We start from the raw sequence: 124,041 nt of genomic DNA on the forward strand, positions 1-124,041 counted from the left end.
TCCTCGTTGATCGCATTCGGATGAGTACCTCACACTCATTCGATACCTAAGGTCGTTTTCATCGAATGTCATTATATTTTCTCGGGTAGCAGCAAACAAATATCATTTTGAACGAACGTCATTCTATGGAAAAGGTACTAAATTTACCGTGTGGCAGGGCTGAGTGATAACTATTGATAACTATGTTTTTAGTGTTTTCTGCTTGTCATTGCACCTTCCATGAATACTTCTTGTTTAAATTTGGTTGACTCCGCTACCGGGAATATACAATACGCATTAGATTTGTTAAATGCTTAGCCAGACGATCTTTAGCGTGCATTGACATCGCACAGCACACGGTTGCATTTTGCGTTTCGCCTCCACTTAAACGTGGGCGGCGCGGTCGACTTCGGTCCCGATAACTCGATCTTCCTCAGTAGCCTGAGCTGCTGCGGCAGGTTATTGAACAGACAATTTCCAATATGCGTTTTGAAACTTGTCATGCAATTACTTTGAAGACCAGAACCAGTGTTCTTGTTGGCTGGCAAGATTACGAAAACATAACATGTCGCTGTACTTGATATTCAATCTAAATGTTCTAGAGCTTGTTATAAAGCGCGCTGTAATTCTGCAGTTGGGCGCGAGGGTGATACAAATGAAATCAACATGATATTACAATAATAAAATAGGATATAAAGTTTAAATCTAATATGCTCTTGGCTAACCTGTGATGCGGCATTTCAGATATGCTGATATCTCATTCCCCCATGAAATTATCTACCCGATCTGCCTTTTTGACGACGGAATACGTGAAATCCATGCCGTACAGGCAGTGGTAAAGCGCAAGCATGAAAAATCTGAACTCTTGCTACAGGAGCCCAATATGCGCTATTTATCTGATGCTCAGAATTTGCAAGCTCGCTGGCTTTTCCTGTGGTCGCACCGCTACGAAACCGCTCGCAGTTTCGAAGACGCTACCAAGTTTTCTGTAGCAATTTATTGCATGTAAACGAAGCAAGCATGTACCATGAAGCAAAGAAAGAGCATTGGTTCATAGGTCAAGGAATGAACGAATTAGGGTGGCGTTGTAATGAAAGCGGGGCACCCAAAATGAGCTGCACTTCGTATATATACGCAACCTTGTTTACGCCAGTCTGCAGGAGACACTTGATGCATATGGAGGCGATGCAGTTTCAGACGGCCGTGATATCAAACACATGTCCGCTATTATAAAAGGCGATCCCCTTGGGCACACTGTCACCGCGGAAGTGCCCGCGAGACGCACACAAACGGCAGATCGCACGCGCGCGCCACGGCCAGGCTTGCCGCATGAGGCCCGCCTCGGGTTCCGACGGCCGCCGCTAGGCGGCTTTCAGTGGCGCCCCTATAGGCGCTGCGCATGGCGTATAGCCGCGTGCTTTTTGCCCTTTGCAACATGGTCGCCGCTGGCTCGGCCGGCTTCACCCGCTCGCATTGGCGTCCATGGGGGACCGCCGCTCCAGAAGTTCTATATAACCTTCTTGGTCAGACTCATCATTTATAGATCATCGTTTACAGAATTACAGCCACCATAATAGAACGTTGGTCAGAATCGTCAGAATATATGGATGGATAAGGCTGAACCAACCATGTGCCTCCAGGAGGCACTGGCTCAACCCTTTGAGCAGGAGAACATGGAGCATGTGGTTATAGTGAACTAGAATATTTTCTAGTGGCGCGAACGACGACGCTCGGGCACGCCGTTTTTTATTGACGCCGCCAGATGGCGCCACTGCTAAATCTTCTAGTCAACTTTTCGATGCTTTCTCGCAATTGTGCGACATAGTACCGATGCTTTTGTACGCATATTTAGTAAAAGTGGTGATTGTTTCCCTCTGCCGACGTATGTGGACCTCCACCCATGATAGAAGGCGTTTCATTCGACATTATTTGGGTTTTCGCCGTTGCACTAGGGTGAAAGCGCTCTTATTTCGCTGGCGTCTGCTACAGCTCATGCGGGACGAGTTATCGCGCACTCTAAATCATTACGGTACATTAATTTGTACGGAATGGCTATTTTTCTGAGCCCTGCAGAGCACGCTTTATTACAGAGCTAATTCAGCTGTCAGCAGCAGACTGGTAGCAGAGTGGCCAGGCATCGTGCGCACGCACGGGTTCTCGCATCTCTCTTCAGCCACGTCGCAGTAACTTTTCTTTAGCCAATAATGATGATTATATTATACTGCGCTATTCCGTATCCACTGGTAACAAGGAATACTCACTTTAGCGTGATATCTGCTTAACGATAGGAAATTTGCCAACTGGTAAAGTGAGGAGCAGCTTCAGGCTGTTACATTTTTTTTTTTTTTTTACATTGTGGCCATGAAAAAAATATCCTACGCTTTGGAACGAATCACCCGGCGATATTTTGTGGCGTCAACGTTATTCTCTGTTCACAGCAACAATATCTGCTATTAATCATCGCTGTAAGCCAGGTGCTAAAATCCTTTCAACATCTCATATGCATAACATATGCAAAAAATACATACATGAGGAGGGCAGAACAGTTTTGTTTAGGTACTTCACAAGGCTTCTCCACCGCTGTTTTATTTTATTTGAGTGCATTAGACAAAAGCCATCAACAATGAGTTGTTTTGTGAAATTATTGACCACACAAACAGCCCAAGAGCATCCATCTGCTCATCTCCAGGTGCTTTGAAGCTTGACGTTGCACTGGTTAATGCATTTTGTGAAAAAATGCATGCGGGTAGTTAAGCAGTGATTTCAGCTGCACCAATCTGACAATGGTCAGAGCACTCAGGTTGGCAGGTTTGCTTGGCCAGGAGCATACTGAGTACAAGCTGTCTGCATGAATTTAGGCTGAAGCAGGTTGTAAACGCCTTCTCAAGGTCAGCCACAAACTGGTATCACTTGAAGGGTACAAAAGGCCTCCGTTGTCCTACAAATTAGTAAAATTAGCCAAGTTTAATACATAAAGAAGACTAAAGCTTTTCTCACAGTTAGTCTTCAGAATTCATTTCCTGTACAAGGCGTTTGATGTAGAATTTGAGGTAGGATAGAGAGACCACAATTGTATACAGCTACCAGCCAACTGGCTCACCCCAGGCAATTTTTTATTTTGCATATAAGTAATTAGTAATTATTTTTAAAAAATTTCTACTAACTATTGCCTTTAGACAATAATTGGGTTTGCAGAATTTGAGAGCGCCTTCCATTCCATTAATTTTCGATAAAGAAAGCCTCATCGTTTTTCCAAGCTCTAAAGAAAGCCCGCGAAACACAAGATATTATCAGCCTGTATACCGCTGAGACCGGGTTGTTGAGTCACGGCCGCAGCTAATTTCAGTCACTCAAACCATGTACGGTTGAGGGCACCACAATATTGTGGCGCATGAATGCGTCAGTCACGTGATATATTTTTTTTTCGCGGGCATTTTATAGAGGTAGGAAAAACGATGCACGTGAGGTTTTCTTTATCGGGAATAAATGGAATGGGGGTTTCAAAAGGTCCTCACCAACATTTCAAATCCCATTCATTTTAAAGCAATACAAAGTAAATTAGAATTGCAAAGTGAAAAATTGCCTGTGCCGTTTTTTTACAGATATTTATTGTCTTAGGGCATCAGTAGGGCATGATATGAAGGATGAATAAATGATTAAATGAGTGTGTCAGCTAAAGATCCAAGGACATATCAAGACTACGCGGAATTCAATTTAATCTCAGTGGCAAGCTCTCCGAGAGATTGGAGTTCCAATTCACCTCATCTGTCTCCTCAGGAGCCTGTATGAAGGGCAAGAGGCCAGTCAGAACTGGACATGGTCTTATTGATAGGTTTCCGATTGAAAAAGGAGTGAGACAAGGCTGCATACTGTCGCCCTGCCTATTTAACCTATATGCTGAGTGCATCATGAGGAAGGCCGGTCTGGACGAGTCTTCAGCTGGAGTGAAGATTGCTGGGAAACGTATCAACAACCTTAGATATGCGGATGATAGCAGTTTAATGGCAGAAAGTGAAGTGGAACTCATGAGTCTTCTGATGCGCGTACAAGAAGAGAGTGAGAAGTTTGGGCTTAAACTGAACATTAAAAAGACAAAGATCATGGTGTCTTGCCCTATCAAGTCCGGGAGCATCAAGGGACAAGTGGAAGCTTTGACAGATTTTCTCTTCTTGGGCTCCAAGATTACCCCGGAAGGAGACTGCAGCCATGAAATTAGGAGACGCCTGCTTCTGGGAAAGAGAGTCATGGCTAGCTTGACCGCCTAGTAAAGAGCAGAGACATTACACTGCCAACCAAGATCCGTATAACTCGTGCTATGGTCTTTCCAGTTGTGATGTATGGATGCGAGAGTTGGAATGTGAAGAAGGCTGACCGCCGAAGAATTGACGCGTTTGAATTGTGCTGATGGCGGAGACTCTTGAGATTTCCTTGGACGGCCAGAAGATCAAATCAGTCGATATTGTCTACCATAAACCCTGACTGCTCATTGGAGGGTCAAATTCTAAAGTTAAAGCTCAGCTTCTTTGGTCATCTGATGAGAAGAGAGGAGTCGCTGGAAAAAGATTTGATGTTGGGAAAGGTTGAGGGTTGCCGGAGAAAGGGTAGGCAGCGAACGCGATGGTTAGATGGCATCCTCGAGGCGCTGCAGATGAAGTTATGTGATGTTAGGAAGATAGTGAGAGACCGGAAAGCGTGGCGTGACATGGTCCATAGGGTCACGAAGAGCCGGACACGACTGAACTGAACTGAACTGAAGGCATGAAACAGTTTGGACATATTTCAGCATGATCTCTTTCATGAATTTTGACTGATAACAGAAGAGAAGTGTTTCTTCACATTCTTGTTCCAATTCTTCTTGTACTTCATCACTTTCCCATCTCTGAGAAGGCTACTAGGCTCAGTCTCGCTTGCAGCTCGGCGTCACTGGGCTGCGTTGGCGTGCTGCACGGGCTCCAAAGAAGGGCTGGGTGTTTGTCACGGCCAGGTAGTGGATTGCCGAGGGCTGCCGCTGTTTCCTGGTTTCCAGCTGGTGGGGGCGGGGGGGGATGAGTTGTCCGGCGTGGAGGCAGGATGACAGGGGCCGAACATTAAACGGCGGCTAGATCCGAAGCCACCTAGACTACTCAAGGCCTCTCCGCTCGGTCCGTGACGTCACGCTAGTTGTCCGGCCGCCGCTTGCCTCCGCTCGCGGCTGCGGGGTTTCGCCGGCTGTTTTCAGCGCATTTTTTTACTATTCGAGGCGCAGGGGCTGTTGAAATAGGCCAATAAACATGAATTGGCGACTAAGGGAGAGCTTTTTAACTGCGGGTATAAGTTCACCGTATATCTACCATGTTAATATTTAATTCGCATTTTTTTTTTCATGCAGTATCTAACTACATCTCATACATACTGCTTTTTAAAAGGGCGTATTTTTTTTTGTCATTTTCAAAACGGATGGCATGTTAAGCATAGAAATAACCAAATGAAAGAAGTCATGGAAAACAATAACATGAGACATAAACATTTTATTGCTACCGGTTCCTTGCACTAAAATATTTCAGTTCTTTAATTTTTTTCAGCTTTCTGGCAGCTGCCTTCTTCTGACTGCTATCTTGAATAGCATCATTTCTCAACTTGCACAAATTATTAAGCACAGTGTTCGCTGCTGCTTTTATCATAAGCTTGTAGGGCTCGTGGCGCGCCGCGCATTTGAAGGCCGCGCCACTTCCCAATGCTCCCTGCGCGCGTGCCTGTTTCCCTCTCCCCGCTCGCGCGGGGATAACCGGTCCCGCGCGAGGGGGCTATAAAAGAAGGCACGCGCCGCCGTCGCGGCTCTTCTTGGTCCCTGGCGCTTCCTGGTCCCTGGCTCGTCGCTCCCGCTTCCCTCCCGGCTCTCCACGGAAACGACCCGCAGCCACCCGGACGACAAGATCCCTGTAACGCATCGGCCACCATATTCATGCTGCCCCGGCGGTACTCAATGGCGTACGCGTAACGTTGAAGGCTGGCAGAAGCGCAGAAGAGGCGCAGACCAGCTTTGCTGAGATCGGCGTCGCCGCTAGTGGAGAGGAGGAGAGGGCGGACGCGAGTGTCGCGCCCTGCGTAGTTAAAGAGAGAAAGGAGGCGGACAGAGTGTCCGCGCGGTGCTGCGAGAGAGAGAAGGCGCAGCAGCTGGTGGCGGCGACTACTCGCCTGCCAAGAAGCGAGGCAGAGAGAAATCTGTCATGGGGAGTAGCGGTCAGTAGGGAAGAGCTAATTGAGGCCCAGAAAGCAGACGGTCTATGCCAGCGGGTGCTGACAGAGCTTGCGAGTAGTGCAGCTTGCACCGGTAACGCTGAGGGCAAGTACGACGCGTATCTGCTGGGCGATGATGGCTTACTGCTCCGCTACATCCCCCAACTTGACGAGGAAGAGGCGATTGCATCCCCCTTCCGAGTCGTGGTCCCGAGGAAGTTGCGGAAACGATTCCTCCAGTACTTCCATGACTCAGCGCTGGCAGGCCATGGCAGCGGCAGTAAGACTTATGACAAGTTATGCCGTGTCGCGACCTGGCCAGGTATGAGAAAGGATGTGCTGGGTTACGCCCGTACATGTCCTGTTTGCCAGGTAGCCCAGCCTCGGGCGGGGAAACCCGCTGGCATGATGAAGCCGGTAGTTAGCAACTATCCGTGGCAAGTGGTCGCGTGCGATATCATGGGACCCCTCCCTCGCTCCGCGCGCGGACACCAATATATCCTGGTAATAACGGACCACTATTCCAAGTGGGATGAGGTTTTCCCCCTTAGGAAGCTTGTGTCAGAACGGATTTGGGAGAAACTGTTGGAGACATTCACTCGTTTCGGTTTCCCTTCCGACCTGATTACAGACAATGCCTCGTATTTCACAAGCAAAGTCTTTGTTGATTCCTGTCGGGCGCTTCAAATCCGCCACAGGAAAACGAGTCCCTACCACGCTCAGAGCAACATAACCGAGAGAGTGAATCGGAATGTTAAGAGTATGCTGGTCGCGACGACCGAGCAGCACAGAGATTGGGACGCACGGCTGTCCGAACTGGCTTTCGCCACTAGAACAACCGTGAACAGGTCGGTAGGTATGACACCTGCTTACTTGAATTTTGGGAAAGAGATCGCTTTTCCGCTAGAGAACGCCCTACTTGACGCGGCGGGGCCCGCGCCCCCTCCGCTTACACAGTACGCGGCAAAGCTCCGCGAGCGCCTTGAGGCAGCGCAGCGCGCGGCTCGTGAAAACCTCGATGTCGCGCGCATGGAGCAAGCGGATCAGTACAACAAAGGTCGTCGTCACGTCGTTTTCAACACGGGCGACTTGGTACTGAAAAGAACGCACCCGCTTAGTAACGCAGCGCGTGGTTTCGCCGCGTCGCTAGCGCACAAGTGGGTTGGACCGTTCGAAGTTACGGCACGGACTACGCCACTCACCTACCAACTGCGGTTGTTGGCGAGCGGTGAAACCGCTGGTCCGGTGCACGTCGCAGACTTGAAAGCTTACCACCTTCGCAAGGACGATAACTGCGAAGCGGGGGAAGCTCAAAACGATGCAGGTAGCAACCCGGTTCGCAACCGACGCTATAACCTAAGGCCAAGGTAGTGCACTACTTTGTCTAACGTCTTTGCTTCTTTCAGAATGCATTCTGATAAGATTTTGCAGCAGCCAGATGAACCACCGTCGCTGGGGCGGGAAACCGCACCCAGCGCATGGTTCAAGGAGGGGCCACTTAAACAGGGGGTACCCCCCTAGTTTGTAGTGGTTTGTGGCCCATCATTGTGACCAGCGCGGCCATGCTGGCCGTCTTCAACAAGTCTGGGTTGGAGCCCGCTGCCCAGGCCTGGAGTACGGTCCTCAGGAAGCCAGGTGTGCCTGGGGCGGAAACGCCTGCTGCAATGTGCATCCAGCACGGCGCCATGTGGAAAGGGGTCACCAATGTAGAGCAGCAGCTCAGGGCTGCTGCCAGGCGTATCTATGGCCGAGCCCAGCTGCGCTGTGACCCCGAGGATGTGGCCGCTGCCGGAGAGGGACCAGCTGAGATGGCATGGCATCCCGCCAGAGCCTGGCGACAAGGCTTCATATTTTACGCCGACCCGGGCTCGGACATGGACATGGCCCGGCTGTTGGCGGAGCCCGGGTCGGACGCTGAGGGGGGGGAAGATGTAGGGCTCGTGGCGCGCCGCGCATTTGAAGGCCGCGCCACTTCCCAATGCTCCCTGCGCGCGTGCCTGTTTCCCTCTCCCCGCTCGCGCGGGGATAACCGGTCCCGCGCGAGGGGGCTATAAAAGAAGGCACGCGCCGCCGTCGCGGCTCTTCTTGGTCCCTGGCGCTTCCTGGTCCCTGGCTCGTCGCTCCCGCTTCCCTCCCGGCTCTCCACGGAAACGACCCGCAGCCACCCGGACGACAAGATCCCTGTGAGATTAAATATGTTTGTTATACGGCCCACTGTGTGTTTGTCGTGCGCATCCCTCGGGCAGAGGAATCGCCCACAAGCTGCAGAAGTAATTTTGGTGAATGTCCATTTTCGCACTCGTTGGCCGGAAAGTCTTCTTGCACGTGGGAAGCTACTAATGACGCTACATTGGCTTGTTGACTGTGGCTCAATAAAAATCTCTCTTCATTATTCTTTGTTGAAAGCTTTTCAACAACGAGCTTGCAGAAAAGAGCCATATTGACAACACATGGCTGCGGAAACTTGAGGCCACCTCTGGAAAGGTGTAGAATCATGTTCATGTCTTCAGTTTCCAGGACTCTGTCCTCAACAACAACTGCGCTGGCACACGAGGAGCAAGAAATGTTCTTTAGGGCAGCATGTGCGCAATAGCCACCTATGTAGGCTATCACATCCATGTCACTCTTTGACGCAGTTATGTCGTCCTCTGTAATAATAACAGAAAAATTGTTATCTGTGTCTACAATTGCTTCGTCGTCCTCCTTGGCGCCTGAAGTCTCTTCCACAGACAATGCCAGGAGCTTCTGTAGCCTCAACTTTTTTTCCGACTCATATAATTGACGCACAGAAATATGGTAGTTCCTGCCAGATAACCTCCTATAACTACCGAAATGGTCTTCCAGTGCGTCTGTTTGGAATTTCCCAAGCAAAACGTATTTAAACCCCAGCTCTTCCAAACAATAACGTGACACTTCGACGAGAGAATAGCAGGTCAGCCGCAATGCAGTGTGTGTTTCCCTGGTGAGAGTGCCACTGGAGCATTAACTGAGTACCAGGCGTCAAGCCAGTCTACAATTCTGCTGAGAAAAGTCAGCTGGTGATCAGTGATGGATTGTATTGGGGCTTGCAGGCTGTCCTTGGCTCTTCGGCCCTTGTTAGGGGTTTTTACATTTACTATTTTCCACCATGTCAGCGCGATGTCTATAAACATGGCGGTTGAATCTGCAAGCGGGACCTGCAACGCTGATCCACGAGTTCGGAGAGCATTAGAGACGAAGGAGTTAATTACATTTAGTACCAGTTTCACGTTCTGGCGCTCCATAACTGTAGGATTTACAGCTTTTGCGTTGAGCCCGTAGGCAGCTTTCACAAGTGCTGTTTTTTCCGAAGTATACAGTTTCCTAATAGCTTCGAAGGATGCCGCTTTCATTCTAGGGGGACCGTCAGGCATACCCCCTGACAAATCAATTTCCGGGAAGTAGAAACAGGTTCCAGAGTTTTTTTGATTGATCCAATTATTTCTAATTCACTTCAATAAGTGCACCGGATCCACGATGTAAAATAGCGGGCGTTGACTGTCTACTGGGTGAGGGTACACAATGCTCAATTGCTGCTTTTCCGAAAATAATGACATCATTTTCCTGTTCAGAGAATTGTTGTCAGTTATGACAGCTACTACTTTTATCCCCATTTCTTCAATGCCAACTATTATCTTCTTCGTGTACTGGTGCAAGGTTTCAGCATTCATCTTACAAACAGGTAGAATATGTATAACATCCTTGTTTGAGGAAAGCAATGACTGCGTCATGAAGACATGGGCGGTTGTTGCAGGCTCGGAAGAATGGGCTGATGCTCCAATTATTGTTCCTGCCTTGAAGTCAAAGAATGGTTTAAGGTGTATCTCATCAATCATTAGTATTACAGTTTTTTCGTGGGGCTGCAACAGTTTCGCTCGTTCCCGAATGTAAGCAAGGAAATTTGCTTGGTGTTGTTCCTGACTGGGGTCACCTTGATATTTAGAACAGACACGGCGTAGAGTTGATGGGTGCGGCAAAATTAAACTGGATGCAGATCTTGCGAAGTGATAGGCATGGGGAGAAATGGAGTGAAGAAGGCTGGAAAAAACTAGCATCTCAGAACTGTACGCACGCTTATTTGAGAGGAAAGGGCTGATTTGTTCATTAATAAATTTCAAGAGAGCAATGTCTTCTGTTCCTTCTTCAGTTTCGTGAATAAATTCGGATATCAGAAATTTCAAAATCGACAAAACGTCCCGTTTCTCTCCGCCCGAGTTTTCGGCATTTTTACGCAGCTGACTCTCAAGATTGCCAAGCAGTGCAGATAAGGCTGGAACATCGCAAACCTTGTCCGGAATTGCACTGTCACATGCTAGTGAGTGCAGCTTCACCATGCCTATAGTGACAGATATTGACAGATCTGGGAGGACTGTGACGAAACATTTCACATATGGAGACGGCTCACTTTCGATACAAAGAAACATAATGGACTTTTCATTCGTAGTCACTGTCCAAAACTCCGAGTCGCAAACGTTCTTTAACTTGCTTTGCAATTCTTCAAACGAAGACACTGAATTTTTGAGTTTTTCTTCCTCGCTTGCCCTGATAGAATTTTTTATGGCTTCTTGAATGGCATCATTTTCCCGACGTGCTCTCTTTCTTGCTGGGGACTCTCGACACGAAGGTGCAGAAGAAAGGTACGCAGGACAATTGGGGAATAGCAAGGCACTGCTTCCTTTTGAAGTTGAACTCGATCACGTTTTAGCTCTATGGTTCTGCCCGTTTGTTTGTCATGGTATGAGAGCTTGGTGACAAAGTCTTGCTCCTGGAAATGGACCTGGCACACCTGCATGAGGAAGCTTAATTACAAAACCATCCAATTATCTCGAAAACACTATTTAACAACGTTTAAATTTACAGGTTTTAGTTTTGTGTTGGATTTTATGGTAGATATGCCAAGGCTATAAAATTTCAGGGGTTAAAATTCAGTTACTTACCTTGGAATTAATGGTCGGCGTAAAATCTTTGCGAGGAACTGCTCTCATCCAAGCTTTTCTTTGAGCTTCATCCTTCGGAAAACTAAACACCCTGACTTTTGGGCCCCCGTCATAATTTCCGCGGCACCCAGGCACGCAGCATCGGCCCATGTTTCGGCGGTTGTAAAACAAACTTGCTTTTGCTTCAGCACCACATCATGATTTAAACGCGAGCACAAGCCAAGAGGAAACAGATCGATGTCTTGCAGTTCGAAAACCAAGTCAGAAAAGAGAAATACCAGCATGTTCGACGTGTATAACCTAACCACAGGGAGACAGAGTGGAAAGATCCACCTGCATTGCCTCCTGCAGGTGCGATGCACCTGCATTTCTTCCCCCCGTGCACTGCACCGAACTTTCAGCATCGCTCGCGGTCGGGCCACTAGTGTGACGTAGGCCCCTGTGGAGAGGAGGAGCGCGCAGGCCTTGTCTAATCTAGGTGGCTTTGCTAGATCCTGGGCTCGCAAGTCGTGGCGCAGCCCCAGTCTTCTGCCCTGCTCGCCTGCTATCCGACTGTATGGTCCACTGCTTGCGATCCTGTCCCCGCTCTCCCGTTCACCTCCACTTTTTAAACCCTTTCGCTCCACGCCTTTTCACAGGTGGGGAGCAGTCGGTGGCGGTCCATAGGTCACTGACCGACGTCTTGCACACGTGCACCCCATGCCCGGAGTTAGGCCACTCGACGCAGGTGTGGCACGGTGAGCAATGTCTATAAGTCACTGACCGGTGTCCGTGCCTCGTGCACGTGCACAGGTGGAGATTGCAAGTGGCTCTCCATAAGTCACTGGCCGGCACGTGCAGTTGCACGAGCCGTAACAAAAATATCAAGGTTTTTGTTTACAGCATGTAGCTCTCCCAAGAGAACACTTAGGAAAAAGATGCACGCGGCTTTAACATCCTGTCCCCTCAATTTGAAATCCCGTACACAGTGCATGCCCAGCTTTCTGGGACATTTACTACTCACGCCATCTGCCGGTAGGTGGCGGCGACAGGGTGCGCTACTTAATGGGAACGGGTACAAAAAATACGTAAAACGCGAACAAAAGCACGTACGCAAAATGATTCCGGGATTTATATAATATATAGTTAGCTGAAGATTGTGCCGAAGTTTCAGCTCTGTGCTCTTATTACACGAGCTTCCCAACGCGTCTGAATATTATGCATTGCTTCCTATGGCAAGGCACCAAAATTTCCCTCTTTTTCAGACTTTGAAACTGTATAGCGTCGTAACGCGGATAGATATCGAAAATGATTCCCGGTTTTAGGTACCCTTACATATGCTGATTAAAATGGTTTGCGTCGATCTGACATAGATTTAATCATGCAGCTTCCTGGGGCCGTTTTATGTGCAACCTGATGTCGCCTCGCATATGAAACACGGCGCCTGCAGTGGGTTGTTACGCAGAAGAGATGGTTGGGTGATTCCACATAAGATGGATGAAAGCGTGGCTTGTCGAAATTTTTATGTGATGTTTCCTGATGTTTAAATAAAAAAAAATATCTGCAACTGGTTTTAATCCATTTTTGTTTTCTATAAGCACCGCGTATAATTAATGGCCAAGAGGTCTAGCGCGCGATTAAATGCTCTGCTGTTTGGCTAAGTTTTTATGAATGACATAAAATGTTAAAGTTATGTAAATAACAATCGTTCGACTACATATCAAAAGTTTTTATTTCCGCTCTATTTTTATTTTTGTTTTTATAGCGAAATTTTTAACGAAACGTCGGCCCAAGAAAACGACTTTTTTTTTGCTATTTTGCGTGTCTAAATAAAAAAAAAAGGTTACTACAAAGCAGCAGTAATGCGCATTATGTTTCATGGAAACGTATCTATCGAACTGCCAGCGCTCCTATCTGACGTTTCCGATTTAGCGTTATGATCGGGCTAACTTCAACAAACGCTGCGCAATGGAAAATTCGGACAACAATGAAAATACTTTGCATTTCTTAAAATTTGTCCACATATTATCCTCTGCATCAGCTTTCATAATCACTAAAAACGTATTGCCTAATTTCATTGCACTAATAGTTACGGCTTCTTTAATGAGTTCCCTGCGCAAGGCTCAGTGCACAATGCGGGTTGTAGAGTCTACGGGGTCATTCCAAGCTTACTCATCCAGACTTTGCACTCGACCATCTTCGATTTCTTTTTAAAAAATTATGGCCTGTTGTATTACTGTGATGGATATTATCCTGGCCTTCTTTTAGCGGAAAAACATTTTCCAACGTGGCCACCGTTTGCAAACGGAGCGAAACCTAGCTGCACAATCAAATTTGTAAAAATTAAATTTCTTGACGCACAACTTTTAAACTTTTCATGCAAATAAAACAAACGTGTTTAAAATGAGTGCACATATAGATTATTTATTATAAATAAAACGCGCATAATTATGATTTACAAACATTTCAAGCTCTGAAAGTTACATTTCGTTCTATTGTATACCCTTTACAGGAGGCACTCGAAGCAGTGGAATAGGTCTCTGTCCATGCCGTCGCAGTCAACCGCATCGCCCCTGTTACGCTAGCTGCTAGCTTTACTAAAAAAAGGCAGTTCGTTTTGAAAAGGGCAATATAGTGCGAACATAAAATAATTTATTACGCACTGTCCTACGCAACAATCGGAAACAAAATTTGTGCAGTCAGAATCACCGCATCATTACAATGTATTGCTGCTATATATACAACCTAAACAGTCCACTACAGATGTCGCTATAATATTATTGAAGCTAAAAAACATTTCACAACAGACAGGACACATAAAAGAAGCAATGCTTTAAGAAAAAAAGGAAGGCAAACTTCTCGTCGGTTAGCAAAGAATATCAGTCAGCAAAAGTTGACGTAATTTGAATACAAATTTATGCTCACAGTTTATACAGCCAATGCAGCTTATGTCGGACAAGGTAGCAATATCCTTGAGAGTTCCAAATGTTGTGGCTCGAGCTCCCCAGATGGTGCAGAAACAACGGCACAGAACGGCAGACTATCACATGCAGGAATAAGCGAACAAAGGAGTCAGGCCCTCTTAAATAACCTCGGGCGTAGTTTTGGCGCCTTTTTTGCCGGACAGGAGTGCTTTCTTCTATTTCAGTCCTGCTGTACATGATTGGTGTATTTTCCCTCGCCGGAGACGTCTCCGCAGTCTCATTGACTTTAGATATTTAGCTTTCGGCATCGCAAGTGTGTGTGTGTGTGTGTGTGTGTGTGTGTGTGTGTGTGTGTGTGTGTGTGTGTGTGTGTGTGTGTGTGTGTGTGTGTGTGTGTGTGTGTGTGTGTGTGTGTGTGTGTGTGTGTGTGTGTGTGTGTGTGTGTGTGTGTGTGTGTGTGTGTGTGTGTGTGTGTGTGTGTGTGTGTGTGTGTGTGTGTGTGTGTGTGTGTGTGTGTGTGTGTGTGCGTGTGTGTGTGTGTGTGTGTGTGTGTTTCGAGCGGCCCTTGAGCCTAATATATGTATATGTTTATTTATTCACTGCACAGACGAGAGAGAGAGAGTTTTCTTCTTGGTCTCAAATGTAGTGCGCCGCCTGTGCTACGCTATGAGCAAGCAGGGCAGGCGTGTGCAGCTTAGAATGCTTCTTTAGAGGATCTAAATATATACACTGTACGTTCGCTACTCCCAAAAGCACGATTCAGCCCGATGTCCCATTTCGTTTCTGAGTTTCTGAACAACAGAATTTTCCTCCCCCGGGGTAATGAGTGAGCGCAGATTTTGTGCGTTCGCAGTCTTTTGCTTTCGTTCTCTTTCTTCCAATGGTCTGGCGGGGTTAGAGCTGGTATTCGAAGCGACGCAGGGACTTCGAGTCGCGAGTCTGCTTCTTCGCAGAGCGCTGCACGGATTGTGAGTTTGCTTCCTCACTACAATGAAAACGTGCAAGAGTACTGACCTTATGCGGGGCCTCAAATATATTGAGTACCTGCGCATGAGTTATATGCACACACGCGCGCCCACAGACATGCAGTTTTTTAGTGGCAAAAAGCAAATAACTTTACAGCATCGTGTGCGTAAATATTGATGTTTGGAATTAAGCTGTGAAATTATACAAGATGTTACTTAGCTTACGGATACGTCAATATATATATTATATACAGTTTTATGTACATAAGCGGCTGATTGAGCCAAGTAAACGACACAGCAAATCTTCAGCACTCCCTCCGCTGCCTCTCACAGCTAGGGAAAACGAAGAAAGGAAGCAAGGGTGCATATACTGCTTTACCGAGGGCAGCTCCAAGCCGTCACTTGTTTGAAATCCCGCTGTCTACGTTGGCTAGCCTGCCCGCCCCTAAAGCCCCTTTATTTAGGGGCTTCACCCACCCCTTCTTTCAACCTCTCCCCACTAATAGAAAAAAAAATAAAGAAGAAAGCGTGCGTGCTGTTAAGTGAGGACGGCTAGATGCTCTCCCTCCGCCAGCTGGAAGCCGCGCTCCGACGGCCAAGCGCTTTTCTCAATGATATATGGTGGCTAGATATCACTGCCCTAGTAGAATAATAAAAAAAAAAAAAACGTCGACAGGACACGCAGAAGTGACGTAGTAGCTTCACGTCACTTTTGTGTCACGTGATTGCACGTTCACGACCTGCAAAAATACCCTCCCGACTTCGCCAGTGGTGACTTCTAGGGACTCTAGTGGGGGTCGACTCGGCAGCGCACGCTGAAGCCGAACTCGGTGACTCCAGCGAAGGATCCCCCCGACTGTGTTTAAGTCAACGTTACTAGAACAAACTCTAGTAACGTTGGTTTAAGTGGTCTGTGTGTTGCTGTGAGTGTGTGTATGCTATGACTTATGACATGTAAACGGCTAGGGTGCACATTGCGCCCCCCCCCTATGCAAAGGGTAGCCGGGTAGCCCCATAATCATCGATCATCATCGAATCGGGCGGCGGCGTCACAGGTCGCCTAGCCGTGACACGGCCGGTCTCAGGGAGAGCGCGCGCTCTTTCTTAAGGCCTTCTCAATCGCCGCGGGAACAATGGGAACGTTTCTCCTTGAGTTACGCTCTCCGCCGCCGCAAGAGGCGCGACCTGCTCACTGTTCGCTCCGCGTCTGCTTCAGCGGCGGCGGGTGGCTTTTGCCTGGTTTCGCGCTGTCGCTCGCGGATTCCATGGTGAGTGCAGCCCCGAAATGAAAGAACACAGAAGGTAGATACTGCAGCGGCATGCCGTAAACGTACTACACACGTGAACAGAGTCTTTATATAAAAAATACTGTTGCACAGCAAACGTTCGATAAGCGTATGACATACATTGCGGCATGGTAGCCACTTTTGTACATTTTAGTATGAATTTTTACCAAGCCTGTACAAGAATAGGAATTTACAAAAAATTGAATGAGCAGTGATCACATCGAAGCTTCTTCAAGGCTAACATGACAGCATCTCGTCTGCAACAGCAAAACCGTCTTTGAGCGCAAGATGCAAAACCATCCATGTAGCACCGAAGATGAAAATAATTTCATAAAAATGTAATGTAAATTGCAAAATGCTTGCATGATATAAAGTATTAGTATAACAGTCAAAGTAAACATTGTAGGGTTGTGTTCTAAATTTTATTACAATTCATATATTAGCCAATGTGTTGTATTATAAACATTATTTTAATTTTTGCAAATAAACGTTATTTTACTGAAAATTTTGCATGATACTAAGCTTATTATGAAAACAATCAAAAATGGTTTGATATTCATGACATCATTGTGCTAGAAGTGGTAAAAAGAGGCATATAAATAATTAAGGTGATTGCGGTGACTTATACAAAAAAATTCACCTGTTATATCGAAAGTATGCAAGAAACTTCTAATGCGTTAAAGAAGGACACTCTCACTGAAGACACATTTCAAGCCCTTTATAGCGACCCATTGAGGCTCTCTTCGGGAAAGTAAGGCTAATGTGTGGAAGGGAACGACATGCTAGATGCGAGGGCCGTAACAGCTAGCGGCACTTGACTACATTGTCAACACGGACATTTCATCTCAGAGCAAAATCAAGGCACGATGCCGAAAAAAAAAATCATTTCTGCTGTACCGCAATCAGTAACCGAGGAACTGAAGGAAGTGATGGCATCTCCTGCCATTCCATTTCCCACTGTCACATATTCCAGTTTACCTTACGTCGCTGAATACATTGGTAAGTTAATCAACTTCGGGCGTGACGCTTGCGCTATTCTTCTTGAAACTAGCGAAAGAAGCAAACAAAATAATGCGGAGAATGAATTTGGGGAAAAAGCGGTCTCCTTCGTCCGGGCTACTGAAGCTGAACATCCGGGTGACCCACACGCATACAAGCTATACACATGCGCATACACTTGCAGGGCGCGCCATGAAATGAAATTTTGGTCGTATGTCTGCTCCGTTCTACTTTGGGGGCACCAGCACACTTTTCTACGAAGACAATATTCTAGTGGACTGCATTATCCGAAACCAGAGCTTGCTGCCCTATTGGACAAGCATATTTTTTTTTTTTTTGAGAAAGCTGTCGTGCATCTACTACACGCAAATGTTCTCGAAGTACTTATGATCCTGATTCAATAAGCACTCGAGAATTCAACATTGAGTTGCCCGAAAGGAATTGACAACCGCCTTGTTAATTATTAGGTCCACTTTTTTATATTTGAAAGTTTTCTCAGAATTCTTCTTCTCAATTAATTATACCAGGAAAGTAACAGAAAAGAACGAGAGGCCAACTCCTGATGTGCACAAGCCGTGCAGGAAGATTTTGAGACTGAATGTTCTAGATGCAGGTCGCATTTTGATGAATTGATGAATATATAGTGCAATTTGTAACTTTGAAGGACAATTTTTTTATTGTTTGCCGCTTTTTTAAATTCTGCTCAACTGTTAATGCCCATTTCCTTGATTAAAAGTAGTCGCGAGACTACATATACATCTTCAGTCTTTCAACAGTTGTTTAGAACGAAGTTAGAATAGCCCACTCCACTAGACAAGTGAAATTTTAACTATATGAGTAAATTTTTATTCTTTACTCTGAATTTGAGACTTTGAGACGCGCCATGAATTTTCGCCGGTGCTTCTTTTGATCTGAACGAAAACGGTAGCGGTTGACAGACTCTCCATCCAACAATTCATCATGCACTCACGTCAGGTCGCGCTACACCTGCTTACAACATTCATGGTCACATTGCATTGTCTGGTAAATTTATTTCTGTACAAAACGTAGGGTAAAAATGTTGAAGTGTAACCGAAGCTTCATTCGACCGTCCACGGTCGCACTGACGAAGGCGCGCGCGCGCGTGAGCGGATTGTTGGCTGTATTTTATTCCTCGTACACGATAAATGTTCGATGCTGATTACGGCCTTTGTATAAACCATAAGGGGCGAAATGTCAGGACCTGCCGGTTGCAACTGACGCGGGCGGAGCTAAGAGCGAGCGCGCGTTTCCCTTGCGCGTGAACGGCTGTAGCGGAGGAGCAGCAGTGGTATGGTGATAGCAGCGGGGCGGTGGCGACCCCACCGAGGCGCGGCGGGCGGTGGAAACAGACCCCATTGGAGAGAAGCGCGCTCTCCCTCGAGACCGGCCGTGGCCGTGAATAGCAGAAAAAACCTGGGCCAGGGGGCGCTGCGCCGCTCTGTGCGTAGCGCCCTCCATGGAGACCCCGTCAAAACCTCCGCGCAACGCGGCCGCGTCGTCTGCTCCCCGCCGCATCGAAAAGCATGCTGTCGTCTGCTCCGTGCTGCTTTCTAGCACGTGCTTGCGCGCGCGCGCTCGGTTGTTTCTCTCCTCCTCCGGCCGCGTTCTGGCCGCCGTCGCGCTCCAACAAAGGGCAGATTAGAAGCTGGTTCGCTTGGACTGTGAGGACGTGCCTCACATGGGCTCCTGCGATGAGAACTTTTCTGTTCGCGAGTTTGGTTCTACACGACTCAAGAATGCTGGTGGTGACCACGTAGAGTGACTGTCAGTTGACAAGTACCGTCCTGTGACCCATTTTTGGGCATTTTTATGATCATCGGCTACGCGGGCGAGCTTGGCCGCCGCGTTCCGACTGAGTTCCACATCAAGTTCCACCGCGATCCGACACCATGGTGTACACGGTGGAGGGGGACGAGATCACCGAGGACGAATATAACAATCCTGCATTGTGGACATTGGCCATCAAAGCCCACGACAGGGCCCATCCGAAGCCTGGCAACACACCACCGATTCCGGTCACGGACGCCAACGCAGCTCCTAAGCCCCCGGCCAAGAGGCAGCTACCGAGAAGGAAGCCGCTACCTCGACTACCGATAGAACACTATAAAGTGGTATTTAGGTTTCAAGGTGGTTTTAACCTCCGTGCAACCACTGCAGAGACGCTCCTGCGCGCCGTGTGTAAAGGAGCTGATAAAACTTCGAGGAAGCCCAGCACCTCGATCAGGTGAGGATCAATCCCACCAATAACTCCTTCACCGTAAGCTCGACTTGCACTAAAAGGACCGAAGAGTACGTAGCCCTGCAATACGTGCAAATCGAAGACCAGACGCTACGCGTTAATGCGTACATCGCGGCAATCCCACCAATAACTCCTTCACCGTAAGCTCGACTTGCACTAAAAGGATCGAAGAGTACGTAGCCCTGCAATACGTGCAAATCGAAGACTAGACGCTACGCGTTAATGCGTACATCGCGGCACCAGACAACTCTATTAAAGGCGTCCTACGTGGAGCGCTCGATGGACAGACGCACCAGGAAATTGTTGAGAACATCCAGAAATTGAACCCCCAATACGAGATCGCCGACGCCAGACGTATTGGAAAGTCAAGGTCTGTCGTGGTGACCTTCACAGGCATCACGCAGGTACCCACAGGAATGCGGTTCGCTTCGGGACTTTACTGGTGCGAACCCTTTAGGAACAAGGTGGAAACGTGCTTCAATTGCTGGAAGCCTGGACACCGCGCAGACATCTGCATAAAGGAGAGGAAAGGCCTCTGCAGGAGGTGCGGAATGCAGCATCCAACGAAAGAGCAACCTGACTGCACGCCAAGGTGCATCGTATGCAGAGGCCAACACATCACGGGCTCTAGGAAGTGTGAACTCCGCTTCGAGCGACAGCCGAGCAGTGGCATGACTGTGAAACCTGGACACCGAGCCGGGAAACCAGACACCACGATCTCGGCCGGACCGACCAGCCTAAAACCCGCAACGTGGACAAAGGAAGGAATGGACCAAGCCTTCCCCCCGCTTCTAAGCCAAGGCACCTACGCACAGGTGAGCAGTGCAGCCATTATGGCGCCTTCCACTCCTCTAGAAAAGCAGCTGGCAGCAAAAAACAAACTTCTGAGAGAGCAGTTGGCTTACATGATGAAAAGAATAGAAACCCTCGAAAGAATCACGAGAGCGTCAGTTCCTACACCAAAACAAACGGCAAGTCCTAAACCTCCCTTACCTACTGGCGTTCTTAACACGTGTGTCGTAAACGCGACTGTGCCACAAGATATGGAGGTTGAATCATCCAATAGCTTAAAACGTCCGGCACCCTCGGACAGTGAGCCGGAGGTCATACCTAAAAAACCTGCGGAAATCTCCCCTCAGGGAACCCCTCAGGAACCAACCAGGGACGAGCAGGGCGTCAAAGCGAAAAAACCTTTGGAAAGCTCCCCTGAGGGGACCCCTCTAGAACCAACCAGGGACGAGGACATCAGGAAACTCGAAGACAAAATTAATGCCAACACAACTGACCATCACGCCAGACTCAATGCCTTAAACAAAAGTCTCACTGATAGGGATGCAATTAGCAACGCCCGTATGGACACACAGGATAAAATTTTAGGCGACCTACAAACTAGAGTGGCAGCCATGGAAACCAAAGTAGCAGCCATAGAAACAGCAATTGCCAGTCAATCCGCTAGACTAGATATAATTATCGACAGGTTGTCGGCAACTCCGAAAACCTTGCCAAATCTTCAGCACAAAGATGGCCCCTCGCCAAGAAATTGAGGTATGGCAGTGGAACTGCAGGACGTTCCGCGGCAAGCGGGGCAACCTGCTGCTCCACATTCAAAACTCAGCTAGCAAACCAGATGTAATAGCGCTGCAAGAAAATAGGGGACCAATCAATTTACCAGGCTACAAAGCTTTTGTACAAACAGGCGTGTCGAACAAGCGGGACCAGCTCACCGCGACTTTCATTCTGCGAAACATCACCGCCATACAGCACACATTCGATGACACCGACGTCAATTACACTTTGCTAGAAATTGTCCCTAGGAAAAAAGGAGATACAACGCTCTTCATCCTAAACTTGTACCTCTCACCCAAAGACGCGGGCTCAGGAATACCGCGTCTACTAGAGAAGGTACTAAAGCTCGCAGCCAGGGCGCAGTTACTGGTGGTAGGCGATTTTAACGCACGTCACACGGCATGGGATTACAATAAAACCACGCCCAAAGGCATCAGAATCTGGGAAGCAGCCCAAGATTTTGGTTTCTCCATTCTTAACGATCCACAGGAAGTCACTAGAATAGGCAAAAGCGTAAGTGCAGACACCTCTCCTGATCTAACACTAAGCAAAAACATTCGGGACGCTCGCTGGAACAACACGCAACACTCGCATGGCAGTGACCACTACATTATCTCCGTCAAGTTCAACACAACGCCACATAAACGCCTAACCGCAAAAGCCACAATTACGGACGGGGACAAATTTAGAAAACTGAGGGAACAAACCGCCCCCTCCAACATAACCGACCTTAAAGGTCAACTCCGGTGGTTTTTCCATCATTCTGTGTTTTTGGTTGAATTACATTTCTCGGCACGTCCTGACTCGAGCACAAAAAAACAGTTTTTCGAAATTCCAATTAGAAGTATTTTTAAAAAGAAAAAACAGCAAACCGAAACTGCTTTCGCGGCCAGAAACGACGTCCCAGGTGACGAAATGGTGACGTCACACTCAGTATTAGAGAAACACTCGTACGTGCGTTGGATGGTGAAAATAAAGTATGGAAATCATGAAGCATTGCATAAAATGTCTGAGGCAGTTCAATATAAGCCTCACAATTTCATAATCATGCGGGAAGTGGACAGTAACGCCGGTATACTATTTTTGACGTCAGACACTCAATGTTGCCGGCAGAGATAGTCTCAAATTAAGCCATAAAAACAGCATATTTTAAAGTCGTGTTGCGCGTGAACGGATTATCGTACAGCGCCCAAATTTTGTAGAATGCGTCAGGACGGAGAGGAGAATCTACAGTAAAAAATTTTATTAGAATATTCGAATGTCAAAATACCCCCGGAGTTGCCGTTTAAAAACTGGACCAGCGCACTTATTAATGACGTTCACAGCACCACAGCCGAAATACAATCCGCAGGTCAGGACAACACAACCACGGACGCGCGGCTACTGCACATGTGGGAGGCTCACGCTAGTTTACTTTGCCGTTGGAAAAAGCAGCGTTTCAACAGAACGCTGCGATGGCGCATTGCACAACTAGAGAGGCCGATCGAGGCACATGCCAGCGACCTGGAGAAACAACAGTGGGGGCAAATCTGCGATGGAATGAACGGACAGCTCGGCAGTAAGAAAACCTGGCTCTTGCTCCGACTCTTGCTCGACCCAACGCAAACAAAATCTGCTGCGCGGGATCACCTCGCACAAATTATACAAAAGTATGAAGGTACGGACGCGGAGCTACTAAATGCACTATGTCAAATGTACCTGTACACGACACCTAGCACTAGCCCACTCCCTATGTATGGAGGACTCCCCAATGAACAGTTGGACGACGACTTTACGGAAGCGGAGATGTTGTACGCGATAGGACAACTCAGGACGACCTCGGCGGCGGGACCAGACGGCGTATCAAACAAAATCCTCAGGAACCTAGATATCGGCTCAGTTTCGGTCCTAACTGACCTCATGAACACCTACTGGAAGAAATGAGAGGTACCGCAAGAATGTAAACATGCCAAAGTGACATTCATACCGAAACCAGGGAAGATGCTTAACATAGAAAACCTAAGACCCATTTCTTTAACGTCGTGCCTAGGCAAATTAATGGAACACATCGTTCTCAACAGGCTGCAGGGTTATGTAGAGGACAACGACCTCATCCCCTCAACCATGATAGGATTCAGACCCAACCTCTCCACGCAAGATGTCATGATCCAGCTGTCGAGGGATGTTATGGATCGCAGGTACTGTCATGGAACGAGGGCAATACTTGGGCTTGATCTCTGTAAAGCCTTCGATAACGTCTCGCACGAGGCGATATTAGAAAACCTCTCGCTTTTGAATCCTGGAGAGAGATTCTTCGGGTAAGTCCGGTCCTTCCTTACGAACAGGACGGCCGAGCTCACTTTCGGCGCGATCAAATCAGACCCCATATCTCTGGGCGGAAAGGGAACACCACAAGGCTCTGTGATGTCGCCGTTCCTCATCAACATTGCACTGATAACACTGCCCCCCAGACTCGCCGCCATCGAGGGGCTACAGCATACGTTTTACGCGGACGACATTACGCTGTGGGTGAACAGAGGAAGTGATGCCCAAAAAGAAAGTGTGCTTCAGGAAGCAGTCGACACCATTGAGACTTACGCTCTAAGGGCGGGTCTTGAATGTTCACACTCTAAGTCCGAACTCCTTGTAGTTCGAGAAGGCCCCAATCGAAAGAACAGACCTCCGCCTTCTGCAATCAGGGTAGAGCTCAAAGGACTGCCAATCAAACAAGTAGACACCATCAGAATCCTAGGCATGTTCATTCAGAGTAACCACAGAAATTTAGGAACATTAGATAAACTGACCACAACAGTCACCCAAACAGCCAGACTAATCAAGCGAATAGCCAACAAGAGGAGGTGCATGAAAGAACGCGATACCTGTCGACTCATTCAGGCTTTCGTCATCACCAGGCTAGTCTACACCCTGCCCTATCTGCACCTTTACCAAGACGAAATGCAAAAGGTTGAATGTCTTATCCGGCAAGCTTACAAGACAGCACTAGGACTATCGAGAAACACCTCAACCGATAGGCTCTTAGCTCTTGGAATGCACAACACACTTGATGAACTCAAGGAAGCGCATTTAATAGCGCAGTACTCCAGATTGGCGCGCACCAAAGCCGGGAGGCTTGTCTTGCTGAGGCTAGGCATCAATGCCAAACCCATGGCGGACGATCCCAGGAAAATACCCACAGCAATCAGGAAGGAGCTTGTTATCAAGCCCCTCCCTAAGAATATGCACCCCATTCACCACGAAGGCAGGCGACTAGCACGCGCACGTGCACTACACGCCAAATACAAAGGAAAGCATTCGGTTGCTTACGTAGATGCGGTCGAATATGAAGCGACGGACCGCGGTTTCGCGCTATCCCTCTATCCAACCACCAATACCCCCCTCCGTAGCACCCCAAGTGCAGCATGATGGCAGCTAATCCTCCAATTCTTAAGGGCAACAACAACCCACTAATAATCTGGCATTGGAACTGCCGGAGCATTAAGCGAAAGCGGGATCCTCTAGTGCAACTCATTACTAGCAACTCGTCACCCCCAGACCTTATACTTCTACAAGAAACTCGTATAGCACTCAACATAACAGGATATATAGCATACCATGCACGTGGACAAGCCCGTTGTTACAACCTACATCAGACGCACACTCAGACACACAATACACGATTATACACACGAGGTAGCACACATTACCGTAGAAATTATACCGAATGATGTTACTAAAGAATCATTAATAGTCTCCAATATATACAACCCTCCTAGTAGCCCCGCATCTCGTTGCGCGAATCTAATTAGGACAATAGCAAAGGAAGCCAAGAAAACACCTTTATTAATAGCGGAAACCTAAACTGCGCACACGCTGATTTGGGATATAGCCGTACAAACAGCAGAGGAGAGGTTCTGTCCAATCAGATACAGCATGTCACAGCTATCCGTACATAATGATTTTGAAATGCCCACCAGACAGGGTACAGTTGGTATTATGGATACCAGCCCAGATCTCACGCTCGGCAGACACATCCCGCACCTGAAATGGGAACGAACCGGACACACATTAGGCAGCGATCATTATATCATCGCCCTAACCCTTGAGGGACCACAGTGCACGCCAAAGACATATAAGCATCGTTTGGTGAACTGGCAAAATTTTCGAAAACAACGACAAAACGCCCCTGCTGAAGACAACATAGAATTAAGGCAATGGGTGCGACAACTACTTCAGGACCAGGAAAATAATACGCAGATCATTGATACAAACGAAGATGTGCCAACGTTAGATGCCAGAATGGCGCATTTACTTGAGGCCCACCGTAGTTTAAATAAACGGTATGCCACACAGAAGCACAACCGCAAACTTAAGCAGAAGATTAATGATCTGGCCACCCAAATTGAAGACTATGGAGCGCAATTGTTTCAGCAGAATTGGACACAAATATGTGAAGGGCTAAAAGGAAATCTCACCACAAAGCGTGCATGGCACCTACTTCGGCACCTTCTGGACCCAACCCAGAGCAAGACATATACACGAAACATAATAGCTAGACTAACCCATCAACACAGATATGACACAGATGCCCTACTAGCTACTCTAAAGCATATGCACACCACCCCGGGTCAACCACAATCCCTTCCCTCCTATGCAGGAGGACCAAATGATATATTAGATGCTGCAATAAATACTAGCTCGGCTAACTGCATACATGGATGACACGGACCAATACCCGCACTCAATGGTCGGTTTCAGGCCCCGTCTATCTACGCAGGACGCTATGCTGCAGCTAACGTCAGCAGTGCTTGACCCACATATACCAACGCATACTAAGGCGATACTAGCAATAGATCTCAAAAAAGCGTTTGATAATGTACAACACACAGCAATCCTACAGGCACTCACGAACATTCAAACTGGTCCTAGGGTTTACAACTACATAAGAGCCTTCCTTCAGCACAGGACAGCCACACTTCACATCGACAATCTCCACACCTCACCATACACGCTTGCCAACGTGGGGACGCCGCAAGGCTCCGTTCTTTCCCCGTTTCTATTCAACATTACCCTTATCCCCTTAACCGCAGAACTACAGAAAATCCCTCATCTCGGTCACACCATATACGCCGATGACATCACACTCTGGACAACACACGGATCAGACGGTGAAATCGAAGACACGCTACAAACAGCAGCAGACACGATAGCCAAGCTTACCGCAACAATCGGATTAGAGTGCTCCCCAGAAAAATCAGAATTACTAATCATACCCCCTAAAGGACGGACCTACCAAAGCCCCATAGAAATTCGAATTCAGGGAAGACAAGTACCACAGGTTCATACCATCCGCATTCTGGGACTATACTTGCAACAGGATGGAAAGAACGTCGACACAATTAAGCGTCTCAAAAAGGCCGTTGCAAACACCACACAAATCATAAAAAGGGCGACAGGACGCGCACATGGGCTTCGAGAGGCGGACACACTTCGAGTAGTGCACGCCTATACCCTCAGCAGAATTCTTTATGCTACACCATACCTCAAACTATCATGCAGTGAGGTCCAGCAAATAGACTCATTAATTCGGGAAGCAACAAAAGCAGCACTTAAATTACCGAAAAGCACTAGTAACGAGAGACCACTCGAACTTGGAGTCCATAATACAATACATGAACTTCGAGAGGCCCATTTACAAGCACAATACCTCAGATTAGCTGCTACAACTACCGGACGACATATACTCACTAAGCTAGGCATCACTATTCCTGCAAACAATTCATCCCTATTAACATTCCCTAGCCACATTTACACTTCAATCTATGTCACAAATGTTACGGGAATGAGCCCGATGCCGTTTGGGTAGATGCCGCCTGCGATGAGAGCGGAGCCACTGCAGTTGTCCACAACCCCCCATTTCCCCCTTAACTATTGAGCTTCCTTCAGGCACGACCCCTGAAGAAGCCTAGGAGACCGCTATAGCTATTGCTCTGGCATACACCGATGCCAGTTATATACTCAGTGATTCAAAAACTGCCATTCTAAATTATGCCAGGGACCGGGTTCATCCTCCGGCGCACCGCTTGCTGCGCATGCCCACCTCCCACCTCCCCCGACGGACTGAGCTCATCTGGGAGCCTGCGCACTCGGGAAATCCCGGCAGCGAGGCTGCCGACTCCTTAGCCCGAGGGTCTAGAAACCGGGCACAGGCGGACCTCATGGGGGATTTCTCGAAGGATCGTATGCACTCGTTTGCTGAGTTCACGCAAACTCCCGCTCTGAGCGCCTCATCTATCCGTCACCCCACCCATCCCTCACTATCAGAGAGCAGTCAATCTGGCGTCGTCTGCAGACACGAACTCTACCGACACCAGCTCTACTTTCGAAATTTCAGCCGGTATCCCCCATATGCACTTTGTGCTACCACCCCAAGGCCACTCTTACCCACATTCTTTTATCCTGCCCTGCGCCTCCTCCCCCCGCCGGGCCGGTGCCTCTCCGAACCTGGGAGGACTGGGAGACCTCACTGCGATCAGCGGACCCGGCCAGGCAGAAGATTGTCGTCAGCCGGGCCGCATACGTCATGGATAAACATAATATGAACGTTTAGATCGTGAGTGGGGTCGTGCGGAGACCCAGGAGGCCTGCGTGCCTCGAATTCTTCTGCAAATAAAGTTTTTTCCCCCTCCTCCTCCTCCTCGCGATTTGTGCGGTGACTGGGGCCCGTGAGTCCACGCCTACCAAAATCTTAGCTTCAGTTACTGTACGCACCAGAACCTCCGAGGCTGCAGAGGAAGCAGCCATCGCGCTGGCTATCGCTTCTACCGAAGCAGATGTTATAGTAAGTGATTCCAAAACAGCCGTACGGAATTTCGGGAGGGGCCATCTGTCGGCTGCCTCCAGGAATATCCTTAAAAGCTACCGTTCAGTCCCTGGTAGGACGATAGAACTGGTATGGGTTCCGGCTCACTCGGGCAATCCCGGGAACGAGAAGGCTCACGAATATGCCCGAGGTTTCGTCGGCCGGGCGGTGAGCACCTCGTTTCCCGCGGGCGCGAGGGAGGGCTTGCTCTCGTTCCATGATATAACTCGCCATTTTAGCCTGGGAAGGCGCATCTTCCCTCCACCACACAATTCATTAAGCAAGGCCCAGGAGATACTCTGGCGCCAGCTACAAACCCGCTCCTTCCCCTTCCCCAAAGTTTATTCATATATATTCAAAAGAGCAGGTTGACCCTGAATGCAAAGAGTGTGGCGTCGACGCTACTTTAGACCACATTACATGGGGGTGCGCGGCCTATCCGCCACCCGCCGATTTGCTGCCAGCTCCATCTCTGGAGTAGTGGGAGGCCGTGCTGCGCTGCTCGGACCCGGACATTCAGGCTCGGGTCACTGAGTGGGCCGAAGAGATCGCCGACAGGACGCAACTGGCGGCCATCTGGCGCGGCCAGCAATCAAACTGAACCTCTTAAAGCCGATGAAATAAATGTTTTCCCATCCATCCATCCATCCATCCATCCATCCATCCATCCATCCATCCATCCATCCATCCATCCAACAAAGGGGAAAAAGAACTGGAATGAAAAAGTGACGACATGCTTTTTCCCAAAACTTGTGTGGAAACGGTAACGGAATGGTTGTCGGTTTTTTTTTTTGGTATCTCGTAGCGTTTGTATCTCGCACATCTGTTTGGAACTGGCGGTGCCGCAGCAGCCATCGCGGAACCAAGTCGGCCTCAAGAAACAGATATACATCATTAATGCCATCACCTAGGCGCATATAAAGGAAAAACACATACGTCAATCGTTCGATCTATCCTTATACGCGATCCTGCTTCGGGAGCTCAAAACTGCGCATTCGGTAGAGGAGATAACTGAACTAGGAATTGCACAGCGTAGCTGTGGAATTAAGAATACATAGGTTTCCGTGGAGAGATGTTCCCGCCTTTATGGAAAGACGTCAGGCATTTCCTCGCTCTTCGTCTCGTGGAGGGAGAAAACTAGCTGCCGCAAAAATGGCATGCCTCGGCTTCTCGTCAGTGACCTAGGTCGTTAAGAAACCCCTCATCGTTAAAGGTAGATAGGTTATTGATTTCGGATGTCAGTGCCGCAGCAGCGAACTCTCCCTGACCGCTGTCAGCAGGAACCAAAGGGTAAGTCGGCATGCTTTGTGTTTTTGTAGAGAACGCATCCTAAACGCGCCGAAAGCAGGCACCACGGCGCTGATAGCATCGCCTGAAAAGTGTCCCCAAAGAGTTGAATAGGCCCCTTTCAAGTGAGCAGTCACAAATGGAAAGGAAGCTCCCCAACCAGCGCCCGGAGCACTCGTCGCTGTGTACACGCGTATCAATTCTCAACGAGAAGGCTGGACCCTTCATTCTCTGAACAACATGGACAGAGACATCAAGAGGTGCCGCCTCAAGCCCTTCAAAATACCTCTCTCTTGCCTCTGCCTTCGAGCAGCGAATTCGCGTTCATGTCTTTTTTTTTTTTTTAATGTCTGATCCTGCCAACAAGCGCTCTTTGAAAACAATTTGTCCGCGACGATCAAATAATCATAATTTCTCGCTTTCGAAGGCACCGATAAAAACTTGCTTCCAGCCAGCCTCTATGTCAGCCGGGGCACAGAAAAAAAAACAAAAATAAGAAACCCCACTGGCAAAGAGCGCCGGCTTTGCGCGCGCAGACACGCGTCCATCCCCCCTCGCCCTCTCTCCTTCTCCCGCTCCGCGTGCACGTGCGGCTGCCTGTAGCACGCGCTCCCGAGCGAGCAGACTTCGCAGACACCCGCGCGCAGCACGGGCGCGGATGCGCGTAGGCACGGCCGGTCTCTCTCTCGAGACCGGCCGTGGCGTAGGTTTTGTAGTTCAATCTCCGCTCAGCTGGAAACCGAGCGCTGGTATCGCAGAGCAAACTCCAGCTTTGGTTCCCTATACTAATATAATTTGTACGATTTGCAACTCCAGCTTTGGTTCTCTATACTAATATAATTTGTACGATTTGCACCTATTATTTGCCTTGATTTCAGCTAACGTTCTTAGGTCTATACACCAACACCAATCTGTGACGTAAGCACGATATGCGGTGGTGCATCTAACGCCAGCGTGGTACGACTGGGGGTGAAAAATAGGCTCTCAAGGTTCGTATACAGACAACGTAAATACCCAAGCAAGTAGCAGGGGGGGGCAGCGGCCGATGTAGCTCAGTTGGAAGAGCACCGGACGCGATATTCGGAGGTCGTGGGTTTGGATCCCACCATCGGCACGTTGTTTTTTCTGCTACTTTGTGTTTAATTATCTTCCCCTAAACAAGATTACATTACTAATTTCTTTGATTATCCAAGTAAACATTAAAAAAAAAAGACATAGAGTAACATACCCTACGCTTTCCTTGGCCTCGCCGACTGTTGGCTTCTTTCCTTCAAGTATTATAACGAGCACCCTCATTTCCCCTTAATTGATCTGCTTGTAGCTTACGGGGGTCTCGGTTCTGGCAGTCTTGAAGCCATAGGAAGCGTAAGAGGGTTCTAGCACGGCTTTCGCCCTCGCTCTTGATCACGTTCTACGTGACGCTGGCGGTAACAAAGGACGTTCTACGTCCGCCGCTATGGCTGAGGGTGGCGCTGGTGAACACTCTCAAGGTTCGTATACAGACAACGTAAATACCCAAGCAAGTAGCAGGGGGGACAGCGGCCGATGTAGCTCAGTTGGAAGAGCACCGGACGCGATATTCGGAGGTCGTGGGTTCGGATCCCACCATCGGCACGTTGTTTTTTCTGCTACTTTGTGTTTAATTATCTTCCCCTAAACAAGATTACATTACTAATTTCTTTGATTATCCAAGTAAACATTAAAAAAAAAAAGACATAGAGTAACATACCCTACGCTTTCCTTGGCCTCGCCGACTGTTGGCTTCTTTCCTTCAAGTATTATAACGAGCACCCTCATTTCCCCTTAATTGATCTGCTTGTAGCTTACGGGGGTCTCGGTTCTGGCAGTCTTGAAGCCATAGGAAGCGTAAGAGGGTTCTAGCACGGCTTTCGCCCTCGCTCTTGATCACGTTCTACGTGACGCTGGCGGTAACAAAGGACGTTCTACGTCCGCCGCTATGGCTGAGGGTGGCGCTGGTGAACACTCTCAAGGTTCGTATACAGACAACGTAAATACCCAAGCAAGTAGCAGGGGAGACAGCGGCCGATGTAGCTCAGTTGGAAGAGCACCGGACGCGATATTCGGAGGTCGTGGGTTCGGATCCCACCATCGGCACGTTGTTTTTTCTGCTACTTTGTGTTTAATTATCTTCCCCTAAACAAGATTACATTACTAATTTATTTGATTATCCAAGTAAACATTAAAAAAAAAGACATAGAGTAACATACCCTACGCTTTCCTTGGCCTCGCCGACTGTTGGCTTCTTTCCTTCTTAGCGCCCATAGGAATACATGAAAGCGAAATATCCTAAAGCAGTTTTCTAATTTCACGGGTCATATCTGTGATGTCGTTATTCGGTACAGAGCAACCATGAACGCCCTGGAATAAATTGTGAATGTGGGAAATCTCATTATCGAGGCGAAGTATTTTCAAAACACCGCGAAACGTATAGGGGTGCGAGTTGAGAGGGCGACCCGTAGAAATATATGTAAACACAACTTACCGGAACATTTTGCTCGGTTCAGCAGCGTTGAACCCTTCTCATTTTTTGGTGAACGTCTTGTATCACGCCCTGACATCATGTTACATGCCACATTACATTCCCTTGCAAGTACTGCAAGTCTGACGACTTGCGGGACCGTTCGCAGCACGATAAACTGACCGCGCACAGTTGCAGACGGCAATGCGCCACCGGCGCTGTCGCTATAGCAGACGCTCCGGAGCTGGAGGCAGCTGGAGGCGGCCGCGTGGGGTATCGCCAGCTGCGCTGTCGTCTTCTGCAATGCGCGAATCTGAACCGAACGAGATAGCGTATGGCGTTTGACAACTGCTTTTTAAATGTAATTCTGTCTAGGACGTATCATTGGAGCGACAGTATTATCAAGCTTATTTACCCTATGTGGCAGCATATCAGACTATAAGCAAAACTGCGCGATTCGCTACCCCCAGCTTGCCTTTTGGCGGTGTCTGGACTCATATAACACAGGTTATTCGGGGAGTTTTAAAAGTAGACTGCCTCCGTAATGACGCATCATACTTTATCACACACTTCTTCAAAGAACTGGTAAACGTTTAACGATCGACCGGTCACCGCTTCTGATGCTCTGCTAAATGAGAAAAATGTTCCGGTAAATTGTGTTTACATGTATTTCTTACGGGTCGCCCTCCCAACTTGCACCCCCATACGTTTCGCGGTATTTTAAAAATACTTCGCCTCGTTAATGAGATTTCATACTTTCGTGATCTGTTCTAGGATGTTTATAGTTGCTTTGTACCGAATAACGACATCACAGGTACCCCAAGGTCAATGGTGCCCCGTGAAATGAGAATACTGCTTTAGAATATTTCGATTTCATGTATTCCTATGGACGCTAACCCTATTTTTCACTCGAAGTCGGCTGCGGTATGGTGGCTAGCTGCGGCGCCGCGAGCGCCCCCTTTGTTTGTAAACACGGTGTTGTCTTAATTTCAGCTGAGGCGCCATCGCCAAGGTCAATTCCACCGCACCGCATCGGTTGTGGATGAGTGAGAACACTTCCGATTTGCAGAAGTCCAAACTTTGGATATGGTAGCTTTGGCCGCCTTAATTTTTATTTTTTTGCGCATGTGTTTTCTTCAGGGCTATTTGTTTAACCTACACCAGTGCAGCCTGGTGTAGCTGGTGTAGATTAAACAAATGGCCCTTTCGTGTTGTCCGTGTTATGCCGTGTTTCCAAGCGCTACAGTGGTTACAGTCTACAGAGTATTCATCATGAACTCATGAACAACCAACTCGCCGAATCTGCCATCTTCATCTTAATTTTAATTTTGGGCTCGGCAAAAAAAAAAAAAAAAAAAAGCTCTGTAGCTGCAAAACATCCCTGTCTTTGAGCATTTCAATGCTTGATTAATTTTTTCTAATATCTCTACTTGGAGATATTCGGTAGGGCCATCTGGTAACGTTGGTTTACACATTTGCGCATGTCTGCTGTGTCTGCCAACATGGCAGACGATGTCGACCGAAAACATAAAGTTGCAGCCGGTTTAAAAAAAGTAAGCTGTCCTGTTTGCATTTATAAATGCTTAATAATGCGCGTGTAGTGTGCAGATTAAGGGGAATTTGCACTTTGTACAATGTTGTGCTGTAAACGCCTTTAAATTCAACTTCTAATGACTGTCATGATAACGTTTTCTGACATCTGGCTTGTGAACATTGTGCTTACGAATTTATTCTCGAAACAAAGCGTTTCCCGATTTTACATCAGGACTGTCAGTACTTTAAAATAGCTGTTTATGTGCTAGATATTAGCTGATACATAGTGAATCATCGTGGAAATGCATGAGCTCTCTGTATCATACGTGTCAAGCATTTCGTAGTGTAGGTGCAAACCATCGGTGAAGTGCTTAGTGTGCCTGTGAAAGCGTTCTGACTGATGTCATATATGCCTCACAGTTGAAGCAGTTTCAACAGCGGTCCGTAAAAAGAACTACGAAACGGCGATCTTCCGACACGTTGTCGCCCCAGACTGTACTGCAGGTATGTCGAATGTCAAGTTTGGTCCGTGTAGCGCTTTTCTGCCGACGTTTTATGTCTTCGTGTTTAAGCTTTGCGTCATTTGTCTTCACATAGGAAGAGCAGACAAGCGTCCAGCCACTCGACGAGCAAAGGTAGGTCGATCTTTTGTTTATGCTGTAAATCTGGTTTCTTGCGTGTGTTGAATGTGGGCGTTGTGGGCAGTCAACGTATACAAGAAATCTTCCGTTTACTTGCGATGGCCTAGGAACGTTTTGCAGTTCGTCGCTTATTACTTTTACAGCCGGGGAGGGCATGCATGTGAATAGAGTTACTCATTCTGGAATTTTTTGCCAAATAACATTAAAAGGGGCGATAAAGTGTAGTAACCTTGAAACAAATAAGAAACTTAAGTTTTTTGTACGTGCATTTTGGTGTGCATATGCAATTCCTCTGTGTCATATTAGCAGTGCTATTGGTGAGCTGTCGAAACGTCATTTAGCTGCATAAGGCCTTTTTTGCTGGATCGTCGACCATATATATAGAAAACAACCGACATGTATTAGTTTAGTGGTGAGCTGTTTTGAACTGAAAGAAGTTGGTTAAACTTTAATAGCTACTGAGAGCAGTGTTTTTTTCTGTAATCTTGCCTTATGTGGCAGTGCTGTACATTATGATTAACTTTATGCACACATCATTTTTGTTTAGTTTTGTTTAGTGCCATGAAAACATTGGAGGAATTTGATTTTAGTGTGAAGTTCTTTATGTAATATCATTGAGTGACTAGAGCAGGCTTCAAAATTGATGCGCTCAGCGTGGTAAAATTTTGAAGGCTGTGAGCGTGACATCCTTTTGCTTCCCCTTGCAGTACCTATTACCTAACGCACACTGTTGGGATGCAGAGCTGCTTAGGAATTCAGGACGGATGTGGGAGTCATGTTGAAATAACCGGAGTAGCCATTTTGTGTAATTGGCTTCTTGTAAGTTTTTATACCCAACCGTGTGCCCCTTGATGAAGTAGGCATATGCTGTACTCGTGAAATTGGCACCGGAGTTTTGAGAGCCGTTTTTCTGCCAACTCTATTGTGAGTTTGACTGTGAAAGTTTTGGCTTTCACTTTTTAAATAGGTTGTGGCTTGTATAGTGAAACTTTTTTTTGCATTTTAATTCATTCTTTACAGGTTGATATTGTTGGCAGCCATTGTATGTTGCATTTGCATGCGCTCATGTACCTCACCCGAAGCAACTATAGGACATGAGCTCATGTGATAGCAACCTTAGGGCAGCGTAGTTTGTTTTTATAAATGCTTTGGTGCAATGTAGACTGTTGGCTGTAATTATGAAAGGCATAATAATTTTGCAGTCTCCTGGGCTATCTCTTCTTCCTTGCTGCAAAAATTCTCTGTGCACGTTAGCATCTGTTTGGAAATGTGAATCGTGCAGTGAAAAAACAAAAAGCCAATCTTCTATTAATGACTAGAAGCATATAACTCCACTGGGGGTGCAAATTTGTGTGCCTTTTATATTTGAATGTTTGAAGCCACCTGTCTTTCTTAACCATAAAGTGTAATATCTGCACTGCGAAACTGGCTGATACAGTATTAATATCTGCAGCGAGACTTCTCAAGACTGCTGGGAGCAATCTCGTGAGGCATGCCTTGGTCTTGAATTTGGCCCCTACCAGAAGCTTAAGAAGAGAGAACCTTCATTTCACAATTTGCTCTGCTTAGTACTGCTTGCTTCTTGCTTACTTTATGTCATTGGCTGTTTGCTTCCTTTGTGAGACATTCTAAAAGCATGAACAAATAAGACTATGAAATGGAATGCCATCATATTTCAATATCGTGATAATTCAAAGTGGCTGAGATCGACCACGTGGTTGCTCTGCTGCAGTGGCTCGGTGTTAGGGCACTCAACTGGTGATCTTGTATGTGGATGTGGGTTCAGTTCCAGCTGCAGAGGCTGCATTTCGATAGAGGCAAAAAGAAGGTGCCTATTTACTTTGCAGTGTCAGTGCACATTAAGGAATCCTAGGTGGTTTAAATTTTTCGAGTCTTTCACTACATTCATCCCTCATAGCCGATGCTACTTTTGGACGTTTAACTACAGACCAAAACAAACCATGTGGTTGCAGCACTGAGTTGCTTTGCTTGCATTTGCTCAGCACCTCGTAGCCCCCAAATGTAATATTTGATTGCAGAGAGAGAGAGAAAGTGAGCTTTTGCCTGGTCACAGCTACATGTAATGGTAATAAAATTTTTTATGTAGAAACGGTACTCAAAAGAATTGTTACTACTTTTATGAGGTGCGGTTTATGTGGCAAACACAGGAGCACTGTTCACTGGTGGATTGCCTAGCTTGTGACAGTTGCAACATAGTGGCAAACAAAATGCACTGCCATGGGCAGGATTTATAGATGGAATTTTGAAGCCAATTGCCACACTTTCTATAATTCACCAATTAAGAGTTTTATTTTTGTTTAAATTTTATTTCTTGCCTTGCCCCCCCCCCCCCCCCCCCCCCCCCCCCATCTCCCCAAGGCAAGAAATTTGTTTGAAAGGTAGTAGTTTTCCCCGATTCACAGGCGTTTTTCTTTTAGCAGTTCTTCAGTGTCCCAGCCTTCAAAGCCCAAGGAAACTGTGCCAGTAATGTCTCATTCATGTCAAGATCTTTCACAGTTGACAGACGATGTCCAGCCGAATCAAAGGTATCTTCTGCTTTTTGTTATTCTGTGAAAAGCGCTTTCATAACTTTGAATAGAGTCGCTCCCTTGACAAGAAATACTCTGCTGATAGGCATCATGTGTTTCAGTGGCTGTAATACTGCACTACTAATATGAATAGAATGTCTTGTGTGTAAATTAGGGTGAGAACTGAAATTTGACAAGATATGCTCTGCTAATCACTACAAAACCACTTGTTTTGCCCAGGACTACCTTTTCTTAAAAACGTCACATCACTTGTCTCAATTGCTGTGGTGGCTCGCTGAGTAGCGCACTTGACTGCTGATCTCGAGAATGTTGGTTTGATCTTGGTTGTGGTGGCTGCATTTCAATGGAAGTGAGAGCCCATGCATTGTGTGGGTGACGTCAGTACATGTTAAATAAACCAAAGGTGGCCGGGAATAATCTGCAGCCCTGCCCTATGGCATCCCTCATAGCTTAAGTCACTTTGGGACATTAAACTCTCGTATGCCATACATCACATGTTGCATTTTCATGGCAAACATGCATGGTGAAAACTGTACTAGGGTTATGACTGCCATGCTATAACAACTGTTGATAAAAGAAGAAAGTATATATTGAATGTTTCCTTGTAGTAAAGGGGGCGAAGGGGGGTTTTAAATATTAAAGTGAAAGCCTTTAATGGCTCATACTATCGGTGTTTGCTTTTCCGGTCACACTATAGCTGTCCATCAAATGACGTCATGATGACATCATCAGAAAAATAAATCAGGTCTCCACCAGGAATCGAACCACCATCCCTTAGATTTCCAGCCGGGTGCTTTAACTAACTGCTCCACACCCGGGACCGTAAAGCACACATCATAATTCTCCTTGTCTACTGTAAGAACAATAGTTGCAGTGACAATGATGCTGCAGTTAGTGATAATGACAGTGATGACATTAGCAATGATAATGACGGTGCATTTAGTTGATAATGATAATGAGAGCAAACGATGCACCGTGTGCACTAGCAAAGCTTAGGCTTTCACATGTCTGCTGTGTAGGTTCCACAGTGCTCTTGAAATTTTTTGTTTTGGATTCGCCTCAGGCTTGTTCATGCTCACTTTGCGCACAGATGATGACTTTTTGCTATGGGTTTAGTTTAATATCACATTCAGGTGCTATATTGCCATCTTTTATTTGAAAAATAATTTTGAAGTATGGATACTATCGCCTAAGGACTAATTACAGGAATTCTTTTTTTTTTATATGTTATCAACCCTTTGGATTGATGACCTGTGGGCACCATGGACTGATATTTCAATCTTACCCTTTTCACTCACATGATTTCTCTTAATTGTGGTAGTTAATACGGTATGCATGCCTGGTAAACCTAATAAACCAGCACAGTGCCTAGATTAGGTGATTGCAATTGTCTGTGAAATATAATAATGTGTATTGCAATAGATCGTGAAAATTGAATTCAAATTCAAAACCTGCTCGCATTTCCTCTCAGCATTGTTTATCCTTCAGTGTACAGGTGACAGCGAAGACTCATCATGTGATGCATAAAGCCAAGAGGTGTTCATTGGTCAATTATCCTGATCAATGGGTGATGCTTTTGGTTGAATGAGCTGCTTTTTAATGCATGAGAGCAGTATGCAGTTGGAAGCTGTCAGCTTGTGCTTGTAGCTGCTCCTACTCAGCTGCATGAAAGTTTTAATTCAGAGTATAGCTACTTTGGTATTTCTCTGAGTCCTGTGCATCGCACTGTATTTTCACAAAGTCATTTGCTCATTCTTAATTTCTTAATTTTGCAACTTTGGACCACTTCTCTGTGCATGGTCTTTGCTAAATGAGTTTTTAATTTCTTGGTGATGAGTTGCTGCGGCCTACAATTCTGCTGTGATATCTGAGTTTTGGCAGAGTGACATGGTGTTCAGATTACCAAATGACATGCTCTGGTGCATGTTTGCAGAGATGCAGATGGGCTGCATGATCTACTGTGGCTTTGCATCCTTTCCTGAAACTGTTTGGGGAAGCTAGTGACCTCAGTGGGAAGAGAGACTACTTTGGGGATAGTCCAGGGATGCATCTTTACAAGAAATTTATTGGGTGTACATTGCACAATGCTGCTAATTTTTAGAGACTGACTAAATTTCGAGCCAGTGGATGTTAGGTAATTCATTTAGCTTGAAGAAGTAGTGATACGAATTACTTGTGACAAATTTGACTCGTGATAATCTGAGTGGCATATTTGGTGTCATTGACAGTGGTACGTTTCCCCAAAGTGAGAAAATACTAGCTTCTGCCCTTTTGAATGCTGCACCTCCATGGGCAGTGGTGTCGTATATATATATGTATATATATATATATTTATTAGTAACTTAGTCTAGAAACATGAGAAGTTTTTTTTATATCATTTGAGCTGGAACAGATTCGCTCAAAATCCTGGTTGTGGACTTTACTGTGCATGACTGTGTGAATGGACGGTCAGCAGTTGCAGAGTCCTTTTTAGGCATAATTTTGTATCTGGCTGTGCAGCTATACAAGCTTCCCATGTTGTCTAAAAGGCTTTCTGTTTTCAAAAGGCATGTTACTGATTTTTTTTTTTTTTTTTTCCTTTTATGAGACCTAGGTCTATATTCACAGTTAGTGTCGCTGTCTCCCCGACCTCGAGTCATCTGATTGGTGGAAAGACCGGAACCAGAAGTGGTAGTGACATCCGGTTTCGGTGTTTTCGCCAATCGGATGGCTGGCTCAAGTTCAGGGGGATAGCGACACTTTCGATAACAACGCAAACTTGGAATATAGTCCACTTTGTGAAATACTAGTTGATGTTTTATAAACGAGCTTTGCTGCTGTTCTGTGCAGGGTGCTGTCATCTGCTGAAAGCCTTCGCCACATCACAATGCAGTTGAATGGCCTAATGGCAGACACCAATGCAGCACTAAATGGTGAAATGGCTACACTTGCAGACTCTTCTTCTGGAGCACTTCGAAGCGCAGACGCACTTCTGCGTCGAAACCAAGAGTTGGCTGCAGCCCTCGAGACTTTACAGCAGGATAGGGATCAGCTTGAATTTCAGCTGCAGGAGTTAGTGAGTTCATGTCTTCTTTTTCTCTTTAATACAGTGCCATGAAAATATGTCTAATTGCATGTGACAGCAATTTCAAAATTATTTGTCTCTGGTTCCCTTAGCTTTTTTTGATGTGCTTGTGGGATAAAACAAGGTGAAAGCATAGTTTTTCAAGTCTTAAGATAAGTTACCTTTTGTCATCTTGATCTCTAGCAGAAGGCTTCTTTCTTTTTTTTTTTATTCACACTGAATGACATTAAAGTGAAATTCTAGATAATATTCTAGCCTTTGAGTTATTGATTGCCTTGGACCTCCCCCTCTCATTTGCCAGAATAGTGAGCAAAACATTAATTAAAAGAGCAGAATGCATTAAAACTGAAACCGGGTTTTGACTAGCACATGACTGCACAAGCGACCAGCTAATGATGTCACAGATGTTACAAACCACTTATGCATGTGTCCAATAGCTAATCTGACGGCTGCAAATGATAATTTATCTGAAATTACCAGAAACAACTCAAAATTTTCTTTAGCAAGCTCAAAATCAATATAGACGGCCATGCAGCTCGTATCATCACACACTCAAAGTTGTGCACCAGTAAGTGTTCCAACTGTGGTCAAGAAATAGGAAATTTCAGAAATGAAAATTTGCCCAACTGTGATTATGCGTACAAATGCTGAGAAGTCTGAGCAGAACCTATAGTAGAAGTTTCAGTAAAATATGTTCATATTGAAAAACTTGAGTTACACTTCAAGATTCTTTTAAAATCTCAATGGTGTTGAATGTGGCAAGGTCTTTGGCACTTTTTGTGTAGCTTGTATAACTGGTCCTGTGTAGCAGAAGCCAGGCGCCACTTTTTTTGTAGTAAAGGTGTGTGAATATGAAAATTTTGGGTTCATAGTAGATATTGTCACGGGCCGCATAGACGATGAGGCATTTCTGACCATGTTTTGTATGAAGGCCTTCATTGTAACAATATGAATAATAACTATTGAGTGCGGGTTGAATCCAATCAGATATGTTGGGATATTTTCGTGTGATTTTGAGTATCTGTAGAGGTAGTTCAAACTAAAGAGAAACATTTTTCTACAAAGCACAGGTATGAAAAAAAAAACAAAGGTATTGCAGATTGCAATAAGGTCTTTATTTGACCTTGAATAAAGTCATTTTTCCCTGTCTCTTATTGTTTATCATCAGCATAATTTACTATATTTGTGAAGTCTACCAGGGAATAAATAATGGAGGGGCAACCATGTAGAAGTAATACACTTCATTTTGTAGAATAATACCTTTTTTTACAATTCTTAGCAGTTGCATTCGGTGAAAACAAATTCTGCTCTCAGAGTTTTCCTCAATTCTCACGTGACTAGCAGAACTTACTAAATGCCGTCATGAAGCACTGTAAGATGCCCATGCAGATAACATGTCATTTAAGAAGTGCCGCCAGCAGTCGATTATTGGAGGGAGAAGGCGCAAGGCATTCCTGGCAGAATACAAGACAGCAAGCAAAGCAGCCACAAGAGTAGCAACCCGAGCTGCAGCACGAGCAGGACCATCCCTTGCAGGATCCTTTTTGGCTCCTGAAGACAAAGCGCAGGTTGTGGAACGCTGCCTCAAGTGCAGCGTTCATGACGACACGTAGCTCTCTCTTGTCAGTTTCACTTGAATGCAAGCACAGTGATGGGCCTGAACGCTGTTTTGAACTGAAGGCACAAAAACGAAATCCTGCCATTAGATGCCCCACTATGCACACCTCACTTTCATCGTTTTGCAGTTTCCCAGGCTTGCTTGAAGCCCAAGTGTCTGTTTTACGCCTTTTCTTGTCCATTGTGGCCTAGGATACACAGCGTCTAGATTCTAACGGTCATGAATTAAGAGGATCTTTGTGAAGCAGCCACATCAGTGCATGTGTACTGTGTCCGTGTTCATTCCCACACAAGGCAGGCTTCTTCCGAATGCGCCTTGTCTGTAGTGATTTAAGATTAAAGGGCCACTGCAAGTTGTTCCATAGCCAGCTGTCGATGGTGAGACACATGGTGTAGCATTTGTCTTTCTGACCCGCGATTTCGGGGTGGCTTTCGATGGCTGTCAGGGCAATACAGTGCGCACAGGCTTTTGCCAGCAGTCAACCCAGTGAAGGCAAGATAACTTGCGTGACAGGTGAAAGATACTGCCACTCGGAAACGTTGTGACTTGAGATTTGCAGTTATTAAATGTTTAGAAGGGTCGAATGGTTGGAGTAACATAACTATGGTGCGAAGTGAATTGCATTTCAAGTGATATTGAGAACAATTCGAAATTTTGAATAGTCGCACCCCCCTGCTTTTTTTGTATATAGCGCATGGATATCACTAACCGAAACATGACAGCTGCATTTCAATAGAGGGGAAACGCATGTACCCGTGTACTGTACGGTGTCAGTGCCTATTAATGAACCTCAAAGGGTTGAAATTATTCAGAGCTCTCCATTACAGTCTCCTTCATAGCCTGAGTCAGTTTGGGATGTTAAATCCCATAATACAAGCAAACAAACAATACACTAGTGCCGCTAGATCTTTTTTTGTTTTCCAGAAGTGCCAATCTCGTGGTGCTGTGTGTTTTGTTGATGCTTTGTGCAGATTTGAGGAAGGAAATAGAAACTTCTAGGAATAAATGGGGAAAGCAAGGAGACAGTAGAGAATAAAACTAATAATAATAATAATAACAACAACAACAACAATAGGGGTATAAAAGTCATTTTTTGAACAGACATTATATAAAAGCTTCAGCTAGTTATTGCTGTCAAGTATTGCACCTGGTCAGTTCTCCAGGTGAACTTGGGTGGCATGTGAGCCTGGGTGACACGTGTAGGAAGGGATACCATGCACCTACTGTTGTCACTTCTTTTTTCTGACAGAATGCGACACATTTTTTTTGTTGGCTACAGGCACTTGTGATGATTAAGCTGAATCAGGTTCTTAATTGTGTCACATTTTGTGCCATATGCTTTGAATTTTAAAGTGTTGTGTCTGTGTAGCAAATGCATATATTTCAGCTGCTTCAGTTCGCTTCTCATTGGATTGATGTTTACGCTGCCTTAAATACCTAGAAACTGTCAAAAGTGGCATCTGAATGCTTTCAGTGCTATGAAAGAGACAGCTTGCTGATGTTTAATTATTTTATAATCATTCGTGTATGAGCTGGCTGAAAAGTGCAGTTGATACCATTGGCTTTTGTCAAATGCTTCAGGTGATGTCATGGCCAGAAAGCCACATGAATGACTACCACATTATCATCATTTACTCCACCTGTAGTGTTAGTTTCCAACGTTAATGTGAGATGGAATGTTTCCTTGATAACATGGCCACTTAAACAATTCTTTTTGGTTTCTGATTTAGCTTGGAGTAGGTAGGCTTGACCATGCAGTTACATTTGCTCGTCACGGCTTAATAGCTGAAGTGAACTGTATTCTGTTATATAGTGTACCCTGTTATGGATACCCTCGTATATCTTTATTTTTTGGCTCATGTGCAGAAAGGAAAATTAGCCCGACAGCAGCGTGAGTTTGACCGAGAGCGAGAAGAAAAAGACGAGCAGAGCCGGCGTGAGCAGGGTGCCCTGAATGATCAGCTTCAGGTGCATATACAGACTATTGGCATCCTGGTGGCTGAGAAGACTGAACTTCAGTCAGCACTCTCCCAGAGCCAACAGACAGCCAAGCAAAAGGCAGGTGAGTGAGCCCGTGTAGATGATGTGTTGAACATTGTTGCCCAACTCTGCATGGACCTTCACTGTCATGGCATAGTCATTATCAAAGTCACTAACAATATTGCTATAATGGCACAGTCATGGCACTATTGTGATTACGCTTGATACTCTGAGGCCAGGTTTTCTTGTGAGTTGCAGTTGCACAGCCAGCTTTTTCAACACTTGTGTTTAGATAAATAAAGGAGTTCAGTTGATTTTTAAAATCATCTGGCTTTCATTTTGATGCAGTCGGAATGCATTATAGCTGGTAGGCAGGGCATTGATAAGAATTCCACTTTTGAAGTGAAAGCTTCACTATGCTAGGTAGTGGTGGTCTTTGCATGGCACTGAATTTGACCTTCATTTGAATCGGTTCCTCTAGGACTGCCGAGTGTTTTACATTATCGAAAAACACTTGGCGGTCATAGAGGTACTGAATGAGGTAGGAGTAGGGGTAAGCTCGGACCCTGACTTGAAAGACCTGGCTGATTACCTCAAAGGAAAGATTGTTTCTCCTCTTGCAGGCGAATGGCCATAATGCTGTTACCATCAAAAAGCTGGAAGGCTATGCCATGCAGACTTTGGGTCTCATTAGGAGAATATCAAGTAAGAAAGGGGGTCTTAGAGAGAAAAATTTGATTAAATTGGTGCAGGCCTTTATCACGAGTAGAGTGAGCTATGCGACACCTTTCTTGAACTTGAAGGTGGCAGAAAGGAGCAAAATTGATGCGCTTATGAGAAAGTGTATCAAGAGGGCTTTGGGGCTGCTTATGACACCATGTACAGAGAGATTGTTGGCTATGGGAATGCATAATGCTTTGGCGGAACTGAATGAGGCGGTAAATGTCTCGCAGCTAGAAAGGTTCAGCACCACAAGGGTGGGGAAGGTAATTTTGGAAAAAGCGGGGTTGAATCCGGTTAGTCCGGAATAATCTGATTTGGACCCCAGTGCACGAATCTGTTGGTGGCAACAAGGCTGCTCACAACCTGGCTCGAGATCTCTACTGCCGAGCAGGTCGGAATGAGCAAGCTGAGGAAGGCTACAACAGAGAAGGGCGTCTGTTGTCATATTATGATGTGACGTAGTATTATAGAAGGCAGCGTTTGAAACTACCCCCTCCAGACAAGACTCTAGATGGAAAACAGATGACGGCATGGAGGCGTCTGCAAGCAGATGTTTATCCAAATCCAATCTTAAATAGATATATGTTCCCAGATTTTGAAGATGAGAGCTGCAGGATTTGCGGGCAGAGGGGCACCCTGAACCATATAATATGGGAGTGTTTGCATTCCCCAGGCACAGCAAACAAAATTGATAGTAGAGAAGCGTGGGAGCCTTTGCTGGAAAGCCAAACCCCGGAACACCAGCTACTAGCAGTTCGACTGGCTGAAGAGGCCGCCGAGATCCAGGGGATATTGGCCAGCATCTGAAGCGGATTCTCACCTGCCCCAAGGCGCCGCTCCTCTAGAGGGGAGGACTTGGAGTAGGAAAGAGCCTTTTCTGTTGATTCACTCACTCACTCAGGGTCCGAGCGCTACTGCTTTGCGAAGCTTCTGGTGCTTACCAGTTTCAAGAAGGCGTCTTCGTCGTCTTTTTTTGGCGGTGCATCAACGGGAGCTTGTGACAAGCAGTCTGCATAATTCATGTCTGTTGCTTCTTGCGCTGGAGCTGTCGGAGTTGTTGCTTGAGGAACGAGAGGTAAGGGGATCGATACCCAGCACCTCCACCAGATGTCATGTAGTGGTGACAAGCCCAGTAGCCACAAATGAAGACACTGGCGTTGCACTTGAATGAAACTCTATATTGGGCTGACTTGCGCCTGCAGAAGAACTAAGGAATCGGCGGTGGCGATAGCAACATTGCAACAATCGTGCTCGGCAGTCGTCGAGCAAAGAATGCCCTTTTCTCTCATCAGCGCTCAATTTAAAAGCGGCGAAGAAACATCTAAATAAAACTGCGAACAGTGACTAGCATAACCTGGAACATTGTAGAAATACAAGTACGTGGCTGGAATCCTTCGAAATGCATCTCTAATTATCTGCCGCTACAAAGGAAATGATAAAGCCATGTCTCGCGACAGTGAGCATGAACAAAGAATACAGAATTAATTCGTACGCTACACTAGAATCAGAGTGATAAGGCAGCATGCCGATGGCTGCCGAAAAAATAAAAAATAAAATTTGAGTGGTTCGCGGCAATATTCTCCTTTTACTTTCAGACTCTTTCACTATAATATGCGACCTTAGTTATCCTCGGAGGACTTGTTTTGGGCTTCTGTTTAGAGATTGTTGAGGGGACCGAAGCCGATGAGCTCATGCTGTATTATTTAAGCATACAATCAGAAGCATATTCGTATGTTACGAGAGTTAGTTTGTTTTAGCTACAAACGCTCCTGCATATGAAAAGCGACATGTCCGGTGCTTCCATCCGCCTGTGCGCAGCAAAAGGTGAGAGGGAGTAAGCGCTGTGTTGCTGATCACTGCGCTATTTCCCATCGTTCTTGCGGTCCAAAAACTAAGAGGAAAACCCAAACAAGCATATGTTCATGCGGGAGCACACCTTGCGACATTAGAGGAGCAGACAAAGCTTTTGAACGAAGCGGTACCTCTTGACATGCTGTTAGTCAAACTCTGTTATTTTTGCTGGTAAAGCATTTTTGCAAAACTATGTTCACTCTGGCCATGCCGAGCGCATGAAAGCATGTGTTGCAGCCGCTTCAGTCCCGTCATCACAAAACCGAACGTGATTCGAAAGGGCTTCACTGCCTGCACCGAAGAAGCGCCTTCCAGCCACCGCCGCCGTCTCAGTCTCTTCCCCCGCAGCCGCGCGTGCGACTGCAACCAGCTGCAACCGACTGCAACCGACTGCAACCGACTGCAACCGGCTGCAACCGACTGCAACCGACTGCAACCGACTGCAGCCGACTGCAACCGACTGCAACCGACTGCGAGCGACTCCCGAGCCTAACCTTGTATTTTTCTAGTGCTTGTCCAGCAAATGAATCGTGAGTGCTTCAATGTAAACGTACACCATTTTGTATTAGCGTGAGCCCTAAACTCCCACAGAAATGCACCTATTTGCAGATCACGAGTACTGCGACAGCTTTTGTATAGTGGATGTACAGTATGCTGCTCGTTCGCATGGCATAAAATGCAAGCCGAGCTAGCAATACCAAAACTATCCACTTTTCACTCCAGTTGCACCTTTATTTGTTTACAAACTACAACACCGCTGCAAGAAGCATTGTGGATGCTACATCCCCTGCCTGTACCAGGTACCCACACGGCGCTGGCGGATGCGCTCGCCAAACAGGGTCGTATCGAAACTTCCCGCTTGTAATGTAAGCAGTCGCCGATTTGGGTCAGTATTGCCAGAACTACACTCGATGACCATATGCAACTGCTAAAGCTTGTGAATGCGTGCTCCATAATCGCCGAAACTGTACACCCGAACCCCACATACTCGCCCTAGGCATACTCGTCGCGGAACGTGCCAGCAGTTCGGCACCGACCTACATTTCTGGCCAAGTTTATTGCTGATTAGAAGGGGGTAGCATATTAAGTGTAGCTGCTTGTTTCCCTTTTTCTAGCACGGTTAAGCTACAGACAAGCACAGCTGTTCAGGCCGTTATCTTGTCCGATATCAAGGTCTCACTCGGGCTCTGATCTGACCAAAACACTAAGACGATAGGTGACCGTTGGTCATGCTGACGTCTGGCGTCATCGCCGGTGTAATGCGACAGGTCAGTGCGTCAATAAGGTAAGCAACCTAACAGTGCAGCCCAACTGTGCCTTATGCCGACGAAAACAATTTCACTCTATATCGCTTTTATGCCGAAGCATCTTAATCAAGCACTTCTGCATAAGGGAGGACCACTGTGTCAATCGTCCACAAAAGAAAAAGAGGCATATTCTTTGATATTGCAGCCTGCATTGCAGGCGACACTCCGCCGTCTATTTTCTTGTGAAGTCTCACGAGCATTTCAAAATGGCAGTCGCTTTCGGAGAGAGGAGTTTCCCGATTCCGATTTCTGTTGCGTTTTTCTGTAATATTTGCCGCGCACTAGGTGCTAAAACTTTGCGAGTCGAATCACAGACTTGTATATTATTCACAAGTATAAAAGGCAATGCATCGAACGACCCTGTCATCACCCCTTTAATGTGAGGGAGAAATTGGAGAAAAGAAATTTAGCCTGAAGTATGCAAAATCGTTTCATGTGATTTCTTCACTTCTGGCTTTGGGATGGCTTTAATTATCAAGGAGGCAAGCAGAATTCTGCGCAAATTTTTACTTAACTTGAAAACAGTTTTGTCCTGGCTTATTAAGCTGTGTTAATGTCTCTGCTTCACAGCTCTCACTCTGTAGCATGCTTTTGTGCTGTGAGTTTTGTTATGCATTTCGAAGAGTACTAGTCAGTTATGCCCTGCTGCAGTAGCTCAGTGGTTAGGGCGCTCTACTGCTGCATCCAAGGATGCGGGATCGAATCCTGGCCATGGCAACCATTTTTCGGTGGTGGCAAAAAGCAAGGTGCTCGTGGGCTGTGCAATGTCAGTACACGTTACAGAACCCCAGGCAGATGGAATTTCCTGAGCCCTCCACTATGGTGTTCTGAAGTGGAAACTTCACTACGCCAGCCAGCTCGAGCTTTCAACGTCAGTGTCGGTAGGGTCCGTAACAGGTGGTAGCTGGCGGCTGACATGGCCGCGCACTTACTAGATTCAAGGTTGCCTGACGCTACGTTTGGCCGGAGCTGCAAACTCGGCCTCTCCTTTCATGTGGGAGGGTGATAGGATCAGCCTACCAGAACCCTTGCATTCATGTTACTCCTAGGTCATGCAGGCACGTTGATACGGTTTGGTTAAAGCAGGGCTTTATATGTGGACTGGTAAACTAGCCTATGCTATCCAGTCGTAAGCTTAAAGGCAGAGATTAAATGTCCCCCATAATTTGACCACAGGCATAGCCAGGCAAAAGAAGCTTCTGCTTCCATCCAGGTTTAACCAGATCTAAACCACAGCCAATTTTTTTTCATAGCCTGAGTCGCTTTCGGACATCAAACTCTGTAAAACCAAACCAAACTAAACCCAGTTTTACCTCAGTTTAATTAGCATGTATAAAATAGGGAAAAAAAGAGCATGTTTAGTACTCAGTTTTGCAGTCACTACAGCAGCTTGTGGTCCCTTTTTGAAAATATGCAGTGGAAACTGAAGAGCTTCAAGGCAGGCTAAAGGCCCTTCGTGAGCGAAACAGTGACTTGGAACGGAAGCTGAGTACTGCCAGTAGCCAGAGCCAAGTCCAAGAAAAAGTAAGCTGTATTGCACGTGTATTGAGGTGTGTATGATATGTTCTTTGCAGCTGCTGTTCTTTCTCTGAGGAACCTCAATGCCACACACATTTCTCTCACTAAATAACTACCTTTGATTTAACATCTTTTAAAAAAGATTTCTGTGATTTTTTTGAAGCTCTTCTTACAGCTGTGAGTGTCGTTATAAAATGGACACACTATGAAACACTATTAGGATGTCTAGCAATTTGGACAGACAGTTTCTGTTGTTTGTATACTGCAAATGTGGTAGAAGGGCTTGCTTGCTTTTGTAATGTCAGGCATGATCTGTTTCCAAGTGTGACGTTTGAGCTCATTGCTGTCGCTATAATGGTCTAAAAACTCGCCTGTGATTTGTCTAGAGCCACAGGTAAATAGTAGCTTGTGTTCAGCACTGTGTTACTTAAGCGTCTTCAGTATATTAGTTGCATTTGTTTTTGAGGGAAGTGATTAGACTCAAAACAGGGAAAATACAAAATTGGGTGTGTATTGAAATTAACTTGCAAAGCTAGTGTCTGGTTACTTTACAGCAATGCCCTACATATTTTTTTTTTCTTCTGCTCATGCCCTGCTCAAATGTGTTGAACATTGCAGAGCACAAAGGAATCTCAGAAGGAAGTGGATCGTCTCAAGACAGAAAACTACAGGCTTAGGTGTGTATTGAATTAACTTGGGAGAGATATTTTTTATTATTTTACAGCAATGTCCTACATGTTACTTTCTTTTTGTTTTTCTCCACGTGCTTTGCTCAATAGCAAATCTCTTGAAGAGCAAAGGCAGGAACTGGCTGAGTTGTCTGACAAACTGAGCAGAAAGGTGCGTAATGATTTCCTTGTTGGATGCTCTGTAATATATATCTTGTGTTTATAATTTCTTAGAAAAAACAGTGTATCTAAACAAGCTGTTGAATGTCAGTGTTTTAATCCTGCATAAACAAAACACAGTACACTTCCAGTTACTTATGCATCATGAAACCAAACACAACCACAGCCTTTACATGTAACTGTCATGCAGGGCTAATGGAGTAGTAAAACTTTGGTTGGAATGTAGGGGCTGTGAATAAACAGATTATCAAATTATTATACCTGATTTTCATAGAAACTAGCAGGTTTCATTGCATACAAATTGCATGAATTTCCTTTTGAACAAATGTGTAAACACTCGCTGCGAGTCAGCAGTGCAGCCAGCTGATTGTGGAGCAAAATTGTCTATTTCTGACATGATACTACATACTGTTTCACTTGTTGGCTGCACGCAAGGAGGTTATATAGAACTTCTGAAGTGGAGGGGATGCGAAGCGGAGGTGGTGCGTTAAAAGTGAAGCCGGCGTCCGCTGTCTTGCAAGGGGCAAGAAGAATGTATTGCCGAAGGGTCCTTCTGTATATAACGCTCCATTTGTGGATCTGTGCTATTTTGCACTTGTCTGGATATTTTCACGCTATTTTGTATAGCGTGGGATAAAATCTCAACGAAAACGTTTTGAAAAAAAAAAAAAAAGAAGATTAATGCACAACATTATTGGCACATGAGGGGCATGAATGTGCTGTGTAAAGTTTGTCGAGTATAATAGCTTCAAGTGTTATATCGTGGAATAGCTTATGTCGAGCATAATTGCATTAGATGTATCGTATGTCTTATTTATTTGGCGTAAATTTGTTTTTCTTTGTAATAAATTCAGCTTTATGCTAAAGAGTAAAGTCATATATCGTTTAATAGCTTATAGTGAGTACAATGTATTACACTAAACGATGTAAAACAGAGCTATTACTGGTATCACTCGGTTAAAATAAACATGCGAAAGAAGCAAAACTGAAGCACTGAATGTTTACGCATTTACAACATGTAAGTTGGGTTAAGTGCTTCAGGTATTCTTTTACCGCTTGAAAGAAACCAACATCAGTGGCTTGGTTTGTCACCTCGGGTACTGTCGGCAGAAATAATGTGAAAGAAAACACAAAATGATCATTCGTTTTTTTCTGCACTTAATTTCTGAAGCACCATTACATTTTTGGAGCTTCAAGCATCTTTAATTAAAAGGCTGTCATTTTTTATCACTTATGGTGTTACCCAAATAAGTTTGAAAGATGTCGCACTAGTTCTAAAAGTCGCAATGTTAATCGAACCCGGATATATCGAACTCTAAGGGATCGCGAAATAATTCGATATATCGATAATTGAATATACAGAAATCGGCTTGAGACGGTGCTTGCGATCGTGAAAGATGATGCCGTATTTGTCACATGATCAACCCACTCGCATAATGAACCCACCCACCTCTTTTGCCCCTGAGAATTTGAAAAAAAATAAAAAATAGCATTAGTCAATGGTATTCCTCTCTGTTTCAGCCATCTCATCCACAGCTCATTTATTGGCAGCGCGCTTAGATGCTGCGCAGCGATAATGTCGCGGCGTGTTTATCTTTCGACTATACTTTTGATGTTAACTCCTGCGGTGGCAGGGAGCGAACTTGGCAGAGTTCCCGTGATGGCTTGATTGCACAAGCCTCCTTCGATTTATCACACCGCGTTTGGGGCGGAGTCCACTGCCACTAAATTATTGGAAAGCGTATTAGCTGCAAATGCCGTTTCAAGTGAACAATGCTAAAAGCTGCTGTCATGTTGCAGCTGACCGCATGGCTTCGTTGGAAGGATAGATGACTCAAAAAAAAAAAAAAATTTGCCGCTTCTTAACGTTCACAGCTGCCATAGCTTACACTACGCCGCACGTTTAGCATGACAGCAAGGATGGACGACTCTCGCAAAGAAGAAAAAAAAATTAAATATCTGCCACTTTTAATGTCCGCAGCCGCCATGCTATGACGCACGCTCAGCATGACGACGCAAGACGCGGATCGCCCACTACCCGCCGCGCACAGAGGGTTCACAACACACACTGGAGAAAGCGTCCGACGCTCTGTCTGCCATGAGCTGAGCTAGCTTGTTGGCACATGCGTAGTGCGTGCTGCTGCAAATGAAGATCGGGAAAGAGAGAGGGAGGGGAGAAAAAATGTGCACACATGCTTGCGCTTCGCTCTATTGCGTTGTTTCCCTCTGCGTCTGCTTCGTAGCGCCGTTGCCAAACTGGTTCTCTCTCTTTCCTTCACGCTCATGGTAATAACATGGCTTGCAAACGTCACGTGCTGGCGCACGACAAACGATCACCACAGATGCGCACCTTTGGGGAAAGGGCGCGGCACCGAACAATTCTCTCATTCCTTCTGCTCGTGGCGTCACGCGTAAAATGGCCGAGGGTGATGTGATCGTCTTTGGAGAAGGCGCACCTTCCATTGCGTGGTGCGGAGTTCGATATATTGAACGACCAGTGAAGTTGGAGTTTGATAAATGACGCAGCTTTACTATACAGTCGAACCCGGATATTTCGAATTTTGGTTATATCGAACTCGCGGAATATCCCCTTGAAAATCTCATGTAAAAATATAGGAAAGCTGCGTCGTATATCGAACTCAATTTCATTGGTCGTTCGATATATTGAACTCCGCACCACGCATTATACGGTGCGCCTCCCCCAAAGACGATCGAATCACCTCGGCCATTTGCCGCGTGAGTGTTTTCAAGCCACGCGCAGAGGAAATGAGAAGACACAGCTCGGCAACGGCTGGTCTAGGACAGCGCTGCGCCCTTCCCTCAAAGGCGCACGCATCTGCAGTGATCGCTGCCGCGCTAGCACGTGACGTTTCCAAGTCGTGTGTGAAAGGAACAAGAGGAAACCAATGCAGCCATGGTGTTTGGGAGAGGGGAAAAATGCGATAGAGCAAAGCGCAAGGGTGTGCCCACTCTTCTGCTGAGCTTTATCTCTCCCCTTCCTCTCTCTTTCCCGGTCTCGTTCGCAGCAGCATGCACTACGCATGCGCGGACAAGCCAGCTCAGCCCGTGGCAGACGCTTCTCCAGTGTGTGTTGTGAACGCTCTGCGCGCGGCGGCTGGCGTGTGATGAGCGCTTCGTGTCGTCGTGCTGAACGCACGTAAGCTACAGGAAATCTTTCTTTTTTTTTTGCGAGAGTTGTTTATTCTTGCAGTCGGGCTAAACGCATGCTATGGTGGCTGCGGAGGTTAAGAAACGGCAATTTTTTTTTTTATTTTGCGAAAGTTGTTCTTGTCGGGCTGAACGTGCGGCACAGCGTAAACTATGGCGGCTGCGGACGTTAAGAAGTGGCAGTTTTTTGGGTTTTTTTGGTGAGAGTCTTTCATGGTTGCATCTATGAATCAACGAAAAGCATGCGGTTGGCTGTGGTCATGCCACCAGTTTTTAGCATTGTTCGCTCAAAACGGTATTTGCTGCTATCACGCTTGCCGATGATATTGTAGCAGTGGACTACGCCCGTCCCATCCCAAGCGCGGCACAACAGATCGAACTAGGCTTGTGTAATCAAGCCATCATGCGGGCCCTCTGCCAAGTTCGCTCCCTACCACCACTGGATCTATGAAAAGTGTAGTTAAAAGATAAACACGTCGTGGCTTTATCGCTGCGCAGCATCTTGGCACACTGTCAATAAATGAGCCGTGGATGCGACGGTCGAAACGGAGGAACGTGCCATCAAACGCTTTCCTTTTTTTTTTTTTTCTCAAATTCTCGGGGGCAAAAATGGGGAGTGGGTTCATTATGCGAGTGGGTTGATTACGCTACAAATACCATATCATTTTTCATGATCGCAAGTGGCGTCTCAAGCCGATTTCTGTATATCGAATTATCGATATATCGACTACTTGTTTCGCGATCTCCTTCGATTTCGATATATCCGGGTTCGACTGTACTTTTACATGAGATTTTCAAGGGGATGTTCCGTGAGTTGATATAACCAAAATTCGAATTAATCCGGGTTCAATATATTTGGGTTCGACTGCGTAGTATTCAAATGCTATGAATTTTATTAAAGTAACAAACTTTTTTTGTAGCAGCGTTGGTAACGCAGGCAACGAACGTCGCTCATTAGGAGAGAAAATTTTCATGCTCTCGGTGAAGCATATCTAAGGGCATACAGTCGAACCCGGTTATATCGAACCCGGATATATCGAATTTTGGTTATATCGAACTCACGGAATATTCCCTTGAAAATCCCATGTAAAAGTATAGGAAAGCCACGTCATATATCGAACTCAATTTCACCGGTCGTTCGATATATCGAACTCCGCACCACGCACTAGAAAGTGTGCCTTCTCCAAAGACGATCGCATCACCCATGGCCGCTTGCCGCGTGACGTTTTCAAGCCACGCGCGGAAGGAATGAAAGGGGACAGTTCGGCGACCGCTGGTCTGGGCAGCGCCGCGCCCATTCCCCAAAGGCGCGCGCATCTGCAGTTATCGTTTCCCGCGCGCCAACACATGACGTTTGCAAGCCATGTGCGTGGGTGTGCCCATTCTTTTGCCTAGCTATCTCTCTCCTTCAGCACGCGCTACGCATGCGCCAAGCCAGCTCAGCCCGTTTTCAGACAGCCGTCGGACGCTTTCTCCAGCATGTGTTGCGAACCCTCTGCGCGCGCCGCGCGGCTGACGTGGCTATGGCGCCTGCGGATGTTAAGAAGCGGCAGCTGTTTTTTTTTTATTTTTATTTTTATTTTTTTATTTTTATTTATTTTTTTTTCGAGTCATCCTTTATTATCGGTGTGCTGTACATGCGGCGTAGCATAAGATATGGCGGCTACGGACGTTAAGAAGCACCAGGGATTTTTTTTTTTGCGGGGAAGATTTTTTTATTTATCCTTTATCCTTGCATGTATGAATCAGCGAAAGCACGCAGTCAGCTGCTGCGATCATGACGCCCGCCCCAAGCGCGGCGTGATAAATCGAACCAGGCTTGTGCAATCAAGCCATCACGGGCACTCTGCCAAGTTCGCTCCCCGCCAACGCAGGAGCTATCAAAAGATAAACGTGCCCCGACGTTATCGCTTATCACTGCGCAGCATCTTGGCACGCTGCCAATGAGCTGTGGATGAGACGACCGAAACGGACTGACGCGCGCCATCGACATGCAAGCGAAAATGCTCGCGATTTCTGCCGCCGCGGCGATACAGAAACCTTGTTTTGAGCTGCCGCGGTGGCTCGAGCGGCGAGAGGGACGCAGTTCCAACAAGTTTGAAAATTTTCGCTCTGTCGCTGCCGCTCGTCGCTGAGGTCGCTCAGTCGCTTGCATGTGAGCGAGCTGGCCTTAACGCATTTTTTTTTTTTTTTTCAAATTCTCGGGTGCAAAAGTGGAGGGTGGGTTCATTATGCGAGTGGGTCGATTACGCGACAAATACGGTATCGTTTTTTCACATCGTAAGTGCCGTCACAAGGCGATTTCTGTATATCGAATTATCGATATATCGAACTATTCCGCGATCCCCTTCGAGTTCGATATATCCGGGTTCAACTGTATTTCCATCCCGAAACTGCGTCTCTCGTAGCCGGAGTCTCTTTACGACGTTAAACCCCACAAACCAAACCATCCTGAAACAGTGCTCATCAATTTGTGTGCACTAATTTTGAAACTCTGTTTACGGAACTGTTACGTATGCTACGTGGTTCTATTTGATAGTGAAAGAAATTGTTTTTTGGCCAGGAAGCAGTGATAAATTTTGGAGAGCATTATAGCCCGCCGCCGATTACATCCACTCTTATCACAATATAAGGCACGTGAAATATGAAATTGGCTATCTGAATAAAAAATTTTAACAAGAAGACTTTATTAAGAGTTTCTCAAGTGTACACATGTCCGCATGTTGCCGACGTCGCGCTCGCGAAACTCATGCGAGGCGCTTGCGCTGGCCGGCGCTGCATGCTTTTTGCTCCTTGCGACATGGCCGCCGCTGGCTCAGCTGGCTTCACCCGCCCGCATTGACGTCCATGGGGGACCACCACTCCAGAGGTTCTATTCTAACCTCCTTGGCTGCACGGAATGTGTCGGACATGTTTTGATGCCACGTGGCTTGCTTGGTGTGAATGGTACTGGCGTGGAGTTGAATCCTGCACTTACCTGCATCAGTGATAACTGATGCGAATAGTCATTTATTTCTAATATTGTGCAAATAACAAATTATTCAATATCCAGCAATATCTGAATTTGTGTGGTGAAATCTCGTTAATTCAACCGCCATTAACTTGAAAGTTCGAATAGTTTGAATTAAGAGCATGGTCTTGGCTGACGCCATATTAATTTATGCCGTTGGACGCTCGTTTATTCGGACATGGGCGAGCTTGTACTGATTAATTTGTACTGCGGGTCGCGCCTAGGTATGACCTGCGCAGCCAACAATCGGTGAAATGTGCCTCTCTGAACGAGAATATCATAGAAGAGGAGACGGCTGTGCAGTTTGTGCACGCTACGGAAGGCATGACTATGATGGGAAGTCCCATATTTGTGAAGTATAGCTTGGCTGACATCGTATAGCTCCGGTTTCACTTTCTTTAAACTTCATGCCATCCTGCGGCTGGGATCAGGTGCATGCATTGAACGGTCACAACTTTTTGGATGTTGCTTGATGCATAACTGCTTTTTTTATTTCTATTTTGGGATGGTGCCATCCTGTTCTGAAACCTACTTATGTTTCCCTCGCTTGCATTCACACTGAAACTACGCGCTTGTCCTGCACTGTTCACAGTTCACGTGGTGAAGCGTCATTAAAACAGGATGGAGCTGCTTGTAAATACATACCCCTGCTGCTGCATCACACTGAAGAGCATAGCAGAGGCCTTTGCGATTCATGGGCGGTGTTTCATCATATATCAAAAAAATAAAAATTGAACCACACAGAAATCGCAAACTACAATTGTTATTCTATATGCCTAGGTGGAGCTACATGTTCCCACACACAGAAATTTGGACTTGGCAGCGTGTCGAAAACAGTTGTTCATATATAAACTATGGCCTATGCGGCAGTCCCAAATGAGTTAACATACTTTGACATCGTAGCACATGGGCGCTTTACATTTCACTTTCGTTGAAACTCTGTCACTGTGGCAGAGTTTCAACCCGTATACTCATGGTCAGCAGTCTAATGTCTTTCAGCGGCTTGTGGCCCACAAACAGCAGACGTCGCAACCACAACAGCTGAGGCGGCGTATGCGGAGGGTGTGCACGGACTGCACATCGCTGGCTCCGCAATTGCAATCGGCGAGTAGTTTGCGGCACCATGTGGCCCACATGTCCCCATGTCTTGTCGTGCTGTACGCGCCACGAGAAGTACGCGGAGGCAGGCAGACCGCAAATCGCCGACATCGTGATCGTTTTCCACGCCGTGAAAAGTTTGCAGCTGCACGCGGCCGTGGGTACTAGGCGGCGCACGCGGCGGGCGCACACGTGCCGCACATTGTGGACTTCACGACCGCTAGCCGTGCTGTATGTATCGTGAGCAGTTTGCAGTGCCGCGCGGCAGGCACCTCGCTGTCTCTTGTTGTGTTGTACGCGCTGCAAGAAGTCTGCCGAGGCATGCGGCTCGCATATCGGCAACGTTGTGATTGCCTATTGCGCTGTGTGCGCCGCGAGTGGCGAGCTGTGACCTTGCGACCGTTGTAAACCTTCTTGGGAATAAACAGATCTGCGCGACTGCCTTTTCCATGCTTCTGCGTACTTATTTTCTTTTGTTTTGATGATGCGAATGTTCGAATATGAATTTTTTCGTGATCCCATGAGGCTTGTATCACTCGAAATTCTACTGTACGGAGCTTTCCGGGCGAGTCCATTTCATAGGGCATAGTTAAGAAAGTTTGGGGGAACTGAAGCTTCACCTTTAGGGTATGACAGCACAGCGCTAATCCTCCTATCTAGAGCTCCTCTTGTAGATCCTCTTGCACACATGCACTTTGCTACTTGTTCACAATTCACAAAACCCTTAATTTGTGCCTCTGTTATCTCAGTTATACTCATTGGAATACAGTCATAAGGTATCATATTATATGAAAGACCATCTGGCATAAACATAAAGCCCTGCTTAACCAAGCCGTACAAACATATCTGTATCACTTAATTGTAGCAGGTCTGACTCGTGATCTCAGGGCTCTGGATTCAATTCCCATCTCACCCTTCCATGGAGCTATCCAAGTTGGCAGCTCCTGCCAACTTGGCTATGTCATGCTGTTTCTTGATGTCACGTTACTGATTAACCACTGTGTAGCCACGTCACCTGTCAATTGCCACCTGCCATACTCGTGACTGTTCGCTCTGAATACCGACAACACTGACAATGGATTTTTTTGCGGAACAGGCCCTTTCATTCTGTAATGTTAAAAGGGGCAATAAAAATATCTTGAAACATGGCTTGAAACATGGTCTTGATCAGAGGTTGCGCATATGCTACGTTTCTGCAAAAGCTAGCAAATCCCTAGCTCAGAAATGTAATTTGCATAAGCTGCATTATAATTTGTAAGAATGGCTACATCTGGTCAGGAAAATGTAGAATGAAATAGTGATTGAAAGTATTCATTTGTTTTTTTCTCAGCTGCATAGTTCGACTTCGTGGATATTGTCTCTGATTCTTATCATCTTCTTGCTTATTTCTCTATTCCTCACAATTTGCATTCAGTAACTCTTTTGCAATCCGTCTATTTGGCCACCCTGCGCTTGCGCTGCTCTCCTCCTCCAGGTGCACTGGTTGAAAAAAAAACTGCCAGCCACAACTGTGTATGTACAGTTTATGTTAGGGACAGGTGCATGCAACAGATGGCAGCAGCTGTGAAGCACACACACACATGGGGCCACTTCGCAAGCACAGTTGTCTTTTCACAGAATTGAATTATGTTTGCGGTTTCCACGCATTTGTTTTCAACCAATGGCACACACATTTTCCCCACTCTCCAGATGGCGCCACGTCTTGTGAAAATGGCTGATTATGCAACGAACATTACTGGTTGGGGCTAGGGAACATGTTGCCCCGGAACATTAATGAGCTGTACGTGTTTTTTTTTGGCACCTTCATATGTCTTCGTCTTTGAGCAGCTGTACTTTACAGGAAGGATTGTTCTAGGTCCTTAGAATTTCATCTTGCATGTTTATCACAAGGTCTGTATGTTATTGGACGAGGCAGAACACTGTTATAGGTTAGACGATTCATGAATTATTCAGCACTTTTCATTGAAGTTTGTATAATCGGGCATACAGGTGGCTGCCCTTTCAAATGTGGGTAGCAGTGGAGGGATGTTCTGTCAGTGCTTGGAACTTGTTCCATTCTGTGCTTTCAGTCAAAGGAGGCAGAGGAAGGACAGCAGGAGCTGGCCAAAGTTCGGCAGGAACTCTCTTTGGCCCAGCTATATGCCCAGCAGCTCGGGGGAAGCCAGGCTTCAGAAGAGGCATTGGGCCGCATGGAGCAGCTGCACCAAGAGAAGTTGCACTTTGAGCGTCGTGCAGCTGAGGTGAGTCCTCAGATCCACGTGTTGTTGGTTAGCACAAGCAGTGAGCCGTTAAAGTAGTGCTTGCATTTGGTTCATATTTTTGGTCCTGCGAATAAATACATTGAGCTGGTTAAGCTTGACGCAAAACAGGTAGTATTGAAAATGTTGTTTTTCACTTTAATCTATGTGGATGGATACTGTGGGGGTATATGAGAGGGACGGTATTCCACCCCGCTCCTACTCCGCAGGTGCAACGTTCTCGCTAGCGACCTGCAGTGGGGACAAAGGACGGGGGCGACACATAGTTAATACTCCAATGCTATTTATTGCACTTGCAAATAATACAGAGCATGCCGGCTAGCTATACATCAACAAGGTTTTCCTTGGAAGGGCAAGGCTACGTAAGAAGGGCTTTTGACTCACCGGCTGGGGAATGGGGGTGCGACTTCAGCAGCGGACATTTGCACGCGCCGTGAATATGGCGGCCGGGATCTCCCGTGCGCGCCGCATTCTTCGGACAAAGCCATACCACGGCGTTTGTCGCGGGAGGCGGCGAGAGCGTGCGGTATTTACCGGTCGCTTCGCCGTTGGGAGCCAGAAGAAGGGCGGTCGTGCACGACGGGTCCTCCCGTGTGCGCAGCGTAGTCCATGCCCGCTATCCCTCGGCATTTGCCGGGGAAGGCGGCGGGAGACAACCGCTCTCGTTGCCGGCTGGATCCAGAATCTCTCTCTCGTCTCCTCTCAGGAACCCGCGTAGACGTCTTGGTGGCGCACCCATCGCTGGTCTCCTTCCCCCAAGGGGAGGTATTTACCTCCTCTCCCAGCCGGCGCTGCCATGAAGCTCGTTGGGGTGGTGGTTGTCGGTCGCGGCGAAGGGGGAGGAAACTGGTTTTCCACAATACTTTTGTCCAGTTTGAAAAAGGCCAGTCGTTGAGCTCAACAGGTTCTGCGTCCCTTTGCTTGGCAAGAGCAATGCATTTGTTATATACGGGTGAAAAGTGTGCACACATGCAGGCAGACACTCACTCATGCACTTAGAGAGGCAGAGTTTTAAAAGAAAGTATTACATTTAATAATGCAATCTCAGTCCATATTATTCATAGCAATGCTCCCTCCTGCACCCCCAAACAAGAAATAAGGAACATAGACGGCATGCGTAAGTACAGAAGAAATTGATATGTCGACCTTCCTTTCGAGGCAACAATTTAGATATGTGTTCAACAATCAAGGGAAGCTAAACTCTAAATTATTTGATGCATGTGGCCTCCTACACATCACCAGCTGTTACCACCGCTGTGCTGTCGGTACCCAGTGTTTCAAGCTGGGGCCGTTAGCCTTTCTTTGCTTTCTGTACTCCGTTCAATTCTTTCAGTGTTTTTTCTGTCTGAATGACCTGTACCATCTTTCTATATCCTTATCCACCTTCTCCTTTGCGCTTCAAGATCTCTTCACCAAGTATCTTGAAGAGATGCTTGGTGAAGATTACCTTAAAAAGCCCTGAAAAAATAAATTTCTCATTATATTCATATCTTGCATCCGAATGCAACTTGAGGTGCATCCTGGAGTGTTATTTGAAGTCTTCTGCAATATTTTGCGGATGCTTTGTGCTGCGTCGTGCTAAGGCGGCCGCCAAAAAGGAGAAACGAGGCTCACTCGTCGCCGCCTATGATGAGAAGCCCCTTTATTGACGAGATGCTGGGTATTTATAGGACAAAGACTATGTTACAGATGAAGGCACAATCCACAGTCAAGACACAAGTATAGTCACAGTCCACAGAAGAGAAACCGAAACAAGACTAAACTGAAACTAGGACAAAATAGGTAGAAAGAAATGATATAACAATTTGTTCTGATTTTGCAGAATTAAAAATTTCTGTCACAAAGTAGGAGGCGTTAGGTATGGCATGTTATTTACAGAAAATTGCGATCATTAGGCTTGCGTCTTGGCACAAATACAGTAAAACTCCATTATAGTAAAGTCACTGAGACAAATACAGTAGAAACCCGTTATAGTAAAGTCACTGGAACTGGCAAAAATCTTTACTATATCAGGGTCTTTACTATGTCAGTTGTTGGTGAAGATGCCGTCTGGTAATTAAATGGCTACTTACTAAACACGCCTTGTTGCCTAATGAAAAAAAAGCCCTCTAAAACACCTTTTAACTCTCTCCTATTGTCTCTTCGTGCCATTTTCTGTTTTCAGTTAGATTTTTTGTATACATCTTATGGAAGTACCTCTTACGCATGAGGGCAACGCGGCTATGAATACAGCAGTTGGATTTCAAAACCAAAGCCTTGCATAAACATGGCGTCATCTTCCGCTGTTTCTGTCATCTAAGAGGCAATCGCACATGTCGCGCCTCCACTTCTTACCACCACTGCTTCATGCTGCACCGTGCTGCGCCGTGCTATGAATATTTGGCCGCCGTTTCTTTCCTTACCTATTTCTCGCTTCACTTTTACTCTTTTAATTACTGAATGGACTGCGCCACCTTCTTTCTATGTTTGTAGACAACTTTACTTTTTTTTTTTTCCCTATGCACTGTATGCTTTCCCTTATGGCTCTAAGGCCTACTTAAAGTGGGCTTCTCCTGAGTGCTTCTAAGCATGGTGGTAAAGCCATTAAAAAAAAAACTACATTTGGTATTATATATATATATATATATATATATATATATATATATATATGTGTGTGTGTGTGTGTGTGTGTGTGTGAAGGAAAGAAGCCAACAGTCGGCGAGGCCAAGGAAAGCATTGGGGATCTGTTCAGGGGAAAGATAGTTAAACGCTATATATATATATATATATTAATCGCCTCACAATTTTAGGTAGCAACTGTGTGGCAATGTCATTTTGTGGGACCTCGTTTTCGCGACCAGATGCACTTTACTATAACCGATATTTACTAAAAATGTCTTTACTATAAAGGGGGAGAAATGTACAGTTCGTCTATGGAAGTTGAACTGGGCTTTCAGTTGCACTTTATTATATCCGAGTTTTTACTATGTTCAAGTTTACTATAGCGAGGTTCTACTGTAATTAGTGAATCGCTGACGATGGTGGTTGGGTGCGAGGTCTATCACATTTGCACTCGGCTTCGTACATAGCAGGCTCTTATCATTGCTGATGCTCTCGCTCCTGGTCTGGAGCAGGAAATGCACCTGGTGGCTGGAGAGCTCATTTTTGAAAATGGATAGCTCCTGCACATGCACCATTCATGCTTTATAAACTGAATTTTCTAGAATAATACAGTCGAACCCAGTTATATTGAACCCGGATATACGGAATTTTGATGCTATCGACTCGCGGAATATCCCCTTGAAAATCCCATGTAAAAGAATAGGAAAGCCGCGTCATATATCGAACTCAATTTCACCGGTCGTTCGATATATCGAACTCTGCACCACGCACTGGAAAGTGTGCCTTCCCCAAAGACAATCTCATCACCCTTGGCCGTTTGCCGTGTGACGTTTTCTAGCCACGTGCGGAAGGAATGAGAGGGGACAGTTCGGCGACGGCTGGTCTGGGCAGTGCCATGCCCATTCCCCAAAGGCGCGCGCATCTGCAGTTATCGTTTCCCGCGCGCCAACACATGACGTTTGCAAGCCATGTGCGGGGGTGTGCCCATTCTTTTGCCGAGCTATCTCTCTCCTTCAGCACGCGCTACGCATGTGCCAAGCCAACTCAGCCCGTTTTCAGACAGACGTTGAACGCTTTCTCCAGCATGTGTTGCGAAATGTCTGCGCACGGCTGCGGCTGACGTGGCTATGGCGCCTGCGGATGTTAAAAAGCAGCAGTTCTTTCTCTTTTTTTTTTTTTTGTTTTTTTGCAAGAGTAATTCTTTCTTCTCGTTGTGCTGTACGTGCGGCGTAGCATAAGATATGGCAGCTGCGGACGTTCAGAAGCGGCAGGTTTTTTTTGGCGGGAGTCGTTTATTTTTTTTTATTATTGTTTATCCTTGCATGTATGAATCAATGAAAGCACAGGGTCAGCTGCTGCAATCATGATGCCCGCCCCAAGCGCGGCGTGATAAATCGAACCAGGTTTGTGCAATTAAGCCATCACGGGCACTCTGCCAAGTTCGCTCCCCGCCACTGCAGGAGCTATCAAAAGATAAACGCGCCCTGAGGTTATTGCTGCGCAGCATCTTGGCACGCTGCCAGTGAGCTGTGGATGAGACGACCGATCGAACTATTTCGTGCTCCCCTTCGAGTTCGATATATCCGGGTTCGTCTGTACATAATGCATCTTCACCATCACCTTTTACTCTTCTTTGCAGGTGCACAATTTTCTTTCATATTTTAGATGGCGAGGGTATGTGTGCATGGCACCTACTGTGGGGTTGCAAGCGATGGCCAAATTGTCTAAGTTTTCATTGGCTGATGAAGGTACAATGTTAGCTCTAGCAGTGCTTTCAGCGCTGCTCGAGGAAGATTTTTTTTTTCTGCTCAAGTTGCTTTATGAATGGCTTCAAGGTGTGATGGACTACTGATGTTTGTTTGGTGGCACTGCTGTTTAACAGCTTCTCGATGTTAAAAAAAAAAAAAAAGAAAAGTGCCACTGCTACATCTTCCTAAACATTTCCACCCTCGGAATTATCGTGAAAAGTGCTACTGTCTCCTCTCTGCTTGAGCTGACCCGTTCACTTGCCGAGTTGACTAGGAAATGTCTTATTGAAGGCCCAAAATTAGTTCAAAGCTTTTCTGCATATTGCACATGACAGCTAACATTACTGGTTTCCTTTTTGCAGGGCATGCATTCTTTTTTTTTTTTTTTTTTTTTTCCGGGACCCCTGACTTGCACTGTTTGAGGTCCTGTTTGTGTTACCAGCCTGTGTTAACATGCAGTACATTTATGCAAGAAAAGTGGCACATCTCAAAATTGTAGAACTTTGAGATTCAAAGTTTTGAGATCAAATTTTCTAGACAGCAGCGGTAATGACAATATGCAGTTTTAACTTGAGAAAAGGAGATATTGTAGTACAGGTATCAGCACTGCAGAAAAGGTACAAATTAACCAGTATTTGAGAACTACAGTAAAATCTCGGTGGTACGAATCCGGTTGATACGAATTTCGGGATGGTATGAATTCACGAAATTTCCTGCCCAGAGTGCATTGTGTACATTATGCAAAATTTCGGATGGTCTGAACACTCTCTCGTGCCACAACGGATGATACGAACGCGCGAACTGTGACCGCAACCTTGAGCACTGCACCGCCCACACATCGTTGACTCCGCGATTGCCAGCCATGCTAAATGTATGCATCACGAGCAGTTTGCGGTGACGCGTGGTCCGCACCTCGCTGACGTTGCGATTTCTGTCGGTGTCACGCCGCGAAAAGCTTTCTGACAAACCTTGGCTGACAAACCCTAGATGTTGCAATCACCGTAGCTGGCAGCAGCGTACGCGGTGGGTGCGCATGGACCGGACATCGCTGGCTCCGCGATCGCGATCTGCGAGCAGTTTGCGGCGCCATGTGGCCCGCATCTCGCCATCTCCAGTCATGCTGTATGCGCCGCGAGAAGTACGTGGAGGTGGGGGGATCGCATATCTCCAGCATCGCAATCGTCTTCCACGCCGCAAAAGGTTTGCAGCGGTGTGCGGCCGTGGGTGCTAGTCAGCGGTGCACGCGGCGGCGGGCGCGCACGGGCCGCGCATCGTCGCGACCGCTAGTCGTGCTGTACACATCGCGAGCAGTCTGTGGCGCTGCGCGGCTGGCTCGTCGCCATCTCTTGTCGTGCTGTACGTGCTGCGAGAAGTTCGTGGAGGAATGCGTCCCGTGTGTCGCCGACGTCGTGATTGCCCGTTGCGCTGTGTGCGCCGCAAGTGGCGAGCCATGACCGCGCGACCATAATAAACCTTCTCTAACGTAAACAGATCTGTGTGACTGCCTTTCCCATGCTTCTGCATACTTATTTTCGTTCGTTTTATGATACGAATTTTCGGATATGAGTTTTTTCGCTACCCCATGAGATTCGTATCACCGAGGTTCTACTGTAATTCCGTTTGGTCATGTGTGTGCATGCATATGTATATCTTTGCTTGCTTGCTCACACAGGTGCACAAACTTGCACACACTTGCGGACACACACTTAACAGCTGTTGTTTCTTTCGACAGTTTCTTTGTAAAGAAAGCATGGTGTTGTCAGATCAATAATCCACTGAGTCTTTCCTGGCTGACTAATGTTTTTTCTTCTTCCTTTTTCAGTATAAAGACGCTATGGAACAGATTGCTTCTGAAAAGCAGCAAATGTCATCTCATTATCAGTCTTATGTGGACAGTGTTTCACAGCAGCTTGAGACCTACAAAACTAAGGTAAGATAAATGCATCATTTTATATCCTTTTTTAATATTCTATATAGTTGGCAAAACAAAACCGAAAGAAAACGCAAGGAATGATGCACACTTGCATTGTGCATTGTTCCTTGTGTTACATGGGTCGTGGACGTAAAGAACATGGCAGCCGAGTTTTAAAACACCTGATCCAACATGAGGTACTGTCTACAGTCGAGCCCGCTTATAACGAACCTGAGCGTCATGCGGAATTCGTTCGTTGTATCCAGAAGTTCGTTCGTGATATGTGGGCCGCTCACACAAAAAATCCACATAAATGAAAAAAAAAAATTATTCAAAGAAAAAGTCTGTGATCGCTGTCTGCCTTTTAAGGGGGGACATGGGTCCTAGAGCTATTTGTTATTTATTTGGCAAATTGTAATAAAAATGCACAGCCTTACTGAATTCTTCATGCCGAATTCAAATATGCAATCTTCTTTCCTGTAGCCCATTTAGTTTGAAATATAATTACTAATTAACTTCCATTGTTTAAGGCCTAAATTCTGAAATAATTGGTAGTTAAAAACCCAAAGTTAAGGCATGGCTAGGTAGCCAGAAGAGTAGAGAATGAAATGTGTGGAGCAGTTTCCTAATATGTTAAATAGCACTCATATTGCAGCCTTGATAATTTCAGTATACAAAGTGTGTGTACCAAGTGGGAATAAACTCATCAAAATAATTTTAGCTTTCAAAAACAAAAAATTTGCTTCCAACATTTCACAAAGCATGCATTCAGCTTCCCATTGCAAAAAGAATTTCAGTTCTTTGTGCTTTAGGTGCCGAGATATCGAGGCCACAAAACTGCAAGTGGTCGACAATGCATGTTTTGAGAAAAAAGTAAAAAAAAAAAAAAAAATGGGGGATTATTTAACAGAAGTTTACTGGTGCAATGCACACATTTACAATTTAAAATGGCTAGAAACCTTCAGGGATGTTTAAAATGCTCAAATGTCACCTCTTTCATTTTTATTTGCAGTTGCAGCACGCTCCGTTGTCACTTTTTCGGCTGCGCGAGTCACGTGCAGGCAACTTTTATTTTTATTTTTTCACGTACGTCATTTTGCTACGTTCTCGCATCAAGACCGTGGTGAAGAACGTTCACTGCGAAAAAAAAAATGTCATTCGGAGCTGTTTGCTGCTTCCTAGTGCTCTGCGTGGCACGGGAAGCAAGCACATTCACTAAAGACTATGAACACGATCCGATCGGCGCAAACGCGCAGCGAACTCTATGACGACGTGTCCCTGCAGTTTACGCATTGGAGAATAAGTTTGACGGCGATTTCTTATTCACGATCACCTTTTTCAACGCGAATGCCGCCGCCGTATGTTTTACACTTCGCCGCTCTCTGCAAACTGTTTACATCTGACGGTCGTGAACTCCGCCTTGCCAAGCGGACTGTCCGCCGCGCTGCCGCCATCGTCGCGAAAACAATCAGACTGCAGCTTCGTCGGTGGAGTTGCCGAGAGTTCAAGCTTTATCTGTTCTGAGCTTATCTTTCCGCCCATCTGTGGCCTGCAATATCACTATGTTGCGGCGGGTGCGACTGCTGGCAGTAGCAGCAGTCTTCCATGCTGGGGAACACGCTAGGCCTACTTCAGGCTCATACGCTCATCGTTCGATGCGCTACTTTCGTCGGCCTGAGCGCACACAGTCAGGGCAGCGCATCACTAGAGATGATTATTCAACAATTTTTTTTCCCTTTTTCCCAAAATCTCGCCGTGAATGTACCTCGCGGTTTGGAACCAAGCGTGACCGGCGTCACGTCTCCGCAGTCTCCCCACGGCTCGGGCGCGCTGAGCAGACGCCGCCAGCCAGCTCCACCAATATGGTGACGCTTTGCCGTCACATGCACCCCGAAAGCCAATGGGATTACAAATGCCCCGTTTTCTTTTTTGCTATTTTTTATTCGACCAATGGGCAAATGGAAACAGCAGAGGCGGCAATTTTAAGACAAAAGGCGGCTCTTTCAAATGAGACCAAGATGGCTCCGGTGCCGCGCACGAAATGGGAGCTACACCTCGCGAAAAATGGTTGTTTCGGTGGCCGTTTTCGGCCCAAATTCGGGCAACATCGATTATATAAATTGGCACTGTGACTAAAATACTGATCCTAGAGATGAAAAACTTATCAGATAGGTAGATAATGAGCTACTGATTTTGCAAATCACATTTTCTAAGAAGTGATTTTCTCGCGATTTTTTGGTCCGAAAGACCAGTGTCCTCCCTTAAGCGTGCATCCGATAATGGCGGTTTCAAGCTTGTTCAAAGCTGAGATGTGTTCGTTCCTCAAGGTCCTAAAATATACAAAATTTTTAAATTCCTCAATATGGTTCACTGCTGTGCTTGCGCTTACGGGCGCTGGTGCCGATGGCTCGCTGTCGTTGTTGCCCGATGCTTCGGCGTCGCTTGATGCCCGCACTTCTCAGATGGTGGTCTCATTGCAAAAAGACTCCGCGACTTCAGCACCATCTTCCGTATCAACAAAATCTTGCCAATCGATATCACGACCGGCCAGGTCAGCGTCAACAACGCGGCGCCACAAGTCTTCAAGTTGGCTTTGTTCAATGTCTTCAATGCCTGCTTCAGTTGCATCGGCGAAGCCGGCCTTGCGAAAACAATTCCGGATGGATGTGGGTGTCACTTCCATCTGCGCTGCTTTGACCATTTCCACCGTCGAGTATAGTGAGGTCTGGAGAGGCGCATTGGCAGCAGGACAATCAACTGCAGTCAGCATCTGCTGCACAACACAGCGCTGGTAGGCCGCTTTAAACGACCATATTATGTCCATGTCCAGCGGTTGTGCTTTTGATGTCGCGTTTGTGGGCAGAAAAAGCAGCTCAACTGCCCTTAATGGAGCCTGCACATGGTGGGCAGTACAGTTGCCAAGAATGAGAATAACTGCGCCCTTTCTTTACCATGCTGCTGTCAAAATCGATGAGCCATTCTGTGAACAACTCGCGTGTCATGTACGATTTTGAGTTATGTCTGTACCGCACAGGTACGTAAATGCGGAAACAACGTGGCCTCTTTGACTTGCCGATGACAAATGGCAAGCACCGATCGCTTCCGTCCATGTTCGTGCACAGCAGTACAGTTATCCGCACTTTGCTGTGCTTACCGCCAGCACATTTGTCACCCTTCATAGCGTGCGTTTTGACAGGCAGTATTTGGACGAATAGGGGTGTTTCATCGGTGTTACAACGTCCCTTTCAGCATACCTTGATACATGGGCCAAGTTTGTTGACAGCGACATACTGACGTCTTCGTCATTTACTGTTGTCTATTTGCCATTGATGCACTTGAAAATTATCCCGTGGCGAAGCTTCAAGCGATGGAGCCAGTTGTTTCCTGGGGAAAAGTCTGTGAAGTCCTGGAGGAATGCAAGGTCTTTTTCCTTGGACAACATCAGCGGCCCGCTGATAGGCACATTGCGTGCCCAAGCGTCGAGAAACCACTTGAGTGCATCTTCAATGTCTGCATATGTGGCCTTCCGTAGGCACTTCCTCGTCGCGGAGTCCGTGGCGGCACACTTGTAGATTTTATCTTTCTCTTTCAGTATTGTGGATATTGTCAACTTTGACAAACCGGTCTTTTTAACCAGCTCGTGATTCTTTGCGCCTTGAGAAAGATCTTTCAATATTAAAAGTTTTGTGCCCAAGTTCAAAGCTTTACGCTTCACTGTCGAAGTAGACACTGGCGAGTTCGTCATCTTTCATATAGGCTTCACACCACTAGGAAACAAACAACGTACCAGAACAACCACAAGGAAGAGAAACGAGTAAACGACTGCACACTGCACCACTGTCAGTCATGTGAGACGCGGAGATAGAGGGAAAAGGTGAGGGGGAAGGGAAGGCGGGTTCGACAACACATTATTGCATGCTACGTTGTCGATTGGTAGCAAACTTGACCGTTGCTCTGACGTTCCCGTGGTCCCGTGGCAAATGAGATGTTGCTATCGGTGCTTTCCTTCGACCTGCGTGTTCACGTGGCTCACATGTGCTAGGCTTGGCTAGGGAGGCTCCCTAGGCTTAGCTAGCATTTTTTTTTTGTTTCGGCGCTTTCTTTGTTGTGTCGCCGCTCCTCCATGCCTCCGTCTTAGATGCCGCGAAAGATAACCCAGGAACTCTCTTGCTGCGTTTAGGCCGCTCCTCGTTCCTCCAGCGAGATGCCGCGAGAGATAAACCGGGAAGCCGCTTGCTGCGTCTGCGCTGCTTGTTATGCCTCGGGCGAAATGCTGCGGGGCAATCGGGAATGCCAATTGTCGCGGCTTGCAGAGCACAGGGTCTACGAATCTCGGCATGTAGAAAGTGGTCCGCGGCACCAAGGCGTTCGCTGTAGCTGATAGGCTAGTCTCATGGATGTTCGTTGTAGCCGAGACAGAGCGCCATAGCTCTAATGTATATTTTGACTGTCGCGCCGGACTTGTTCGTGATAAGCGAGCGTTCGTCTTAAGTGGGGCCATTATAAGTGGGCTCGACTTACACTCAGGTGCATGAGTGCCCATGGTCACAACACCATCTTCCACCATTTCCTACATGGTTAAACGATCGCAGCGCAGTGTGTTACTGAAATGAAAAGGGGTAACTTTATTTCAGCCAGAGTGAACACCTTTTGCTTGAAGCACTTTTGGTGACAGTGATTACATGCAGCCTTGTCCTAGAGGTGATCCCTTGGGCTCCCTCTCAAAAAGGCAGTGCTTAACCGCCCCATTGTAGTGGCTCAGTAGTTTGGACACTCTGTCGCTGATCCCAAAGACGCAAGTCCGTCCTGGTTGTGGCAGGCACTTTTTAATGGAGGCAAAAAACAAGACTGTTGTGCATGCTGCGCAATAGTGATGCGTGCGTAAACGAATTCAGGGTGGTCAAAATTACCGAAGCCCTTCACTGCGGAATCTTTCATAGCCTGATTTGCTCGTTTGATGAAGTTCTTCAGATTTTTTTTGCACAAAAGATGTGTGTTCCTATTGCCGAAGACCACTTTTGCTAAAGGCAGCGAACACGATGAGGTAAGGGTTTCTGCTTTCAATTATAATTTCTCTTATTTTGGGACAGTTCAGGTCTCGTTTTTGTATTGAGCTTTGTGTGATGTGTTGACCACTGTCAGTCCACAGAAAGCAAGCTCTCAGTGGCACAGACAGACAACATCAGTATTTGTGTACGGTGTCAAACATGCGTGATGTTGTCTGTCTGGGAGCTCTGCAGACCTCTGTGTGAAGAATTGCGTGGCTCATTTGTGGCACATGCTGATGATCCTTGAACGGCCCCACCTTTCTGAGCGCACGACCCGTCGCGACCTCACGGTCACGTCGCTGAGTGTGTAGTTGCACTTGAGGACCGTGTCTCGCCCTTGAGAGTCAACATCTCTGTGCGCACAGTAATAGCTAGCCATCTGACTTGCAGTGTTCTTACAACAGCTGCTGTTTGCTTTCCCATTGGCATTTGCCGATTGCTGTACTCTCGCGCGGTAGCCTTGCCTAGTTGACATCTGCTGGGACCTTTGTGTTCATGCGCAGAGCAAAGGAAATGGCGTGCCAGGGCACATTTCGGTAGTCATGCGATCTCGCATATGCACCCTGGAGCATCTTTATGTCCTGATCTTGGCGCTCACTCTTTTGTGTGGAACAACACCTGGAATATGGCTGTGTATACATTTCAGATGAAAGCTATGCAACAACGACAATTTTTCGCGGATTCGTCAAGTGCTTTGTTTCGCGCATTCTGTCAGAAGGGTCAAAGAATTGCTCCAAAGTCGCAACCGCCACCGTGGGTGGCCCTTTCCGCAGTACAACGCAGTAGCAGTGGTACCTCGTTACAAATAGTCCTGTTGCGTTTTGAGTATGCTTCATCGCATGTACTCTGACCCATCCAGTGAAGCATCCCCAAATCGCGACAGTTCAGCTTACCCGAAAAGCAGAGGAAGCACGTGGATGCGATTAAATTATGACTAGGTATTAGAGTGCGTGATGCCATCAAAAATAAAACTAAAAGGCCAGTGCACTGCACTGTCTGTAGCGGCATGACTGGACACATCACAGTCACAGAAAGTTGTCCCCGAGTGTTGCACATTTGAAGCCCAAGAGGTTGTTGGGGGCAGCTTGTTGACCTGAAAGGAGGGCGGCAAAAACCGTTGCCGCCCACCATGGGCAAAATCCTGCCGCGTTGATTTTTTTTTTTTTTTTCGAGAATCTTGCTTTCTGTGTTTTAATTTTATCCAAATATTTGTATTAATATTAATATCGCATGTTTCGACAAGGAGAGGAAGTAGTAGTTGCAGGTTACTATTTCCCATTCTCCTTGTGCATAAATAATTATTAAGGTATTCACTTCTACATGAACATTTACATAACTGTTCAGACACAAGATGTTCCAACAGGATGAAGGCATGAAGGAACAAGAAGGTACATGCTGTACGTCTAACGCATGTCTAATCTGCTTCTTCTGCACTTCTTGTCATAAGTTTTTCATGCATTGTTGACGGAACTAGTCCTTATATGGGCTACTTTGGAGAGTTCATTGTTTTTCTTTTTCTAGTTGGCAGAAATGTCGGAGATAAAAGAAAGTCTTGAGAAGAGGCTGCAGCAATTTCTTGACAAACCGGAGCCTCCTGCAGTGCAAGGTAGGTGAGGTTCTCATTAGTGTAGCTCCTGTAAGGCTCTCACGTCGGATTTTCACACCTAAAATGTAATTCTTTGTCTATGTTCATTTGGGCTTATGAGTAGTGTTTCCAAGAGAAGGCAGTGAGTGCGTCGTGAAAGAGCGTGTTGAAAATTCTGCTTTGTTTGCACAGCAGTGATGGAATGAGCCGCCAGCTACTTATACAGGGTAGCATGTAAAGTGGTGTGTGGTAGCAGGCTGGAATGCTGAGAAGATGCTTTGTACTGCATTAAACATGTAACAGTAGTGTATATATTAGTTCTCTCTGTTACATGCAGTTGTTTCTTGCCCGCATGTGCCCCCCACATTTGGATGAAAGAATGCACCTGTATAATTCGGCAAAGTATAGGGAGACATCTGTGCCCGTTATGAACTAGTGTTCTCCCTATGGACATTAAAATGATGGCACAAAGCAGAAGAGTATTCATTCTACGAAGCATGGTCAGGAAAGGGGCTTGCCTTTCTGTTGTTGATTGTCAAGGGATGTGTCTTGTGTTTGTTTACCTTTAGAGTAGATGTCGGTGGGGTTCTGAGCTGGCGTTATCGATGGAAGTCTTAAAGGAAAATGTCTCCCTTGTGCAATGATCTTGGATCGTTCTTACTAGCCATTTGAGGGCGGTATTTTTTCCTTTTACCAAGGACAGGTTTAGCCTCCGTTCCGTAAGGAGCAGGTCTGCCTTCATGTATTTATGTGGGCATTATGAAGCACAGTAAAAATGGCAGTATTTTGTAGGTTTTCATTAAATCTTATTGGTCGAAGAATTGTGAAGTTCAAAATTAAAAACTTGGTAATGCCTAGTATATGAAGTGCACTACAGTGCATGAAAATATTAATTATTTTTATTCCTACTCATACAATTGTGTGATAAAGTTAGGATATTTGAAGCAACTATCTTATCTAGTATATTTACCAATGCAAAGCCAAAGCGTAAGCTATGAGAGATGGAGGAGGCCAGCTTAGGGACAGATTTGTGCAGAAGCTAACTTTAACAGCAGAGTGGGCTAAATTTTTTTGTGATTGTAATGCTGTGTTTACAGATGATGAAAATTGGCATTTGATTTACTGTATGTGCCTGCCTATTTGTAATTCGTTTTGCAGTTCTTAAATGTTCACAAAAATGTTAGCTGAATTTAGTTATTATAATCATTTTTCCTGCAAAACTGGTGCACGATGGCTAAGCGAGTTACATGTTGTCATGATTGCTGTGTTCAGGGTGGCACTGACACTTTGTCTTCAGGCGTAGCGGAGGTACAGTCATGAGCAATATGTGACAGGGAACAGACTCTTCGCACAAAATTACGGATGTTCTCGGTATTTATCTGATATATCAAGGCGATCATTTTATATTACGCATTCAGGGGAAAGCTAGTTAAAAAAAAAAAAAGAACTGTCGTTGTCATGCGTTATTGTGAAGTAATCAATAAATGAATGCTCTAACTTTGTTGCTCCTCATATTTTGCATGACTACATAAAAGTGATGGCCCCACTAATGTTACTGTTCAAGTTGCTGGAGTGGCCATGATGCCAGGTTAAGTGTGTGCCTTCCCGATCCCTAGCACTGCAATATTTTAATTGTAGAGCTGTTCAACTGTAGTTTTCTAGCGTCAGAGTGAATGGCATAGCATGTTCAAGAATGGCACGGAAGTAGCATTTCAAATTGGTGTTCGCATACATTGTTAGCATACATGAGCATCATAGGGAGAGTTGATGGGATGCTTTTCTGTCATTGGTGACCTTACAGCAGTTGAGTCTAGGCCTTTCATGATAAGTGGCAGTTAGCTTCAAACCATCTTGCATGGCTCTTAAATGAAGCGCACTATGTCATGTGGCATCGAGCCAGTTGCTCGGTACCAGCCTTCCATCTCCGATTGAACCACACATATTATGCGTGGCTGCAGGGAAGCCTACTGCTTGGGTAGTTCCACCCCATTTTTTTGCTTTTGTGCTACTGCAATTGTTGGGGTAACTTTTTTTTTTCTTCTTTCTCTGTGCATTGCTGTACAATCGCATAATGGCAGAGCCCCAACGCGGTAGTGATTCCTGGCAGGGTCTGAACAGATTGATGAGCCATCAGAGTTGTCGTACCATACTTTGTGCTCAAACCATGCTAAAGATTTCCAGGCAGCTGAAAGTTATGCCAAATTCTAAAGGCAGGTCTAGAACAGTTGACTGGTCTGGTGGAGTGAATGCAAATGCAATACATGCGTGAATAGAATACATGTGCTCTCACAGGAGCACTTCCAAGTAGAGGAGAAGGTATTGAAAGGATGCTAGACATGACTAGATCAGGATGTTCCCAGTATTCTTGCTTGTTTTTCTTTTTTCAACATAAAAAAAAAAGCACTGTTGTGGTCATATTTATCTACCATCTCCTCTTAAAATGAAGCTTTCTTGGTTCCTTAAAGTGAGTTGCATTGTGGCCCATGTAGACAGAGGGATGGGCAGGGACAAGAATAGAAGTAATGTGTCATAGATTTATATATCTGCCATGTACAGTTGCAATATTTCTGTGTGTAAGCTTTCTCTCATTGGTATGCACCCTTGTCATTGATGTATACCCAGATACTTAAGGTATCACAACTGACTTTGGGTTTTGCATTGATGACACTTGTGCCTGCTGAATGTCGCTAAAATGCTGACAGTCAGTTGCTAAAAAAGCTGGCTTCATCTTTAATGCTTGCTTCATTTGATAGGTCTCTGGCGTATGATCACAGCACGGCTTCAGTTACATAAAAAGTGGCAACTGATATCACTATGGGGCTTGCCATGCGGTTTGGAATGATCTTGAAGTAAGAAGCGTGCAGTTAATGTGATGGTTATATCATGGCCTCCGAGATCACCCTCGTGCGCATTTCTCTCTGGCTGTTCCAATCGGCGCGCGCCCCAGCCAAACGTTGTAAGTTCGTCAGTTCCTCCAGGCGCCACCAGGCGGCAGTGCGCGCCTATGCGTCGATGCATCGTCCAGCCCGCTCGCGGCGTATCTCCACTGCCGGTTCGCTCGTTTTTTTGCGCGTGTACATTGACAAAAAATTTGTTACGAGCGTGTCACGTAGCCTTTCATTTTTAGCTGGTTTTCCAGCAAAGACTGACCGCAAGGCGTGTCCGAAATGTTTCACAATTTAAGTGTTATGTTTACTACCAAAGCGGAGTGTTGTTGTTCTTGCTGCATTCACATAATGCATTCCGTTCTACTTAGAATTTACGCATTGTGCTCGTCAAGACTACCTCGTGTAGGTGCTAGTCTTTGAGTGCCTAACGGTCACTCGTGAATCCGGCAGTCAGTCAACGTTACGAGCGTATGCTCGAGTGGTCAAAGCCATGCATGTTTCTCAGCTGCAAGGTCTTGTTGCAGTTTGGTGAACTGAGACATTAGTTTTCTTCCCCATTTTTAATCCTAAGGCTTCTGCGCTTGCTTGCAAATATAACAAATTCCAGTGAAGCGTACGTCGCTACATTCCATGTGTAGCGTACATGTCGCTAGCTTATGTTGCTTACTTCGAGAGGTGCTCTCTTATAGCTTTGTGCAGCAAGAAAGGGCCACGCCACTGAAACAACAAAGATAATCATAGAAAAGTTGCTTAGACCACAGCTTATCAACGCAGGAAAAATAATTGATCAAGCAGCTTGCCGGAAAAAAACAAACTTCTGAGCAAGATAGGAGCTGCGTGTTTAGTCTGGCGGGTTTTATCTTTGCGAATAGAAAATTACGCAAGTAATCATCATGTGGTGATTGAACTTTGTAAATAACGAAATGGTTGTGTGCACTTCTTGATTGTGCTTGCCCATATTGTTTTTCTCTTTGTCCACCTCATGAGTTTTGTAAATAAAGAAACATGTCCTTTTTAAATTGCGCACAGTGTTTGCCTCGTAATATTGTTTAGAAAGTGGCTAGTATCATTAGAACCGGCGGATGTCTAGTGCCAAAAATGTTCTGATAAGTTTTGCATATCATTGAAAGGTAATGAAAAATTGCTAACTAGTGTGGCAGACGTGTATGATAGTGCCGTTTTATAGTCTAATCATAATTCGTTTGAATTAATCCATTTGCTCGGCTTGCCCTCTGCGTGTATAGGCATAGGAGTAAAAATTAAAAATAAAAGCACAAGCACTCAGTCTGTAGCATATGCAAACAAGTGAAAAGAAGAAATAAGCTGAAACTCGCGTGATAATTGCGCACATTTATGCTATGGCGGGCCGCATAGTTTACAAACGAGGTAATAGCTTCTCCTCACTTTCGATCGTATAAGCTTATCCGTTTTTAACGGGATCACTTCCGAAAACCTCGCATATACCCATATGACGGCAGAGGTGCCTGAATGTGCCCCGATTACCCTTCACTTTTATCGAACTTTTTTTTATTACGCAAGCTTGCCATAAGACATATTATAAAAACCCATGTAAATTGTTTTCCGTAAGGACTCTATCGAACTTGCGTGGTTACGATCTTCCAAGGCTGCTTTAAAACCGTGCGAGAAAAAGAAAAAGCTATCGTGAGATGCATCTAAGTAAGCAATAATCATGTGGCTGCGGCGGAACCATTTCGAGAATTGCATTCGTGCGATGGATGTTTATGTAAGTCGCTGCACTCGTAAATACTGTATTTAGCGAGTTAATGAACTCGCAAATGTACCGCGACAAAAAAAAAAAGACGCGGAACCGCAGCAGAGAGCGCCAGAGCACGCATGCATGCTTCGGGCAGGCATGCATCTTCGGGTAGTCGCTGCCTAAATTTGCGCATGTGGGCCTTATATTATTAGTACTTTAACGATAGCGAAATTGTTGGCTGCCGTCTTGCCCATGGCATTTTAAAGCTGGCAGCTCGACTGTGGTACGAGCTCAAGCTGAGGAAACTCGCATTTTATAGTTCGCGCCAAGCTGTGGCGGAACACTTGATGCATAGGTGGCGAGCGCCGCGGTGTGGCAAGACGCTGCCACGCCCCTTTTTCAACTTACGCTCTCTCCGGCCGATTGGAACGGCCTGAGGCGGAGGGGATCTCGGAGGTCATGGTTATATAGTGGATTAGATGTATTTTCCCTGCTCCGTGTTACATATTTTCACATTTTTCATGTTCTTTTTTGATTACAGTTTTCTTGGTAAATAATTTAACCTTTATTTTCTTTTTCAGTTTGTGAAGACCTCGAGTCTAAAGCGAAGCTTGAACAGTATGAGCAAGAGTTAGCCACCCTGAAGGCCACGTGTGAAACGCAGGTAATGTTGATATTCCTTGCTGTGTTGTGAAACGTGCATGTTATTGGCACTTTCAAGGGTTATGAACAGTGTCATGTGACATATAGGTATGTAAATTTCTAAATTGTATTTGTTTTCAATATAGCCTGAATTCTCATAGAATGGTTGGTCCTTTTTTTTCCTCTCTCTCTCTCTTGGTTTTTTAGCATTTTGTTGGCATTTTCTTAGACTTCACTACTAATGCAATCAACTATATTATGAAATGATTTTCCTCACCTAGGTGCATCCAGATCTGCTGTATTAAGAGGAGAGATGCGATGCAGCTTGGGCTCGCAGACTCGTGGAAGCCTTATTTCATAATGCAGTGCATGCATAATGCATAATGCTACATCAAATTTCATAATGCATAATGCTACATCAAAGGTCACTGCATGAGCTCGCATGCAGTGACCTTTGATGTAGCAGTGCATATGGTAAATTTTAGCTTAGGTTCGTTTTGAAGACAGCAGGTTTGAAGTTGGAGGCTTTTCTTCTTGCCTCATTAATATGGAAACCTGCCAAATAATTTCCTTGGCTTCTCCATCTGCCACTCCATCTGCCATGTTGACTAGTGCGTTACGTTTGCAGGCCGCTGACAACCAGCAGCTAAGTGACTTGCTGGCAGAGCGTGAAGCTCAGACTGAGGAGTTAGCAGCAGCGTTGGAGCGACTGCGTGAGGATCATGTAGAGAGCAGCCGTCTCTTGGAGGCTGTTCAGAGCGAAAAGGTGGCTGCCAGCCGGGCCTTGTCCCAAAACCGTGAGCTGAAGCGTCAGCTGGAGGAGATGCAGGACGTCTTTGTAAAATTGGTAGGTTCTTTTTGTATTCACACAACTTGCTATTGGATCAAAAACCTAAGCCTGTTGTGAGTTCCTGTCAGACTGCATTTATGCTGAGCCATGTGCTAATGTGAAGACTATTGGCTACTGTGAATATCAGTCATTGTCATACCAACTGCTCCTCTGTGTCTTTTGTGATTTGCATTTACCATTTACCAGAGATATAAGTGTTATTTTTTGTGATGCAGAAGACGCAGATGTTTATTCCCTGTAGTCAAGGGGTGTGCCAAACTGTTTGATCTTTTTTTTTTTAATCCTATATGTATTTCTGAAGTGTGGCTTAAGACTTTCAAGTTGCCATAATATGCAGCCATGCTGTTCTGACTCTGTAGTGCAATTGGTATGAGATGTACACGTATACAACACCACCATGAATGAAATATGAGGGGGTAGTTTGAGAGCTAATCAAAATAAAAGAAAACACATTACAATAACAACATCATCTCAGCCTATTCAAGTTAACTACAGCCAAGCGACTACTCAGAAAATATGGAGATGACTGCAAAATAATGGAATGTGGCCAGTATCATCGAGTGCAGCAAAACCTCCGGCATGTTTATGCATGCTGTCGCCCATGCGCGCCGCACTGTCATGCTGTCCCAGTACCCTTTTTTTTCCTTTCCCTTCTCCCCTCAACATTTTAGTGCCCTCTGTTCTTTCTCTCAATAGACCGCACCGCCTTCTTTCCATGCTTCATAGCCATCGAAATGCTGGCTTTTTCTATTAGTTTACAAGCCTAGTGGTCAAGCTTGCTGTAACTATCTTGAGCATTGAGGAAACAAAATCGCATTATATTCTTGCCTTGGTGCCATATATAATTCGAGGTGTGTTCTGAAACCGATGATCTGAGGGAAAAAAAAACTCGCTTTATATTCGTGTGAATACAGTAATTGGAACATAGCTCTAGAAGCAGAGTGCCGCATGCGTGACCTTGTGGCATGTAGCAGCCACACATTGTATGTATGCATGTTTCAATGCTTTGTTGCCATGGTTATGCACTGCCATACTGCACCTGTCCATTCTCATTATCCCATGGAGAAGGGCAGTTAGATCATGGCACCTTGTTTTGTTCACTTTTGAGCCCCTTTTCATTTTTCTCCCTTTGTTTCCCTCCCCACGTGTAGGGTAGCCTGCTGGGCATCACCTAGTTAATCTCCCTGCCTTTCTTTTCTACTACAGTCAAACCCGGATATATCGAATTTTGGTTATATCGAACTCACGGAATATCCCCTTGAAAATCCTATATAAAAGTATAGGAAAGCCGCATCATATATCGAACTCAGTTTCACCGGCCGTTCGATACATCGAACTCCGCACCACGCACTGGAAAGTGTGCCTTCCCCAAAGGCGATCACATCACCCTCGGCCGTTTGCCGCGTGACGTTTTCAAGCCACGCGCTGAAGGAATGAGAGGGGACAGTTCGGCTAGGGCAGCGCCGCCCCAATTCCCCAAAGGCGCGCACATCTGCGGTTATCGTTTCCCGCGCGCCAGCACGTGATGTTTGCAAGCCGTGTGCGTGAATGAACCAGAGAGAACCGGTGGGAACAAGAGGGGAAAAACACGATAGAGTGAAGCGCAAGGGTGTGCCCATTCTTTTGCCGAGCTCTCTCTCTCCCTCTTTCCCGGCCTTCATTCGCAGTAGTATGCGCTACGCATGCGCCAAGCCAGCTCAGCCCGTTTTCTGACAGAACGTCGGACGCTTTCTCCAGTGTGTGCTGCGAACTCCCATCTGCGCGCGGCGGCTGACCCAGCGCCTGCGAAAGTTACGAAAAGGCAGATCTATTTTTTTTTTTCTTTTCTTTTTTGCGAGAGTCCTTTGTTCTTATCGTGCTGTACGCGTGGCGTAGCATAAGATATGGCGTTACGAAGCGGCTTTTTTTTTTTTTTTTTTTTTTTTTTCCCGGGAGTCATTTATTCTTGCAGTATAAATCAGCGAAAGCACGCGGTCAGCTGCGATCATGACACTGGCTTTTAGCATTTTTCGCTTTAAACAGCATTTGCAGTTACTTTATCACGCTTTCCAATAATTTTGTGGCAGTAGACTACACCGCCCCAAGCGCGGCGTGATAAATCGAACCAGGCTTGTGCAATCAAGCCATCACGGGCAGTCTGCCAAGTTCTGCCGCAGCAGGAGCTATCAAAAGATAAACACGTGACGACGTTATCGCTGCGCAGCATCTTGGCACGCTGCCAAGAAATGAGCTGCGGATGAGACGAGACGACCGAAACGAAGTGCGACATGCAAGCAATAACGCTGGCGATTTCTGCCGCGGCGACACAGGAACCTTTTTTTGAGCTGCCGCGGTGGCTCGTACAGCAGAGGGACGTAATTCCAACAAGTTGGAAATTTTTTGCTCTGTCGCTGTCGCTCATCGCTCAGATCGCTTAATCGCATGCATGCGGGCGAGCTGGCCTTAACGCTTTCTTTTTTTTTATTATCAAATGCTCGAGTGCAAAAGTGGAGGGTGGGTTCATTTTGCGAGTGAGTTGATAATGCAACAAATACGGTATCATTTTTTCGCATCGTAAGTGCCGTCCTAAGCCGATTTCTGTATATCGAATTATCGATATATCGGAACTATTTCGCGATCCGCTTCGAGTTTGATATATCCGGGTTCGGCTGTATTTCTCTTTCTTGAGTCCACTTGTTTGTGTTGTAACATGCCATGTTGCACACAGTTACCCAACTGCTTTTGGGATTGGTGCTGTCAGTTTATGCGACAGACAGTTTTTGTACTGAGGGGATCACTTGGAACCTACTACCATTCAAGCTAATGTAGTCTTGACGAATTGCTATTCCCCACCTCAACTTTTTACAGCCGAGTGGAGGCTATGTTATGTGGTTGGCCTGCAAGCACGTGGGTACCGCACACTTGTGAAAGTGGTTGCCTCGTGCTCATGGCTTTTACTCTGCTGCTGGACGAGAAGCATAGTGACATATCTGTCTGCCGTAAGTTGGGTGCAAAAAGTATTTAATCTCGGTGTCTGTCAAGCATGGCAGTGTTGTTAGCATTGAGCTGGCATGGGCTACTTTTAATTGCAGCAGTGATTCTGCATAGCAGCTAACTGCGAACTATACTACAGCCAATTCTGGATATATCAAACCCCGATGTATTGAATTATTACTTATGTTGGACAGTCTAAGAGCCCTTGAAAACCTTGTGCAAAAATTTAATGCTACTGAATGCATTTATAGAACTCTTGCGAGCAAAACATTTCATATGTCATATATGCTGTGCCCCTGCAAATAGCACTTCTCCTAACAACACTATGTTAGTCAATTTTTGCACGTGGAGCGGTGCTGGCCATGGCCTTGGGCACGGGGCCGCGCTATCCGCATGAAGACGCTATAAAACTACTTGAGATAAGGAGCAGAGCATTTGATTGACAGTAGCCTTTGGTCTGACAACGCTATTTTTGATGTGACATTATTGTTATGCGAAGGAGCCAGCTGGCCATGTGATGAGGGCTCTCCATATGCCGACTGTACCTCAGTCTTCATGAAAAATGATTGGGTAACATGTTCACCTGCAACACGGTTAGCCCCTCTTATGCTTAGTAGGCTAGGATTAGTGACACCGAGCGAATGGAGGGCCACCAGTGCTTTGACAGATGGCACGCTGCTGTAGAACCCGTGTACCCATTGTTGGTGGACCATAATGTTACATGCAGGTTGCAGTTCTCCCATCCTGACACAAACGTGACGCAGTACTTTGAGAAGGTTGGGGTGAACGCTGTGTTTTCGCCTCATTATTGTCAGTGCGTTTATTGGAAATGCTGCACTTTTTACTCTGCCAGAGCAATGACAAGCTGGAGCTAACTGAACAACTTCAAAAGGAACAGCATGTCACCAAGGAGCTTGGAGAGCGTTTGGGACAGCAGGAGGAAGAACTACGCGAGTTAAGAGATCAGGTGAGAGGCTTGGTGCCAGTGGATAGTTAATAGTCTATGTGCTTTCATGGGATTGCGACTTGTGGGAAAAGAAGAAATGCGTCAGTCAAGGGCGAAATAGGTGATATTTTCAGTCTAGTAACGTTGATTTGCACAGTGATCAAATTTCATTTTCGTTGCTTAAAAGGAAATTATAGTAGTACTACATACTAACACGTACTACATACTCGTACACAATGCTACAATGGTATAATGCTAGTGTGTACTAACATTTACTTTTTTTTTTTTCTGTTGAAAAATCCCTTGGAAGTATTTTCAGCACTCTTGTGGGGATGCAGATGTTGGTCACCTCGATCACAAGCTTTGGGGGAACAGGGGAACTGCTATTGCTGTGCACTGGGACATGCAAGCACTGCTCAGAGCCAGTGACTGATGTGCAGGCACACATCCTGTTTTGGCCCTGCTGCGGTAGTCCAGTGGTTAGGGCACTCGACTGCTGAGCCCTAGTGTGCCTCAGTGGCCTCATTTCGATGGAAGTGAAATGCCCCTTTAACAAAACCCATGTACTGTGTGACGTCAGTGCAGAAGAACCCTGGCTGGTCAAAATTAGTCCAGAGACTTCCGCTGCAGCATCCCTCATAACCTGAGTCATTTTGGGATGTCAAACCCTCTAAACCAATCCAAATCGAGCTGGCTTGCAAGTAAAGAATAAATGTTTAATATTCATGCTTATTCTGCTTCATAAAATTATTGTAACCAATAGTCAGTAATCTTCTCTAGTCAGAAGACTTCAGGCACTTAGCTTTCGACAATTGTGTATACTTTGTCTTATATTTAGCTCACGCTGAAGTGAATAGACTTTTGTTTTAATCTAGCAACAGGCATGGGCACTGAAAGAGAGCCGTATTGTGTGCCACCTCATAATTTTACAGTGCACTGCTGCATGCATAATTGAGAGGGGCACTAGTAAGGCTGACCATGGTGACGCATAATACGGCAGTACTGTTCCATCTCATTTATGGGACCTGTCCGTGTACTTTCTTTAATGCAGTAGCGTCTTATTCCTCGTTCTCCAAAAAAATACGACATTGTTGACATTGTTGACGCGGTGAGCAAAAAATCGCAAGCATGCCTGTGGTAGTTAACAGGTGGCGGGGCCAGGCACTGATTGGTGAGAGGTTTGTGGGACGTCACGAGACCACATGTCGTGGCAGGAGCTGCTGCCTCAGGTATCTTCTTGGTGATGGGGATTGGACCAACCGGGCCCTTGGATTCCGAGTCTGGCACGCTACTTCTAGGCCATGCAAGGCCATTCATATGGTTTCATTATAGCAGAGCTTTCAGATGGTCTTTCATATAATGTGGTAGCTTATCTAATGCTACTATCATTAAAAGTAAGCGTGGTACTGTTCATCTTCAGCTCATTGGTGCGTGCTGTCAGCTGTCAGAGTTTTGGAGAATAAGACCTAAAAGGGTGGATGCTGTGCTCAGTTTCAAGATGTGTTGCTGTTAATCCGCAGCATGATGGGTCAGCATAGCATGATTCACAATTGATGTTTCTGGAACTAATGAATTAATGTTTGTGGAACTAATGCTTCAGTCTTGGTCACTCCATTAGCTGTCAAACTCTAGCCTCAAAGGCAAAAAGAAATTGTTTTTCTTGTGGAGTCACGCCTAAGCAATGCGTGAGTAAAGTACATGATATGGCTTATTCAAGTTGTGACTGCAGCTAAATTTAAGAAAACAGAATGCTAGTTTTGTCATTTTCGGGTGAACACCAAAAGTCCCTTAAACCAGGAGGAAAGTGGAATACTTGTTTTCAGTGGTATGTCTTTTTTTTTTTCTGCACAGAAAGACTGCACCAGGGGTAGGAAACTCTCAATCACTAGTCTCGGTTTCAGCTACTTCAGCGCTCCTGGCGAATGAAGGAAACTGATGTTTATCAAGGAGTGACTCCCTGTTCACGCATGCGGTGTGATAAGATGTGGTGCGGGCCGAGTTGTGTAAGGCACCGGCATTGGGAAGCACTCCTTTTTCATCAGGGGTGGCTCGAATTGCGCACGATGACGAAGGTTCAATGCTTCAACAGGCTTTCCTCCGGCCACTGTGAAAGGAATTCACTAGCGCCTTAAATGTGGGGCAGTGGGCTTTTGTGGAAGTTTCCTGCCCCTGGCAACGCATCAAATATGGGTATAAAATGGAGCCTCGTCGGTCATGGCTAAGTTTCCGGAGTTCATTTATTGTGTTGAAATACGACATTGAATGTTGTTTAGTAGAAAGGGAAAATTTCAATTAAAAAAGAAAATCTTAAATTTTAATAATTTTCTTCCTTAATCGTTTTCTGCCCTGTTCTCTCAAAAATGAGGCACGAATGGACTTTTCTCTGCTACAGCCTGCTAAGAATTCAATGCCAAAGAATTTTGAGGGGATGTCTACGTGCCAGCAGTAAGGCCTGATGATATTTCATGCACTGAGACTTTTACACAGGAAACATTTTCTAATTTAAGGTACTTTAGGAATTAGCACAGCTGTCTGCTTCAGTAGTGTCATGGCTAAGGGAGTCTGCTGCTGAGCATTGGAGGGCAAGTGAGAATCCCGGCCTGACCGGCCAGGTTTCCGATGGAAGGGGAATGCAAAAAAACAAAACAAAAAAAAAAGAAACTGAGAAACATTTTTTTTTGGTGCATGGTAAAGAGAAAAAAAATAAGGTTGCCCTCTGCCGGTGGATTTCGACATTGTGATAAAAAGATGCTACTCTTTTCAGAATTGGAGCTTTTGTAACTGCACAAGGGCCCAAAAAGGGTGTGTGCACTCTTTAGGACGGTGGATCCCATATACCATAATAACATGAAAAAAATATATATAGGAGAAATTTGTGATTTAATTGGAGTGCATTAGACTTTCACTCTCAAGTAACAATGAGTGAAAATAGTAGAATAGCAGTGTCATCTTGCATTGTATCAACCGAGAGGGAACATTGTGTGTTACCTGTTTAAAACAAAAGGGACTTATCTGTCCTTAACTAAGATTTACTTGTTGCGCATTTATCCAGGTCGCCTCTTATCAAATTTTCTTCATACTGCACATGCACTACAAGCTTTGAATTGCTAGCGTGAGTGATAACCTTTTCGTCTGCACCTGCCTTCGGTCTGGTGGTGTGTGAATTCTGTAATGGAGTGTGTCAGTTTGCACTGCATATGAACATGGTCTAGTGGGGTGTTTGTGCCTTTTTTGGCTGGCAGCTTGCTACGAAGGAGGGTCAGGTGCAAGGCCTAGAGCAGCTCTCAAGTCGGGAGCACTATCAACAGAGTCAGCTGGCTGACCGTGTGCGCCACTACCAGGCTCAGTGCCAACTCACGGAGATACTGCAGCAGGAGCTTGCTCAGGCACAGGTAGGCTGTGTAAGTGTATGCAGTGAATCACTGAAAATTTCAAAAACTCTGTATAACAGTCACCAACCAATTTTTCAGACTCGGCGGGGCCCGCAAAATTGTCCGAATTGTCCGAACGGTCTGAAAAATTTGTTAACGTAAAAAATATATATATATATATATTGAAAAATTGGCTTTAAATACTATGAACTTCTCCACTCCTCGTCTTTTGTTTATATATTGGTAATAGGGAGTTATAGCATAGCGCAATCCGCTACTTCGATTGGCTTTTGCGTGCCACTCGTGTTCACATGCTAGCAGGATCCTATACGGCGGGCGTATCCGACAGTGAGCACGATTGGTCCTGATGCGGCTGGCGTGTGCCTCACTGGGAAGGATGCAACTCGCTCAGGGCGACCTCTACATGTGCAGTGCCCTGCAGAAGACTATCATGCTAAACTATAACCACTATATTGTTCCAATTAGACTATCTCAGTCAGTCATGATTTTGTCATGTTCAGGCCGTGACTGTGACACAGCTGCAGGTCATGCTCATGCCACAAACTTGCGCGCCGCATAAAACAGTAACATTCAGTTTACGCTGGTAATGATAGTGATGAGACCGCAAGGTGGAACTCACGGGAAAAAAAGCGAAACATTAGGCTCCGCGAATGCATTTACCCCCCCTCCCTCCTGTCATTACTCTGTTCCATTGGCGGCGCCGTTGTCGAGGCCACAGTGTACTGTGCTTGCATTTCATTTTCAGTCCATTTTCACGCTCTTTGTTGGCCATCACGATGGAAACGTTAAACAAAAAGCCGAGCTAACCTGTCCGAATGACTCTGCTTAAATCCAAGATGGCGCATTTCACAGCTGGGCAAAACTGGTTTGTTGCAACAAGGATCCCCGTTCGTGTCTATTCCATGCTAGAAAGGCGCACTTTAAGCCAAAAAAAAAGATCTCCACAGTATTGCTAGCGCCAATTTCAGTCCAAGAAATCAAACCTATGGACTCCAGAAAGTCCAAAATATCGGTCATGAAAATTTACACATGCCTGTGGTGTGCATGATGGTTTCTAAATGAAGTCCAAAATATCGCTCAAGTATGAATTATTCGAGACCGAAATATTGCGCAAGTCCGAACTGTTCGAATCCAAAAAAACGGTCCACTACTGTATTTTGTTTTTCCTACCCATTGATCGCATGAAATGCATTTGCTTTTTCAAGAAAACTTGGGGTTGCATTGCTGAATTAAGGAAGGTCTCTGAAGTAATGGCCAGGAAATTTATGTTCAAGCTCATTAGCCATGCTTTGTAGTTGTCTGCACTGCATGGGGCTCCTCACATCAGTAGTATGGCTGTGTGGGAATGAGGAGAGGCTGGCTTGACTGAGACTGCTGTGCACACTTACGTGCCATGTCACAGTGTGTTCCTGTGGGGTCACATGTGATGACCAAGAGTAGAGGGCCACCACAAAGAGGTTACTCAGGCTAGTAGCATTATAAGCTACGTTGGCCAAAGCTGGTTGGATGAGACTTGCCTTGCCATGCTAAGAAGAGCACAAAACTTCATACTTCCTTTGCAATGGTGGAACTGCTGCGCCAATTGTGCCAAACTGCCATACTGAGCCAAATGACAAATCCTGCTGCATGCCACTACAAGGCACACCTGAGCCAAAAGGTCATTGAAAAACTTCGGTGTCGAAAGCGTAGAAAAAAGTCGACGCTTTCATATGTTGACTGCACGCTTATTTAATGGTTGTTGCATAAAGTACACGCATTGAAATATGTAACTTATTAATGGACTAGGCTCTCAAATTTGATTACAGTTATACCGCTTGTTAGGCAAGGCATGCTGGCTACTGCCTGGGCACTAAGAGGTTTTGTTGCTGCTGAAAAAGATTATGTGCGTACAGCTAACAGATAAGCTAAAAAGGGCCCTGTAGAAGGAGTGAACATCAACAGCGTCATTTTGGTTTAATTGCCATCCATTCTATAAACTCGCAATTTACTACGGATTTAAGGAAAATGTCGCTTACGGCAACTTGACTTCCATTAACGCGGGCCTCGCATTACACTTCAGGATGGCAGCTCATTTCAGCAAATAAGTGCAGACAGTAGATGTATATTTGAATACAAAAGTATCTGTTCAGTTTTCAGCTTACTGATGTGCATGATCATGTGCACAGCAAGGCTGGTTGTGAAGCAGCATAGCTTGAAGACCAAAAAAATCTGTCATTGGCATGTGAGATACCGTGATGTTGCGTGCGTATTGGAACATGCGGTGCAAAGATGGAGTTAGATCAATCTTTATAGATTTTCAAAAGCCTGATGTTTGCTTAGAGCCTGTCTTCAGCAGTGGTCCAACCTTTGTACATACTTCAGAACAGTACAACAAGAGGTTTAACATGTTTCATTATGTTTATTGATCTTTTTTCTCTTACTTTTTGTTGTGAAGCTTAATTAGTGGGATATACCTACGATGTGCTTTGAAACAGGTATGCTGTCAGTCAGTGTTTGCAGCTCTCACATGGCCTCACAAGATTTGGGATGGCTGCTAAGTTATGCAGTTCAGCATAGATCAATTTTATATTGTTCAGCTCAAAGCTATTTGTATGTTCTAAATAAGTTGTGTACTTGTTATTTGAAGGAGTGTGAAGGTCATAATGATGAGTAGTTTTTCCTACTTTACACATTCTTTCAGCCACCATATGTGTTGCGATGAGTTTCTTTTGTCTGATGTTTGCCTATTCTTGTGGCTCAAGGGCAGTCAGCCAGGAGCTTCAGACTCCATCTGTGTGCCTTTATAACCAGTTAAGAAGTTTAAGTAAAGACTGAAAATAAAAGTACCGTGAATATATTTACAAAACCTTGCATCTGGGTTCCAGGCAAGAACCAATGCCTTGGTGACGCAGAATTCTGACCTGCGAAAAGCATTAGCGGAGAAGGCGCAGATGGCTGTTGATGTACAGGAAAAGGATTCCAGCAAAGTGCACGGCTTGGTAAGATTGACTTTGTGTTAGTTCCTTTCCCACTCACCTGTGAAGTGGCTTATTAGAGCATTGTTTCCCTGTTGGTTACTTCACTCATGACATTTCTGTTTAAAATAACCACATGTTGCAGCATAAACAGGAGGAATGATTTCATAAGTAGTGTAATTTGAAGGAGTTTAAACGCTGAATAATTTATAGCGTTTTTCTTTAGAATGGCACTTAAGACAGTAAACATTGAAATTTGCCTGCACCCTGCACCCAGTAAAAAATTGGTGTAAGTTTGAGATCATGTAAGGCATGCAAAAATTGCAACATAATAAATGGAAGCCTTTTGTAGTATGGTTGCTTGGAGCAACAAAAATCTCTCCTGCCTAACTCTTGTGATGCCATCTTCCCTGCCTAAGTATGTGAACTTGTAAAGATATCAACAGTGAACAATCAGAATCTAGGCAAACTAGTAAGAGAAATTAACTGGGATTTGCTGAAAGCAATTTGCAGCCCCTAGTATTATTTATGATGCATTTTGTAATCAGATTCATCAATTTCTGGACATGGCCACATATATATCGCGTTACATGCATGTCAGTTGTTGGTAAAGCTGTGAAGATGCTGTCTGGTAATTTGTTTACTTACCGAGCACATAGTGTTGGTTTAGAAAAGAAACACTTAGAAATATCTTCCACCTTGCTCCACATCCTATTTCTGATACAGTAAAATCTCGTTAAAAGAGACACTGTCATAAGAGACACTTGAAAATAGCTTGGTTGTTTTCTATGTTTGCCATGTTAACAACATTGCATACAAGAGACATTGTTACAAGAGACACTCTGTTACTAAGGACAAATTTTGCAGGTCTCTAAAGTAACTTCTTCACCATTTATAAGAAATACAATTACCCCGGTACGCTCATGCAACGCAGCTGACTCGTACCAACTCGTATATGCAGCAGCTTAGATTTCCTTAGCTAAATTCTGTTTCATATATCAGCATTCTTTTCTGTTGCAACATGTCAGGAACCAATAAGGAGGGCCTCCTCTTGACTGGGAAGTCAGTGTCCCTGTTGCTTCAGTCACACAGGAATTTCATGACAGTGGCTGAAACGATAAGAACATTTCGACTTCCCAGTCAAGAGGGGGCACTCGTTCTTGGTTTCTGACATAGCACAACAAAACGGGACACTAATATGGAACAGAATTTAGCTAAATAAATGTAAATTGCTGCACATACGAGTTGGTAACAATGTTTGGTTGCAAGAGACCTTGGTTACAAGAGAAATCTTTTTTGAGTCCCTTGAGTGTCTCTTGTTAACAAGGTTTTACTGTAATGGTGTATTTTCGGCTATCAAATTTTATGTTATATATTACATTTTCGATTTTGTCTAAGCCTGGTGGTGGAATGGAAGTGCTGTTCCACTTTCTCCATTCTGCTCCAAACTGCTTTCCCTGCTCCATCCTGAGCTCCAAAGTGCAATATTGCTCCAAAAAATGTCCCAAACCGGCTGTTTCAATATTTTACTGCAGAATTGTGGTCGAAGATTGTACCTATTACCTACAAAAAATGGGGTGTGGTCAATTTCGATTAAGCGACCGTAAGAAGGGCAGCAAGCCAGTGGAATGTTGAGTTGCGAGTTTGCACTTTGGGGGCTGCATAGTCAAGACGATGGTAGCGCACCTGTGGCAGAGGCATAACTCATCTTGTGCTGGGTCTAATGGCCTAATACACATAAAACTAACGTAAATTAGAGAAGCATTGAGAATAATAAATATTTGTTTTCAAGTAAATTTAAAATGGGGCACAAGTAATTGGAGGGAATTGTGAAAAAAATGCTCTGTGCAGCACGTGACATACCACTTCTTCGCAGTCTCAGAGAAGTGAGGGCAGTGAGTGAAGCAGACACTGCTAACTACTGCGAGTATCTACAAAGAATTATGGAAGTTCTAATGCTTTTACTGCAAAAAAAAAGGACATGTACAAGGCGGAGAACAGCAGTGTGTTTCTGACTGATGTAAACTCCAAACTGATGGCGGCACTATACTCTTGTTTCATACATCAAGTGCAACACTGCCAAAGCTAGAGCTCTTGTTTGAGCTACCCGTATCCGCGATGAAAAATAGTACCTGCTCTTGATGAGAGGAAATAATAGTTGCTTTGTCTTCAAGCTTAATACATCTTACATTTGCCATCAACTTCATAAAAAGCACCTTTTTTAGGAAGAAAGGTTTGGATTCGGTGAATTTGTATGTTTTGTTTGTCGTTTCCGTTTGTGTCACATTTTCACTGCCCCACAACCCTGCCAGCTATGTCATCCGCGCTGTGCAATGCAGCGACCTCGACTGCCTCTTCAGAGCAGATTTTTTTCTATATGATAAGCACGGCGAAGATGTCGAGGCACGTGAAGCAAGTTATTGCAAACGTGTATGCTCGGAATATAGCCCGTTTCCGCAGAAACCACTCGGCCAAAACACGAGCGCTTAGTGATACGCCTCTTTTTTTTTCTTGCGGGCTACTTCCATAGCTTCTGCTGCGTTGCACCTGATGTATAAAACGAAGTATAGAGGGCATCAAAGCAGTAGACTTTACATTTGAACCGATCATGTCAAAAAAGGTGAACACTTTTAATCGAACTTGGTGTTCAGTTATCAAGTGTGCAATCAAACATTTCGGGTTTCTGCTATTCTTCTTCTCAATTATTACTCAGATCAGCTGTGGTACTTTAAACACCTATTCAAATTGTGGTTTCCTGTATGTCAGGAATGGGACTTTGCAATTAATAAAAACATTTAGCCCCAGAAGCATGTTTTATATCATAATTAGAATGCACCAAAACTCTCGTTTTATTCCTCCATGGATTCTCCAAAATGGCATTATATTACTGTTTCTTGAGCTTCTTCGAAAGTTTCGAGCTTGCTTGCATCCCTGGTACCATATTGCACCAATATAATGCGGCCATGTATAGAATGCAAAGGAGCTGCTTGAGTCCATGTGAAAACGTCGACAGTTGGAGTATAAGAGCACAATTATGTAGTGCGCGTCACCCTGGTTGGTCCTGGTGGCCTTCACTATTTTCAGTGGTAAAAACAGCTTGCGAAATGGAGTATAGATGCTGCACTTGTGCAGCAATGTCATTATGCCGTGTTAAGTATGTCACCTTGGTCAAATACTCTTTACTTATGACCTCTTCTTTTTATCAGATATGTTTTAGTGCGTAGTACTACTAGCTGCATTCACTGATTTCACCAATGTCTGTCCGAGGTCGCTCTCTCTCCCTCTATGAACTTGAAGCGCGAAAGAGAAGGTGGCGATGCACATGTTGCTCGGCTTAACCAGTGAGGAGGCGGAGAGGCTGTACAGCTGCAGCCATTGAGAGTGTGGCATGCATCACATTGAGCAGTGTTGTAGTAGTGTTGCTCTGGACTGAGGAGCCTCGTGTCGCTCACGTGCCCTTTACTTCAGCCTCTCTTCCCTCGTGCCAGTAACCCCTTAGTCTTCACAAACAGCAGACTTGCACGCATTGTGCTACCTAGACCTTGGCTCCATCCGCTTGCTGCATCGTGAAGCATCTCGTGCTTACCTCTGCTCCTTAGCCAGCGCTCGCCTTCAAGCGCACTTCTTTGCTCTTTGATTGCCTTCCTTCGCCCCGGGAGCATTCTTTCACTGCTTTAGATGTAGTGGTGCCGAGGAAAGTATAGAAGGATTAAGCAGTAATCGCGCATCTACTTTGGATTTGATTAACTATTCAAATCAGCTGTAAATTTGTTTTTTACTCTGGGGGGCAGAAGCTCGGGATGCAGAGCAATGCATGTGGATCTCGTCCATACACTATCTTTGGAAGGCTGATTGGGACGGCACTTCTTTTTCACTGCTGTACCTCTTTCTTTTTGTTATTTTGTGTTCACTTGTGATCATTGAGGCTCCTGGGGTGCAGTTATATTGCTGCTTGGTCTTTTAATTCACTTCTGTTCGTTTTTGCAAGAAAAACTCTTGTATTGAAGTTCATTAACTGGGTATATAGGTACATAATGGCATGTTGATAAAAAATTCTCTGCTCGTGAGGCCAACTAAGAATGCCTGTGTATTTTGATAGTGCCAAAAGGCACAGAATGATGTTTGGCCCGCTTGTTTCTTTCTTGTAATACATTGTATGTTAACATTTTTATTATTTTTAAGAGCAGTAAGCAGTATCATTATGTAATATTGCTAAAATTATTTTGGTTATTTTTGGCATGGTAAAACAGCTTCTCTTATTTAATGACAAATAAGAACGTGGCATTTACTTTTATTCAGGAAGCATTGTGGAACCTCATTTCTTGATTAAATTGAAAAGATTTTTTTTTTTTTTGGTGCCTGTGATTTTTATAGGAGTGATGCATTTTTCTAAACTATTGTCCTGAGTGTCGAAGAAGCGATGCTGCTGCGTTAACACCAAGAAATGTTTTGCAGTTTATAGCTTCACATTGTGTAGCCTTATGCCTAAACCCAGAAATATGAAGTGCATACATGTGTTGTTCTGTAACAGTTTGACGCCAAAAAATAGTAGCTTTTTTTTATGAGCCAGCTGCTGAATGTTTGCTACAATGTAGAATTTTTCATTTTATTTAGCATTTGCCCAATTTTATTTTCTCAAAATGTTGCTTCAATGAGGCTGCAGTTTTCTTCATATTCATCTTTGATTGTCTTACAGTTTGTACAGGTATATCGTAAAAGCTCAGTAATTCTAAGTTGCAATAGAACTGAGAGTTGAGCTAGTTGGTGCATCATTTTTTAAAAATACACAGCGCAACAAACATAGTACAAGCTGTTCAAAGGAACTACAGTGTTGTACAAACACAGAGAGAAATTAACACGAGAATTAAAAGAGGCCTATCTCATTCACAAGAATTCTGACACATGCGTAAGCACCCCATTTGTTATCATTCATCTTCGAGAAATCTCATATCTTGATGAAACTGGTTAAAGTGAAATGTTGTTTTATCTGCGAACATGTGGACTTGGTTGTCAGAGCATTTTTGTATATATTCGTGTTCTTTCTGTTTCCGTCTACTCACTTGTCCTATGTTTGTTGCGCTGTATTTAAAAAAAATTCCAAGTTGACGAGAGCAGAAAAAACGTTCGTTATCGAATGGCCCCGAAAAGACTGACAAGAACAAAGTACATTACAATAAGTTCTTTTGGACAAAGCCTTGGCAATGGTCACCTGCATTTTAGAAGAGAACAGTGCAATAGTGACTGTTTTTTGCATTTTCATCAGCACTTTATTGCGTGCACACTGTTTAAAGCATCAAAGCACAATTACTAGAAAATCATGAAGGCTTCCCCTGCATTCTTCATGATGCAATGCGTAGTGGCAGTGTTCCCTCAAAGGCAGTCTGCATCGCGTGTGAGGCTTCAGCTCGTGACTCCCTCAATGACACTTGACAAGCATATACTTTCCGTATGGTAGGTGAACCACGTGCATGGAAGCACGGAAAACGCCCAGTGCTGCCAGTGAGCATCCAAAATGCCGCAAAACTGCGATTGGTAGCACTTGCTGCTGCGCGCACTTCAGAGGTGCGCAGTCAGCTTCACAGCATGAGGTTCAGGTTTGGAAACTGTTATTTGGTGATTGCTCACTGTGTCAATTATACCTGGATGATGCCTAACCAGTGCAAGACCTGCAGTGCCTGTCTGACGCTATAGACTTGCATGGGCGTTGGCTGGGACCGTGCCAACAGTTAGACTTATCTGTATCTCCGAATTGACTGGGGTTGATTTAACATGCTTTTGGTTGCAACTCTTGTAGGCCGTGAGGAACAGAGAGCAGGCAGCTGCTGCAACGGCTGCCATTCTCCTACCCTTTGGCCGCCGCACCGGTCATAGCGCTGTTTTGGCTGTACCCATTCATTCATGATTTTACTTGGTTTGTCTTCTTTTCCTGTTTAGGAGGCGCGCAGACTCATAACTATGCCACCCTATTGCAGGGGCATTTCTTTGGCTACGTGCCGGGCAGCAGGTCACCCAGACAAGGCGACACATAGTTTGAATTACCCATGGTGTAGCTGGCTTGTGTTTGCAAGAACGGGCTTTTTTATACATAGGCTTCCATGGACCAAGTAGTGCGTTTGAATTATCCGAAAATTCACTTTAATGAAGTTTAACTAACAAGCTTTCATTGCAGCCTGTTTTCACTGCATTAAACTTGAAATTGCCAACTTCTAGAGGTGTTTGGTTTAATTCGCCAGAGTTTGAGAACTTCACTGTCTTGTTGTGCTCTACATATTGAAATAATTGCACTAGATGCAATTATAAGTAAAAAAATATGTAAAAAAAAAGTATTGCCTGTGCAGAGTCATGTTTGAGTGCAATGTTATTACTAAGTACTGATGTAAGAGCCTCTAAAAATGAAAAGCTTTCGAACAGTGCTGATTTTAATTGCTTGAAATTAGATGAATATACCTGAAAGATGTTTGGCTCAAGGGTGTTGTTTGACCACAGTAAAATCTTTCCTTTGTTTTTCAGGTAGCATCATTGTCAGCTTCTGTACAGCAGCTGGAACTGGAACGAGACCAGTTAGTTCATCAGCTGGATGAGCAACGGACGCAAAGGGAGTCTCTTCAGGATCAGTTACTGGAGTTTAAAAAGACTGAAGGTCAGGAGGTCGTTTGTACTTTTTTTTTTTTATGACAGGCTGCATTTGTTGTAGAAACACCAAAGAGTTGGTGTTTCTACAACAAAGAAACACCATGTGGTTGGTTTTATTATTGCAAACAGGTCAGAGAGGACAAAAGTTGTGAATGAGCACGATTTGATACGAGTAGATACTTGAGCGTGACATAAAAGTTCAGTGCAAAAAAAACCACAAACAATGGCGAACAAAGACACATACCACCTTCAAGCTCATTCACTCCTAAAACATGTTCATTTTCCTATTAATGACTATAATAATGTGAATTTAAGCATTTATTCCCACTTCGATGTATTGCTTGGAATAACTGTAGTCTTGAACTTGTGCTAGTGAAATTTTGGGGCTGACTATCTCAGAACCTTCTCAGCTCCTGCCTGAAGTCACCAGGTTTTTTTGATATACTTCAGGTATTTGGGGGGAAGGAAAAATGTTCCACCAGCATGACATGTCATATAGACTCCCTCTAAGATGAATTCCAAAGGACCATGAAAATTGTTCGTCCCAGAGGTGCTTCTAAGGGTGGTGTGTGAGCATGCTGAGTTTGGAAAATACTACCTCTTAAATGAGAATAAATTAATGAAATGGCCTTGCAGGAAAAAAAATATATAACTGCAATTTGCGCATTTGTCGCATTATTGATGGTACTCTACTCTTTGCACCAGCAAGGCCTCATACACTCTCGACTGTTTCCTTTTGTGTTTGCAGTAAAAAGCGGGTGGGTGCCGCAAAAGCAGACAGTTTGCTCAACTTTCTGAGAAATCCTTCGGTGTCCTCATAATGTTAATAAAAAGATGCACTAAAGTATCCAGGCAAACATCAACTGCATCTTGACTGAGTAATGTAAATTTAGGGGTGACTAGCATGTGACCTGGCTTTTTTTTTTTTTTTTTTTTCGGCATGCATTTCGTTCACAGCTCCCAATGGTAGTATCAACTGCGCTGAGCTGACTTTTTTTTTTTTGCCATCTGGTTTCAGTTTTCTGGCTGGCTGTGCGCAGTGGAGGCCTGTGCAGAAAACGCATGATTGTCTTTCTTTCTTTATGCTTTGCTTCCTTCCTACCTCCTGAGATCACATGGAGTAGCACGGCTGGTCCTTGAGTAGGTGCGTGCTAAAGCCAGAACAATGAAGCAGCGTTTGCCTGGTGTTGGTTGGTGTCTCATTTATACCATTGCCACTCTGAGCTGGCAAGAGAGGGCAAAACAGACACATGCGCGCATATGAACTGGTGTCTCGAGAAGCAAGTGTGCTGGGACACTGGGAGGCCAGAGGATTATCTCGTGCCCATTGCTAATCTCTCTATTAATTCATTTCGCCCATTCATTTTGCCCATGAGAATGCTGAGGGTTTTTTGTAGACAGCCTGTCTGATAATGAAAACAATATAAAGCAGTCAGGTGTCTCAAGAATAAGACGTGTTAAATCCGTGTGGCAGTTTATATGCTGCATATTGTCTGTAACAGAAAAAAAAAAAAAACTGCAGGCAGTTACTGTTTTTAGCAGAGACTTGTGCATGTGTCATTCTTTTTTATTGCATTCATAAGTTATTGAAGCAAAGAAAGAAGAGAGTGGCTAAAAATTGAGTTGAGCTTTCTGTGTGGTCTTTTGGCAGCAAGCAGATCAAGGTGCAGTCCAGGCATTGCTAGAGTTGTTTTCGGCTCTCGAGATGGATTAAGGGTGGACACCGCCTTATGTGACCTATTGGCATATATTACAGAGGACTTGTTGTCACATGAGCAAGAAGAGGTGACACGCGAGGGCTATGCCAAATTGAAGCGAGCCATGCAGCAGCTGGAAGAGCGCTTCAAGGCCACCATGGAGCAAATAGCTAACCTCTCGGATCAAAAGCAGCAACTGGAGCACTTGGTCACCCAGCTGCAAGGAGAAACAGACACCATTGGTGAGCAAAAGTGCTTTTCTTTTTGTTCCATGAGTTACTGCAGTGATACTGCTTTGTAATATTGTCAGTGAAAATGTTTACTTAGTTACTGGAAGCAGTAACAAAGTCTATTTCACTTCAACGTTTAGCAGTCAAACTTTATGGGGTCGATCTTAAATCAGGCTCTTACGCAAAGTCCACCTTGGCAGTCCTCGCACCATGCTCATGTTTCTTTGTGTGGTTTCTTTGCTGTGTCCTTCAAATGGGCACGTGTACACACAACACACCTCTTCGTGCCTTTTTGGCGTTGGTGGAATTTTTCTGCTGTCGGAACTGCTCCAAGAAGCACCTCTTTTTCTCGGAACATCGCAGCTACTGGCATTCTTCATGTGTAGTAATGGCTGTTGTCAGGCTTAAAACACTCGCAGTAGGAACAAAATGTGGTTATTTGTAATAACTACTGCCCTCTAGGGGTGAAAATTGTAAGCAGCGCAATTGAAGACTGTAACTTGCCTTTGGCGATGGAAGCAGTGCAACATCAGGCTGTACGAGTGTGACTCGTCGTTAACGATATTAGTACAAACTTCCATGATGGGTACAGCTCGGGGTTGGTGGTTAAAGGGTTAAGCTTATAATCTGGCCTGATGCTTAGCTTTTATTTAGGTAACCAGAAAAGCTTTAATACAGTGGACTACTTTCTGCCACAGTGGAATTGTTTGTGGCGGGTACTGCAGACTTGAATTGTCGCCGACAACAGCACATTGTCTTTCTTCGATGCTTTGCCTCTGTGCACCTAGGCAATGCAGAGAAACATTCACAGTGGGTGAGTGCCACTGCTTTTCAACCGTTCAAATCGTGTGTCCCCGCATTCGGTAAATTCTGTTACCACATATGCACTCGATCGCTGAACGTATTATATGACTGCAATTTGTCGAAATTGTGAATCAATATTAATGTGATAGCCGGGAAATTGTGTTATCCGGGAATTTATCAACCAGGAGAAAAATAGTGCAGCTATGTAGGACATTTTTATTGCTCACGATTTTCAGCATATGGACTGGGAACATATCAATGAACTTCTACTGTAGTTGCGAGCAAGGTCACCGGTACCTATTACGAAGAAGTGACTGTAAAGAAATAACAGTAGAACCTCCTCGCCTCTGTTATGGCAGGGTGCATTTTGGGCTGTCAGAACCTACAGCAGTAATTCTTTTACCATAGGAGCTCATCAGTCTCAAGGAAATTCAGGTTGAGTACTGTTACCATGGCAAACATATGTGTTTATTCATGGTTCTTGTTTATTACAGTCGCCGACAATTTTGTCAGACTCTGTGGGACCCGGGAAATGGTCTGAATAATCGAATAGTCCGAAAAATTCATAAACTTGAAAACAAAAAAGAAAAACCAGTTTTCTGCGAAAAGTGACCTTTACAAGTCACAAAATTTGCTGCTCCCCATGTTTCGTTTATATGTCGATAATAGAGAGTTCTAGCTTAGCGCAATCTGCTATTGTGATCAGCTTCCGCACGCCACCCATGTGCACGCACTACCATAATCCGATGCAGCAGGTGCAGCCGCCAGCACAGCATGTGTGCATGCCGCCGGGAAGCATGCAACTTGCTCAAGGTGGTGATTGCATAGTGGTGCCACACAGAAGCGCTCGTGCTAAGTAACCTTTAACCACTATAACCCTCCAATTAGAATATCTCGGCCAGTCACGCTTTCATCATGTCCATGCCATTTCACGACATACTGTGAAGCTGCTGCAGGGCATGCTATGAATGAATGCACATGCCACGCGAAGCAATAACAATGGTAGGGAAGACCGCGAGATGGAATGCACGGGAAGAAAGCAAGCAGAACAAAGCCCCCCCCCCCGTTTTTCTCCACGGGTGGTGGCTGTGGCAGCGTTGGAGTGAGCTGCGGTGGATGTCCGTTGCTCACGTTCCATTTCGAGTCCGATTGCGCGCTCTCTGTAGGCTACTGCAATTGCAAGATCGAGAGTCTTTTATTCCAGTGTCTCAAATAGCAACAGTGAACAGAGAGCCAAGCTAGTGCTTCTGAATGACTCTGCTTTGCCTAGCTTTCACAGCAGTGCAAAACTGGCTGTTTGCGACAATGACGCCTGCTCGCTTCTATGCCATGCCAAAAAAAACGAGCCTTCGGCCAAAAAAACGACCTCCACAGTATTGCTGGCTCCAAATTTGGTCCGAAAAATCACTTTTTGAGACCAAGGGTTCTAAATATCGGCCATGAAAATGTACGCATTCCTATGAGGTGCATGATGGTTCCTGAATGAAATCCGAAATATCGCGTAAGTCCGAATTATTGGAATCCAAAAAATCGGTCTGCTACGTATTACTGTTGTTGTTAGGCATGTACTGATTTATTTGCCAGTGCAAAGTATTTCGCTATGCTGAAATCGAGTTAAAGTTGGCACTACAGCAAAACTAAGCGGAAAAGCAGTCAGGGCCCCCCAGTATGAAAATTTGCCTGTCTGTAGTGCATTTTCTAATGTTGACATTAGGTGTTTGACTCAAGGCATAGATATTTAACATCCCTTTTATTATTGGTGCATGTGGGCTGAAAATAGGCAAATAGTATTATCTCTATTGATCAGAAAAAGAAAACTAAACATTCAGTGACTGTGCTGTTGGTAAGCCAACATTGTTTCATTGTGCTCACAGTTGTTTTGTGCTTTTTCTTCTTCCTGGTTCTATTGTAGCGGACTACATTGCTTTATACCAGGTACAGCGAGGTATCATGAGAAAAAGGGCTGCTGAGAAGGATGACTACATTTCACAGCTGGCTAAGGACCGAGAAGATCTCAAGGTTCTTATGCATTGTTTTATATCAGTCACCAATGATGTCTCATATACCTCATGCCATGCATTTTGTTTTACAAGCACCTCTAATTCCTTCAGCAGTTGTCATTATAGAGTTGTAGTTCACCTGAGAACGTTCTGTTTGGCACTATGGCTTTTGCATGCAGCTATTTTCACGCTGTCTTAATTTTTTTGTGTCATAGAAGCAAGCATAGAATATCAGTTGGATTTGGTCAGCTGTTCATCGTAGTTGAGAAGGCTGAACCACATACTTGATTAGCCAACTAGCAAGGGCCAAGGGTCAAGTATTGGAGCTAGGTGAAGTCACCAGTCTTAAGTATATCCCCTTCAGGCGGCAATTAAATTTTCTGAAAGGAAAAATTTTTTTCTGCACCATGCATGATCAGTAGGCCAGGCAGAATTCAAATACTATAAAAGATTATGCAGAAATGTTTATATTTTATTCATATTCACATATGTGGGCATGGCACCTCAAAGCTGCTACATGAATGAAAACATTGCAACATTTTCTGCATTTTCTAACTACAGTAGAATCTCGATGATACGATTACGGCTGGTACGAATTTTGGGATGATACGAATTTTAAGAATGCTTTGAACGGACTACATTGTATAGAATACGTTAAGATTCGGGGTGATACGAAGAGTTTCGGAACCCGCCGCGGTTGATACGAACGGGCAAACCAGTCGCGCATGCAAGCGGGCCGGCGCGGCTGGCCTCGAGGGGCTAACTCCCCCCCCCCCCCCCCCCCGCCCGCCGCGAATGATACGAACGAACGTTGTACAAACGCACAAAGCCACCGAGCAGCTCAGCGCAAGAGCTCACAGGGGGAGAGGGTACCCACCGCGGCTGCTGCCTCTCCTCTCCAACGCCCCTCACCCCACTAGCCACCCTACCCCCACCTCCCTTTCGTAGCAAACCGACGAGCACTAGACAAGGATGGCCAAGGCGAGGCACGTGCCCAGTCGTGTACATCACTCATTCGCTGGCAGCTCATTGGTCTATCGAAAAGTTGTCTCGCCGGCTGTTCCCAGGAGGCCTGTGACGCTGGCTGCCGCTGTAGTAGTTCTCCGGTTCTCCGTTCGCCGTTTCTTTCTGTCATTCGCTGTGACGTGAACTGTCCAAACGTTAGAAAGACGCAAGCGTTCGCTGCTGCCGAAATGTCACGGAAGCGTACAGCCCTTTCTTTTAAGGAAAAGCTTGAAGTGCTAAAGAGGATCGACGAAAACACTAAGAAGAAGCGTGTCGACTTAGCAAAAGAACTAGGGTTGGCACCGTCGACGCTCTGCATCATTGTTGAGCAGCGAGATGTCATCTTGAAGAATGTGCAGCACTTCGGTGCGAACGTGAAGCAGGCTAAAACAGCGACCCATGTCAAGCTGGAAGAGGTTCTGCTGACTTGGTTCCGCGAAGTGACAGCGGCCGACGTCAACGTAGACAGCAAGGTGCTATGTGAAAAAGCCGACACCGTCGCGCTTTCGCTTGGAATTGAAAATTTCCAAGCATCTGGAGGATGGCTGCACCGGTTTAAGGAGCAGCACGGACTTGTCTACCGGGTCGTCTCAGGTGAAGGCAAGAAAGTGGACCAGTCAGCTGTAGATGAGTGGCTGAACACGCCGCCGGCGCTGATTTCGAAGTATGCACCACGCGAAATATTTAATGCCGACGAGGCGGGCCTCTTTTTCAACCTTCAACCGGAAAGAAGTTTGTGCGTAAAAGGCCAGGCATGCCAGGGCGGCCAGAAAAGCAAGGAGAGAGTAACAGTACTCTTTTGCTGCAACTCTGATGGATCCGAGAAACTCCAGCTTACCGTCATCGGTAAGTCAAAGAAACTGAGGTGTTTCCGATCGGCGGAGCGTTTGCCTGTCTTTTAGAAAAGTAACCAAAAGGCGTGGATGACTGGAGGTTTTTTCCGCGAGTTCTTGACAAGCCTTGATCGGAAAATGGCGTCAAGAAACCGGAAAATTTTGCTTTTTGTGGACCAGTGCTCTGCCCACCCAAAGGAAATGACATTCAATAACGTGAAAGTCAGGTTCCTGCCGGCGAACACTACCAGCCATCTTCAGCCACTGGACGCTGGGATAATTAGAAATGTGAAACATCATTTCAAAGGACTTCTAGTGAGGCGTCTGCTGGCAAAAATTGACCGTAAAGAAGCAAACTTGCGGATCGGTCTCTTAGATGCTTTGCACTTTCTAGCCATGTCGTGGGATAGTGTAACTTCAGACACAATCTTGAACTGTTTTAGAAAGTGCGGATTTGCCATCGGACTTGCTGCGGCTTCGGCAGGAGATTGTCAAGAGCCAGATGAAGACCTCACGATTGGTGGCTGGGACAATCTGGAAACTGAAGCTTCGGCTCGCGACTTCGTTACCGCGGACGACAACGTCGCGACCTGTGGGCTGAGGTCTATTGAAGACTTGGTCTACGAAGCAAATGATTGCGAAAATGAGCCTGACAGTGATGGTGACGCTGACGACGAGTCTGATCAGCCACCATCAACGGCAGATACTCTTCACGCTTTGGACGTTCTGCGCCGCACCGTAAGTGCCGGCAGTGTGAGTGACGAAACGGCGGCATGGTTTTATCCCTTTCAGGCGGAGCTTGTCCGCGACATCAACAGCAAAAAAGTGCAGACAAGCATTACGGACATTTTCGGCCGCAATTAGTTCGCCATAATAAAGTTTGGTTCATTTTCATTTCATTCCCATGTGGAAGTTGACTTGTTTTGGATCATACGAATTCGGGATGATACGAATATTTTGCGTGCTCCCTTGGAATTCGTATCATCGAGATTCTACTGTAATCATTAAGCGTGAATAAATGTTTTCCTCTGAGAATACCTTGATGCCTTCAAGATTGGGACAGCTGCACGCAATCAACTTATTACGTACTGCTCTTGCACAAAATAAGTAAGTGCTGCGGACAGAATGTGCCACTTTAACAATTTCGGCAGTAAGATGCCGTGTCCACATTTGTGGACGCAAAACTCTGAAAGTCCGCTGAAGCACTTTTTCTATGTCTAAGATAATGAAATCTGGCGTGCAACATCTACAGTCTTATTGACACATTCATTACAATAAATAGTATTATTAGGCATCGATTTAGAAAGATGCATGCAAAAATAAGAGCTACTGATTCGTCCCACCGTAAAAATTTGCAACATCTATCTTTACTTGCTGTTTACAAACACGTTTCGCAGTAGCAACACGAGATCGCGCCACATACTCGACAGGGCGGGTCCAAATGTTACGGGTGTCAAATTCAAAGGTGGAAATTCGCACTCCGTGCAAAGATATAATGAAATTTGGGTCCCGTCCACATATGTGGACGCAGTGCCTGAAAGAGATATGTCCACTGCAGGACAAACACCTATCCCACTTGCTTTTGGTTGGCCTTGTTCTACACCCGCTGTGGCAACCTTACCAGTGCAACCTTTTTTTGCTTTCCTTGGATGCCACTCTGTTACCTGAAGGGACCATCAGATATCTTCCATTCACATTACATGTTCTGACCTGCAGCAGTAGTGCAATGGTTAGGTTGCTCGACAGCTGTGGACAAGGACTCGGGATTGAATACCGGCTGCGGCGACCGCTTTTCGATGCAGGCGAAAAGCTAGACGCCCGTGTGCTGTGCGATGTCAGTGCACGTTAAAGAACCCTGGGTGGTCGAAATTTGCGGAGCCCTCCACTATGGTGTCGCTCGTAGCCTCAGTCGCTTTGGGACATTAAGCTCCACAAACCAAACCAAGCATTAATTGTTTTGCCTTAGGCATCCTGCACCCGCCAGGCACCTGCATGTTGCCTTGCAATTAGTAAGTAGCTGAAATTTAGGGATATTATGGCAAAGCTCTGCTGGTTCCCAAGCTGTGTGGAAATGGTTAGTGCGTGTGCTGAAGGCGCCCATAATGTCAAAAGCATAAAAAGTGAATGTACCACATAAAGCTTGCATGCAGTTTATTTGAGGTAAACAAAGTGCTGAATGGCAAGCTTTGAGGAGCAGCTTACTAAGCATCAAACTGTACCTAATTAAACTGATGATTGAGGATTGGAAGCCATGTACTAACCGTCCAGAACACTTTATTGAAGTAATTTTGTGTCAGCTTTGTATTGGACAGGCATGTCTCATGCCCAACTTCCTACTTATGAAATAAGACAAACCTGTATATTTGGCATATGGCGATGAGCTGACAATCAGGTACATCCTACTGCCTTACACAAAACTAGAAACATCAAGAAAAGTTGAGGAGCTCTTAAAGCAAACAGATTCCACAGGGTGTCTAGTCACTAGGAAAGCCGGGAATTGTCGGGGAAATTTTATGCACCAGGAAAATCAGTGAAATGTCAGGACAACCATCAAAAATTTCCCCGAGTCAGGGAAAATGGCACGATATATTCTGCAGTGTATTTTCATTTTACGCTGGCGCACAGCAAGTATGTTATTCATGCAGATTTTTTTTTTTTTTTTTGTTTGTTTTGTGCTGGGGGGGGGGGGTTCACCAACACGGGGCCACCATAGCGACCGCGCCGCAAGGAAAGGTGCAATATATTACTTTGACGCCAGCGCATGGCCGAGCTGCCACAGTAGAAGAAGAACCAATACTCACCTGGGGTGGGCACTCAGTAAAATATGCGGAAGCCCTGCATGAGAGTAGTACATGACAAAAAGCCGTAATAAACCGCACCGGCAGCGGCCAGCGAGAAAACGATTGGCGAGCTGTGCTGCCAAGCACGCACGCCTAGCCATATTGGATTGGATTGGCTCAACTATTTGCGGGGTGGAGGGCTTGCCTGCTCTGAGGCTGGCATCAGTGTCTTTTAATTTTCAGTAAACTTTTGGCGTTCTTAATGGCAATTAGCACTAATGACAGCCTTTTCAGTATTGTAAATTGCAGAATATGATTAATAATAGCTTCAGCAGCTACATTTTTTAGCCTCTTCACTCGTCCGGAAATTTGACTTGAAATAATCAGGGAAAACGTGGAAAAATCAGGGATTTTGAAAATAGTAGTTTGCTAGGCACCCTGTTCCATTCTACTCTAGCTTGCTGCCTCGTGAAAATGTCTTCATTGAATTTTCATGTGCTTGTGCATTTTTGTATGATGCAAACTCACTAAACAAACTCTGGCTTTTTTTAAAATATTCTTTTGATGTTTACAAGAACAGGCTATGTTTGCCATATGATAGCCTTAGTTGCTTATGTGCCATGAAATCCAACAAACTCAAACCCAGTAGTAACTATAAACTGCTATGTATGTGAATGTATGAAGCGCATGGTTTAAACTCAAATCCAGTTCTGCTTCAGTGTCAATGGCTTTGTGATCGACATCTATGAATGGAGGAGGAGGAAGATGAGGAGGAAAGGCAGGGAGGTTAACCGGTAAAGAAACTGGTTTGCTACCCTGCGCTGGGGGAGAGGGGTAGGTGGGTATAAAAATTGTGGGTGAGAGAGGGATGGGTGATGACAGTACAGTCGCATCACAGACGAGTCACATCACATAACGTCACAGTCATATCACGTAACATAAAAAAATCATAGCCTTTCGATCAGTCCTGTGCTTTTCATAAAGCGGAGCAGTGCCTGGGAGGCCTTCACCGCAGACGATCACCGGGCCAGGGACCTAGGATCTTAATTTCAGTTAGTGGGTGTCCATCTAGACGCTCCAGCGCACGGCATAGGTACTGTCTCTCCTCGCTGTATATGGGGCACTCACAAAGAATGTGGCCTATAGTCTCGTCGCACCCGCAGCTTGTGCATGTATGGCTATTTTCCATACCTATCACAAAAGAATAAGCGTTTGTAAATGCTACACCAACCCATAGGCGGCACAGCAAAGTTTTTTCACATCGGGGTAGGCCAGGTGGAAGCCGGAGCTTCAGGTCAGGGTCTAGGAATTTGAAGCGGCAGTTCGCAAACTGGTCAGAATTCCACAAGGAGAGCGTGTGTTCCCGCGCAAGTGCGCGAAGCCTGCCCGCTGCGTCTGCCCTGGAAAATGGAATCAACACACAGTCGTCGTCTTGGTGGGCTGTTCGTGCAACCTCGTCGGCCCGGAGATTGTCCGCTATGCCGCTGTGTCCTGGAAGCCATTGGTAGATGATGTCATGTCCTCCATTTATGGCATAGTGATGAATTTGTCGTATTTCCGTGGCGAGTTGCTCATGGGCTCCACGGCGAAAAGCCACTTTTAAGGCTTGCAGAGCTGCTTTTGATTCTGTGAAAATAGACCATCGTTGAGGGCTTTGCTGACTGATATGCCTAATAGCGACACGTAGAGCGGTTAGTTCTGCGGCTGTTGAGAAAGTACGGTGAATTGTCCTAACTTTTATTTCTGTAGTAATTGTGGGTATGACCATGGAGCCTGAAGAACTCACGGCATTCACTGAACCGTCGGTGTAGGTGTGCATACGATTTGCATGGTACTCATGGAAGTATTCAAGAGTGATTTCTTTTAGTTCTGTCGGCGATAGCTCGACCTTCTTCCTGATGCCGGGTATTGAAAGAAGCACGTGTGGTTGATGCAGGCTCCATAGTGGAGAGGACGGTCTAGATGCGGGTGTAAACTGGGATGGCAGAATAGCGCGATGCGCATCAACAGTCTCTGTAAACGATGTATGCGGCCTGGTAATAGGAACACTGGCCAAATGATGACAGGGAAGCCGGGTGATGTGTCGGAAATGTGCCCTCAGGGCGTCAACTGCTATGTAGGTAGATATGGGATGCTCCTGAGCAATCAAAATGGTAGCAGCCGTAGAGGCACATTTTGACAATTCCAGGCAGGTTCGCAGAGCTTGAGCTTGAACACTCTTTAGAATTCTTAAGTTGGTTTTCCTGACATTTCCAAGTGCAGGTAAGCTGTACCGAAGGAATCCCATCTATGAATGCAGTTAAATAAAAGTGATCAGCACAAGTTTGCGGGAAGTGCAGTTGTGTTGGATTGCTTTTACAGGACAGTAGTGTTGGGCAAGGGAGCCCTATGCTGGAAACGATGAAACTGCTACGTGAGAAAGAAGGATGAGACCTGATATGGGTCATGAACACAGGTGGCACAGGCTGCTGTTGGCCCTCTCCTGGCTGCCCTGTGGCTACTGAGAAATTTGTAGTAACCATCGTTTTTTTTTCAATTTACTCATAGTGAGAAAGCTAAATGAGAAATGGGTGTTACAATGATGAAACATCTGTGCCATTTGCATCAAACTGAGCCAAATAGAAATTCCTGCTACAAGCTACTACAAGATTGCATTTTTGTTCATTTTTGCACCATATCTGTGCCAAAAGATCATTGTGGCCAGAGCGAAACTGAGGCCGGCACTTTTTATCATTGGCTGTGTGCTGCTTTCAGGACTGTGACACAAAAAACAGGGGTATAGAAATACTTAAAATTTCGAATAGTTTGGGAACAGAATCTGCTGTTCGATTAGAGTGTTATCATACGTCTGTGCTCCAAGTCCTGAACAAATATGGTACAATCGCGGGCATTCCTGCTCACCAGGACTCGCTGTCAAAACTGTGGTGTTTCTAAATAGCGCATTCTACACTCTAGCTTGACGTGCATGACCACCAGCTCACAGCAAAAGTGCTAATAATAAGCCCTGCATAAAAGAAATTGGATGATGGCAATTGTGAGAGCCACTGTGGTTTCTTTCTGGTGGATCGGAAAACAAGTGCAGTGCCCAGCAGTGCTTCATTGTGCCGTACCATGATGCAGTACTGCTGCCAAAATCACTCCACTATTTATCATTCAAATGCAACATTTATGAATTTATTGCAGGGCTGAGTACAGCAAAGCTGATATGTGAGCACTAAACTCTCCAAGTCACTGTCAATGCCAGCGCTGCTGCTACCATATGTGTACGGAATGACACTGCTCACATTTATTTTTCACCATGAAGGTTTTAAGAGTGCTGTAAAGATGAAACTTGATTGTAAGGGTTGATGATTTTGTTTCACTGCAATCACTGTAAAAATTTCAACTTGCTATAGATACAACTCCTTTTTTTATGTGCCCCAAAGGCAACATTTTTCTTTGAAACAATTCTTTCTGCTGAAAAAAGTGTGAACTTCTACAAGAGACCTTTTGTCAGTTCCACACCTGCTGTTAGTAAAGCAATACCGTAAAAGCTAGTTAATGTATACTTCATGGGACCACGAAAAAAGTTAGTATAGTCCGAAGTTCAAATTATTAAATGGCCTCGAAAAAACTGACAAGAACCATTTGCATTACGGTAAATTGATCATGTTTACTGGGGTACTGAACCCACTCCATCCCACCTTGCACTTTTGCTGCTGAGAATTTGAAAAAAGAAAAAGTGTTAGTGGTTAGCATGTCCCTCCATTGCGCTCCATCTGTCACAGTCCAGAGCATTTCTTGGCAGTGTGCCAAGATGGCTTCGCACTGATAACATCACGGTGTTCTTCTTTTGACATTAGCTCTAGCGGGGAGATTGGGAGGGCTGGCAGAGTGCCAGGCCAGCGGCCTTAACAAGAGTGTTGGCTTGATGAGTTCGTCCGCTTCGGCAAGGCTGGCTTTCAGTAGGTTCGCTATATGATGCCGCGATTGGGGCGTGCGCCGCTCACTGTCGCGCTGACAGAAATACTTATCTGTATTTCCTAGTTAATAGGGGTGGAATTAATGGCCAGTTGTCTCGGAGATCACGCGCTGATCATGGCGGTGGTTTGGCCTTACCCATTCTTCCATGTTTTGGCCTGGTTTTAATTTCTCTCCACAATTTGGAAGCGCACAGCTTCATAACTGTACTGCCCTATCGCGGAGGCATTTCTTTGTCCGTGTGCTGGGTGCCAGGGCGCAACTGGACGCAGCTCCGCGTTGTTCCGATTATCCATAGTGGAACCGATTCGCATTCGAATTAATGTGCTTTTTTGTACACAGTTCAGTTCAGTCGTTCAGTCGTGTCCGACTCTTCGTGACCCTATGGACCATGTCACGCCACGCTTTCCGGTCTCTCACTATCTTCCTAACATCACATAACTTCATCTGCAGTGCCTCGAGGATGCCATCTAACCATCGCGTTCGCTGCCTACCCCTTCTCCGGCGACCCTCAACTTTTCCCAACATCAAATCTTTCTTCAGCGACTCCTTTCTTCTCATCAGATGACCAAAGTAGCTGAGCTTTAACTTTAGAATTTGACCCTCCAATGAGCAGTCAGGGTTTATGGTCGACAATATCGACTGATTTGATCTTCTGGCAGTCCAAGGAACTCTCAAGAGTCTTCGCCAGCACCACAATTCTTCGGCGGTCAGCCTTTTTCACAGTCCAACTCTCACATCCATACATCACAACTGGAAAGACCATAGCACGAGTTATACGGATCTTGGTTGGCAGACTAATGTCTCTGCTCTTTACTAGGCGGTCAAGGCTAACCATTGCTCTCTTTCCCAGAAGCAGGCGTCTCCTAATTTCATGGCTGCAGTCTCCTTCCGAGGTAATCTTGGAGCCCAAGAAGAGAAAATCTGTCACAGCTTCCACTTCTTGTCCATTGATGCTCCAGGACTTGATAGGGCAAGACGCCATGATCTTTGTCTTTTTAATGTTCAGTTTAAGCCCAAACTTCTCACTCTCTTCTTGTACGCGCATCAGAAGTCTCTTGAGTTCCACTTCACTTTCTGCCATTAAAGTGGTATCATCCGCATATCTAAGGTTATTGATACGTTTTCCAGCAATCTTCACTCCAGCTGAAGACTCGTCCAGACCGGCCTTCCTCATGATGCACTCTGCATATAGGTTAAATAGGCAGGGCGACAGTATGCAGCCTTGCCTCGCTCCTTTCTCGATCGGAAACCAATCAGTAAGACCATGCCCAGTTCTGACTGTGGCCTCTTGCCCTTCATACAGGTTCCTGAGGAGACAGATGAGGTGAATTGGAACTTCCATCTCTTGGAGAGCTTGCCACAATCTGCTGTGATCTATGCAGTCAAACGCTTTCACATATTCAATAAAGCAGAAGTAGATGGGTTTCTGGAACTCTCTTGCTTTTTCCATGATCCAGCGAAGGTTGGCAATTTGGTCTCTTGTTCCTCTGCCCTTGTGAAACCCAGCTTGCACGTCCGGAAGCTCCTGATCCACATACTGCTGCAGCCTACCTTGGAGGATTTTCAACATCACCTTGCTAGCATGCGAAATAAGCGCGATCGTGCGGTAGTTGGAACAATCTTTGGCACTGCCTTCCTTTGGAATGGGGATGTAAACTGACCTTCTCCAATCCTGTGGCCACTGCAATGTTGTCCAAATCTTCTGACATAATGTATGCAGAATGTTAACAGCGTCATGGTTGAGGTTTTGAAGCAGCTCAGCTGGAATGCTATCAATTCCGCTAGCTTTGTTCTTAGCAAGGCTGGCTAAGGCCCATTCAACTTCACTCTTCGGGGTGTCCGGCTCGAGATCAGTAATCAAAACCTCTATAAAGCTTAGCCAGACCAAGTAGTGTAGTTCGAATATTCGAAAGTTCGAATCAAAGAGCTTTCACTGCATTGGCCGCTTTCTTTTTACTGCAGCAGGACTTTTTGACGGGTTAGTTGGTACATGATCTTGATTCTTATAGCGCTGACGAAACACCACAGGAAGAAAGACACAAAAGGACAGAAGCGCTTCTGTCCTTTTGTGTCTTTCTTCCTGTGGTGTTTCGTCAGCGCTATAAGAATCAATTTCTTTTTACAAGGCATTAATGAAACACAGAATGTGAATGCAGACACAAGTGAGGGAATCTACCATGATGTCAAAATTGCCGACAGTGTTAGTCATCTTGCATGTATAAGTATAGTCTGGGGAGTGTCGAACATCCTGTAATGCAGCCTAGCAGTGCAAGTCTTTCTGTTACTTGGACTGTTTCAAACTGTTCTAGGCAGGCATAGAAGGTTATTTGCATTTTGTCAGTGACTTGCCAGACTGGATAGAGTAAAAAAACCCTTTCACTGTCGGCTGTTTCTGACCGGGACGCACCCCCAGTGTCGGCTTGGTTTCAGAGAACGAGCATATCAGGGAACGAGCATAAAGATTTGTGAAGTCAAAAAGAGAAAAAGATGGAAAGAGGCTAAAACACTCGTGTGCTGCTGCTGCTAACGGCAAGCTGTCCTCAAGCGAGGGCGCGTGGAGAGAGCGAATGCAGCAATCGAGTCATATGTCAGTCGGAGAGAGGCAACCGTGTGCGGCCCTGAACTTGCCACGCCGTAGCGGAAGCGCGACAAAGAATAAAAATAAAAACCTCCAAACCTGCCGCAGATGGCAGAACAAACTTCGAACCCATAACCGCACGCGCGCGTCGAAGGATCGCTCGCTCGAGAGAGTAGTGTCACGGAGCGACCACGCCCCCTCCCACGAGCAAAGAACGGGCGGGCGCGGTCGCACCATACTCTTCCATATATGTGTCATATCGGCTCGGAGCGAGCATATCAGCTTGTAGAAAGATTCAACAGATGGCAGAGCAAGTCGCGGTAGCTTTATGGTGAGGCGCGAAGATTTGAACGCAAGATAGAATACGTACGGGTACGTTATTGACACTGCGGGGAGGAAACGCGAATACGTACCGGTACGTTCGTGACAGTGAAAGGTTCTCTCAAGTCTTTCTTCAAGATAGTGCTTCTTTTTTAACTCTTTCGCTACCGCGGAAAAATGGCTGATTTTGGGTGTATATAAAGAAAAATTTTTTTTAGAAGAAGTACTCAACGCATCGCACATTGCAATATATGCAATTGTAGCTTATGAGTTGATACTTTTGAATGAAACGGACTTGAAAGTTGTGCGTGGCCGGAATCTAGAAATTTTATTCAATGAACAAGCTAGTAATGTGAAAAGTAAACACAAACAAAACACAAATTAGTGGCTGCATGAAGCCAGAACTTGATTATTGAAAAACTGAAATATACAAACTGTTGCACATAGCTTCAGTCATCACATTTGCAAGTTTCAACTCAGCAGAAAAATCACTGTGCTTTCCGTGGTTGCTCAAGTCAGTGGTCATGTCTGTTGTGCCACAGTGAAAAGCAGTCACGTGAGGATGTGAAGCAGAGGTACACTTGACATGTGCTGCACATAACTATTGTTCTGATTTCCGCTTTCGTATTCCGGTAACAGAGTTTACAATTTCTTCTCTTTTCCATTTTTTTCGGTTGGTGGCGGATTCGTTCTATGGGAGGATTGGGGGCGTGGCTCTCTTCTACCTCGTCGTACTCAAAAATCTGCTGAATGAGCTGCTCTCTAAAAGGAAGCTGGTCAAATTTGGCATTTTGGGCGAGTTCTGGGATATCCGCATGCTCCTTTCGATGAGCTTGATACAGAATAAAACTGTTCACGTAGGCAATATCCACCTCAGCGGAGCGCGCTGAGGTGGGCGCCATGTTCGCCGAATGACGCTGCTATGCCCGATCAAAGTTTTATTTTTCACGGCGCCCCCTCACGTTGTAAACTAAAAACAAAAGCTGCAACTGTGCATTGGGTTTCATAAAACCAACCTAGATGGCGCAGTGTGTCCAGAATGAATTTTTGGCGGCATTTTCAAAACATCGGTCATATGCGCCCGATCGCCTATGGCGCGGTAGCGAAATATGTTAAGATACGAAGTGGCTATTCACATGATCAGGCACTTCCCACACGGCTTTGGTGAACCACTGTTGCCTTTCTAGACATCATGTGGGGCCAAAACAATTGTCCACAAGTCTGTCAGTAAACTCGTTACTTGTTGTACAAAAAAAAAAAAAAAAAATGGAGCTGGCTTGGTATTCTTCCAAAGCACAGCATTGTCTCTCTTGTTGGCTCAAAACCTTTCTGTGCAATCGGCTTCTTTGTGTGACCATTTGGCAGTCTTGCTTTCCAGAAGCTACTTGAGCTTCTCACATCGGCACTTCTGATGCTGCGCAGCTGTTAAGTTGGTGGAGTCCTAGTGCAAACCAGAAAGTCCATTGGAATGTGTAGCATCCATAGTGAGACAGCATTGACAGGGGTGGAAGTGCTGCTCCAATTGCTCCATTCTGTTCTGAACTGCTTTCCCTGCTCCATCCTGCTCCAAAATGCAAGATTGCTCCAGAACTGCTCCAAATTTGCTGCTTTGATGTTCTGCCATCAAATTTAGCAGGACACAGGAACAATGTCACAGCAAAGATACAACGCATCTTGCACTGGGCTTAATACAAATGAAATTTTTGTAAGGGGAGGAAGCATGGGAGCATGATAAATATTTGTTCGCAAGTAATTTCAGTATGAGCCACCAGCAATTGGAGATAATTGCGAAAAAAATGCACTGTGCATGTGACATACAGAACCTCCTCCTAGCCTTTGGAATTGCCAGTGAAGGGAAGCGAAATGTGCAAGCGAAGTAGGTAGCACAAATTACTGTGAGCCGTTACGAAGGAAACTTGTCCGACTGCAAAACCTGCTTGAGTTATTCTAATAGTTCTGCTGTAGAAACAAGCAGGTACTTCACCGTCGAGTCTCTTTGTCAATGACAAGTTTGCCAGGCCTGCGGCAGACAAAATCATACTTGAAGTGTTATGGGTTGGTACGCCAAAGCCGTCAATCACTAGGAAGCTTCTCAAGAGTGTTGGAAAGGCATACAGGGCCTGTTGCCAATATGCTAAAAATGTGCTCCAGCATTGCTCAAGCAAAGAAGGGTGAACTATTGGCAGGAGGCAGTGAAGAAAAATCTGAAGGATGGAAAGGCTACCATTCAATGCCATCTATCTATATCCCAAAAGCTGCTCTAAAATGCTCGAGCCTGCTTCCACCCCTCTAGACCTCCGCCATATTTTCAAGCAGACAAGACGATCGAGGTTGTGCTGCAATCGTCTGTGGTCCCACGGTTGGCAAAAAGCATGGGAGCGGCACTGGTGCCAAGCTTGTCATGGCGCGTTACCATGGTCTGAAGATGCCTTTTTTTTGGCAGACAAAATAAACAGTGCTGAGGAATTTATCACCCAGGCATAGGATCAATAAGGGTCATAATAATCCATATCTGGGGTACTTGAGGTTATTCTAAATAATTAAAATAAATAATTAAAAAAATTGAAATAGATATGTGCAAGATAGGGAGCGGAAACGTCGTGGCCATTAATCTGAACTCCAAATTATTATCGCTTTAGTGCGTATCGAAGTGGGAGACTCAACATTTGAATCTATCAAGTAAAAATAGGTAAACGCATTAGGTCAGACTAGCTATTCAATTATGAAGTGCACCAGCAAGCGTTCCGTTTTTTGCTAGTCTGTTCCAAGTTGTTGCTTAGGTCAGCCTGTGTTATATATCTTTACATTCTTTGGCCATTTGTCTTTTGAGAGATGAGTGCGAAATTGCAAGGGCATTGAACTTGCATGAAAAAGAATCAGATTGCAGATTTTGTATTTCAGAACAAGAAAACCGTAATCATCAAAGGCGTTTGGCCTTTAAACGTGCTTCAAAACACAATTCAAATGCTCCAAAACTCTCGTTTTGTGGCTCCAAAGCTGCTCCAAAATGTTCAAGCTTGCTTCCACCCCTGCATTGAGGGTAGAGCTCCATTTCAAACAAGCGCTCATTTTCTTGGCAGTTTGAAAGCAATGCTTGTGAAGTGATGAATGAGAAAGAAACCTGTGCATGCTGGAGGCTCTTAGTAGTGCACCAATGTGTCTATACTTGTTCACAAATTGTTCTCCTAGTGCCCGTGGCTTAGTCAGTAGATTCCATCTCTACTGAGACATGATGCCTTTCCATTAGCTCTTTTGCGTTGGTCCAGGGTTTTCATGGTGTGCAGAAGAGTTTTGGTGAATCAGACACTAAAATGTACTTAAAGAGGATATGCAGTCAGCTACCAATTTGACACAGCCATTTTTACTGTTAATCACAGGCCAAGTTGGCTGAGCTACAGTGCCTCATTGTCCGCCTGCTGGAAGAGCGGCAACAGCACTCAGGCCAGTCTGCACTCCCACTGCCTGGGAAAGTCCTCACACTGTCCTCATTTTCTGGTGAGTGCACATTCCTTAGGTTAGTTGCAAATACAAGCACACAGGTGGGAAAAAAATAATGCATGTTGCCCCAAACAACGGCCATCATTTCAGCATTTATGTCCATGACATTGCACATTTGTATTGTTTGATAGTGCTTTGAGGTAAGCAAGGAATTAATGACATTGACTTGAAACCACCTATTTGTCTGCAAGCACAACTTGTGAAACTTCCTGAAGCTTTTGCCATTGGAGAAGCAGATCATTTTGCTAAAATTGTTCACTGAATTGGTGATCTAGCTTGGTAGACTGAAGTCTGCGCTAACGTAAAATACCAAGCAAGCACCCCCCTCCTCTTGCGTGTCGAAATTACCGGAAAAAATGGATGGGGGCGTTTTCCCATTGCGGCACTGAAATTCAAGGTGGCAACGACAAAGTTTTTCTGTGAGAAAAAAAAATAAAAATGAGCACAGTGCTCGTGAATTTAATTTTTTTTTTTTTTATCTCTGATCCTGCCGATCAGGCTTCGAAGTGTGTGCCAAGATGTCGGCGAGCTGTCAAGCTGGGTGTTCTCACTGCGCCACTACCTAAATGCAAACTGATCGGCGCCAGCTCCCACCTAGACAGCTGCCATTTGCTTCTCTGGTCGCTTGCATCATATATATCGCTTGTGGTGGTGATCTGATGGCAGCTGTCGGCCTTTAGATCCGGGCGAGCCAGAGCCATACGAGTGCTGTTATTATTATTTATTTATTTTTTTGTGATGTTTTTGACAGTTTGAGATTGAATTGGATTTTTGGACTGTATGGGACTGGCAATGTTGCCTGAGTGAGGTGTGTGCTAAATGTAGGAAGCAGGGAGTGCGGCGCGGTAGAGGGGCAAGGTAGGGGGTATTTTTTCGGTGCGAAGTGGAAATCTGTAATGAGCAGTGAAGTTAGGGGGACGCTTGCTCGGTATAGTACAGTTGACTCCCGGCAAAGCCCCCATAGGAAGTAATGTGTAAAAATTCTCTCCAAAGCGAATTATTTGTGAGTACGCGTTCACTTCAACAAATTTTTCATTAGCGTTCGCCATTCAGTGAGCCATCCATTTTAAAAATTTTGGGGCTGTACAGCTTGGCTCGTCTTCGGGGCAGTCGGTTGAAGACGGCTGAAGACAAATTCAACGAAATCCACTGTCGCCAGCTCTCCCTCCCCTGCTTTCACATCGTGTCGCCGGCATCATAACGCCATTTTCTCGTTGTGTGTCATTCATGAGGATTATCGACCACGACCTCGCCGTTTCTGCCAGTCGCTACAATGTCGAAATCGCCACCAACTAAAAAATGAAAGTTTCTTTCGCTTGAAGATAAGGCAGCCATCATCGCCCAAGCGGGCAGCGGACGGAAGAAGGCACTCATTGCAGCAGACTTCGGCATCGCCCCGAGTTAGCTGTCGACGATTTTGAAAAGCAAGGACAGCGTAAGCAAGGCACTTGTGTCGGGAACGTCGGCCAAACATAAAAAAGTGACGCAGTTGACGTATGACGAGCTGGACAAGGCTGTCTACGCGTGGTTTGTAGACACTCGAGCGAAAAATATCCCGCTCAGTGGGCATATGGTGCAGCAGAAGGCCCTTAACTATGCCTGCTTACTAGGCCTAGACGATTTTAAGGCCAGTACAGGATGGCTAAATTGTTATGTCGCCGGAAAGGTTTTGTGCGGCGAATCTGCTTCAGTGGACAAAGAAGGTGCCTCAGCATGGGCTGCAAATATCTTTCCTGACATCATGAGTCGGTACGCTCCATCCGATATATACAATAACGACGAGACTGCCCTCTTCTACGAGATGCTCCCAGCGAAGACTCTCAACTTTAAAGGGCAACGTTGCCACGGAGGAAAACATAGTAAAAAAAGAATTACTGTGTTGCTATGCATTAACTTGGACAGGTCGGATAAGCGCCCTCCATTAGCAATCGGGAAGAGTGAAAAACCGCAATGCTTTAAGGGAAATCGAAGCCTTCCTGTAAAGTATGTTGCGAACGCTTTGCATGGATGACTCGTGCCGTCTTTGCAGACTGGGTAAGTGCACTAGACAGTGATATGAGCAGACAAAACCGAAAGGTTTGTTTGCTCGTAGACAATAGTTTAGCCCATCGCATTGACGACGTGAAGCTGACAAGTGTGCAGTTGTGCTACTTCCCGCCCAACTGCACTTCCTGCACTTCTGTAATTCAACCGCTCGATCAGGGAATTATACGGAGTGTAAAGTGTGCCTACCGTGTGCGGCTTATCCAGCGGCTTCTCCTGAACACTCAGATGGGAAGAGAATAGAAAGTGGACCTCTTCATGGCTCTGCAAATGATGACTGCTTCATGGATTGTCACACTGAGCACACTTATCAGCAACTGCTTCAAGCACGCCGGTTTTTTTCTTGGCGCGGCGACCAGCACCATCGCAGCCCCAGAAGACGGCATACCGTCGTCATCGACCCAGAGATTGATGCAGCATGGAATTCGCTTCAAGAGACCGGGAGCATCTCTGCTGACATACAGCTGGAAGACTTCCTCGGCGTTGACGCGGAGGTGGCTGTTCACCAGGAACTAAACGACGAGGACATTATAAAAAGTGTCCGTGAAGTAGAAGAACCGTTCGATGATGACGACTCCGTCCAGGATAAAACTGCCTCAGCGACCAAGTGCCAGGTAATATATGCCTTCGACGTGATCCGGCAATTCCTTGGCACTTACGATGATGATGTTGCCATGGCTCTGTTAGCAAAGTACGAAACTCGTGTGACGCCGCTGCTGGTGGTGAAACCAAAGCAGAAAAAGGTAACAGATTTCTGGAAATAAAATAGTGTGGTTTCCAGATTCATTTTTGTCCCTTTTTTTTTTTTTCGGATTTCTTGACAACAAAATTCTGCGACAACGAAATTTTTAGGTAGTTAGTTCAATCCAAAAATAGCATGATGAGAAATAGCACATATTGTCGAAGTTTGCTACAAATATGTTTTTCTTGTTGAGGCAGTCTTGCACTAGGTCTTGGCAAGTTGTTGACTATATGTAGTAGGCGAATTGATTATATATTGTTAGTTTGACAAAAAAAAAAAACAAGCTGGGGGGCTGAGAGGAGGGCGGCTGTTGTAGCTGTACAGAGCTTTTGAAGTATAGTTTCATTACAGGTGTGGTGACACAAATTTTATTGGTTTAAAAAAGACCCAAAGCCTCAAAGGTTTTGTAATGAATGTTAACCTGTGGGCTTGTTAAATTCATATTATTGGTAATGCATACAATATAACATTTGTGTATGATGTTGCCAAGTTATTGCCTCTGGTTGGTCATGGAGTGTGTGCTCGCATGACGGGTATTTCTGAACATAAGGCCAGCCTAAGCCATGCTACTGCGTAAAGCAGTGTAGTAGCCTGGGCCACGTTTATTGCAGTGTTTGCAGTCACACCCGCTTGGTGATACTTGCAGATGCTTTTCAAAATGGACCAAGTGCAGGAGACGCTGGGAATACAACTTGTACTGATCCTGCAGATGAGGTGCAGGATGCCACTGCACAGAAAATCATGCACCTTTTAACTGAGATTGAAAGCTCAAGTGCTGTGGATGGTTCACCTGTCCCAGACACTTTCCACCCATGCCCTGTCTGCTCAGGACGTTTGTTGACCATCTAGGAGCAAGGTAAAGCAGTTTTGTTTGCAAAGGTTACTGCCGATGATCTTGCCGTACTCATGTTAAGGGAGAGAATACAAACGGTCACTGTGCAGACTTAGATGCAAGTGCTAGGCTGAAAGCAGTATTCGTTGTAGTAAAAAGCTCCCGAGAAAATACAATGTTTGTTCTTGTTTCAAGCTAATTTTGAAATGAAAGTAGCATTTTATAGGACTCTGGTTATGGCCCTGCTGCGGTAACCTAGTGGTTAGGGACTGCTGAGCCTGGAGACGTGGGTCCGATCCCAGCCATGATGGCCACATTTTAATAGAGGCGGAAAGACAAGGTGTCGATGTAGTACCATGCAGTGTTAGTGCAAGGTAAAGAACCTCGAGTAGTTGAAATTACCAGAGCTCTCCACTTAGCTTGTGTTGCTTTGGGGCATTAAACCCTTTGTACTCTACAATACCATAATGAGTATTGTCATTAGTTATCAACTGTAACATTTAATAATGCCATAATGAGAGTGTTGTCATTAGTTATCAACTGTAACATCTAGCTTAATCAACACAAACAGTTGTATATCTGTACCAAATTTGATTACATTTCATGTATAAGTAATGAAAATCGTTCTAATAATTGCGAACTCGATACAGAGGGCTAGTGCATGTTGTCACTGGTGCCATTATGGTGCCTCATGCATTGTTCTTATAGCGCACATCAGAGCAGGTGGTGATGAGCAGATGAGAAAAGTGAGCAGACTTTTGCTAAGGTTGTGCACCATTTGACATGGCACCACCATAATGTCAGTCAGCCCACCTGTAATAGATCAGCTTTAAAAATGCTTCCTAGGTAACTTGAAGAAAGGTGCCCGTCTTATAACATGGGCAAAGAACATCGCTTAGTTTCTTAACTTAGTTCTCAACTTAGTTTCCTACATGGTGAAGGTAAATGTTTGGCTCTTCTGATAGTTCAAATAAGATCAGAAAAGCACAGTACAGGTATGTGCAAGTAAAGAAGTTTTTTTGTGTGTTTTTGCCATACAAAGACAGACAGGCAAAAATTCAACAGTGCAAAAGCCTTTGTAGCTGCTTCGCTTGCGTCTTGATAGCACTTCTTTGGCTATAAAATTTATTGTAAAATTAAGCTAAACTGATGACCTAAGGGCAAACTGTAACTGTTCAGTACTTGTTGACATTGGGGGTATGATTTATTCAGCTTTCTAAGTTTTCTTTTTTTGTTTTCAGTGTCTGTCTGGGGCACAGGAAAATGTGTAGCTTGATGCAAAGCATTGAAAGTCCAGCAGTGTTTGGGTGCAGCCATCCCAGTCACAAAGGAACATTCCATCAGTGATTTGTTCAAGTGTAATGAAGAGGTTTGAAGAATTGGGAAATGGACATCCACAGTGCCTTGAATGTTTTAGTGTGTTGTTCAAAGTGTGTATTTGCTTCTTTCAGATCCTCGAGAGCCTCATTTATCCCGATCATTAGCCAAGTGGCTTACTCTATTTTCTTTCTGCATGTGCGGGGAACATCAGTTTGAGGATGTACAGTATATACAAATACTGAATGGCCTGCCTGAGGTATACTGAGTGTCTAGTGCTGCTTTGGTCATTTCGTAATTGTGGTGCAAAGTGTCGGGACAGTTGTAAATGGCCAAGTCCTGTGGAAACAAATGTAAACTGCGCAGCAAGCGATATCGAGTATTTCTTTTTTTTATGAAAATGATTTGCAATGGTAGATGCTTAACAGGATACCAAAGGAAAGGCAACTTTTAAAATTTGTGCAGATTCAGGTTGGGGAGAACGTGCCCAATTTGAATTAGTGTACAGGCACATAGCATGATGTATTTAAAGATAAGCGCATTTAGTTATATATTCTTTGCTGCTGCCATTGCTACTGTTTAGATAATCTGTTATACCTTAAAAAACTCTTCAAAGTCTGTTTAAAAAGACAAATTTTGTTCATAAAGAAAGGAACAGTGAATATTTTTACCCATTTAGTTCTGAAAATATTTTTGGTGCATGTACAGGGAAGACGGAGAGAAATGTTTGTCCCTTAATTGTTTTATTGTTTCACTTTTTCCTACAGCCATGTAGTTATTGCAGCTCAAGGAATGTTTTGTTTTTAATTTTCCTTTGGAGAAAACTTGTACCATACAAAGAATTTGTGATGTCATGTCATCACTGATGCTATTTTTTTACTGCTTGTCCCTCTGCTAAGCCTGACTGGTCCTTCAAGATAGTATATGCAGATGCTGTCTAAGCTACAGTAAATGGACACTTGTGCAAGGGAGGAGTCTCCCATATTGTAAACACTAATTGTAGGCCTTGAAGCAGTTGCATCAAGAAGGATGTAGAGCTGTGATGTTGTAAAGATGCCTTGCTGTTTGCAGATAACTATATTCTAGATTGTTTTAAATATGCCAATAATCTTGATTTTTAGTACAATATTGTCTGTCCAATATTTGCAATCATTATTTGCAGATAGTGGAGCGATTACATAAATGGAGTTTTGTTGTGTCTTTATTGCGTATTTGAATTTTGGTTGGTTGCTTTTTGTAAATGTGCGAAGCTTTAATAAATTTGTAGTTCACAAGTTACTATTGCTTCTCACTTAAGGGCAGGCAATGCTTATGCTTAAAGAGGTAATATTTAGGTGTATAGTTCTTACTATTGTCATTTTGCTGCCACATTTCAACAAGCTGCTTGCATATGGTAGTCTTTGTCAAAAATTTTGAGCCACGGGGGCGGGGGGGATTCGGTCTTTTTTCTAAGCATCCGTTAAAGTCTTCCTCCCATTGGAGAGGGCAAAACAAAAACCTTCTTACCTTCAGGAGGTCTGGAACACTGGGATTGCATTATGAGACGTACAATGCGATTTAGAAGCAAACCCCCTGAGCTCTAAATCTTTGACAAAGACTGTTACCTGAAGGCACATGCACAAGCCGGAATTTTTTTTTTTTTTTCACATTTTTCTGTGGCCCCCATTCAAACTATATACAGCCATCAGCATGCTTAGCTATAACGCTCAAATGGTGCACTGTGAGCAAAAGAAAAGTGGCTTAAGTTGCCAGGACAACGCTTTCGCTCAGCCATAGCGTAATAGACACAAGTTACAGAGGCATAAGCACCATGCCATCAACAAATAAGAGCACAGGGACGCTGATTAAGCAGCAGTCTGGACTCTGGAGCACTTTGAAGCATTAAAGCACTGACCGAGACACAATCCAGGGCATGAGGCTTTTGGTTTCCAAATCTCTTAAATCGGCAAACGATATCCTTGCATGTGAATTACACCTCCAAATTACCGTCGCGTCATAATAAAACGTAACTTTCGATTGGCCTGAATCTTGATGCATGCACTATTACTTTAAACAGGAGTGACTATCATCGCACTGATGGTCACTTGCATATTGGCAGAAAAAATGAACCAAGTAAATCCGCATTGCCGCGAGACAGCCAGTCATAAGTGGGCTTTAACAGTTGTTAACATTTTGAAATGGTGACGAAGGAGCAGAGCAATTTGGCAAAATGTTTACAATTTTTGTCATGTTGCATGGGTAGCTTTTCTGGTTTGGCGCAAGGGTGGAGTCATTGAACACAGCTATTATATTAAAGGACAGAACACTGGCCAAAATATGTCATGAGATTATGGTGGAGATGAAAAGATCTTTCCTCATATAGTACAGATCGAACACTACATCAAAGAAAAGAGGCTTTACAATTTTAACTTGCCATTGAAAATCGCATAAAAACAACTGAGGCGCTATCTAGCGGAGAAACCCTATTACTTTCGGTGTAGTACCCCACGTGACTACATTTCCGCAAAATATAGCTGATTTTCGTGAATGCACACTGTTCTTTTTTTTTTTAGGAGAGTTTGTCATAATTCATTATATTTCGCACTCTCTCCACTGCTCCCTTAAATAAGAACCACCCCTTCTTTCATTCATTCATTCATAAACCTTTATTCATGAGGATCACCTGAGGCCTAGAGGGGAAGGGGTGGGTTAGGTGAGGTTGAGGGTGCCAGTCTAGCAGGGCACTAAGCTTGCGTTTGCCGCCGTTGGTATTTGGGGCTGTCCAGTCTTCGTAAGTCTGAATGTGATGAGCAGATGTGTAGCGGGCACGGAGGCCAGCCATGTCAGGACAAGTCCAGATCAAGTGATGCAGGTCAACGGAGTCAGCAGGGCAGTTGGGGTAGCCTTCTTTCGAACCGCGAGAGGCATGCTTTCAGGTTTTGCCATTAGATGGCGCCACAGAGTGAAATTCCGTGAATGAAGCGATGGTAGTACCCAGTAAAACTTTTGTCGACGAGGCGTGCATTATTGTGCCATAACAGCCTTGAGTGTGAAACTGAAAAGGACCTTGCTCTAAGCAAATTGTCGAATTATTGCCTGGCGAGTGAATTTTATATTGTTTTTCGATATGTCTTTTTTGTCGACTACCAGTCGTCATCGCGGTCGTTGCTCATGATTTCCAGCATCGGACTACATAAAAACGGGTGCATGCACTGAAAAAAAATTCTCGGTAAACATTTTCTACAGCGTTTCTACCAAAACCATTATCGAATCGAACATTTTAGAGATCAATATTTCCATTGTGCGGAAAAAAATATGAGACCTAAATTCCAGTGTTCTGTCCCTTTAAGAGCGATAAGGCGATAAGCCTCTGGGGCTGATTCTATTGTAGTGTTTATTTAACAAAACTCCACTGGTCGCACAACGCAGGACAGCGGCTTCTTCTGTAGAGGATTCAAGGTGAGAAGCTCGACTCGGCGGCGATGGCGCATGCTTGTTGTGTCACTTGGACTTCATAGCTGGTGGTAGATGGCATGCGCCACGCTCCCTCCTGGTAACTGGGATAAAGGCATCCTTGTCACACCCCTATTTTGCCGTGGTGACGGCAGGAACGCTAGACAATAACTAAGATATGTTTCTCACGTGCCCGGCAATCGGTAATGATCTCGGCTGGTGATCGGAAGGATAGGAGTTCGATTCACACCACACAAAGCGTACGCGATAGGCGCAATGACCGGGACTGGTTCGCCCTAACAGCCGCCACGATGTACACCACCTCCTCCGAGACGACGGAGGAAGCGGCCATTGCATTAGCTATAGCCAACACCTCAGCTGACATTATTTTCAGCGATTCCAAAGCAGCCATACGCAACTTTGCGAGGGGCCGCGTCTCCCCCACCTCCCTCCAAATCCTCACAAGCACCCACCACACCCCCCCAAGGGAGATAGAGTTATGTGTTCCGGCCCACTCGAGCAACCCGGGGAACGAGGCAGCCCACGATTACGCCCGAGGTTTCGTCGGCCGGGCAGTGGGCTCCTCTGACCCAGAGTTTCTCAAAAGATGGCCTGACCTCGTTTCACGACATAACACGCCACTTTCGCCTTGGAAGATGCATCTTTCCTCCACCGCATAAATCGCTCACAAAGACCCAGGAGACCACATGGCGTCGCTTGCAAACCCATTCCCACCCCAACCCAGCGGTACTTTCGCTCATGTACCCCGGGCATTACCCCCCCCCCCCCCCCCCCCCCCCCCCCCCAGTGTAACAAGTGCGGCGACAGAGCCACACTAGACCACATCCTGTGGAACTGTCCGGAGGATCCACCTCCCTCGAACCTAATTCAGCTCCTAACTTCCGAGCAGTGGGAGGCCGTGCTGCTTAGCTCCGACTCGGAGATCCAACTCCGGGCAGTGGAGCGGGCCAACGAGGTCGCGGTTAGCCACGGGCTGACGGCCATCTAGCGCGACCAAGAACTCACCGTGAACCACTTTCTGCCGGTGAATAAATGTTTTCCAATCCAAAAAAAAAATCTTGAAGGGTAGACAGAACCCCACCGATATCCCGCGAAGAGATCTTGCCCACACGAGATTTTCACCACGAGCCAAGTGAGCCTTTCACCTTAAAACCTCT

At 45.4% G+C, this 124,041-nt stretch overlaps 1 protein-coding gene and 1 pseudogene across 4 annotated transcripts; one reads left to right on the forward strand and one right to left on the reverse strand.

The window, feature by feature from the left end:
- The window catches only part of LOC146201854 (uncharacterized), a 39,136-nt pseudogene extending 27,938 nt beyond the window's left edge, over nucleotides 1–11,198 (reverse strand).
- A 21,947-nt stretch (nucleotides 11,199–33,145) lies between these two features.
- On the forward strand, nucleotides 33,146–120,709 carry LOC146201855 (golgin subfamily A member 2-like). 4 transcript variants are annotated; one of them, XM_084587812.1, is made up of 23 exons: nucleotides 33,146–33,286; nucleotides 33,687–33,770; nucleotides 33,864–33,901; nucleotides 36,346–36,453; nucleotides 39,286–39,511; nucleotides 43,005–43,200; nucleotides 48,417–48,523; nucleotides 49,136–49,194; nucleotides 49,297–49,357; nucleotides 58,711–58,881; nucleotides 65,071–65,178; nucleotides 71,730–71,814; nucleotides 76,980–77,062; nucleotides 77,669–77,887; nucleotides 81,717–81,830; nucleotides 85,052–85,210; nucleotides 88,066–88,179; nucleotides 94,666–94,795; nucleotides 96,545–96,727; nucleotides 99,432–99,538; nucleotides 114,377–114,494; nucleotides 117,929–118,138; nucleotides 119,356–120,709. In XM_084587812.1, the coding sequence occupies exons 1-22, from the start codon at nucleotides 33,215–33,217 to the stop codon at nucleotides 118,129–118,131; spliced, it is 2,745 nt and encodes a 914-aa protein (XP_084443938.1). In that variant the 5' UTR covers nucleotides 33,146–33,214; the 3' UTR covers nucleotides 118,132–118,138; nucleotides 119,356–120,709. The 4 variants fall into 4 exon arrangements, with proteins under 4 accessions (XP_084443938.1, XP_084443940.1, XP_084443939.1 ...); XM_084587814.1 differs by having other exon boundaries at nucleotides 85,052–85,201; XM_084587813.1 differs by having other exon boundaries at nucleotides 36,349–36,453.
- The last annotated feature ends 3,332 nt before the right edge of the window (nucleotides 120,710–124,041 follow it).

This window comes from Amblyomma maculatum, chromosome 1 (genome assembly GCF_055883805.1).
Source record: "Amblyomma maculatum isolate TAMU_Amacu chromosome 1, ASM5588380v1, whole genome shotgun sequence".
NCBI lineage: Eukaryota > Metazoa > Arthropoda > Arachnida > Ixodida > Ixodidae > Amblyomma > Amblyomma maculatum.

Coding starts and splice junctions, on each gene's coding strand:
- LOC146201855 (XM_084587812.1), top strand. CDS start 33,215: ATGTCTGCTGTGTCTGCCAACATGGCAGACGATGTCGACCGAAAACAT. Junction 33,902..36,345: donor CAGCCACTCGACGAGCAAAG/GTAGGTCGATCT, acceptor TTTTTCTTTTAG/CAGTTCTTCAGTGTCCCAGC. Junction 77,888..81,716: donor AGGACGTCTTTGTAAAATTG/GTAGGTTCTTTT, acceptor TTACTCTGCCAG/AGCAATGACAAGCTGGAGCT.